The sequence below is a fragment of the Acipenser ruthenus genome, chromosome 35 (assembly GCF_902713425.1).
Source record: "Acipenser ruthenus chromosome 35, fAciRut3.2 maternal haplotype, whole genome shotgun sequence".
NCBI lineage: Eukaryota > Metazoa > Chordata > Actinopteri > Acipenseriformes > Acipenseridae > Acipenser > Acipenser ruthenus.
The window spans coordinates 11,635,990-11,780,168 of NC_081223.1; the positions used below are offsets into that span (position 1 = coordinate 11,635,990).

At 43.7% G+C, this 144,179-nt stretch overlaps 4 protein-coding genes and 2 long non-coding RNA genes across 16 annotated transcripts in view; 3 read left to right on the plus strand and 3 right to left on the minus strand.

The window, feature by feature from the left end:
* The window catches only part of LOC131705219 (uncharacterized), an 11,877-nt gene extending 6,714 nt beyond the window's left edge, over positions 1-5,163 (minus strand). Inside the window, exons 1-2 of the long non-coding RNA XR_009310239.1 lie at positions 4,963-5,163; positions 825-871 (exon numbers count right to left, since the gene is read on the minus strand). This is a non-coding gene — a long non-coding RNA (uncharacterized LOC131705219). The remainder of the gene's footprint in view (positions 1-824; positions 872-4,962) is intronic.
* Positions 5,164-27,694: 22,531 nt separating this feature from the next.
* LOC117962392 (myocyte-specific enhancer factor 2D homolog) lies at positions 27,695-69,128 on the plus strand. 11 transcript variants are annotated; one of them, XM_059007525.1, is made up of 13 exons: positions 27,697-27,931; positions 44,003-44,323; positions 45,534-45,737; positions 51,889-52,026; positions 52,152-52,289; positions 57,824-58,016; positions 58,761-58,817; positions 61,449-61,627; positions 62,448-62,468; positions 64,159-64,282; positions 65,193-65,367; positions 66,240-66,290; positions 68,692-69,128. In XM_059007525.1, exons 2-13 carry the CDS (start codon positions 44,270-44,272, stop codon positions 69,080-69,082), a joined length of 1,725 nt encoding a protein of 574 aa, XP_058863508.1. In that variant the 5' UTR covers positions 27,697-27,931; positions 44,003-44,269; the 3' UTR covers positions 69,083-69,128. The 11 variants fall into 11 exon arrangements, with proteins under 11 accessions (XP_058863515.1, XP_058863518.1, XP_058863508.1 ...); XM_059007526.1 differs by lacking the exon at positions 27,697-27,931 and adding an exon at positions 39,954-40,088; XM_059007532.1 differs by lacking the exon at positions 51,889-52,026 and having other exon boundaries at positions 27,695-27,931.
* Positions 69,129-70,862: 1,734 nt separating this feature from the next.
* Positions 70,863-74,762, plus strand: LOC131705220 (uncharacterized). The gene is made up of 2 exons (XR_009310240.1): positions 70,863-71,313; positions 71,410-74,762. It is a non-coding gene; the product is annotated as an uncharacterized LOC131705220 (long non-coding RNA).
* Positions 74,763-79,842: 5,080 nt separating this feature from the next.
* Positions 79,843-89,410, minus strand: LOC117965268 (nestin-like). The gene is made up of 4 exons (XM_059007517.1): positions 88,396-89,410; positions 86,856-86,980; positions 85,292-85,365; positions 79,843-84,729 (listed from the first exon to the last, which is right to left on the minus strand). The coding sequence occupies exons 1-4, from the start codon at positions 89,233-89,235 to the stop codon at positions 80,270-80,272; spliced, it is 5,499 nt and encodes a 1,832-aa protein (XP_058863500.1). The 5' UTR covers positions 89,236-89,410; the 3' UTR covers positions 79,843-80,269.
* A 1,722-nt stretch (positions 89,411-91,132) lies between these two features.
* LOC117395229 (insulin receptor-related protein-like) lies at positions 91,133-113,147 on the plus strand. Its single transcript, XM_059007518.1, has 22 exons — positions 91,133-91,427; positions 93,172-93,720; positions 96,203-96,536; positions 97,254-97,396; positions 98,539-98,683; positions 99,144-99,358; positions 99,945-100,071; positions 100,464-100,702; positions 101,348-101,515; positions 102,301-102,487; positions 102,823-102,864; positions 103,289-103,548; positions 104,205-104,353; positions 104,620-104,785; positions 105,077-105,176; positions 108,227-108,288; positions 108,722-108,948; positions 109,076-109,186; positions 109,987-110,146; positions 110,941-111,070; positions 111,576-111,710; positions 111,810-113,147. The coding sequence occupies exons 1-22, from the start codon at positions 91,364-91,366 to the stop codon at positions 112,087-112,089; spliced, it is 3,993 nt and encodes a 1,330-aa protein (XP_058863501.1). The 5' UTR covers positions 91,133-91,363; the 3' UTR covers positions 112,090-113,147.
* Positions 113,148-117,657: 4,510 nt separating this feature from the next.
* LOC131705169 (high affinity nerve growth factor receptor-like) lies at positions 117,658-132,937 on the minus strand (the record flags this gene model as incomplete). The annotated part of the gene is given in 14 exon segments (XM_059007422.1): positions 117,658-119,958; positions 122,286-122,444; positions 122,963-123,203; positions 124,186-124,361; positions 124,971-125,101; positions 125,618-125,782; positions 126,769-126,871; positions 127,291-127,349; positions 127,998-128,018; positions 128,376-128,703; positions 131,451-131,594; positions 132,229-132,318; positions 132,320-132,372; positions 132,790-132,937. Coding segments are annotated over 14 exon segments (2,004 nt in total), but the record flags the coding sequence as incomplete, so codon positions are not given.
* Positions 132,938-144,179: the final 11,242 nt, after the last annotated feature.

Consider the following 144,179-nt stretch of genomic DNA (forward strand, 5'->3'; position numbering starts at 1 on the left):
GCCTTTAATAGGCCACCCGTGCAATTCATTTAAAACAGTAAAGAGAAAAGGAACACAGAGCCGCACACGGTAAAACGCAGGAGACTTTTTAGAAGTGGTTTAAGACGCCTGTTTAAAGCATAAAGCGGTCTGACGTTTTCACACAAGTGCCTATATATATATATATATATATATATATATATGTGTGTGTGTGTGTGCGTGTGTGTGTGTGTGAAAAAGGAATTAGCTCAAGGATGGGCTTGTAGTCTGAAACGTCCTGATATTATTATTGTTATTATTATTATTATTATTATTGACATTTTTGTGGACCTACATGACCTTTTTCTTTTTGGTTCTGCACCAATAGTTTCCCTTATTCATATATATATATATATATAATGTCTTCCACTGCGTTCATTATTTGCAGCCCTGTTCTGTTTAAAACCTGCGCGGTTCAATCTTTTGGAACATTGGATTGAAACGGTAATATCGAAAAGGTTAAAAAAAAATACAATAACGAGACTTCTACAGCACAACTCAGAAAAAGGGTTATTTTTCATAGCCTGGGCAAAAGGGGGGTTGTGGGAATACGATTGTGCAGGTGTATATTCCTGGCGCGATGTATACTTGTATACAACGCGTGATGATGTAAAAAAAAAGATTTGATGAGAACACTCAACCGCTGATAACCATTGTGATGTCATAAGGACCGTTCCGCATTCCACTGTGTGATGTAAGTCACATGTCGACCCATGCGGTAAAGGTGTAGATTGCGTGTATATATGAGGAATGCAATGTTTCAATCAATGAACAATGGTGCTGTGTAAAGCACTAAAATGGTTTACCTGCATCACGTGGTCTCTAGGCATCGTTGTGGAGGACAGTGCTGTACCTGTAATACAAACGATAAGTATGGTTAGCCAATCAGCACACGACCACGCCGCTTCGTCAACCAATCAGCGGAGCTTTGGCGATTAAATACACCAACCTGCTTTTGTAACGTCGTTAAAAAAAAAAAAAAAACGATTCAATGTGCTGTTATTTACTGCATAACCCTAGTTCGCTTGATTCAAACTGGTACAGTCGTCTCTACCTTGCTTTTATAGAAAATAGTTTTTTTTTTTTTGGTAATCTCCCTTTTCAGTCGGAGGTTGTTTTTTTTAATGTCTTTATTTAAAGGGGAGAGGTGCGGTTGCAGCCATTGCAACATGCATCCATTTGCCCGCGCATTAGCCAGTATTAAAGCCTATATTTTCACAGGTGAATAAGTTGCGTCCTGTTGCACGTATGTCATGTAATGTTATATTATGTAACTAATGCAAAAATTAATTTAAAAAAGCGAAAAAATCCTAACGATTTTATATATATATATATATATATATATATATATATATATATATATATATATATATATTATATTTAAACTTTCTGTACTAAGTCTAAATACTGAGTCAAAATTTCCATCAGTGGAGATGAAGAGTTTCAAAATTCTCTTTGTTTTTATCTACACTGTAAGATACCTTTAATATTGACTTAATAACTGTATTTGTAGATTAATTCTAGTGTATATTTCCGTATTATTAAAGGTACATCATTTTTTTTTACACTAATATTGAACAACGTTTACCATGATTTTAAAACAATCAGGTCAATAAGGTACATTTTTACAGTGTATCTATAAACTATTAACATCGTTTTACATTATTATTTATTTCTTAGCAGATGCCCTTATCCAGGGCGACTTATAATTGTTACAAGATATCACATTATTTTTACATACAATTCCCCATTTATACAGTTGGGTTTTTACTGGAGCAATCTAGGTAAAGTACCTTGCTCAAGCATACAGCGGCAGAGTCCCCCACCTGGGATTGAACCCACGACCCTCCGGTCAAGAGTCCAGAGACCTGACCACTACTCCACATACATCTCTTTATAATAGACACTAGGCTGCTCTATCATTTACCATCGCAATGCACTAAAGCCGCTGTATTTTGTGTGCAGTTACAAAGGCAGTAATATTATAAAATGCAAGGTGCTTATGCACTAACATCACACTTCATTAAAAGGTCATTCTGCCCCACGTTTTGAACTTAATAACGTAGTGACGTTTGAAGAAATAGCTCGCCAATAAATAAAATGGTCTACTGCAATAAATAAATTAATTAAATAAATATATAGATAAATAAATACACAAACGGGTCCAAATGCCGTTGGTTTTATAATAATATTTTAAATAAGGTGCGATAGCTGAACATTAATACCTGTCCTACCCATATTAAGTCTTCTGTTTCCAGCGGGCCATTCGCTGTTTGATTCTATACTCTTAGAAAAAAAAAAAAAAAAGATTCTTCAAGGGTTCTTTATAGCATTCAGTGGTTTCATATAGAACCGTTTTCATTCTCAAGTCAAAAAATAGCATCAGCTCACAACAACAACAGAAAATCCTCAATCTGGATCCCTTTATAATCTACTATTTAGGAATATTATGCAGTTACCACGTAGAATTTTCACGGGCATTTAAAAAAAAAAAATTACAAGTAAATGCAATAGGTCATTTTCACAGTAAAGGTTCTATGTGTAAAAACAGCAACACAAGCCATATCAAAATCTGATGCTTTCTTCAGTGAAACGTGACGCGCGCAGCTACAGTAGTTCCAGGCCTGCCGCAGGAATCATATTCTTGGTATAATGTCGTCTCCTCGTAGGCCTACATTTTAACGAGCAGTCAAATCAGCCGGTAATCTCTGAGTGATCTGTGATTGCATTGTTGAACACGGACCGCAGTGTGCTTATAAACAAGCCCTATTTCTATTAATTTAACTATTATTACATAACACGCAGTAAATACGAGGTGTATCGTTATTTTGAATGTGTTATACGGTCTGGATAACGGGTACTGTTGGTCAGTGGGTGTCTGTTTCATAGGAGTACTAAGCACACACACAGAGACACACACACACTGACACACACACACACTGATACACACACACACACACACTGATACACACACACACACTGACACACACTGACACACACATACACATACACACACTGACACACTGACACACACACACACACACACACACACACTGACACACACACACACACACACACACACACACAATGACACACACACACACACACACTGATACACACACACAGACTCATTTTGTAAACCGTTTCCTTGATATCCATGTGTGCTTAATGTAACGCATACTTTTTTTGAAAACAGGAAAAAGCGTTTTGGTGTTTTCGGAATGTGTCACCCCTCAAGAGAACACTGTATTTAAAACGAAACACATAAACACGAATAGGATACTGTAACACTATTGCACGAACTGTGTACGCTTCGCATGATTTAAAACGAAATATATCTTCAAAGCAACTGAATCTAGTACAATGTGTATTATTATTATTATTATTATTATTATTATTATTATTATTATTATTATTATTATTATTATTATTATTATATATAAGTATATTAATCTAAAACGAAGCCAATGCAAACACGATGCACATCAAAAGTATTCCACCCAAATGTTTGAATAGCGAAGCTTGCTGCTGAATAATAATCACAGGAACATCCGGGTCCATTCTTTTATATAATATAGAATCCCCACAACAGGTTGCAAAGTCTTGCATAAGCGGTCCAGGGTCGGCGTTCTGCTGTTTAATCCTGGAATGCCGAGTGCAGGTGTTTGAACCTACGTGACGTAATCAGCCCTGGTTATTTGCAGAGGCAGAGTGACATGCAAAGGATTTTTTTTTTTTTTTTTTTTTTTTGCATTTGCATGCATGGGACGCGCACCGTGTATAATAAACACACGCGGCTGACACGCATTGGAAACGTATGGACGTTCATACGTGACCTATAATGAACACACCTGATGAACTAACGCATCTTTTGATGAAATAAAGGCAGATTGCATTTGTCTCGGATCTCAGATGAGCATGCAAGTTATATTATAAAAAGTGCAGATTAAAACTGCCGAATATTCAAATACATTTTTGTATATATATATATATGCTATATCTCGAGCACATATAGACCTATATGTGTGTGTTATGTGTGTGTGTTATTCAATATCAGATTTTGGAAATATATGTCTATAGATAGACAGATAGATTGATTCTTCTCTATACCACAGCTTCTTAACCCTATAACATGTTTATATATAAATAAGGGCGGGTATAGGTTATGCAGGTATACGAGAAAATGGGACAGACGGTTTTTGCAATGCAATATCTCAACTAACTGAATGCTTTTGCTTTTTCAAAGACGCCTCTGTTTATCCATGCACATGAAATCGTTGCGCATTTCAACTTTGCCTGCACGCACGCACATCTCGGCCATTTATATATATATATATATATATATATATATATATATATATATATAGGAATTCAATGACAGATTTCGCAATCTGACAGGTCATGTTTCCTTACAGTTAAACGGCGATCGTCTTCTTCGCTTTTGGAATCGGACAGTTTCTGGCCTCGCTGCTCTTTCCAGATTATAAACCGCGTGTGTCGGATTTGGGGAGACTTCAGTTTTGCCACCGTTTGAAACTACAGGGTGCATATTTGAATTTCAGAGAAGGGAGCGAGCGGATCACACGCCCTTTCTATTCGACCTCTTTCTAAAAGCGTGGTAGTAACAATTTTTGTATTTTCCGTTAGAAAAAGGTATTTAAACGCATCAGTTGTGTGCAGTCTGATAGCGGTGGATAAACGAGGGTATGGCACGGCCAAATATGTCAATGTTTATGATTCATCATAAAACGACGCTGTACGCTCTATACAACACTACAGGCGAGAATACTGCTTGCTTGCACCGATCAGCCGGTGCTATTGATGTAATTGCCCCCCCCCCAAAAAAAAAAAAAAAAAAAACAAGACTAAAACGGGTTGGGTTTTGCCGATAAGACACTAAACCGCTATTGTGTGTTCATAAAGTGTGATAATTGCCGTACTTACCCTTCGGTTTGCAGGCGAGGAAGCGAGGGTAGAAAGCGTTGCACGTCCATCCATCCCAACCAGCAGGTCGGTGTAAAAAGCAGTGAACGCTGATGCGCAGGCGCTCTCACTCTCTCTCTCTCTCTCTCTCTCTCTCAATCTCTCTCTCTCCCTCCCTCCTCCCGCAAAGCAAGCTCGTGTGCCGGTCGCGTCGTCTGTATAATCTCCCTCTCCCATCTCTTAAAAAAAAAATATATTGAATATGTTCTGGCGTCTCACACGCTTTGAAATATACCCACCGCTGGCCCGTCCCATCGATGACACGGCGCGGGAAGACTCCCCACCTCCTGAAATGTAGCCCCCAAAATAATATAAAGGAGTAAATATATCCCCCTCCCCTCCTCCTCCTCCTCACCTCCCTCTCTTTCTGTTGCTGTCATTTTCTGCCTGCCTTTCGCATTTCAAATGACTCCTGATTCGCGCCCTTTCTCTACCCCCCCCCCCCCCCCCCCCCATACTGGAAGTCTGTTCAGAATCTTTAATTTCAAATCGCTTCTCGCTCCTTTTCTTTTCTGTGTCAGTCTTGCCTGTTTCCAATGCTATAGTGTTGCATTACTGTAGCCTATTGATATTCTTCTCTGCTTTTGAAGGTATTATTATTATTACTTAGTATTATTAATTTAGTATTATTCATATTATTATTATTGAGATGTAAAGGCGTAGATATATACCTATATACAGTGTGTATATTTATTAGAACGCCTCACGCTTTGTGATTGCTATCCTTTATATATTTACCTGCATGAAAACACCTCTGGGGGTGAGAATTTCAATCTCCGCTCAGTAATCAGGGATATAGAAACACACTCGTGTGTGAAAATGTCAGACCGCTCTGTGCTTTAATCAGGCGTTTTAAACCACTTCTAAAAAGTCTCCTGCGTTTTACCGTGTGTGGCTCTGTGTTCCTTTTCTCTTTACTGTTTGAAATGAATTGCATGGGTGGCCTATTAAAGTCATCAATTTAATTAGACAATCGCTATTAATTTGTCTATATTGACGATTTTCCAAGATTTTCAGTTCCAGCGGTTTGATTAGATGCGCACACTAAACATATAAAGGGCTTTTTTTCCAGATTTTATATATATATATATATATATATATATATATATATATATATATATATATATTAATCGCCTTGTGTGAACATCCAAATAACTTTTTTTTCACATGATGTATGTATGTTTTATTTAAAAGTGAAACTATACGTTTCTAGCAACCCCTCAATGTGTATCCAAGAACCATAGAGTCTTACAGAAGCGTCCCATCGTCCCCCGTCTCCTCCTCTCTCTCTCTCACACACACAAAAACACACACACACACACACACGCACACACACGCACACACACACAGACACACACACACACACACACAGACACACACACACACACACACACACACACACACACACACGCACACACACACTCACACACACACACACACACACAGACACACACACACACACACACACACAGACACACACACACACACACACACACACACACACGCACACACACACACTCCCCGCTTACTCTAGGAATGCGACCGCGAGCCTGCAAGGTCACACCGTGGAAATCGGCTTCTATCTTAAATACCAAGTTCAGTTCAGACCTACAGACTGGGGATAAGGAGAGAGAACACGAGAGAGGGGAGGGGGGGTCTGGGGGTCTGGGGTTGGGCTGATTATCATAATAATCACATCTCGGGGACCAAAATCTCCTTTTGAATACATTACTTGTTCTATAGGAGACACACACAAGAGCGCCACTTTCTAAAGACCACTAACTTGTTTCAGTGTATTGGATCCCCCCCCCCCCCCCCCCCCCAGCCCCCCTCAAAATTCGTCGTCCCCACGCCATTTCTTTTTGGGACACCTTGCTAAATTATTAAACTGTAAAAAAACAAACAAACAAAAAAAACAGTTACTGTTCCAACGTTTCTTCATATCGCCCGCCGCGTGTTTTAGCCGCGACAGGACTTGGCCCGTGTTTGGTAACCAAGGGAGTGTTTTTCGGGCGCTGGCTTTGGAAGGAGTCCCGGAGCGTCTAATGGGCCGTAGAAAATGTACAATTGACTCGCTTTTCTCCCACCCCCATCCCCAGGTCCCTGGGAACCCGGAGACTCTCCAAAGTTGACAAGACTCAACTGCTGAATGAATGTTGATGAGATGTCTCAAGTTCATTATCAAAAAAAAAAAAACCCTTTTCCCTCCCCTGAACCCCTACACTAATGTTAGTTTTTTTTTGTCTTCGACTAGACACTAGCCGTTGCCAAGAAACCGTAACACCAGGGCAAATGTGCAATATATGCGATGCAAGTTATCTGTGGCAGATACTATCGCACGCAATGTCTCTGTTCATTGAGGTCTACCGCCAGACTACAATGGCTTACTTGTCGACAGTCACTCGGGCCTGTGAAATAACCAGCCTCTTTCTGACGCTCTGCAGCTCGCTAATATCGTGTTGACATTGTATTATACTCCGTGTGTTATAACGAAAGCTGAGTTCTCTTATATCAGGGCTGTTGTGACTATTGTTACAGAGGAAGATAATCGACTGTATATTTTATCTATTATTATTATTATTATTATTATTATTATTATTATTATTATTATTATTATTATTATTATGAATTTACAGGGCAGTGCAGGTTTACAATAAAAAAATTAATATTTAAATATAGTTTAATATGAACTAGGATGCAACAAGTTAGGATTACCAAAAAAAAAATCACAAATACAAGCTTCCAAGACCCTTATTATTATTATTATTATTATTATTATTATTATTATTATTATTATTATTATTATTATTATCTTCTTGACACCTGCTATCCTTTCAACATGTTGTTTAATCTCTGCCTCGTAGCCCACGTGACTCTTAGAAAGGAGGCGGAAGTCAGCGAGGCACTTCCTGTCCAGTCCATCGACATGCAACACCAACAGCTAAAGGGTTTTGTTTTGTTTTGTTTGTGAAGACTTCTGTCCAAAACGTTTGTCAATGTATTTCAAGTTCCGTTTTACATCCATCCATCCATCTATCTATCTATCTATCTATCTATCTATCTATCTATCTATCTATCTATCTATCTATCTATCTATCCTAAAAGCTGCTGGCAACGCCATAATTAAAATCCTTCCATATGTACAGTCGTGTGCCCATGTATCCGAACACCTCCAGATGTGTCATTGATATCCTTTAAATACCCGCCTGCATGAAAACACCTCTGTGTGTGAGAATTTCAATCTCCGCTCAGTAATCAGGGATATAGAAACACACTCGTGTGTGAAAATGTCAGACCGCTCTGTGCTTTAATCAGGCGTCTTAAACCACTTCTAAAAAGTCTCCTGCGTTTTACCGTGTGTGGCTCTGTGTTCCTTTTCTCTTTACTGTTTTAAATGAATTGCATGGGCGGCCTATTAAAGGCATCAATTCAATTTGACAATCACTACTAATTTGCCTATATTGACGATTTTCCAAGATTCAGTCATAGCGGTTTGATTTCGCACATTCAATCAGAACTACAGCAGCAGTGGTGTGTTCTAGCACATGCGCACAGCGCTTGTAGTATTTGCCTTTTGATTTCTGAACGCATGATAATCTGCCACCATCACTGCTTTATAATCGTATGTGCGTGTCTGTTTAGGAAACGCACTGCCATAGGGAGGCGCATTCACTCAACACGATGGCACTGCGTTACCAATTACAGGCACGATACAATCACAGCCATACGCAACGATACGTATCGCTTCATAACAGGGGCGATTGCGCTGTAAACAAACGCATTCCAGCACCATGCAGGATAACCCCAATTTTATTTTTCAATTATATTTTTTTAAAAACACTTTTATGGAGTTTGAGAAGTTGTGCCTGCCAGAACTTTTAATAATAATAATAATAATAATAATAATAATAATAATAATAATAATAATAATAATAATAATTGATGCGTTATGAAATAAATATATTTTACGTGACAGAGATGCTCAGGTCAACAGAAATTTTAATGGTAACTGTATGTTTGAATAGTCCAGGGCTGTCATATAGACCGCGTACATTTACACTGTGAATCGATGCATTCCATATATATATAACGCACAGGTTGAATAGCGGCTACTGTAGGTTCTGTGCTGGTCTGGCTCCGGTTTGGCGTGATTAGGTTTCAAATGAAGATCTAGCTCATCCAGACCGCCTTCAATGAGGGTCTTTTTTCTTTATCCTTGTCCTTTTTTAAAAAGTATTTTCTCACCAGTTCTGATAAATTGAACCCGTTGTCTGGGTTTGTGAAACGTGTTCAGCGACTCAAAGCCCTTTCTCCTTTGTCCGCTTAAATCTGTTCATATTGAACCCCATAGAAGCCGATAACACGCCCCTCTAACCCCCCCCATCCCCAAACCATGTGAGTCAGACTTCTGTTTTTTTTCTGTGTAATTTGCTCATTAGTAGAGAAAGCTAAGCAGCGATGTAATTATATTCCGATAGATTTTACTATAGATTGCGTCAGGCTTCGCTATTTTTTTTTTTTTTTTAGTGTGGGTCATCGTGCATTATTTGCAGGTTTATTTTAATTACAGAAAGAAAAAAAATCTATCAATAACTTTTCTTTATCTTTTTGCAATTATTACTGTTATTATGAGGGGCGTGCCAATGTTACCTACTTGAACATAGCATCATATATATATATATAATGTGTGTGTGTGTGTGTCTGTGTGTGTGTGTGTGTGTGTGGTGTGTGTGTGTCTCTGTGTGTGTGTGTGTGTGTTTGTGTGTGTGTGTGTCTGTGTGTCTGTCTGTGTGTGTGTGTGTGTGTGTCTGTGTGTGTGTGTGTGTGTGTGTGTGTGTGTGAGATCTGATTTAATATTATACAATGCAAAAAAACCCATGCATTCCAATGTCATGCAGCAATTAAAACACATTAGCATATATGCAAATGAAGCGCAGAACATGCAATTTTCAAATGGGCAAATGGCGGAGATAGAGAGAGAAAGAAAGAGAGAGAGAGAGAGAGAGAGAGAGAGAGAGAGAGAGAGAGAGAGAGAGAGAGAGAGAGAATTTTTGGTTCTGAACGCCCCAGTTATACAATGGCTAATCGTAATTTGTGTGTGTGTGTGTGTGTGTGTATAATTATACACACACACACACAAATCTCAATGTACAGAATTATACCAATTGCCAATAACTCATCGTAGTGATCCGTAGTTTTCTAAACGTTGTGAGTGAGGCAGTAACGCAATTGAAACTGTTGTCTTATTTTACCTCACCAGCAACCTGCAAAACAGCGTATTGATCCTGCAGATATTCAAATAAATGACACTGCACGATTAAACCATTTGGTATCAGCGCTGTTTTTTTTTTCTTCAAGAGGCCAGAGAATAAAAAATAGACACACACTCTGAAGACGTAGATCGTGCTTTTCAAATGCAACGATATGAATCGGAATATAACAGTGCTGTTTGTATAGTGTCGTGTGTGTTACCCGCAGTGTGTGCGTGTAAATCACTCTCTTCACTAGGATACGCATCTCACACAGGAGCAGCATCGACTCAACTGCATGAAACACATACAAAAAAATAATAATGTTCATGTAATATAATATATTGATCATCTTTTTGAAAAGAGATATCTGAAGAGGACAAAAGTCTTCATAGCTAACTTATTATTATTATTATTATTATTATTATTATTATTATTATTATTATTATTATTATTATTATTTATTTCTTAGCAGACGCCCTTATCCAGGGTGACTTACAGTTGTTACAAGATATCACATTATTTTTACATACAATTCCCCATTTATACAGTTGGGTTTTTTTACTGGAGCAATCTAGGTAAAGTACCTTGCTCAAGGTTACAGCAGCAGTGTCCCCCACCTGGGACTGAACCCACGACCCTCCGGTTAAGAGTCCAGAGTCCATTTAAAATACAAAACTAACTAACTAATAAATAACACCACACAGAAACCCCACCCGAACATGCCCGGAGACGCCCGTGTCCTTCCCCTGTGTCCTTTATCACCGCACACACCTAGTCTTATTTCATTATGCATCTAGAGGTGTTTGATCATATTACATAGGGTTACCATATGGCTCTAGATTAACCGGACGCTTTGAGACAGACCGGGATTTCAAAATTCCCCCTAAATTGAAAGTAATTCACGTATAAATGAGCTCCGCCTTTGCTGAGATTAATCCTGCTGTGGTGGAATTGCTTGGGCGCAGCAAACAAGTCACACTGATCAGCTGCTTCTGATCAGATCTTAATGAACGAATAGCTAATTTATCGATAGAGCAACGAGATGACGATACGATTGTATTTGCAGAATAATATGGGCGATTGAATTTTAACAAACAGAAAAAAATAGCGACTGGCTGCAATTCATTCTTGGTATAATACAATTATTTGACGCGCATGCGGGTATTTAAGCACCATTCTTAATTGTAGCTAAGGATGGTTCATTTGCACCTTCATTTATTTCAATTTAGGGGCAAGTTTGAAATCCCGTTCTGTCTCACAGCGTCCGGTTAATCTGGAGCCATATGGTAACCCTAAATTACAGCTAAATAAAATAAAAGCGAGCCGCACCATTCAAACGCACAGCTATGGGGTTAATATTCTGCTATAGCGGTCACAAAACAGACAACGAGCTGAGTGTATTGCTATAGCGGCCCATTGCAATATCCCTATGAATTCGCTTGTTCTGTATAACATATGACCCTAATACAGGCAGTTCATACGATGAATTTTGTTTGTTTTATTTTTGCATACAGGCACATGTCATGCATGTTTGCATATGAAATATTTGGGATACTTACACGATTTGCAAATCATCTGTAAATGTTGCATATTTGGTATGTGCATGTATTATTATTATTATTTATATATAGCACGCACGCTGTGTCAAGCTGTGTTATTAAACATGTAATAAACGCGCTGTTTTTTTGGTTTTTAAAAAAAAAAAATTGCAGATTTTTTCCAAGAGGTAATTTTTACAACTCCACGTGACCCACGCGCCTCCCTCTAATCATTATCGGGACACGCGTGGGCCTGTTTACATCTTTACTCTTACTTGAAGCGTAACAATATTAGAACGTCATTTCAATATTATATGCAGAGATTTTTAAGTGGATTATTAAATGTTAACACACCAATGTATTTTATAATGGCTGTGTCTGATATCTATCTATCTCTATCTATCTATCTATCTATCTATCTATCTATCTATCTATCTATCTATCTCTATAGCAATGTTTGAGGAAGTCTGGTGTGCAGACAGTGTGTTGTGTGCTGTTAAGGATGGTGATCTGGAGGAGTATCTGTGATGTGAATTTTTATGCGTCCATAATATTTTATGTATTGTTTTGTTCACCTTGGGTGGATCTGAATTGATTTCGTGATAATATGTTTTATAAATATTGATTTTGTGTATTTTATTTAATTGTTAAATAAAGTTTTTTCAAAAAGTAAAAAAAGTATCTATCTATCTATCTCTCTCTTTATCTATCTATCTCTCTATCTATCTATCTCTCTCTCTATCTATCTATCTATCTATCTATCTATCTATCTATCTCTATCTCTCTCTCTCTATCTCTCTCTCTCTATATCTATCTATCTCTCTCTCTCTCTCTATCTCTCTCTATATCTATCTATCTATCTATCTATCTATCTATCTCTCTCTCTCTCTCTCTCTCTCTCTATATATATCTATCTATCTATCTATCTATCTATTTATCTATCTCTCTCTATCTCTCTCTCTCTATATCTATCTATCTGTCTATCTATTTATCTATCTCTCTCTATCTCTCTCTCTATCTCTCTCTCTATATCTATCTATCTATCTATCTATCTATCTATCTATCTATCTATCTATCTATAAATTGTGTGTGTGTGGCACGTTTTTATATAAAGCACATTGTCAGGTTTGGTTAATTTTGTTTTTCGTGTTCTTAATTGGCTGTAGCATTTCACTGTCCGTTTTCTGTGTTTTCATTTTTTTTTTCTGATAGGATATTGAGGCTTCTGCGAGAAACGCCTTTTTTGTTTCTAAAGAGCGGGCGTGGATTACGTTTTATTTAATGCTAGCCTGTCGTCTGTGTCCGATTGGGAACAAAAGCAGAGAATTCGAGTGAGGAACGTGTATCAATCAATCAATCAATCGATCGATCGATTGTATTTTTATATAGAACTTTTCCCACATAGCGCAACATACATCAGCAATTGCTAATAACACCTGATACATGAAATAAAAACTACATTAGAAACAGCATTTTAAAAAGCAATTTTTAAACGAGAGTTCATACAAAAGCCATTACAGTATATACATGCATGTGAAACACCCACTAGAAGTTATACTAAATAATAATAATAATAATAATAATAATAATAATAATAATAATAATAATAATAATAATAATAATAATAATTACCAAAAGCCAAAGAAAACAAGTGTGTTTTTAAGTGTAGGTTTTAAATTTACATGTATAAAATGTGGTGTGTTGTATATCCCATTCTCACCCCATTAAGTGTCACTGTCCTTATTTGAGAACAGGCTACACTGTCATTGTGTGGAGCCTTTTTTAACCGGTATCTACCTGTGTTAATTTGTTCTGATTTTAACCGCTAAAGTCGAAATGCAATGTAATCAGATTTAAATAACAGGACAACGGCGCTTCATGGGATAAAGCGATCAAAAAAAGAAACAGGGTTCGGACGGTACGCCTGGTCCTGTAACTGGATTCAGCGCAGTGGGTTTGGGGCTTTTCCAGTCCGAACTGGATGAATCCTGGCGTCCCAATAGAAGGGCTGGGTACATACCCGTTCTGACCCCTTTACAAAATACGGATCACATTTTTTGATTAGTTTGTGTCTCCCCTTATCTACACACGTCTGCTCTGTTTCAGCAATCTAAGAGAGCGTTTAGTCCACAGTAACATGCGACCCACGCGTGACGGCCTTAAAGGGTCATTTCCATGCAACAGGTCACGCTGTGCCACTTGTAAATACACCCGCAACAGAGGGGCACAATCTTCATTCACTGTTCATGAGCACCAGTAAAGGGACAGTGTACCGCATTGGCTGCGTGAAGTTGAACAAACAGGTACTTTGGAGAAACCAAACGATACCAAGTGACCACGCTGCAGAAGGCATCGCCATGTGTGGTTATAAATCGCTGCTAATGCAGCCAGGAAGCAAAAAGAACGCGAATTCGTTCATCAAATGAGGCACTTTGGAACCTCTTGGAATGAACGTTCTGTTTGACGTCATCGTGACATCACCGTGACATCATCCTCCGGGACTGTTTTTTCTTGTAACAGTGGCTTGAACAATGATATCATTGTTTTGTTTTTTTTAGTCAATTTTCAGATTTTTCTGTACATGACCTTTTTTTTCTTTTTGATAGATAAAGTTTTTTTTGCTCAACTTCTCAAGGTTTCTCTATGTTTAACACGCCTCGGTCAAGGGAAAGCGTGGTTGAAAACAAACAGCGGAGGTGTTTGAAGGCTTTTGGTAGAACTGTACACTCACTTATAGCTATAGAAATCTGTTCATGGGTTTGTGATGTCATCTAATACGTAGTAAATGATGTAACGATCTTCTGTTCCTTTCTAATTGTATTATTTATTTTATTATCAATATGATGTCATTGATATGAGTGTATGTGTTTAAAATATGCTAAAAAATGTATTAATATATATATATAATTTTATATATTATTTTTTAGCATATTTTAAACACATACACTCATATCAATGACATCATATTGATAATAAAATAAATATAGCCTCCATTATTTTAGCATATTTAGCATTTTCCTTTGCCTAAATTTAATCTCATAACTGTCTTTACATAAAACACAAATACCCTATATATATATATATATATATATATATATATATATATATATATATATATATATATATATATATATATGTATGTATATATGTATGTATGTATGTATGTTGCATGTCTCAAACGCCCTTGTTGTTTTTTGTACAGTGTAGTCGGAGCTGCCGCGGAGTATCCGTGTAATCTGTAGACGTGCGCGGTTTCTCCGCATGTGTTTTTACAGGAGAATTTAAATCATTTTAATCGTAGCATAGACGCGCCGCACCGATTTCTGTATCATATTTCGTTTTATTTATTGATTTGTTATTTTTTTTTGTAGTGAACAAACACGCTGGGACAGATTTCCCTGTGAATGCAAATGCAGCTTTATGAAATACATCCCCGGAGCGCGCAGTTGCAAGAGAACAACATTATCTTGTATTTCTAATCAATAACATATATATATATATATATATATATATATAGTTTTTTTAGTAGTTTTTTTTTTGTTTGTTTGTTTTTTTATTTAGTTTTTTTTTAAAAGGGTATTTCGGTGGCTTGGATGTGATTACGGATTTTAAGAATACACGAGAGAGCTGCGTTTATTACTGGACAGTTAAGGCAAGCGAAGCTAAACAGTACCTTGTAAAATGTGTAAGTCTTCCTCGCATACGTGTGTGTGTTATTCAATATATAATTATGAACACGTGCGTATGTTTTATTAAAGCATAAAAAAGCAATATATATATATATATATATACGCTTAACCCAAACACTATAAATAATCACGAAGCACACATATTTAAAATGCATGTAAGTACTGAATATATATCCCAGATCGACTTGCTTCGTATACAAATCAGCGGGACATGTTGCCCGTTTCTATGTGAATTACTAACTGTGTTCTACTGTGCCTTGCATAGAAACTGACGTTCATTTAACAGGTGTATTAAATTAATTATAACTGTATTTTCTGATTGTAGGCGTGCTTCTTTTTCAAATTGAACATTTGAAAAAAAGTGGAAGTTATAAGAAAAGAGTGTTTTTATTTTTATTTCCTTTTAAATCGGTCATTAATAAAAAATAATAATAATATTAACTGAGAAAACAGCTAAACGTTGGGTGTTCTTGAAAAACGTCTGCTATATATATGAATACAAAGCTTTAGAAGGACTTCTATAATGATGAGAAGTGGCTGCTTGATGTTATTAGGGTATTAATCGTTAATTCGTGGTCAGACACTGCGATTGGAACGTTAAACATGAAACATTATTTTGAAGAATTATTGATAGTAATAAAAAAACATACGTGTCAATCAAACGGCCAATTAATCAATTGTCGACCAATTATATATAATATATATATATATATATATATATATATATATATATATATATATATATATATATATATATATATATATATATATGAAATAAAACCAGCAACTCGCCTTCCTATTCCAAGGGCTTTGAGAGAATAGAAAGCCGGACCGCAGCTCGAACTCAAAGCCATCAATCAAATCCATCGAAGGATTGCGCGTGTGGGTATGTGACACTGAACAGAAGAATGGGACCTGACATGCGCAGAAACCTTGACAGACAGGAGGCGCCACTGCAGTGCTGTGCTATTAGTTATTATTATTATTTATTAATGAGTCATTTAGCAGACGCTTTTATCCAAAGCGACTTACAGAGACTAGGGGGGGACTATGCATCATCAACAACTGCTGCTGCTGCTGCTGCAGAGTCACTTCCTCCAATAGGACCTCGTTTTTTTTAGGTCTCACCCGAAGCACGGTTTGTTTATTGTTAGTTTATTTAGCAGACGCCTTTATCCAAGGCGACTTACAGAGACTAGGGTGTGTGAGCTATGCATCAGCTGCAGAGTCGCTTACAACTACGTCTCACCCGAAAGACGGAGCACAAGGAGGTTAAGTGACTTGCTCAGGGTCACACGATGAGTCAGTGGCTGAGGTGGGATTTGAACCGGGGACCTCCTGGTTACAAGCCCGTTTCTGTAACCACTGGACCACACAGCCTCCTAACATGACGTCATCACCGCGTAACGGAGAGGCCGTGCACGGCACAGACAGGGCTGTATATTTGATCGGTTTTAGAATACAAAATAAAACAAAACAAAAAAAAAACTAAAAACTGAGTCACATCGAATTAATCCCCGCTCTCACACATCCACGCACACGGTTCATTTGCATGTCGGGTCCCACGGTGCCAAATTACAATAGCTAACAATTAATATGCGCATAAATTAAAAAAAACAGGGAGCGTTCTCAATTGCAAACACATGCAACCGTGCCAATGAGAGAGCGCGAAGTTTCAAGACTGGCGGTTCACACGCTGATATTAGAAGGGGGGGGGGGGGTATTTTGCCTCTCTCCCCCCGCTCACAAAAGGGGCGCCCCCACTTAAACTATGTCCGTTTCCCAAACAGTGCGCCGGACCAATTAGCGAGGTAAACACTCAGCCGGGTTCAGAGCGCTGGAGTGATGGGAAAGAAAGCGATGGGCAGTGATTCTTACAGCACTGAATCGATTTTCTATCTATCTATCTATCTATCTATCTATCTATCTATCTATCTATCTATCTATCGCCATAAGTTTTGCATCCCCCTATAGCATGAATTAATTTTGCTTCATAGAGTCCAATGAAAGCTGCTGAATAATGTTCCCTTGTTAACATATTGAATTACACACCGCCGCTTTGTATAGTTTTCCATATACTTAACAACGAAAAACTGACATCAATTAAAACAAGTGACATTTGGAAATCTAACATGAAATACTGTACTGCTATTAAGACTTTCTTTTTTTTTGCGGTATCATTTTGTAGTTTATTTGGTTACATGATGTTAAATGCAATAGGCTATCTAAATACACATACATGTATACACACAGTATGCCCTTCTCGTTTATTTGATTATACAGCTCAGTAAGAATACTTAGAGCTAAAGTTAATGTGACGTCATTCATTCCCATACAAACTACCTGAAACGAACGCATTTTAGATGGCTGTATGACGTCATGCGGGCGTCTTTTACTGCGTAAACTTACAAAATGCTGTGGTTGAAATATACAGTCTAACCAAGAAGGAAGAGCCACGTTAAACTCAATACACGGGTTTGTACTGGGCAGCGAACCACATAACCGCGAAACTCTGAATCAAAAAAAAACTTCAAAAGATTTAAGAAGTTTGTGTCGTTTTCTGATTATTTTTCTATATTGACACGTTTAAAAAAAATAGGCGAATCGTCGAATTTAGTTGCACGCAGTATAGTAACTCAATCGAGTTTACTCCCTCTGCAGAACAATATCCATTGAAACGCTAAGGTTTTGTCGAGAAATATATTTTTTTCGAGGAACGCACATAGCAAATGGCTGTCTGGTTTTGAGTTGATCCCGATCTGGTGTCTCGCGTTAAGACAGTTCTCTCGCGTACTGTCAGAACCCCTATATTAGAATTCGATCTCCTTTTTAAGGATTTATTTTTATGACAGGTTACTGGCTAGTGTTTTGAACAGTATATAATGTATTGCTTTTGAAGAGCCGACTTATCGCTGACAGTAAAGTCTTTATATGCACGTGCTGTGGCTACCTATAGCGAGTTTGCTGAAGTAAATAATACGCAATCACAAAATATATTGATTAGTTCTTTAGCCGATAAATAACGGAAAGAAAGAGCAATACACAATATCATGTTTATATTCAAAGCTACAATGTGTATGTGTGTGTGATATTTATCTATCTATCTATCTATCTATCTATCTATCTATCTATCTATCTATCTATCTATCTATCTGTCTGTCTGTCTGTCTGTCTCTCTATCTATTTATCTCTCTCTATCTATCTATCTGTTTATATATGCAACTCAATGGTGTTGAATTTAAACATGCAAGACAGGCAATCGATTCAAAGACAAACGTTTCGACAAAAAAGCCTTTTTTTCTTCAACATTGAAGACATTAAAAAAAGGCTTTTATAGTCGACACACTTGTCATTGTATTTATAGCGTTTTTAATTTCTAAATTCAGCCCTGTTATGTATTTAATAGCTGGCGCTGTGGATCACGTGTGCGTTTGAAGAGTTTATAACCGCACTGCGCACAAATGATATCTTTTGAAATCAATCGATCATCAATCAATCAATCTTTATTTTATATAGCGCCTTTCATAGCGGAGCACCCTCACAAAGCGCTTCACAAGATGCAGTAACAACATTGAAAATGCATAATACTTTAAATACAGAGAAATGCATCATACATGATGTACAGTAAAAAACAATACATAAAACAACACAGTGAAAAATGCATCGTACATACAGTGGAAATGCCTTTCTGTTATATAATCGATTTCTCATGCAACGATTATTATTATTATTATTTTTTACAATAGATACAATTTTGAAATATTAAAAAAAAGTGCAACAATACGCTACTTGTACGGGCAACAGTGTGGAGTAGCGGTCAGGGCTCTGGACTCTTGACCGGAGGGTCGTGGGTTCAATCCCAGGTGGGGGACGCTGCTGCTGTACCCTTGAGCAAGGTACTTTACCTAGATTGCTCCAGTAAAAACCCAACTGTATAAATGGGTAATTGTATGTAAAAATAATGTGGTATCTTGTAACAATTATAAGTCGCCCTGGATAAGGGCGTCAGCTAAGAAATAAATAATAATAATACTTGGATATTTGGCAAAAAAGGAAATCCTCCATATGGAAATCAATTTAAAATTAGCTTTATTATTTTTTTTAAGAACTTCTGGCGACAGGGGGAATAGAACGCGAGCTGGACACGTGATGAAATCTTCACGGAAAAAACTATTATGTCCATCATACTATATTATTAAATTAGCTCAATACAATTAATTCATATATTTCATAATACATGTTTCCCGTATCCCGCGCATGCACATAATTGAACTTGGCGTTTCATTTATTATTATTATTATTATTATTATTATTATTATTAATCCAATTCATAGAGGCGATTTGAAATGTACAGCCGACTTACCTTTATTATTATTATTTATTTATTAGCTGACGCCCTTATCCAGGGCGACTTACAATTGTTACAAGATATCACATTATTTTTACATACAATTCCCCCATTTATACAGTTGGGTTTTTACTGGAGCAATCTAGGTAAAGTACCTTGCTCAAGGGTACAACAGCAGTGTCCCCCACTGGGGATTGAACCCACGACCCTCCGGTGAGGAGTCCAGAGCCCTAACCACTACGCCACCTCTTAACCCTTTAAGGACAGGATAGTTTTGTCATTTTTCGGGGCATTTTTTAAACTGACATCACCTACCCGTTATTTTAATGTTCTGTTTAGCAATATTGTTATGATAACTAAACAGTGAAAGCGGAAGTCTAAATGCAAAATGTAATCAAATTGCATAAATAGATGCAGCTCGCGTTCGGATTTCCTTTTTCTTTCTCGTTTTTTTTTAAAAAAAAGAAAAATCATTAATTTGGTACTTGTTGCATTAATCGAATTATGGGGACATTTATTTTACATTTCCAAGAACCTGTTTCATGCGTTCTATAATCAAATTATTTTACAGTTAAGATTCTATTTACCTTTTAAGCCCTATAGTCCTATTATTATTATTATTATTATTATTATTATTATTATTATTATTATTATTATTATTATCTGTTATCGGTATGTAACCATTTTCTGTTGTGTACTTTTTGTGAACAATTAATTTGAAAAAAAGACGAATGCTACAAATGAATGTAAAGACGATTAAATATATAGAACATTCACCATTTAATTAAACACCGCCCTCTGCTGTTCACCACGAAGAAGGCAACTACGGTCGCAGCCCCTTCTACTGCACTTGCGCAGCAGTGTTTCACATCGCCGAGTCCTCAGGCGGCAGCATTCTATAATTTCTTACCTTATACTGCCATCTTGTGGTAAATCAAAGAACAGCAAGAAAATAAAAAAAAATAAAAGGATAGACGACACTAGATCTTGTTTCCAAATCAATTTATGAAATATAACTGAAACATTAAATCATTATCTGGAAATCGTCAGATATTAAGGAGAACAACCCTTTCTGTTACTCTCAGCGGTTTGTAGCTAAAACCAAGAAAGTAATCTGCCTCTTTGAGTTTCCTTTTTGTTTTGCTGGCAACACCCTAGCTGTACACTAGATGGCACTTCTACAGACACTTGGGCTGATCCAGCTTACATTACAGGTATCCATGACAGACCACCAGCTCCTGAACTCAACACAGACCTTTCGACAAAATAACAACAAATATTCATGTGATTGAAAAAGGGGTCCCTTGAGAATGACTGAAAAACACAGCAGCATTGGAGCAATGTGCAATCTGGAGCCACGAGCTCAGGTTTAGTAGGGTGTCGCCCCCCCGCGTCGGTATTCTGGCTGCCACATCCCCAGTACAGAGTTCTCTATACTAATTCTGTGTATTAAGTGTGCCGGCTCTCAGATCACTAGAGGTGTATTCTCTGAGCTCTGATGGAGCTCTCGGGTGGATTTTGTTGCTTCCGAGACCCCCCAGTGCAGTACTTACACATGACTTATTTGGTTGGTTCTGTACTATGCTGTACTATACTGTACTATACTGTGCTATACTGTGCTGTACTGTACTGTGCTATACTGTACTATACTGTGCTGTGCTGGCTCTAAACCCTCTCACTGTGCTGTGCTGTGTTGGCTCTAAACCCTCTCACTGTGCTGTGCTGTGCTGTGCTGGCTCTAAACCCTGTCACTGTGCTGTGCTGTGCTGGCTCTAAACCCTCTCACTGTGCTGTGCTGTGCTGTGCTGGCTCTAAACCCTGTCACTGTGCTGTGCTGTGCTGGCTCTAAACCCTGTCACTGTGCTGTGCTGTGCTGTGCTGGCTCCAAACCCTCTCGCTGTGCTGTGCTGTGCTGTGCTGGCTCTAAACCCTGTCACTGTGCTGTGCTGTGCTGTGCTGGCTCCAAACCCTCTCACTGTGCTGTGCTGTGCTGTGCTGTGCTGTGCTGTGCTGGCTCCAAACCCTCTCGCTGTGCTGTGCTGTGCTGGCTCTAAACCCTGTCACTGTGCTGTGCTGTGCTGTGCTGGCTCTAAACCCTGTCGCTGTGCTGTGCTGTGCTGTGCTGTGCTGGCTCCAAACCCTCTCGCTGTGCTGTGCTGTGCTGGCTCCAAACCCTCTCGCTGTGCTGTGCTGTGCTGGCTCTAAACCCTGTCGCTGTGCTGTGCTGGCTCTAAACCCTGTCACTGTGCTGTGCTGTGCTGTGCTGGCTCTAAACCCTGTCACTGTGCTGTGCTGTGCTGTGCTGGCTCTAAACCCTGTCGCTGTGCTGTGCTGTGCTGTGCTGGCTCTAAACCCTCTCACTGTGCTGTGCTGTGCTGGCTCTAAACCCTGTCGCTGTGCTTGTTTCAGATGCGTGGGTTTTAATCCTTTTTGCACGAATGTGACCCTCTGCTCTCTGCTTTCACAGCATCCTGTATGTCGCCTAGCAACTGTTTGTTGCCACGGCAACTGAAACAACAAGTCTGCCCCCCCCCCCCGCCCGCCCGCCCGCCCGCCCTCACCTCTCATTAAAACAAGAGAGAAAAGATCTTGATTAAAACTGGTACACCGGAGATGACAGCCAGCCAAGAGAGAGCATCGAGAGGAGGCTTTCCTTTCACACTTTCTCTCTCTTGTGTTCTTTCTTTCCTTCTTTCTTTCTTTCTTTTTCCTTAATTTTTTTAATCTTTCTTTCTCTCATTCTTTCTTTTGTACTTTCTTTTCTCTCTCCTTTCTATTTATCTTTCTTTATCTAAACACTGAGCTCCTCGAACCCGCCGCCTTCCACACTGCAGCCCAGCGCTTTCTTTATCTAACCACTGAGCTCCTTGAACCCGCTGCCTTCCACACTGCAGCCCAGCGCTTTCTTTATCTAACCACTGAGCTCCTCAAACCCGCTGCCTTCCACACTGCAGCCCAGCGCTTTCTTTATCTAACCACTGAGCTCCTTGAACCCGCTGCCTTCCACACTGCAGCCCAGCGCTTTCTTTATCTAACCACTGAGCTCCTCGAACCCGCTGCCTTCCACACTGCAGCCCAGCGCTTTCTTTATCTAACCACTGAGCTCCTCGAACCCGCTGCCTTCCACACTGCAGCCCAGCGCTTTCTTTATCTAACCACTGAGCTCCTCGAACCCGTTGCCTTCCACACTGCAGCCCAGCGCTTTCTTTATCTAACCACTGAGCTCCTCGAACCCGCCGCCTTCCACACTGCAGCCCAGCGCTTTCTTTATCTAACCACTGAGCTCCTCGAACCCGCCGCCTTCCACACTGCAGCCCAGCGCTTTCTTTATCTAACCACTGAGCTCCTCGAACCTGCCGCCTTCCACACTGCAGCCCAGCGCTTTCTTTATCTAACCACTGAGCTCCTCGAACCCCCTGCCTTCCACACTGCAGCCCAGCGCTTTCTTTATCTAACCACTGAGCTCCTCGAACCCCCTGCCTTCCACACTGCAGCCCAGCGCTTTCTTTATCTAACCACTGAGCTCCACAAACCCCACTGCCTTCCACACTGCAGCCCAGCGCTTTCTTTATCTAACCACTGAGCTCCTCGAACCCGCTGCCTTCCACACTGCAGCCCAGCGCTTTCTTTATTCCCCAGTACCTTCTATGTGAATAAAATAATAATACTAATTTTCCCTTCGCCTTTAAGACTGCCCGTCTCACAAACACCCCACACGAGAAAGTTTTGAAAGCATCCGCAAGATGGCCTCGTGCAAACTATGTCGAGTGCTGTCGTTAGTTATATTACTGAGCCTGGCTGGTTAAAGGGGTTTGCAAATAAAAGCGCGATGACAGCGTTTGACCACCAGGTGGCTGCAAACCCCATTATACGAAGCAGAGGCGGACAAAGTTGTCGCTTTCCAGACTTTGAAATTGTTGCTAAAAAAAAAAGCCAACTTCCCTACGTTTCGTTTAACACACCCCCTATTTTCTATTGAAATCTAATTATATGTTTGTGATGTCATGCAGGACACAGTTATTGATGCAATGTTCTACTTTTCCTTTCTATTGAAACCTTCAGACACCGTGGTATTGAGTCTGTTGTTTCTTGAAAGCGCCCGTATGCACATACAGGGTTAGTGTAAACAAATGTTTCACCGACAAAATGCAATCTCAATTGCGTGACAGCTGCAGGTATTCAGCCATGCAACGCCCACGCCTTTTTACGCGGAATGGTAAACACGACGTAGGCACGACGTCAGTAAAGTGGGGTTTCGAGTTCCAGCTGAAAAATATTCGGCGTACCTGCAAAAGGTTCACGTTTCTACAAATGGTCAGCTGCCTCTTTAAATTCTCCCACACGCTGGCTGGTAGTTCTGGAGACAGTGACGCAAGTGTGACGTCTGAGGAGCAGTTGGGAGAATTTGGAGCGAGCCATTTCGAAGCTGGAAGATTTTATTTTGCAAAACTGCTGTTTGATACGTTACCAAAGACACATTTATAACTCAGTAGATATAAGATAGTAGTTCTGTAAAAAAAAAAAAAAAAAAAAAAAGATATATATAACTTGCTATTCTTGAAAGGAGACGTAAATGTTCTCCGTTTCGTTTAATTTTTCTCCTAACTCGGAACGGCTTCACTTCCTTTCTCACAGTAAACACGGTATCCCTCCGCTCGCTGAGCGCAAACTAGTTCCTCAAACTATTTCCTCTACGGCTTTTTATGTATGTTTGTATTTCACAAAACTCCAGTTTATGAAGCGTCTCGATATTGTGTTATCTCTGCCTATGAATGTCCAGCCCCATTTACTTTATTATAATCCCCGTGTCATTAGGTCACACGACATGACTCTGTCGTCTCTTAATTAATAGTTGGGGGGGGTCTACCGATCCGTAATGGACAGCATAAGCCCAGAGACGTTTAATTTCAGTCGTAGTTTTTTTACAGTTTGCGGGGCATTTATAAAGCGGGCTGTCTAGTTTTATATAAGTGAAATAGTCTGGGTGAATGGCGTATACACTCTCTAGTAATAATAACCATCCGTTGCTGGTCACGTCTACGGCGTTCAATAATTACACAGACACAGCCCGGCTTCGCTGTGTCGTGTTTGTTTGAGGGCTTGTTTACCTATTTTGAAGGGGTTTGGAAAATCTCGCTTTTTAATGTATGGGGAAAAAGAATGGAAAAAAAAAACACCTACAATTTAAAAAAGCACGCCGTTTTTAAAAGATGTCACTGCTTTGTTTTCGCTGGATTGTTCTGCCCAGGACCTAAGAGTCAAATCTCCTCTTATGTATTGCTAGGAAATGCGAAGTCATTTTATACCGCCTTTTTAAAAACTGAGGGAACACGAAGCCACTTTTTCAGGAGCTTGTAAGCTGGTTCCAGGAGACCCCCGGGAGACCTAGTTTGAGGTTTGCTGTATCAAACCCCCCCAAGTCTCCCTGCCTGGTGAAACCTACAGTCTCCTGAAACCTGAAGCTTCAAGCCGCAGAGTCGTGGCTTCGCGGGTTTACCGTATCTTAGTTACATCATTTTATCTCGTGCGCACGGTCTTACTGTCTCGGGGCCACGAGATCAAACCGCGATCTCGTGCCCTCGACTTACTATCTCTTTATCTCGTGGCCACGAGAGAGAGTGAGATGGTATCTCCCGCGCACGATTTACTGTCTCGTGGCCAGAGTACTGTCTCGTGGCCAGGAGATAACTCCTGGCCACGAGACAGTAAATCGTGCGCGGGAGATAGTGGGACTGCACGAGATGTTCCCTGCTAAACACCTGCGTGTCATTCAGCCGTGCAAAAGCATGTGTTAAAACCGCTTTCCAGTTAAAAAGACTGGATTAGGAAACGGACGCCATAAAATAAATACATAAATAATAATAATAATAATAATAAAATGCTAGGAAATGGGTTTGCAAAGCCGAATTTGCAACTTCTATGTGTCCTTTTTTTAACATCCTTGAGAGTTTCCCACAGCGAAGCGAAGTGCAGTAAAGCTTGGTAAACTGTGGTAAACGAAGGCAAATGCTTTTAAAACCAACGGGGGAAGCATATTTTGCTTCAGTATAAGAGATAGCGTAACAAGCAACCTCTTTTTTTCTTTGATTTTTATTACTTTATACTTTTTTTTTTTACATTTTACATCTATAGATAGGATATTGTATATAAGAGAAAAAATTTATTTTTATTGTGCTTATTAAGACGTCAGGGATTCTGGGAGCTGTAATTACAACATTTGACCATTATATTTAATCATTTCTAGTATTATATATATATATATATATATATATATATATATATATATATATATATATATATATATATATATATATATATATATATATATTATTGCGAGAGAGAGAGAGAGAGAGACAGAGAGAGAGAGAGATAGATAGATATTGTTTTATTATTATTATTATTATTATTAATAATAATAATAATAATAATAATAATAATAATAATGAGAAAGCATAGGACTGTATTAACTATTATATAACTCATGAACCAGATTCTTGTAACTATCACCATTTCCTCGTAAATGGATTCAGACTAGGCTACTGTTTTGTATTATGATGACATCTATTAGGCACTTTCCACTGTACTTGTACGATGCATTTTTCACTGTGTTGTTTTATGCATTTTATTTTTTTTACTGTATATCATGTATGATGCATTTCTCTGTATATAAAGTATTATGGATTTTCTTGTTACTGCATCTTGTAAAGCGCTTTGTGAGGGTGGCCCGCTATGAAAGGCGCTATATAAAATAAAGATGGATTGATTGATTGATTGATTGAAGACAAGCAATGCATTTCAAATCATCTCTAATAATAATAATAATAATAATAATAATAATAATAATAATAATAATAATAATAATTAACCAACCAGCTAGTCATCAAGGAGCGGAAGATACCTTTTATGGTTATAGGCAAAAGGTTACAGGTTTCTTTGCCGGTGATTCGATACTGTTTATTTAAACCGTCACGCTGTCAAATTTCTTTTCAACCTCCAAACCATACCGACACAGACACAGGTATCTGCGATTCAACGCGATACATGCCGCTCCTTAATCGCAATACACTTTCATAATTGTTATTTTATTTATTTTTGGTACTTTTCCAAGTACGGGTGGAGGAACCAAACCACGTCACCTGACCCGTTCAGTATTCATTTATATAATGTCAGGTTTCGTATCTAAATTCTAAGGCCTGTGTTGGTCTGTGGCGTATGTTATTGATTTTTTTTTAAATTATTTTTTTAAATATGTGTTTATGAAAAGCTGAAGGGAACACGAAGGCACACCAGGCAGGGAGACTTGGGGGGGTTTGATACAGCAAACCTCAAACTAGGTCCCCCGGGGGTCTCCTGGAACCAGCTTTCAAGATCCTGAAAAAGTGTCTCAGTGTTCATCTTAGCTTTACACAAAAGTCTTGTATTGCCCATTAGTTGCATTGTCGAATAATATTGAAGTGTAATTTCAATCGCAGGTCACTCCCTCCCCCATGACTGAATTAGTTTTTAAGAAGAAGGCAGTATTTGCTTGTTTACCGGTACGCAGTATTTATTTAATTTAAAAACAAACAATTAGAATGGAACGGTGTGGCAGAACGAAAGAAACAATTACACGTCAAAAAAAGAAGAGGTTTTTCTTTAAAGGAAAAAAAAATTATCCTTTTTAAAATAATCCAAGCCAAACTAAAATTGACAAGGCGGAGGGATACAACACCGCACGGGCCAACCAAACCAATTCCTCCTCCTCCACTGACAACAACAACAACACACAAAAAAAAAACACCTTCCCCGCCTTCTCATTGGCTGTTCACGCGAGCTGGGGCTCGGATTCCCTCAGGGGTTGGCCAGTGTGGTTGTCAGTCAGAGAATCCTGCGGGTGAGGGCGGGATGAGGAGGGTAGGTTGCGCGCTTGTATAGTTTCTACATTGTACCGACTCGCACTAAAACAGAGAGGTCTGAACGGACTGTAAAGTAAAGAGAGGGGGGAGAAATTAAAAAGGGGGTGCTGTTTTAATACTTTTAAGTCATTTTTATTTTTTTGGGGGAAGGAAATTGTCATTGCCGTCGTTGAACGCCGAGGGGAAGATAGGAAAATATTATTACTCGGTAAGTGAAAATGTTTAAGTCGCATCGTTTCATTTGATATCTGTCTGCCAGTGTTTTTTATCTCGGTCTGTGTTGATTTATATATATATTTATTTATAAATATATAAAATAATATTTATATAAATATATAATGACGGCCAACCACAGTACCAACGCTGTTTATAGCTCTGTTCACTCCTGCTTTTTAATAACAGTTCCGGCAAGTACTGAACGTTTTATATTTGTATTTATTTATTTATTTATTTATTTGTTTATTTGTTTATGTTTAACCGTTGTCCATTTGCTGCTGTTGTTGTTTTTTTTCTGCTGTTTTTGTCGATCTTCTGTATTAAAAACGCGGTTCTTGCGTTGCTGTGTTTTTAAGATCTGCGCATGTCGTCGACACACACACACACAGGGCCAAAACACGAATCGCGACAGGGGCTGTCAAAGCGAAATGGAGGGGGAGCGGAGAAGCTGTCAAACAGTATATATATATATATATATATACATACAAGGATGGGAATCAGACTCCCGCTGCACAGCACTGTGATCCAGTCCTGGTTTCACTAGGAGTTTAATAATCAGACACACCTCAGCTTGTTAGCTAGACACACTGGGGCTGATCAAGCTGGTAGCAGTGAAACCTGGACTGGATCACACTGCTGTGCAATAGGAGTCTGATTACCAGCCCTGAGATATAATATTATGTACAATGGTATACTTAGACATACAGTTGTAGTCCAAAGTTTACATACCCCAATGGAAATTTTATAATTTGTAGAAATTTCTCAAACAAATAATTATAGAAAACACATATTTTGTAGCAAAAGTGTTGCATTTGTGGATGAGGGAAAAAATACAAGAAATAGATGTCTACAATTATTTTTTTCAGCAATTTTTGTTATAGTTGTTGTTTCAAAACTCCAAACACGCAAATTCGAAAGTATTCATACCCCGACAAGGAAAATGAAATATCTAGTGGAGGCACCTTTTTAGCAATTTAAACCTCTTTTAAGCGATTAGGATATTTGTCAGTGAGCTTTTGGCAGGATTGACCATTCTTCAACGCAGAATTGTTCCAGTTCATTCAAATCCCGAGGACTTCTCCTGTGCGCAGCCTTCTTCAGCTCATATCAAAGATTCTCAATCGGATTTAGATTGGGACTTTGACCTGGCCATTCCAGAACCTTGATTGTATTCTTCTTTAACCTTTCTGAAGTAGATTTTGACGTGTGCTTTGGATTGTTGTCGTGTTGGAACGTCCAGTTCCACTTTTAAACCGAGTTTTGTAGCGGAGGGTTTCAGGTGATTGGCCAATATCTTTTGCTATGCTATGGAATCCATTTTACCATGTATTGGAACTAAATTTCCTGTGCCGTTAGAGGAAAAACAGCCCCATGGAAGGATATTGCCACCTCCATGCTTGACAGTGGGTATGGTGTTCTTTTCTTTGCACGCCTCACCAGACTTTCTCCAAACGTAACGACTATCAGTGTGACTAAATAGCTCGATTTTTGTTTCATCGCTCCACAAAACCTTTGACCAGAACTCATACCCATCGTTCAGATGCCGTTTTGCAAACCTCAAGCGATTTGTCCTTGTGAGGTTTTCCTAAGAGGGGCTTTTTTTTTCTTGGCCTGAGACCATTGAGAGCAAACGGCATATTTTCTGTGGAGTAAAAACTGTTCAGGTTAGCGAAGGAACAGCAGTCACACCACGGGACAGAGCGCCCTGGATCCGATTCACAAACTCAGCCCCGCTCGCGTTATTCAGCGGGTTTCATTCGACTTTATGAAGCACAGTTAGTTCATTCTATAGGGTGATGCAAAACTTTTGGCCAGAGCTGTGTCCTGCGGGGTGGGATGGAAAGGTCTGGGAAGCGAGGGTGGAATTCTCTTTCTTCCCACAAGATGTTTAGGGAAACTTGGCCGTGGTGTCTGGTTTCCCAGGCCTCCCTTGGATACACCCGTCCTTCGGATGAGACGTAAAACAAACGAGCTGCTATTGGAAGTGACTCTGAAAATATCTGGAGCAGAGACTTGGAGATCTATGTGGAAGCTCACAAGAGAGAAGTTCAGTACATCTGTCTCTGAGCTTCTGCCACACCCCTTTATTATTATTATTATTATTATTATGAATGAATCATTAGCAGACGCTTTTATCCAAAGCGAGCAATCTAGGTAAAGTACCTTGCTCAAGGGTACAGCAGCAGTGCCCCCCCTCCACCTGGGATTGAACCCACGACCCTCCGGTCAAGAGTCCAGAGCCCTGACCACTACTCCACACTGCTGCCCCACACATATATGTGTGTGTGTGTGTGTATCAGGGATGGAAATAAGACTCCCATTGCACAGCAGTTTCACCCATTCCAGATTTTTCTACCAGCTTGATCAGCCCCAGTGTGTCTAGGTAACAAGCTCAGGTGTGTCTGATTATTAAACTCATCGTAAAACCAGGACTGGATCACACTGCTGTGCAGCGGGAGTCTGATTCCCATCCCTGGTGTGTATACAGCTGTGTCCAAATGTATTGGAACAGCCCATTGCTTCTGTAGTTTTGATTTGTTGTGCGTGTGAAATCAAACCACAGCAAATGATATTATATATATATAATATATTAAAATGAATCTTCTCAATGTATGTAAATGCTGTTTGTTGCTGTTCAGCGTTTGTGTATCGTCCGTTTCAATTTCTTAGAGGAACAGATGCCTTGGCAGTGTGCTACTAATTGCTACATTTTTAAGGAAGGAAGTATTCTCGCTTTGCTGCATCCTGCTAGGTACAGCCCCGTCGCGTTCTCTTCTTACTTGTGATGAGTTTTCTTGTGCTCGTGAAAACTACTGAATAGGCAGAAATATGCAAACAGTTCAGTCTCCGTGCCTCAAGCCTGCCCTGGACTGGAGGGAGCACCCTTTCTCTTAGGGTGGGGGTGAGGGAGGGAGGGAGGAAGCAGTTCAGTCTCCCTGCCTCAAGCCTGCCCTGGACTGGAGGGAGCACCCTTTCTCTTAGGGGGGGTGAGGGAGGGAGGGAGGGGGGTGAGGGAGGGAGGGAGGGAGCAGTTCAGTCTCCCTGCCTCAAGCCTGCCCTGGACTGGAGGGAGCACCCTTTCTCTTAGGGGGGGATGAGGGAGGGAGGGAGGGAGCAGTTCAGTCTCCCTGCCTCAAGCCTGCCCTGGACTGGAGGGAGCACCCTCTCTCTTGCAATCCCTCTCTTCTCCTCTGATACACGCGCCCTTATAAAACGTTGCGAAAGACTCAGTGTCTTCTCTGCACAGGAATAAAAGTAATCCTCTCTGGTTACACATTTATATTGATATACAGCCCATTCTAAACCACAGTTTACTGTGCCATCCCTGCTTGGTACGTTTTTTCAAATGTTGATATTATACAAGTGTTACAGTTTTCTAAAAATATATGTGGGTCAAGGGTGGAGGGTGGGGACCTCCGTTTTGGGAACCGATCACAGAGAAAAAAAATATATCCCTGCTTGAGAAACAAAGGGAGAATTGTGGGGTGACCCGAATTCATCACAAATTCGCATTCCGTGTTATTTGTGTCTCCTGGATTAAGAAGCGTGTGGGAGGGCGTTTTATTCAACTGTTATATTTTCATCCCTTTTTTTTTTTTTTTTTTTGATTCTTGGATTTATATTCTTAGTGCTTAGCTTATATCATCTGTTTACAGCGCTGCCTTTTCACATCCCGCTGAAGACGGACTTGCAGTCCGAAACGTCCTGAGAGCACTGCTTTACTAAAATTCAATTCTTCACATTTTTTGTGAACCTGCGTGACCTTTTTTTTGTTTTGTTTTTGCTCCTTTTGGTACACAAGCAGCTTTCCTTTTTCAAATTAAAAAAAAATCTCTGTCTATCCATCCATCCATCCATCCATCCAGCTTATATATGAGGTTCTCTTTACCAGGGTGTTATCCAGGCTAAGCCTTGTCTATTTTTTAAAATATTTTTTTTAAAAAGATCCAAATATAAAGTCAAACACGCGTTACATTTGCTTGGGAACCCATTTACAGATTCCAAAGAGCTCAGAATCCAGGATCACAGTGTTTTCCAGTTGGCTATATACTGTATATATATCTCACCCGCGACACAGCACCTCTAGTCCTACGTGGAATCTTCCGTGACTGTGGCAGCTGATTCTGGGCTGAACCATTTCACGACTCGGGGAGGGGGGGACACGGGGGACTGCAAGTAAAAATATTTTTCATTTTTAAAGCTGTCCCCCCCCCCCCCCCCCCCCCCCCCCCCCGAGGAAAGTTTTAGTTTGTGTGATTTTAAAATAAGTTAATAGGTCGTGTGTAGGATGTCTGTTATTGCATAAGGCTTCGTTTCACGCTGTTTCAGTTTCGCCTCCCTCCCTAACTGCACAAAATGCCATCTCTTACCCAATGAGACACGCCCGACATGGGACCGGTTGACTTGCATAACCCCTCGCTAATAAGATGGTGTCCGTTCTCCGCTTGATTGATCTGTAGCCTGCCCGCCGGGAGGAGACATCCCTGGATATCACCGGGGGAATTTTACAAGACTGGAGAATTCCCCTGGATTGGATCAACCACCTTTCGCGGTTAATCCTGGCATTCCCACCCAAAAATAGGTGGTGGGTGCCATCACAGTGATTGGAGGCTAATAGACACTGTGATTAAAATGCAGCTGTGTCTGAGGCTGGAGGGGAGTAGAGGGTTACACGAATCAGCCTCCCTCTAAGTTTTTAATTTAATTTTTTTTTTCTTCTTTTGTTTTTGACTTCTACATGCTGTGTTGCCCGTGTAGGGGTGTGTGCAGAAGATTTGGGTCCCCTAGATTTGGGCCCCCCCCCCCTTTCCTCTTGAGGTGTAAAAGGATCAGCTTTCGGGACAAAAGGGATTCTGAATTGGAGAAACCTGCTTGCTTGCGGTGGGCGTTCGCGTGTCATGAATCGTGATCCGGTCTCCACTTTCCGACAGGTTTATTGTTCTTGCTGTCGCATTTGTGCAGTGAAGTCACTCGATACCTGTACTGGAATGGCGTTTGAAGGGCATGGCTGGAACCTACAGCTCTGGCCAAAAGTTTTGCATCACCCTAGAATTCAGGATTCAAACAATTTATGGTTTTTTTTTTTTTTATTTATTTTTTCGCTTTGCACCTGTTTCCCTCCTCCCTCCCCCTCTCTCCTATCTCCCCCTCTCTTTCTGCCACTCTATCTCTTCTACCTCTCTCTCCTCCCTCTCCCTCCCCACTCTTTCTTTCTTTCTTTCTTTTTTCTCTTGCTCGCTGTCTCTCATTCCTTCCCACTCTTTCTGCTCTCTCCCCCTCTCTATCTCTCTGCTCTCTTCCTCTCTCTTCCACCTCTTTCTACTCTCCTCCCTCTCTTTCTCTCGGCGCTCTCTTCTTCTCTCCCCTCCCTCTCTCTCTGCTCTCTTCCCCTCTGTCTCTCCCCCTCTATCTCTTTCTCTGCTCTCTTCCCTTCTCCCTCCCCTCTCTCTCTCTCTTCCCCTCTCTCTCTCTCTCTCTCTGCTCTCTCTCTCTCAGGCCCTTACCTGCTCTAATCTCTGCTCTCCAGCTTCACGGAGCTGCCCATCTGTCTCTGTCCCTGTCCCTCCGATCTCTCTCTCTCTCTCTCCCTCCTGTCAGGCGCAGCACGGAGAGAAGACTGCTGCTAGCAGCAGGAATACAGAGAGCCAGGGCAACTGCCCCGAGCACAGTCCGAGCAAACTGCGTCGCTGCCATTGTACAATTCCAGAGCAAGCAAGCAAACTAACTAACTAACGAAGAAAAAGGGGTATACAGAGACAAAGCAGAGAGTAATCTTAGTAAATCTCCCACATCTAATCTGTTTGACAGTTATTTAGCAGATGCTTTTATCTAAAGCGACTTCCAGAGACTAGGGGGGTGAACTATGCATCATCAACAACTGCTGCTGCTGCTGCTGCAGAGTCACTTCCAATAGGACCTCGTTTGTTTCAAGTCTTAAGTGACTTGCTCAGGGTCTCACACACACACACACACACACACACACAGTGAGTCAGTGGCTGAGCTGGGATTTGAACCTTGAACCTCCTGGCCCCTTTTCTCTGTCCGCTTGGCCGCAGTGCCCAGTCCCTAACCAGTGAGCAGCCCAGCTGACCTCCCAGTCCCTCGGGATATTTCTCTACCCTGTTCTCTGTCCCCCCGCCCTCGCTGTTTTCACCTCAAGTCTCTTTACAGTCAGCCACACAAGAGGAGAGTAAATATTTTAGTTCTGGCAGCCCTGGGGGGGGCGAGGGAGGGGGTGTCTGGTACTGTTAATATTATTTAAATGCTTATCACGTTACAGTTAAACCCTGGGGCTTAGGTGCTTTTAATCATCGCTGTGCATCAGGCGTTGGGAGCCGGAGAGGGATTAAGAGACAGAGACAAAAATATTGAATCCTGTCCAATACGTAGATCAGGCACCGTGCTGACTCTGCAGACTTTGCATCACCTGGATATTCTAGGATTATATATTGTATGAACGTAGTTTTAGATCTTTTTATGTAACATCGTGTAATCGCAAGAAAGTACAAAATGATACCAGACGCAAAAAAAAGGAGGTTTTTTTTTTTTAAAGGGTGATGCAATAAAACCTTGTGTTCTGTGTTTTATTTCTTTTTTTTTAATTTATTTGTTTGTTTCACGACTCCAGCGTTGCGTGAGCGAGCCCCAGCTGGTACTTTCACTTCTGTATTTCGGGGAGACGGACAGGGAAGTGCGGCAGTCAACCTGAAACTTGCGGATTGCAGGGGCGGATTGAGGGAACGGCTGAACCCTCACCTCAAGAGCCTCGCCGCTTTTGCAATATTCAGCTGCAGCCGCTAAACGGCCAGTAGCCTTTACCCCCATTGACGGACCTCCTCCCCACCCCACCCCCCCCCTGCAGGACTAGCTGGAGAAAATTGTGACTTTACAACATCAGCTGCTGCCTGTTTACTACATACAGCTGCGTGCAAATGTATTAGAACACCTCCAGGTTTGTCATTGATATCCTGTCTATACCTACCTGCATGAACACACCTCTGGGTGTGAGAATTTCACTCTCCGCTCAGCGATCGGTGATATAGAAACACACTCGTGTGTGAAAATGTCAGACCGCTCTGTGCTTTAATCGGGCGTCTTAAACCACTTCTAAAAAGTCTCCTGCGTTTTACCGTGTGTGGCTCTGTGCTCCTTTTCTCTTTACTGTTTTAAATGAATTGCTTCTGTAGTTTTTTTTTATTTTGCTGTGCGTCTGAAATCAAACCACTAGAACTGAAAATCTTGGAGTAAAAATAGGCCAAGTAGTGATTGTCTAATTGCATTGATGACTTTAATAGGCCACGCATGCAATTCATTTAAAACAGTAAAGTGTAATACACAGATCAGGGCCATCCTGTCCCCGAGAACTACTAACTGTATGTATTCCTGTTCGTTCTTTGACAGCAGAAGATGACAGAGTTTTTTTTTTTTTTGCTGTCGAGCTCCTCGTCTGTGGAACTCTTTTCCGCTTGACGTCGTCAGGCAGGTGGAAGTGGATTCTTTTAAGGTCTAAATTGGAACCCTCCTGTTTTTTGTTTGATTTTGCACAGCACTCTGGGATGGCGTGAAGGGAGGACTCTAGATAAAAATACATGTGTGTTGTATTGTCTTAGACAGTGTCAAATGCCTCAGCCGTTACCTCCCCACTCTTTCTCTGCTTGGAGAGAGAGAGAGAGAGGCGGTCTTTTACAGCTCTGGGTCCTGACACTGACAGGTGGAAAGTTCAGAGGTCAAAGCCAGAGGGGTCAGCATTGCAGAGCTTGTAACATTCCGGGGGGGGGGGGGGGGGGGCGGGATCAGTTGATTTCTTAAAGGAGAGTAGAAAAGTTTTGGGGGAAAACGCAGACAAAATCAGAAGCCCTACTTCTGAGACACCGTATATTTAAAAAAAAAAAATAATAATTGCTTTCAGTTGCACTTACAAGCCAGCAGGGGGCGCTGCAGGGGGGATCATGGGTTATATCTGGGGCGGCTTCAGTCAAGCTGTATTCAACATGTTTGAAACTCACGGGAAGATTAAGCCAGCGGAAGCCCACTGGAGAATATTAAGAGGTAGAAAGAGATGGTTCTTCAAAGGCAACGAGCAGCCCTCCCCCAAAACTGCACACTCCCCAGCAGATTTATTAACAGAAATCCCAGTCAGCCTTCGCAAATCTGCTCTTCCAACGCCTTCTTTAATCAGCATAATGCGTCCCTGCCTCCAGACCTGACTAACTGCAGAAAGGAGCGTCTCTGAGGAGGTTTAAAAGGACATATTAATTTGTGCGATTATGCCTTTTTTTTATTTCTTTCTGTATTTGGCACAATTAACGCTCCACAAAGTAACTTTTTCAGGAACCCGTGGCTTGAAAGCTGGTTCCAGGAGACCCCCGGGAGACCTAGTTTGAGGTTTGCTGTATCAAAACCCCCCAAGCTGCAAAGTGGCTTCGTGATCCCTCATCTTAGCAGAGCTTATCCATAAAGTACTTTCTACTTTAGGATTATTATTATTATTAGTAGTAGTAGTAATGAGTCATTTTAGCAGAAACTTTTATCCAAAGCGACTTACAGAGACTAGGGGGGTGAACTCTGCATCATCAACAACTGCTGCTGCTGCTGCAGAGTCACTTCCAATAGGAGCTCGTTTGTTTTACGTCTCATCCGAAGGACGGAGCACAAGGAGGTGAAGTGACTTGCTCAGGGTCACACACATACACACACACACACACACACACACACACACAGAGTCAGTGGCTGAGCCGGGATTTGAACCTCCTGGTAACAAGCCCCCTTTCTTTCAAAGGCTCTTGTGATCTCAACAGCAAAAAAAAAAAAAAAAAAACAGAAGACACAAACAATAAGATTATTTTGACATTTAACATTTTATTATTATTATTATTATTATTATTATTATTATTATTATTATTATTAGTTATGTATTTGGCAGACGCCTTTATCCCAGGTGACTCACACAGGTGTTACAGGGCAGTACAGGGTTACAATGCAAGCTTCATATTTAAATACAGTGTAGTTTACAGCCAGTGCAAATAATAACACTACTAGAATACAATATGAACTAGGATGCTGTGTATAATAATAACACTACTAGAATACAATATGAACTAGGATGCTGTGTATAATAATAACACTACTAGAATACAATATGAACTAGGATGCAGTGTATAATAATAACACTACTAGAATACAATATGAACTAGGATGCTGTGATAATAATAACACTACTAGAATACAATATGAACTAGGATGCTATGTATAATAATAACACTACTAGAATCCAATATGAACTAGGATGCTATGTATAATAATAACACTACTAGAATACAATATGAACTAGGATGCTATGTATAATAATAACACTACTAGAATACAATATGAACTAGGATGCTGTGTATAATAATAACACTACTAGAATACAATATGAACTAGGATGCTATGTATTATAATAACACTACTAGAATCCAATATGAACTAGGATGCTATGTATAATAATAACACTACTAGAATACAATATGAACTAGGATGCTATGTATAATAATAACACTACTAGAATACAATATGAACTAGGATGCTATGTATGATAATAACACTACTAGAATACAATATGAACTAGGATGCTGTGTATAATAATAACACTACTAGAATACAATATGAACTAGGATGCTATGTATAATAATAACACTACTAGAATACAATATGAACTAGGATGCTGTGTATAATAATAACACTACTAGAATACAATATGAACTAGGATGCTGTGTATAATAATAACACTACTAGAATACAATCTGAACTAGGATGCTATGTATAATAATAACACTACTAGAATACAATATGAACTAGGATGCTGTGTATAATAATAACACTACTAGAATACAATATGAACTAGGATGCTGTGTATAATAATAACACTACTAGAATACAATATGAAGTAAGATACAGCAAGTTATATCTACAGTGACATACTAGTAGTGCATTTTTATAATGCTTGTGACTGACTTGGAGCAGGTGTGTGTGTGAGAGAGAGAGAGAGAGGATGGTAAACAAGGACACGATTCCCCACCTGTAGCTTCACAGCTGCTTAATTGGGCGTCAGCTGTTTTTGTCCAGACGTACGTGTGTGTGTGTGTGTGTGTGTGTGTGAATGGTGGGGGGGTGGTCCATCAAGATCACACAAGAATGAAAACTTTTTTCCGAAGAGCTTGCTTCATACCGTACAGTGTCGGACACCCTGTGTGTGTCTATCACGCTGGGGGGTCACTGTATATAAACTGGGGTAGACGTTTTTTTTTTTTTTTTAAAGGGGGTCCCAGGCAAGAGAAGACAGGAAAAAAAAACAGTTCAAATCAACGGCAAAAAAAAGTAGACAGGTCATTGAAACGGGACATAAAAACTAGAGCCAGAAGCATTTCCTTTCGTACAGGAACGCATGGACCATTCCCTGGCAGACCTCAAAAGACTTCTTAATCAACCCCCCCCCCCAAATATATTTGCACACTACTGTTATATAATGCAGCACTTCCCATCCCCGGTCCTGGGGGAACCCCTCTGTGTGTCTGCTGGTTTTTATTCCAACTGAGCTCTCAATTACTTAACTAGACCCTTCATTGAATTGATCATTTGCGTAATTAAACCTTTTTAAATTGTTTTCAGCTCTCATTTCTAACAGTTGCAGATTGCAAGTTGGTGAAAACATTTTACAAGCAGCTTGAACTCTGCAACTTTTTCAAAAGCTGAAAAATGTTCAAAAGGTCCATTTTAAGCAAGTGATCAGTTCAGTTCAGGGTCTGGTTCAGTAATTGAGAGCTAAGTTGGGATGAAAACCAGCAAACACAGGGGGTCCCCCGAGGACCAGGGTTGAAAACCATCGATAACAAAGGACAGACTTTTAAAAAAAAACAAAAAAAAAAACATTTGGTGAATGGAGAGCTAGCGGTCTCAAAACGAGTCACTCGGGAAGTTGACAAACTGACAAAAACAGATCAGAAAAACAAGCAATGTATTTGATAAGCATTCTGACACTCGCTCTTTTAGAATGAATGAGGAAAGATGACTAAAAAAAAAAAATAATAATAATTTTAAACTCAATATTCTTTTCTCGTCTCGGCCACTTTGTTTTTCCCCGAATGACAAGATCAGATGAGCCAAAAAAAAACCAGCATCTTTCTTTCAATTGAAGAATAAGAAACATTTAAAATACACAACTGACTTTAACTAGCAAAACAACACATCACGTAACAACACAGAAACATCCCAGAACAGCCCCACGACATAGCTGTTCAGCCATTCGTGTCTCTCAATCACACACTGAGAAGCGGTCATAGTGAAATTCCATTTGCGGCTTTCTTCTGTGAAACAGCTAAACGGGCTTGTAAAATCGGCCCAGCCTTCGTTTTTTCATTCAGAAGCAGAGCGTGCAAACGAGATCGCGACGTGTTAATAAGCGACTCGTCTTTATTAAAAAGCTGTAATAAAAAATAAAGCGTTTCACGCCAGACGCGCTTCATCAGAATCATTCTGCGTGACTGCGTTTACATGAATAAAGAGGAGCCACTTCTGCTTTGAAATGAAAAAGTCAGACTTACGAGCCCGTTTAGTTGTTTCACAGAAAATAAATACCTTACTGTGAGCGCGTTTCTCAGTGTGTGATTGAGAGACACGGAATGGCTTAGCAGGGATCAGTTGAATTAAAGGAGAGTGGAAAATTCAGGGTGAGAATCTGAAGTCCGAGCTGTACAGCACAGCGAACAGGACAGGCGGCCACAGGAGAAACAAACCACCCAGCAGCTGTGTAAAAGGCAAAAGGTGTCCAGCTGCCGCTAATCCTTAACTGCACTTCTTTAAAACCTCGGGGGGAGGGGGGAGTTAAGTCTCCCAGCGTGCTTCCTTCTCCAATGCCCCCCCCCCCACCGCCTTGACACTTGAACTGACAAATTAGAGACAGTTGTCTCTCAAAGTTTGAGCACAGAGTGGAGAGAGAGAGAGAGAGAGAGAGAGAGAGAGAGAGATGTACAGTGGGCCCCGGGACGGTAGAATGTGCTAATCTGGCGATTTTTAAGGACTGTGAGCTTGTCACAATTTCCGTTTTGTCGTTCTCTCTCTCTGGAGCTGTTGAAGTTTTAAGAAGGTGGCTCAGTCTGGCTTGTGAGGCTGCAGTAAGTACAGGAATGTTTTTTTTCTGAAGTTTTTAAAATGGACGAGGTCAAGCTGTCTTGTTGTGCCTGGTTTATTTATTTTTTTGTTAGACTCCTCACGCATGCTGTTTATGAAAGCTGTTTTTTTGTTTGTTAGTTTTTTCCAAGTGCAGTTCAGTCTTCTGGTTTTGAATTTGCATGCCTTCTGAAAACAGCGAGTTAAACGGTTCTTGGTGATATTTCTTTTCCGAATCTGTGTTGAGGCATCCAGCTTCAGTCATAACAGCTCAGACAGCAATCACAGTGCACATTGTACTGTAGTATGCTATATGGCACTGTACTATATTGTACTGTACTGTGCTGTGCTGTGCTGTGTGTTCAGTTAATTCTGTAAACAGTCTGGAAGCAGCCTCAATGAATGCAGAAGTTGCTGTTCTTCAAGTGTTTGTGGTAAAGCACTGGTTGAGTTTAAAAAAAATATTTTTTAGTGTTTCTCAAATAAAACCTAAAAGTAGATTTATCTTAACCTTCTTACATTTATTAATCAGTCCTTTAGCAGACTGTTTTTATCCAAAGCGACTTGCAGTGACTAGGAGGGTGAACTATGCATCATCACCAACTGCTGCTGCTGCTGCAGAGTCACTTCCAATAGGAGCTCGTTTGTTTTACGTCTCATCCGACTCGGACTGTTTTAACATATGCAGTGCTCCACCAGACATGTTAAAAGAATTCAATCTCTTCAGCCTAGAAGAAAAAGAAGGGAAAGAGAGAGGGCTCGATTTGAAGTCTTTAAAATCAGAAACGGTCTCCATAAAGTCAGCCCAAGACTTCAAATTCAGCACAGAGAGAAGAACGAGAGGGCGTCCTTGGAGTTTTACACAAAGAGAAATGCATGGAATAGCCCCTACCAGGCAGTGAAGTGGTAGGATCTGAATCACTGGGGACATTTAAACAAAGAGACTAGATTCTGTGCTTTTAAAATCCCACAGGAGGGGGAGAGTGGTGCGCTGACAAAGGGGCGAGCCTTGATGGGCCGAAATTGGCCTTTTTCTCGTTCTCCAAAATTTAAAATTTTATTTACTGCTCAAAAACCGGTTTGCATTTTTCAACCTGCTCGCCTGGCCTTTAGCCAGGGCTGTGGCGATGTCACGCAAGCCTGCGTACATCTGTACAGCATCCCCGGGGAGATCAGTCAGGGTGACCCCTCCCGGTACAGGGAACCAAACGAGGAAAACTGGAGCCCCACAATCTGCTGAAGAAAACGACCACTTTCAAGGTGCTTATTTTAAGCTCTGATTCACATTTACCCCGTGATTTCCTTCGCCGACGAACCCAACTCCTAGCCCTGCTCTGAATACACTCAGTGCTGTAGTGTGTGTGCGTGTGTGCCCGTGTGTCCTTTGATTTTGGTTCCAGGCTTTCGTTTCATTGTTATTATGCATTAGCCATGCAGCTGTTATGTAAGAATTTTGAAAGGCTTTTTTTTTTTTTACACAACAAGCACTCAAGCTTTGTAGACAGTTAAAATAGAACATTTTTTAGACGCTTATTAAGGTTAGGAGCTTCTAAAGTAGCTTGGCTCTTTCATTTTGCATTGAAAATTGAAGATGTTGCCTTTTTTATATATTTTTTTTTTTATATGGGGGGGTGGCATCTGGCAATCATGAATTTTCTTGCTAGTCTTCCCTATGTAGCTGTGTGTGTGTGTATATGTCTGTCTGTCCTATCTATCTGTCTCTCTATCTCTCTATCTCTGTCTATCTCTAGAAGAGTCTTTGAAAGGGTAACAGGGTCTTATTTTAATTCTGCTGCCACTTAACTCGCACTGACTTTATATCTAGGTTTAATATAGGTTCATACCTACTGTAAGGATAGGAACGCCAGACCCACATCATAAACAAGGCACTGTAGGAAATGAAACATTACTTTGTGAAAATGAACAAAAACAAAGGCTTCGTTAGCGGTCATGTCCCGTCGGTGGACTTTGCAAGGCTGCGTAGAGTTCTCAGGTGTGACCATTAGATCAGGGGACCACACTAGACTTTAAAAACCTGTTCCCCCCCTCCCCCCTCCCCCCTCCCCCATACCACCAAGATACCACCTGTTCACTTTTCTCAAAACTACTACGGCTCTCGCAAGCTTGGCATTTTCCATGAAGTTCACAAAGCCTTTTCCTTCAATGGACTGGCTGCTGGGCTAATGTGAGTTTCTAACCCCTGGTATATCGCTTAAATAATTAATTAGTCATTTAGCAGACTGCTTTTATCCAAAGCGACTTACAGAGACAAGGAGGGGTGAACTATGCATCATCAACAACTGCTGCTGCTGCTGCAGAGTCACTTCCAATAGGAGCTCGTTTGTTTTACATCTCATCCGAAGGACGGAGCACAAGGAGGTGAAGTGACTTGCTCAGGGTCACACACACACACACACACACACACACAAGGAGTCAGTGGCTGAGCTGGGATTGAACCTCCTGGTATCAAGCCCCCTTTCTCTAAGCCGCTGGACCCCCAAGCCTCCTGATTTAAATAAACAATTGATTGGGTTTTCACTGCAGTTTCTTAGTGGGGCTCCTTGTTAATAGGCTGAGTGCAGTTGCAAATCTAAGGGTCGCTTTTCTTTGCATGTACTGAATTGAAATAGTTTTTTTTTTTTTTAAATTGCAAACTCAAGGAGCACAAATGCGGTATTAATTACCGGTCTAGAGCGAGTCTTTCCTGTCCCCTTCTTCTTTTTTTTTTTGATAAGAAATGTGATTCATCTACAGCAGCGTGCAAATTTCTTAGAATGCATTCAGTAGTTGTGATTTGTCGGGACGTTTGAAATCCAAGCGCTGGAACTTTAATGGTCATTTCAAACAGTAAGAGAACGGGAACAAGTAGCCACATAGGATAACATTTATGCACACGAGCTGTACAAGGCAGGCCACCGCCAGCCCAGCTCGAGTGCAGTATCACTGAAAAGATTAACCACAAGCCCTGCATGCAGGCGACCGCAGCGCTGTGAGGCTCTGTGGTTTAATCTACTGGTTTGACACAAAGGCAGACTTTGTATTAAATACAGCGCTCTTCCTCCAAGAGCACTGACATCAAATCGAGTTCGTGAAACTGAAGACCCATTCTCACAGGGGGGGGGGGGGGGGGAGCAGTTCAGTCTCCGTGCCTCAAGCCTGCCCTGGACTGGAGGGAGCACCCTTTCTCTTAGTGGGGGAGGGAGGGAGTGGTTCGGTCTCCGTACCTCCAAATGATTGGGTTCTGCATTAATTCAAAGTTATAAATAACTTTTTTTTTTTTAATAAATTGCTGCTTCTTCTTCAACATGTGAGCTATTGGAACCGGAGGGTACATAGTTGTTGCTTCTGTTTATGAAATGATATCAGAGTGGCTTTTGTTTGTGCAGCTCAGCCACCGTAGAGATGATCGACACAGGACAAGAGATTACACTAGTGTTCTAGTGTCTGATTGAAGTCTGATCTCTGCTTTCTTCTCTATTATTATTATTATTATTATTATTATTATTATTATAAGAATTGGTCATTAGCAGACCGTTTTATCCATATACAGAGACTAGGGGGGTGAACTATGCATCATCAACAACTGCTGCTGCTGCTGCTGCTGCAGAGTCACTTCCAATAGGACCTCGTTTGTTTTATGTTTCATCTGAAGGACGGAGCACAAGGAGGTGAAGTGACTTGCTCAGGGTCACACACGCACACACACACACACACACACACACACACACACACACACACAAACACACAGGGAGTCAGTGGCTGAGCTGGGATTTGAACCTCCTGGTATCAAGCCCTTTTCTTTAACCACTGGACCACCAAGCCTGTATTATTATTATTATTATTATTATTATTATTATTATTATTATTATTATTATTATTATTATTATTATTATTATTTTATTTTATTTTTATTTTTCAGGATTAAGGACTCGGTCACAGGGATACAGGAAGAGGCTGAGCGCTTCTCAATCGGAGCAGACGTAACATGAACTGAGGAGAATCCGAATAACGTCTCGTGCTTTCTATTTTTTTTATTTTTTTATTTTGCTCACAAAAAAAAACCATAAAGAAAGGGAAATAGTGTTGAGCCAGGAAGAGGAGGAAAAGAATTTGTGTTTGACGCCCGAACCCCCATCCCCGTCCCGCCCGCCCCCACCCTCCCCGCCACACACACAACTACAGGAAAATGGGGAGGAAAAAGATTCAGATCCAGCGGATCACAGATGAACGAAACAGACAGGTGAGCGACAAGCAGACTGGTAAATGAGGTTCCTGTGGGAGTGATGACCGTTTTGCTTTTTGCAGTGTGCAAACGCCTGTCAAGATACAGCGCACGCACCTTCCCTGCGTCTTCTGTCTTTTTGCTGCGATAGGATTACACTGCTGCCTTTCATTATCAAGCTTTCACTTAATGGGGGGGGGGGGGGGGTAGAGGAGGGGCTTTGGAGTTGGTTGCCCATGGCAACGACCCCGATATAATTTGATTTGTGGCGGTACAGAGCGTCGAGCAAGCTGTCTTCTGCTCTGAAGAGCTGCATCAACAGAGAGAAAGAGAGAGAGAGAGAGAGGTCACGTGGCCTTCAGCAAAAGGGATTGCGTGGGTGGGGGGGTGTGTGTGTTTCTGCAGGCTTGTTTACAGCTGCAAGTGAAGCCACCCAGATCTCACTGCATTTTGAACAAGCAGATCTTTATAAAGTGTACACTAAGACTCTCAGTAAACCGAACTGTACCGTTCTCACACACAGGCTCATGGAACCTGTACCGGTGTACCTGTATGTCATTTATTTTATACATCCTTTGCCTCTTCCGATACACATTCATAAGTTCAGTCACGGCTCTGTCTGTAAAGCCGAGTTGAACACGATCTTGAAAGCTGGTTCCAGGAGACCCCCGGGAGACCTAGTTTGAGGTTTGCTGTATCAAACCCCGAAGTCTCCCTGCCTGGTGTGCCGCGCAGTGACCCTGAAACCTACAGTCTCCTGAAACCAAGCTCCAAGCCTCAGAGTGGGCTAAGTGTTCCCTCGGGTTAAGAATACTGAAATTAAATCCCAGCACTAATCGAGGTGTTTGTTTAGCCTTATACTAGAGCCGCACCAAACGATTACTCCATTACTTGGATTAAGCGTGCTGCAGAAATCAGGGGCTGACAGTCAGACGAGGGTCTCTGGTGTGGATCGGGGCTGAATCACCGTTCAGAGTGAATTAAGAAACAGCTGCTTGGGTTTGTCCGGGTTGCCGTTTTCCACAGGAGTCTTAAGAAAAGCAGCATTGATCATCCCAAACCCAATCTGCTGTTTCTTAATTCACTCTGAGCGGTGAATCAGCCCCGATCCACACCAGCGACCCTCGCCCGTGGAGAGCTGGATCCAGGGAATGGAGCGCTGGGTCTGTGTGGCTCTGCTCCTGTCGTGTGTTCCTCTCTCAGCCTCCTCTCTGTGCTTCTCCCGAAGGTGACGTTCACGAAACGGAAGTTTGGGCTGATGAAGAAGGCCTACGAGCTGAGCGTGCTGTGTGACTGCGAGATCGCACTCATCATCTTCAACCACTCCAACAAGCTGTTCCAGTACGCCAGCACAGACATGGACAAGGTGCTGCTGAAATACACAGAGTACAACGAGCCGCACGAGAGCAGGACCAACGCTGACATCATCGAGGTAGGCAGGCTGTGCACATGCGCACACACACACACACACACACACACACACACACACACACACAGAGTCTCATACAGATACACACACACGGAGTCACACACACACACAGAGTCTCATACATACACACACACACACACACACACACAGAGTCTCACACACACACACACACAGTCTCACACACACACACACAGTCTCATATACACAGACACACACACACACACCGTCTTATACACACACACACACCGTCTCCTACACAAACACACACACACACACAGAGTCTCACACACACACACCCCTCACAGACACACACATTGCTGCATGTTTTCAGTGCAGCAGTCGGCTCATCCCTGTCAGTGTGTGTTAATCCTGCTCTGTCGCAGCGCACAGCCCAAGAGCACGGGGGGGGGCGGTTTGGGGCGGGTTGGGTTGGGTTGGGGTTCCCTGTCTTTTAAGGAGGCTCCATCAAGTTCTCCACCACGCAGATCAACCAGGGCCACGGCGCCACCTTAAAGAAGGCTCAGTGTTACAGTTGAAGCAAAAATCACCCACTGGCTGTCCTCTCGCATTGCTGTAACGAGGATTGCTCTAAAGTGCTGTCTGTAAGTGACTGTTCAGTAAAGAGGCTGAGCAGGCATTTCTGTACAGGAATCTGATCATGCAGAAAGAGTTACACACAAATATAAAAATCCCAAACTCAAGACTAGGAGCCAGATGCTTGTGTTTGTCTGTTTTGACTAAGAGGACAGTTAATGAATGAATGAATGAATAATAATAATAAATAATAATAATAATAATAATAATAATGCTAACAGCAAAGCTATAGCCAAAAGTTTTGCATCACCTAGAATTTTAGAATTACATAGTTTGGGGGTGGGGGAAATACATACATTATATATATATATATATATATATATATATATATATATATATATAAAATATTAAATATTAAAATTAGGGCTGTCAAGCGATTAAAAACAAACAAAAAAAATCTTACTTAGTTAATCTCAGTTTTAATCGGATATTAAATTGATACAATCGCTACATCCGTCTAATTTAAATGTGTTGTAATACTGATGCTATTATTATTATTATTATCCTGAACTGTAATTAAATTCATTTAAAATGTATTTATTGATGTATCTCAGACTGAACGCGGTACCCCGTGCAAATTCGACATCTTTGTCAGATTATTTATTTTTGGCATTGGCCCAAATACTTGAAGCAAAACCATTTAAAAAAAAAAAAAAGTGTTAACAGGATGTAAGTTTCTTGATGATGATGTTGGCTGCAATGAGCTGCTCGTAAATAATCCGCACACACAGATATACAAAACAAGACGTATTCCTGCGAACGTTTTGAACACTGTCAACAACTGGGTGAACTCGAAGAGAAGCAGGCAGGCCTAACGAGGCAACAGAAAAAAAAAGTAAACACTGGGATTAGCCTTTTCAGTTTTTAAATCGGCACGATTTACAAACTACCTCCAGTTATCTTCTGTTTCTGCTTTAGCACAGAGGAACGGCAGAATGCTGGCTTGTTTGAGCTTGCTTGAACTTGCCTCAGTGTGTTTTCTTTTTTAAGGTTGTCCAACAGGTCTCTGTACACCCTGTTTTCTGTGAGAAGATGCTGAGCTGCCGAGGCTCTGTCGTGCTTTTTCTACTTTTAGTCTGACGTGTAGTATTTCGTTTGTGTTTTAACTGCTAGTGTCCTCCTGCGCACTTCAGCCTTTTTTGTTTAGTGGGACCCAGGAATATTTTTATGGCGTAATATGAACGAGAGAGACGGGGGTCTCTGGGGTACTGTGCGGTGTCTCGTTTATAGGAGGCTGTGTGGTCCAGTGGTTAAAGAAAAGGGCTTGTAACCAGGAGGTCCCCGGTTCAAATCCCACCTCAGCCACTGACTCACTGTGTGACCCTGAGCAAGTCACTTAACCTCCTTGTGCTCCGTCTTTCGGGTGAGACGTAGTTGTAAGTGACTCTGCAGCTGATGCATAGTTCACACACCCTAGTCTCTGTAAGTCGCCTTGGATAAAGGCGTCTGCTAAATAAACTAATAATAATAATAATAATAATAATAAAACGCACCCAATGAGACAGTCGGCAAAATTTACTAGGGGCATTAATTTAGAAATTCAACCAACATAATAAAACACGCGGTTCAAGCTTGATCAGCAGCACAGGGAGATCAGAAAACACGATAAAATAGGAGGAGATCTATTTCTTAAATGCGATTTGTGGACTGAAATTTAGTTTTTCAAGAAAATTATAAATATGTAGCTAGAGTAAGTATTTCTAGGAAATGAACTGTTCATTGTGAAGAGAACATAAAAAAAAAATAACTCAAACTACAAACTAACAAGAAAAATTGGTAGTCTTTACATGCTACGCTGGAAAAAAAAAAAAAGCTGCAACTTTTATAAAAAAATAAATCATATTTCGCTCGTGGGCTTGCAGCGATCCTGAATTTCGAAACTGGTGGGTTTCATTTGTTGTTGTCTGTAGCACAACAGCTGCTGCTGGTGTATTTTGAGAAGTGAAGATGTGTTTAGCACGCAGCGGAGTAGAAGTGTGTGGTGCTGTGTGTGAATACTGGAACTCACTTTAACAGCAGAGAAGTCTTTCTATTTAAACAATAACTGCACTCAGACACCCAATCCAACGTGGCCGGGATGGAAGTACGGTGTGCCGAAAGGCTCAAAACACAGCAATGCGACTTAACACACATTCAAATAATGAATCTCCCAAAGAATAACCGCGTAGTGTGCTAAAATGTCTCTCTTAATTCTGTTTCAATTTCCATGCTGTTTGTTCACAGCACTAACCCTGAACTACCAATGCTAGTGTGTAAAGCCGAGGGAACACGAAGCCACCGCTCTGAGGCTTGGAGCTTGGTTTCAGGAGACTGTAGGTTTCAGGTCACTGCGCGGCACACCAGGCAGGGAGACTTGGGGACTTGATACAGCAAACCTCAAACTAGGTCACCCGGTGGTCTCCTGGAACCAGCTTTCAAGCTGCTGTTCCTGAAAAATGTTGCTCTGTGTTCAACTTTAGAAACGAAGGTCGTTTGCACTGTGCCACCCAGACTGCGTCTGAATCGTATTCTGCCCTTGTGCTGTTCCTCTGGCTGGAACTTGATTCGGTGGTTTAGCCTCCAGGGAAATCAGAAGCAGTCTTTAAAAAAGGAGGCTTTTAAACTCTCGCCAGCCTCTCTGTGATGCCAAGCAGACAGCATTGCCCTAATGAGCTACAGCTATGGCCAAAAGTTTGAGAGACCTCAGAGGCTGTGTTCCATAGTGTGGTATTGTACACAGCTCTGGCCAGAAGTGTTTGCGTCACCCTATAGGATGAACTCGTGTTGCTTCATAAAGTCGAATGAAAACCTGCTGAATAATGTCACGTTAACATATTGAATTGCACACCGCCGCTTTACCAGTATGCTTAAGGCAAAACTGACCACAAATGTGACATTTTGAAATGTAACATGAAATACTACTGTACATTGTGGCTTCCTTCTGGTGGACTTTATTAACGATATCATTTTGTCGTTTCTTTGCTTAACATGAAGTTAAATAAAAGATCTAAATTATTTTCATATATAATATATTTTGATTGCGTCAGTCCTAAAACTCTAGGTGATGCAAACCCTTTGGCCTCAGCTGTACAGTCCTTCAATAAAGCCTGGCCTGTCCCACACTGCAACTCATCCACACAGCGTGTGATCTCGGAGGCAGGGTTTCATAGTGTAGCATCGCAGAGATAACCGAAAATACTGGAGATCTTTGAGCAGGGCTAGGGTTGGAGCTAGGGTTAGGGTTAGGGTTAGTGTTAGGGTTGGAGCTAGGGTTCAGGTTAGGGTTAGGGTTGGAGCTAGGGTTCGGGTTAGGGTTGGAGTTAGGGTTGGAGCTAGGGTTCGGGTTAGGGTTGGAGTTAGGGTTGGAGCTAGGGTTAGGGTTAGGGTTAGGGTTGGAGCTAGGGTTCGGGTTAGGGTTGGAGTTAGGGTTGGAGCTAGGGTTCGGGTTAGGGTTGGAGTTAGGGTTGGAGCTAGGGTTAGGGTTAGGGTTAGGGTTGGAGCTAGGGTTAGGGTTAGGGTTGGAGTTAGGGTTGGAGCTAGGGTTCGGGTTAGGGTTAGGGTTGGGGTTAGCTCGAATTAGCTGACAGTCCGTGCTCCTGAGAGTGAATTCAGAACTCAGATCTGGCAAAGTTAATGCCAGGAGATTCCAGAGAGGGAACTCAAGTCCTGGGGGTTGGGGGGAGGGGATCTGAGAGCCAGCAAAGTCCTGCAGAGAGTACCGAGATCTTCAAAGGACGTTTGCAGGGATGATCTGCAGGGTCTTAAAAGGTCCCCTATTTAAAAAAATAAAAAAGCATCTGAAAATTAAAACAGTTCTCACTTCCAGCACAGAAGGTGTTGTCTGATGTTGGTTCGCCTTCATAACTAGACCTAGGATTGTCAAGCATTTGAAGTTCATCCCTTCACCTTCCCCGGTTTCTTATCAATTTGGTTTTTAAACATGAAGGAAGTGGCTCCCAGCTGCTATGCAATGGGACAGTAATTGCCTGTAGCGGGTTAGCCAGTGGGTGAAGTGGCATTCGTTTTCTACGCGTTGAGCTTCACAGCTGGTGTGAAATTTCACTGCTCTGATTACAGGAAACGCGTCTAACCAAAATGAAGGATTGACATTATTATTCAGTGAAGAAATATTGGTTTTAGAATGTATCAAATTACATCAATACAACGTGTGTTAGGATTTTTTAAAATAAAGTCTATTTTGTACTTAATAGGTCAATGCATATATATATATAATATCACATTATTTTTTTACACATTATTTTTACATACAATTTATACAGTTGGGTTTTTTCACTAGAGCAATCTAGGTAAAGTACCTTGCTCAAGGGTACAACAGCAGTATATATATATATATGGGGGCAGCAGTGTGGAGTAGTGGTTAGGGCTCTGGACTCTTGACCGGAGGGTCGTGGGTTCAATCCCAGGTGGGGGGACACTGTTGCTGTACCCTTGAGCAAGGTACTTTACCTAGATTGCTCCAGTAAAAAAAAAAACAACTGTATAAATGGGTAATTGTATGTAAAAATAATGTGATATCTTGTAACAATTGTAAGTCGCCCTGGATAAGGGCGTCAGCTAAGAAATAAATTATAATAATAATAATAATAATATATATATATATGTGTATATATATATATATATATATATATATATATATATATATATATAATATAATATTCTTGAAGGCATTCATGCACAGCAAAGCTTTATCCAAAGAGGTGCAGACCGTCAGGCACGTTATATATTAATGTCTCTGCAGAGTTAGAAAGTAGTTCATAGCAGTGACATGTAAACCATGTAGCGTTTGCTCGGGGATGCTGGTAGAGACGAGGTCGGTCACACACTCAAAAATCTCCTCTTCTTACAGACTTGACCGCTAATAATTACATGCGTCAGATTATTTATTAATGCAAAAGTTGAAACACGCATATATATAATATATATATATATATATATATATATAAAGGTGAACATTTTAACAGGTCCCGTTAGACACGCACACACACAAACAAAGCAAGCTCCTGGTTTGAGGTGGGTGATTTAGAATGTAACCTGGAAGTTAACCAGCTGGATTGAAAGGAGATCACACGATCTCTCTCCTGCTACACTGCACAACTCTTTTAGCCTAGTTTCCTTTATTTAGGTCCAGCGGTTAAAAAATAAAAAAAAAGGAGGTGCTTGTTACTAGGTTCCAGGCTTAAGAAACTGCAGTGAAAACCTGATACAGTACGCTAAACTCTGTATTTAAATTAGGAGGCGTGCTGGTCCAGCGGTTTAGAGAAAGGGGGCTTGATACCAGGAGGTTCAAATCCCCTGTGTGTGTGTGTGTGTGTGTGTGTGTGTGTGACCCTGAGCAAGTCACTTCACCTCCTTGTGCTCCGTCCTTCAGATGAGACGTAAAACAAACAATGTCCTATTGGAAGTGATGCATAGCTCACCCTCGCCTTAGTCTCTGTAAGGGGATACAAGCGTCTGCTAAATAACTAAATAATAAAGCTAATAGTAAATGTTTTATTATTATTCCGTTTTGTAATGACCAGACACCAGTTAGTATTCCGTACATCTCCGGCTTCAATTCCAGACGTTAAGAAAGAAAGGTTTTAACGGTTGCGACAGTCCAGAACCGGACGGGGATGATTCCATCGACCAGAGCCCCCTAAACGACGAGAAATACCGCAAAGCCAACGAGGACCTGGACATTTTATTCAAGAGATACGGAGTAAGTACCGCGGGGCTTTTTATAAAATCCCTTTCTCTCATTTTAACAGTGTCTTTTTATATGTTTTTGTTTTCGTTTTTTTTTTTTTGTTTGTTTTGTTTTGTTTTGTGGGACCCGCTACGCAGGTTTTAAACAAGAAGGAGCGGCGGGATTGCGAGAGCCCGGACCTGGAAGAGGCGTTCTCTCTCACCCCCGGCACCCAGGAAAAGTATCAAAAAATTGACGAGGAGTTTGATAAAATGATGCAGAGTTATAGATTGGCTGTGAGTACCCTGAGGCATGAGCTTTCAGCCTGAGCAGCTAAAGCAGCCAGCCAGCCAGCCATCCTAACTTACGCCAACGCACACGCAACACGCACACGCACACGCGTGATTCTTTATAGTGTATATGAGGAATTTGCATTGACTGCCATGTGGTGTAAATTTGCTGTTCTAAACGCAGGGCAAGGATCTCCTCAGTAATGAAAGTTGGGGTAAATGCAACCTTTTAAAATGATTATGTTAAAAATATATAATTTTTTTAATCAATCAAAGCCCACAGGTGTGATTTTAATCAACTAATCATGAATCAGTTAAAACCCTAATATAGATAGATAGATGTTGAAGCTGACACCCTGGGATCCTTCAGGAAGCTGCTTGATGAGATTCTGGGATCAATAAGCTACTAACAACCAAACGAGCAAGATGGGCTGAATGGCCTCCTCTCGTTTGGAAACTTTCTTATGTTCTTATGAGTGACAATCTTATTCACACAAAAACACACACATATATACACAGTTATTCGCATGAATCTAAATATGTTTCTGCAGTGCGACCGTGAGAAACCCATTTCAGCTCCGACGATGAAGAATAAAGATCTGCCATTGGGAATGTGAAGCGCTCTAGCATTTTGAGACTGGAACTTCTAGGGCATGGGAAAGTAGAGCATTCAATAAACGCAACTGATGGCACCAAAATCCATCAATGCACCAGAGTCCTGCTGTCACACAGACAGGAGGAAACATGCATATTTATTTGCGACATGGATGCAGTGGAATATTCAGGAAGCAAGTTTCTCTTTTCATTAATTAATCCGCATGGGTCATCGCTCTGCAGCTGTCGAATTGGGCCAACTAGAATTTCTTAAGCATTCAAACTTCAGTTAATGTGCAGCTAGGGCCAAAAGTGTTTGCATCACCCTGTGGAATTAACTCATTTTGCTTCATAAAGTTGAATGAAAACCTTGCTGAACAGTGTGACGTTAGCATGTTGAATTACACACCACTGCTTTGTGGTTTCCTGTATACTTTTAATGAAAAACTGACAATTGAAAAATTTGACATTTCGAAATCTAACATGAAATATTGTACTACTTCTGTTATGGGTTCCTTCCGGTAGACTTTGAGCGATTTACCTTTTTTGTAGTTTTTTTTTTTTTTATTACATGATATTAGGAGGCTGTGTGGTCCAGTGGTTAAAGAAAGGGGCTTGTAACCAGGAGGTCCCCGGTTCAAATCCCACCTCAGCCACTGACTCATTGTGTGACCCTGAGCAAGTCACTTCACCTCCTTGTGCTCCGTCTTTCGGGTGAGACGTAGTTGTAAGTGACTCTGCAGCTGATGCATAGTTCACACACCCTAGTCTGTAAGTCGCCTTGGATAAAGGCGTCTGTTAAATAAACAAATAATAATAATGATGTGAAATAAAAGATCTAAATTATGTTAGTATAGTTTTTTTTTTCCCCTAAAATTCAGTCCTAAAATTCTAGGTGATGCTAAAACTTTGGCCACAGCTGCACACATTTAAACAATTCAACTTCTAACTGATTTGCAATGCAAGAAACTAATCAGAGAACCCACCATGAAAATCATCTCATATTTCATGTGCGTAATATATTTGAAATACCGCATAGAAATGTAAATTCATGTCCGTTATTAATCAAAACATTTACACTTTAAAGTCAGTACGGACCATATTCACAAATCATTTCCTTTTATCAAAGTTTCCCACCGTAAAACCACGGCAAAGCATAGGGAAACATTGTAAAGTATTGTAAAAATTTGTCAAAGAAATTGGAATTGAAAGAAAGAATTGACCCCAAAGCTAGCTTTTTGAATGATGACCCTATTGAAAAAAAAAAACACACCACCCATCTCACAAAAAAGGCATTTATCCAGCTCTGAATTATTTAACATGTTACTTCTGTGTATTGTACATCTGTCTGAAGGATGATCCATTTTTTTCTGCCACTTTACTAAACCTTGGCATGGCCACAGCGATGCAGGCGTAGAGAGGCTACAGCTCTGGCCAAAAGTTTTGCATCACCTAGAATTTTAGGATTGAGACATTAATTAAAAAAAAGGCTACCGGAAGGAAGCCATAATATTAGTACAGTAGTATTTCAAGTCAGTTTTTTTTTTTAAATTGCTATATTTTTCGGTCCTATAATTCAATAATGTAACAATATTTGGCAGGTTTTTATGAAGCAAAATTAGTTCGTTCTCTATAGGGTGATGCAAAACGTTTGGCCAGAGCTGTGGAAAGTGTGTTCGTGTGTTTTGGTTTGCAGGTTGAAAACAGTAATGTTAATAGCTTGGTCTGTCGTTCTTGAAAGAACTAACAAGCTCAGGATGATTAAAAAAAAGATATAAAGTGTATATATATATATATATATATATATATATATATATATATATATATATATATATATATATATATATATGTATATGTTGCCTGTCTTAGTGGCGTGTGTAATTTTACAGCTGTCATCGCAACTTGCATATGGTCACACACATTTGCCTTGAAACATTCCTTACCTGCTGTGTGTTTTTTTGCAAAGATTTTTCAATGCCCTCAACACAAACGCTTTGGATCCCATTATCAATCCCACTGTATTTACCTCGAAGAAACTCTAGCAGAACCGTGAGCCGACCACAGCAGTGCCAGCAGCAACAGAACACCATGGACTGGGAACAGATCCCGCACAGTCCCGATAGCTCAGTGCTACTAATGGGTTGGTATGGATACAGCTGTGGGATGCTGCAGTTTCGTTGCATACCGCCCTGGCCAAAGGTTTTGCATCCCCCTGTAGAATGAACTGATTCTGCTTCAGAGTCCAATGAACACTGCTGAATAATGTTCCCTTGTTAACATATTGAATTCCACCCCCTCTATATAGAATGAACTCCCTCAGCTTCATAGAGTCCAATGAAAGCTGCTGAATAATGTTCCCTTGTTAACATATTGAATTCCACACCCTCTATATAGAATGAACTCCCTCAGCTTCATAGAGTCCAATGAAAGCTGCTGAATAATGTTCCCTTGTTAACATATTGAATTCCACCCCCTCTATATAGAATGAACTCCATCAGCTTCATTGAGTCCAATGAAAGCTGCTGAATAATGTTCCCTTGTTAACATATTGAATTCCACACCCTCTATGTGGTTTCCCCCCCATATACTTGATGAAAAGTGTGACGTTATCGAAATATAATGTGAAATACTACTGTGCTACTATTATGGCTTCTTTCCGGTAGACTCTTTTTTTTTTTACGTTTTGTAGTTTCTTTCATTGCAAGATGTTAAATCATGTAAATTATGTTCATGTAGCTTTTTTTTAAATTATGTTTCAATCTTAAAATTCTAGGTGATGCAAAACATTTGGCCACAGCTGTACACCAGAGGTATGTCGCAGAAGTATTACCCCTGTGATATAAAAAAAAAATCCTCCCAAAGGCATTCTCGTTGCATTGTTTCTGCCCGTTGCATGGAAATCTTTTGTATTTCCATTTTGGTACCCCCTGTCTATAAATCCCACACTGACGATCCTCGAATACATTCTGGATGGAAAGCGTGGAGCCTATCCAAGTCCTTATGGACAGCTCAGCAACTGGGATCCGAGAGCCAGGAAATTCAATACAGTGATCCCGGCGATTTGGATCTGGCTGCCAACAAATGTAACGGAGAGCTCTGTAAGGGAGAGCACAAAATGCCGCACAGAGAACTCTGTGTTGCGATGTGGGAGCCAGGGTATTGATTTGCAAACTCCTCACTGTTTAGAAGGATTGTATATTGTCGGTCCCGTGGTTAAAGACGGGGGGCTTGTTACCAGGAGGTCCCCGGTTCTAATCCCAGCTCAGCTGCGTGTGTGCGACCCTGAGCAAGTCACTTCACCTCCTTGTGCTCCGTCCTTCGGATGAGACGTAAAACAAACAAGCTCCTATTGGAAGTGACTCTGCAACAGCAGCAGCAGCAGCAGTTGTTGATGATGCATAGTTCACCCCCCTAGTCTCTGGAAGTCGCTTTGGATAAAAGCGTCCTCTCAGTGACTAATTCATAATAATGATTGTATGTAGTGTGGGGGAGCGACGGGGATCGTTCCATTCCTGGCAGTGTTTCTCAATACATTCTGCAGCAGTGACGTGTTAGTAATGCCCTCCACATGTTCTGTAAAACTGCGGTCAGTCTGCTTTTCTTACTCCGCGTGTGTTTTGTCTCATCTGATTGAACTGTTCTTGTTGATGTTCGTGTCATGTCGACTGGATCTGTTCTAAAGTTTTCCTGGTTGTATGCTGATAATATATTGTTATCCCTTTTTAAAAGATATATATATATATATGTTTTGATGTAATATTGCATATTTCATTGTTATTTTTTTTAATTGTATTAACTGTAAATGAAATAGATTTTTTTTTTTTACTTTATCAGTTAATGTTTATTGATGCATTCATTTGAATATATATTATTATTATTATTATTATTATTATTATTATTATTATTATTATTATTATTATTATTTATTTCTTAGCAGACGCCCTTATCCAGGGCGACTTACAATCGCATATAGAAAGAGATAGCTATCTGTCTAGCTATCTAGCTATCTAGCTGTATGTGTGTGTGTATGTATGTATGTATGTATATGTATAGATATATATATATATATATAATCTAGATAGATAGCTATGTTTTTATTTTATTTTTTATTTTTTAAATAGATAAAGTCTATAAAGAATGCAGTTATTCATGCATTCAGGGTCGGGGTAAATTCCTGTTTTTTAATTCCCATTTTAAAATCAATTCCCAATTCCTGTTCCCTTTTAATCAATTCCAGGACGTCGCTGATCAGAATTGCAATGGAGCCGCGTTCTGTTAAAACGAGCCTCTCACAACAGCGGCAGGGCGTGACTTCAATCGAAGCCGCTGTTTGCGCGTCTAGAATTGAACTGGCTTCGAGTGAAAGAAGCAGCTGAACAATCGCATTGTAACAATTATTAATGTCTTCTAAAATATGAATTCCTGTTGAAGGAATTTGGGAATTGATTTTAAAAAGGAATTGGAATCGAGAAACAGGAACTGACCCCCAAACCCAGCATGCGTTGTTATTCATGTACGTTAAAGTACCTTCGTGCTCCGATGAGGGCTGAAGCACTTGTCTACCTGACTTAGCTTCACATAGCTGTTTCATTTTGAGCAGGGGTGTCAGACTCGGCTCCTGGAGGGGGGGCCACGGTGTCTTGTGGCTTTCGTTCCCCCCTCCCCCACCCCCGATCTCTCAATTACGAAACTGGTCTAATTATTTGATTCATTGGACGCATTTAACGCTTCTCTCCCGGCTTCAAAATGTTTCACAGGTCGTCTACCTTGAAATCAAGGGCATTTTTATAAAATACGTCCAAGTGAACAAATAAGTAGATCAGTTAAGTTAACTGAGAATGAAAACCAGGAGACCCTCGAGGACTGGAGTCTGACACCCCTGGACTTAAAGGGTGTGTCTTCAGTTTTTGTTTTAGTTTTTTAACCAATCCTCTGCCGCTTTCCAGTCTGCAGTCCCGCCCCCCAGCTTCTCCATCTCCAATCAGAACGCACTACAGTTCAGTAACCCCGGCGGTGCCCTGGTCACTACGTCCTTTGTGACGTCATCGCTGTCGGATCCCCGCCTCCTGTCTCCACAGCAACCGGCCCTGCAGAGGAACACAGTGTCCCCGGGGCTGCCACAGAGGCCAGCCAGCGCAGGTGAGGAAAGCACTACCCCGGACTGAACCTGGGCAGCTGGAAAGGGAACTCAGGGTCTTAACAGCAAGGGCAGAGGGACAGGTCCCGGAGCACACTTCAGATCCCAAATAATCAACTGGGACGCTTCATGGGGGGGCAGTGTTTCACAGTGTAGTGTCGTACACAGCTGCAAGTTTTGCATCACCCTGTAGAATGAACTCATTTTGCTTCATAAAGTCGAACCTGCGATGAAATCGTGCTCCCTTTCGCGCACCTGAGTTGAATACCGCTTTGTAGTTTTCGCCTGTATTCTTAACGGAAAACTGACCATTTGAAAACGGTGACATTTTCAAAGAATCTGACATGAAATACCGTACTGCTGCGATTGCATCCTTCTGGTAGACTTTATTAGCGATATGATTTTGTAGTTTCTTTTGATTTACATGTTGTTAAATAAAAGATCTAAATTAAGTTCGTATAGGTTTTAGAGAGAGAGAGAGAGAGAGAGATCTATATATAATTTTTGTAATAATTTCTCAATCCTAAAATTCTAGGTGATGCAAAACTTTTAGCCATAGCTGTAAAAATAGGGAAAAAACTACTTTACTTATCTGAAGATGTTTGCAGCTTAGCATGAAAACGTCTCGTGGAAAGCAATCGCTTATGCAGGAAAATCAAGAAATACGAGAGCAAGGAATTCAGAATCTAGCTGCTGTAATGTTTGCTGATTTGTTTTTTATTTATTTTTTACTCATTTTATTTTAGGAGCGCTTTTAGGTGGTGATCTGAACGATTCAAACGGACCGTGCCCAAGCCCAGTGGGTGAGTACCCTGCCATGGAAAGTATATGTCTGATCGTCGCAAACCCAGAACCCGGGTATAGAGGCCTGTAAAATGATTTGGTTGCCCAGATTTTATGGTTCGGCAATCTGTCAAGCCAGTAAACTCTTCACTGCTACAGAATACACCCGCCCTTCGGATGAGACGTAAAACAAACGAGGTCCTATTGGAAGTGACTCTGCAGCAGCAGTTGTTGATGATGCATAGTTCACCCTCCTAGTCTCTCTGAATAAAAGCGTCTGCTAAATGACTAATTTAATAATAATAATAATAATAATAATAATAATAATAATAATAATAATAATAATACGTGCAAACTGAGTGACTCCTGTGCCTTTAAATCCGCCCCCTCTTCCCATCCCCCCCCATTGTGAGCTATTGGGCCAAATCAGAGTTTTGCCGTCTTCAGCTGTTGCTGGGTTAACAGGTGCTTGGACTGTCCGGCGAGTCATCGGGACATCGTCACGCAGAGATTGGCAAGAGCAGGTCCTCTGCTGCCCCCCCCCCCTCCCCCTCCGCTCACCTCCCCCACCTGTCACATCTCTCAGCTGCTTCTGTGTTCACGTCAATTCTGGCTCTTCATGGTCTTTGGTTTGTGGCCTCCTTAACCTTTTTTGCAATGTCATTGTACAGTTTCTTTGATTTGTATATATATATACACATTTTTATTTTTTTTTTATTTTTTATGTCTCAATCTTAAAGTTCTAGGTGATGCAAAACTTTTGTCCAAAAACTATTTATTTACACACATTCCCCCCCCCCAAGTCTCCCTGCCTGGTGTGCCGCGCAGCGACCTGAAACCTACAGTCTCCTGAAACCAAGCTCCAAGCCTCAGAGTGTTGGCTTCGTGATCCCTTCAGCTTTAAATTATGTTTTATTTCCCCCTCTGAAACATTTTAAACATCAAACACATTTAAACATTTATACTTCAGGGTACCTTGATTGCTGGTGACCCTTATTAAAAAGCGTCGCAATAAAATGAAAAATCAATAGAATATTAATGTGTGTGCAGACACTTTGTGGCTGAGGTTTCAGGCCACTGCGCAGCACACCAGGCAGGGAGACTTGGGGGGGGTTTGATACAGCAAACCTCAAACTAGGTCTCCCGGGGGTCTCCTGGAACCAGCTTTCAAGCTCCTGAAAAAGAGGCTTCATGTTCCCTCAGCTTCAGATGCACTCGTTTAACTTATTTTGTAATGAACTCCAGTCTGTCTATTAGCCCTAAACTAATGTCTGCACTCCAATGTTGCAGACCACTCCCTCTCAGCTGTTGTGGGAGCCTGTCGCTGCTTCATTGGAGTCCAGGAGCTTGGGGAGGGGGGGGGGGGGGTCCGCATGAACGTCACTCTGCATACCTCGCATGCTTCAGGCAGGCCAGGAAATGAGAGCGTTGTAGGGAGAGAGTGGAGAGGGGGGGGGGGAGGAGTGCGGGGGTGTCAGAGAGTGATTCAATCAGCTGGAGCCACAGCTTTGTGCTGTTGTGCGTTTGTGGAACTCTGTTCTGGAAACTCGGCAGGTTGAAACTAATTTAAATTGAAAACCTGAAAACTTACATTTGTATTGCGTTGTAATGTTTTAATGCCAGGATAAGGGAGCTACACTCGCACACTCTTTCTCATGCCAGTCATTTTCCACGCCCCTTACCAAAAACAGCAGCAGTGTGGAGTAGTGGTTAGGGCTCTGGACTCTTGACCGGAGGGTCGTGGGTTCAATCCCAGGTGGGGGGACACTGCTGCTGTACCCTTGAGCAAGGTACTTTACCTAGATTGCTCCAGTAAAAACCCAACTGTATAAATGGGTAATTATATGTAAAAATAATGTGATATCTTGTAACAATTGTAAGTCGCCCTGGATAAGGGCGTCTGCTAAGAAATAAATAATAATAATAATAATAATAATAATAGTAATAATAATAATAATAATAATAATAATAATAAAAACAGTGCTGTGCCAGCTGTAAAATATATCTGTACGAAAAAAACCACAGTGCTGGCTAAAGCCTTCATCAGTGTGTGTCTATAAACTGCTTGAACTAGCTTTCCCTCTGCATTTACTAAGAAAGGCACACAGTCTGCCGTCGCCAGAGAGAGCTTGTTTCGCTCGGCAGACGGGAAGGAGAGCAAGCAGGTGAAACACAGAGACAGATTTTCAATTTCCTGTGAGAACAAAAAGTCCCGCCCCCCTCCCTTCTGTGTGTGTCGTTGAGCTTCAGTGAAAATAATGACTTTTTTTTGTTGTTGTTTTAAGTTCATTCAAACGTGAAAGACCAGTTTTTGTTTTGTTTTTTTAAACAAGTGCTGCTTGTTAAGGGAATAATCCAAACAGTTTTAACGCTACACAAACTGCAATAAACTTTTTTTTTTTGCTCTGGGGGGGGAAAAAAGGACGACGCCCTTTTTTAATTTTTAATATTTAACCCCTTCTGGTACGCACGAGGAGTCGTGCGCTTGTCATTCAAACGTTTTTTTCTGAAACACGCGTTTGAGAGAGCGACTCCAGCATCGCGAGGAGGAAACTGACAATGCGGACGACCCGTCCAGTACGTTTGTTGTTGGTTTTTCGTGCTCCGCGTCGCTTTTTTACATATTTTTTGTATCTCTTTCCGTCTCCTAGGAAACGGGTACATGAGCGCTCGGGCCTCTCCGGGTCTTCTCTCCGTATCCAACGGCAACAGCTTGGGGAAAGTAGTCCCGGCAAAGTCTCCGCCCCCTCCCAGTGTTCAGATGGGCATCAGCGCTCGCAAACCAGACCTCAGGGTGATCACCTCCCAGAATAAAGGACTCCTGCAGCTGGTAAGCCCATTCCAGGGTTAAGACCCCCACTGTTCCCCTTCCTTCAGCCCTCTAACTCTGACTACAGTGATCCGTTTATAACGTTTCCTTCTTGGTTTTGAGCTCCAGTTTCCTGGACGCATTAGTTGCGAACAGGTTTCTGTTTGTAATGCATGCCTTTTTGAGTAGGGGTGTAAAGCCGAGGGAACACAAAGCCAACTTTTTCAGAAACAGCGGCTTGAAAGCTGTTTCCAGGAGACCCCCGGGAGACCTAGTTTGAGGTTTGCTGTATCAAAACCCCCAAGTCTCCCTGCCTGGTGTGCCGCGCAGTGGCCTGAAACCCACAGTCTCCTGAAACCCAACTTTCAAGCTGCAAAGTGGCTTCATGTTCCCTCGGCTTTAAACTATTAACACGGCTGTGTTTGACAGAGCCAGACCCTTTCTATATGTATTTATGTATTAAGTACAGTGGAGGCTTGGTGGTCCAGCGGTTAGAGAAAGGGGGCTTGTTACCAGGAGGTTCACATCCCGGCTCAACCACTGACTCCCTGTGTGTGTGTGTGTGTGTGTGTGTGACCCTGAGCAAGTCACTTCACCTCCTTGTGCTCCGTCCTTCGGATGAGACGTAAAACAAACGAGGTCCTATTGGAAGTGACTCTGCAGCAGCAGCAGCAGCAGCAGTTGATGATGCAGAGTTCACCCCCCCCCCCCTAGTCTCTGCAAGTCGCTTTGGAGAAAAGCGTCTGCTAAATTTTAATAATAATAAATGAAGTAGGATATAATAAAACAAAATAGTAAATTTAATGACCGTTTTTTTTGCCCTCCTGTTTTCTTCATGCAGACAGAGGAGGATCTGGAAATGGTGAGTGCGTTTGCATTGGTTCTGTGCTTGGAGTGCAGCATTAACTGCGTGGTCTGTGATGTAAGAGGCTGCTGCTTATAACAATGTCAGAACACGATGCAGGGCCCTGCTTTCATTTAAACGGAGGTGATAATTAGATCTGCTGCTGTTTGGATCACATAATTGTACAGTTATGTAATTGTAATTTGAATACCCCACTGGATTTTGTATGTGTGTGTGTGTTGGGGGAATAAAAACACATTTTATTTTTCGAAATGGTTTAATTTAGCCAGGCGCAATTCAAAATACTGCAAGAAGTGAATTGTGTATCGTTTATTAAACAACTTTATTAATAATAATAATAATAATAATAATAATAATAATAATAATAAATCTCCATACCAGCTGAAAATTGATTGAAGTTTATTATTATCAGGGAACTGTTCAGATCGTTTTTAACACAGCAGTTTAGAAAAGTTTCATCATTAACAAAACCTTTAATTAATTCATTAAACAAAAAAAATAATAACTTGCTTGTTAATAACGAGTTACATGTTTGTGGATCGGAACCCACTGCCCCAGATCAGAGAATAAAACCCACCCCCCAAATCCATTATTAATGAGTTGGAACCCCTCTCGACCAATCCCGAAAGAGCAGTAGGAGGAGCCAGGCTGGAATCCCTCCCCCATTGTGTCGTTTTTGAATGACTTGGAGAAACGGGGTACCTGCATGTGGGTTGTGCTTGAGCCTCTGGTTCTTGAGAAACATTTTGAGCCACAATAATCTGGTGTTGAATGATCGTTTATTTTGTGTTTTGAAACATACACTAGCCCCTGACAAGTATATGGGGGTCCAGCGGTTAGAGAAAGGGGCTTGATACCAGGAGGTTCCCAGTTCAATCCCAGCTCAGCCACTGACTCCCTGTGTGTGCGTGTGTGTGTGTGTGTGTGTGTGACCCTGAGTAAGTCACTTCACCTCCTTGTGCTCCGTCCTGATCACAAAACAGACCGTTTGAGTAATTTCTAAACTGTCACAGAAACCCGAGATGGAATTGTTTTCCTGTAACTCACTGAAGAGGCCCATCTCTTATTTTTGATAATCCACGGATACCCTTGTGATGCTGATATTAAAGAAGACGAGGTTCAGCAGTATAGTTGGGTTTTTTTTAAACGTCGTGTTTCAGTGCTGTACAGACGTTCCGTGTCGTTACCCGTTTCTCCAGTTTCTCTGAGATACGAATGTACCAGCTTTACATCTTTTTTTTTTCTCTCATTTTGTTGATCATTAATGAACATTTCTGCACTGTGGGTGTTGTCAAGTGATTGAAAACGAGTCATTTTGTGTTTGAATTGAAAGTCTCGAGGAGTCGAATGGGTCAAAGTTCAAGTATATTTTCCTCTAGAGGAATTGTCACTTTTTGATGTCACTACTGTGGTATTATGCCTTTAGATAGATAGATAGATAGATAAACTTAGTCGCTGGCTTCTAGTTTTGTTAAATCGACAGATGTTTTGTCTCCTTTTGAAAGGTAGGAGTTGGTTAAAGGCTGGAGCCAGGTCTTTGGACGTGCGGCTCAGTAAGAAGTCTCGTTGTGACGTGATGTTTTTGTTTGACAGTTTCTAAAGATGTTTTTTTTTCTGACAAAAAGGCTTGCTGCGTTCTGTTGGAGTTCCCCTACCCATGACCTTCTCCTGCCTCTCTCTTTCCCAGAACGCTCAGCGGCTTGGAATCTCTCAGGCTGCGCAGCCCTTGACCACGCCCGTGGTTTCCGTGGCAACACCCAGTCTCCTGACGCAGGGCCTACCCTTTTCTGCCATGCCCACAGCATACACAGGTAAGGAACAAAAAAAGCCTCTCTTAGCTAAGAGGGCCATACCAGTTCTTAGAGACAAACAAAACCACCCCTATCTGCTTTAAATGACTGCAAAGCTCGCCTAAGTATTATATGACATCCACAGCTTCAGTAGTTGTCCGGTCGGGAAATGTGTTACGGGAAATGTTCAAAACGTCAGTATGCTCGCTGTCTTTTACATTATTATTTGTTTATTTAGCAGACGCCTTTATCCAAGGCGACTTACAGAGACTAGGGTGTGTGAACTATGCATCAGCTGCAAAGTCATTTACAACTACGTCTCACCGAGAGACGGAGCACAAGGAGGTTAAGTGACTTGCTTCAGGGTCACACAATGAGTCAGTGGCTGAGGTGGGATTTGAACCGGGGACCTCCTGGTTACAAGCTCTTTTCTTTAACCACTGGACCACACAGCCTCCTATAATACATTATATACCCCACAAGCTCCATCTGCTAAACAGCCTTTGACTAAATTCTTAGTAAATCTCAACCTGGAGTGAAGTTAATCCGCTAAAGGAATTAAAAAATATACACGTTGGGTCAGATTTGCAGTTTCCGGCTGAGGCTCTAGCGCCCCCTTTTGGCCCTGGGGTCCATCTTCACAAAACTTTTATCATACATTGCAAGCCTCCTGAGGGATAGAAATCAGACTCCTATTGCACAGCAGTGTCACCCAGTCCAGGTTTTACTGCTACCAGCTTGATCAGCCCCAGTGTGTCTAGCTAACAAGCTCAGGTGTGTCTGATTATTAAACTCACAGTGAAACCAGGAATGGATCAAACTGCAATATTATTATTATTATTATTATTATTATTATTATTATTATTATTATTATTGATATTGCTACAATGAATGACCCTTCTTTCTCTCTCTCCCGCTCTCTCTCCCTCAGACTATCAGTTAACGAGTGCTGACATATCCGCCCTCCAGGCTTTCACCTCGCCAGGCGGCCTGTCGCTAGGCAACCTGCCCATATGGCAGCAACAGCAGCAGCAGCACCAGCAGCAGCAGCAGCAGCAGCAGCAACAGCAACAGCAGCTCAGCCTGGCGTCGCTTAGCAACCTGGTGTAAGTACAGCGCCCCCTGCCCTGTGCAGAGCAGAACTGCACTGCACTGCACGCTGCCGGCAGGCTGAGACTCCGTGGCTTTCTGTCCGCTGAGAGCATGCTCTGTCTTGCCTGGGGGAGTCTCCTCTGTTTTTTAAGTCCGTCGTGGTCCGCGTTCACGAAATTCAACGTGTGTTTTTTGTTTTGCTTTCTGATGCTTTGTGTGGCAATTGGTTTTCAGCAGCTGCGGGGTAAAAAAAAAAAGGATTTGTGGGAGTTCAGCGTTGATTTGTCTTCGTTGTTTGAAGCTAGCTGCTCAGCATTCTGATAAACAGTCTAATAATATTATTTGTTGTTGTTAAAATCTCGATCTATATCTCTCCATCTGCCTATCTACCTATCTGTATGTGTGCATATGTATATATATATATATAATGTATGTGTGTATATATATAATATATATATATATGTGTGTGTATATATTGATTTGTCTGTCTTCCAACCTGCCTTTATATTTAGAAATGCATCTGTCTGTTGCATCAGTCTGTTTGATCTGTTTGACAGCGTTGTAAAATGAGTCTGTTGTATCTTTGTGTGTGTGTGTTCAAATCAGTCTGTCTGTCTTCAAAACAGTGCTAATTTGTGGCGCACTCTCCCTCTCTCCCTCTCTCTCTCTCTCCTACTTCTTTAATTATAACCTGTACAATGACAGTGTGTGTGTGTGTGTGTGTGTGTGTGTGTATATATATATATATATATATATATATATATATATATATATATATATATATATATATATATAATATCTATATAGAGATATATGTATATAATTTATAGAACAGGCATGGGCCTCTTTTTGATGTATATTTGATGTACGTCATTTTTCTCAACAGTATGACATCACAATCAAACGTACTCTTTGGCAGGGAACACTGTTTCTACCGGTACTGTATAGTTTTTACATCTTTCCATGGCTTTGTAGAAGTGTCCTGTTGTATAAATCAGTACAAGTCTTGCATTTCAATTACAGCCCAACTAGATGGAGAGCGGGGGGGGGAGCTGTTTTTTTTCCTGGGACTAAGGCTTAAAAAAAAACCAGAGAGAAAGTCCTTTCACCTAATCTTGGTCCAGATATCCTGTTTGAAAATGTCTATCCAGTTCAAACTTACTGTAACATAAATGTTTGTTTGTTTTCTAATACCTGCGAGACCTATTCATAAAATTCATAAAAACACCTCCCAAGATTTGATATGTTTTTATATCCTTTACACAACTGACGTAGAAGTCTTTCACGTCAGACTTTTATCAAAGGCTTTTTTGAAAATCTAAATCAATGATATCGCCGTTTCCAGTCATCTACCTGAGCTGTAACATCCTTGAAAGTCCCCCAGGCTAGTCCAGCATGACCTCCCTCTTCTGAGCCCTGGCTGGCTGTCCCCTATAATATCCTTGCTGTACGAAATGGGTATGGAGAAACGTTCAGAAAAGGGTGGTACAAACTGACCCGGGGAGTAATCTTTTAGATAAATGACGGGGGCTACCTAACATAAAAGGGGACCTTTACAAAAAGCGCCGGAGGTCTAGCCCGCTGACCTTAACGGTGCGATCAAAAGTATTTGACAAACACTTTCTGAATGCCTCGCCTCAGCCCAACAGCATTTTCGTTTTGATCTTTTTGTCACACACCCCCCACCCCCCCTAAAAGCCTGTTTTTCCAGCCACAGCTTTGTAAATTTCACTTCCAGTTTTGCAAGGAACAGGATGTCATCTGTGCGCCACGCAGTTTACTGTGGGGGTTGTGCAAACTCAAGGATAATAAAATCTGGACAGCAAAAAAAAAAAAGGTCATGCTTTTTGATAAATGTGCTACAAATGACTGCAATAAGCTGTAAATGGGGTTCACGTTTTTTTTTTTGTTTGTTTTAACAAGGAATCTGATTAATAATGAGCATACAGCAGTGTGCAAATCTATTGGAACATCGCAATCATTGATATCCTTTATACACCCGCCTGAATGGAAACCTCAGGGTGTGAGAATTTCAATCTCCGCTCAGTAATCAGGGATATAGAAACACACCCGTGTGTGAAAATGTCAGACCGCTCTGTGCTTTAATCAGGCGTCTTAAACCACTTCTAAAAAGTCTCCTGCGTTTTACCGTGTGTGGCTCTGTGTTCCTTTTCTCTTTACTGTTTTAAATGAATTGCATGGGTGGCCGATTAAAGGCATCCATTCAATTAGACCATCGCTACTAATTTGCCTATTTTTTAATATTTTTTCCCAGATTTTCAGTCGCAGTGGTTTTGATTTCATACGCACAGCAAATCAGAACTACAGAAGCGATGGGGTGTTTGTAATACATGTGCACACGGCTGTATGTGGCATCAGTCTGTATGAATTGCTGCCAGCTACAATGCATGCGGACTGATTGATCTTACCAAACAATGTGTGTTAACAAAGGCTTGTTTTTTCAGGCTGTCATTGTTACTTTTAATAAAATGCTCAATCCTGAACCCGGCAACGCATTAACTGAAAATCACATCACAGTAAAAAAAAAATATATATATATATATATATATATATATATATATATATATATATATATATATATATATATATATATATAATTTGATTGCTTCTAGAAAGCAATGTTTGGCAGTACAGTGTTAATTCCGCCTCCAGTAACTCCAGCTGTCTGGAGTACAGTGACTTTGAAAGAGTACTGCGGTCAGCTTCTGAAGAAGTGCCTGTGTGTGTGTGTGTGTGTGTGTGTGTGTGTGTGAGACTACGAGGTGTGTGTGTGTGTGTCTGTGTTTTTGTGTGTGTGACAACGAGGTGTGTGTGTCTGTGTGTTTGTGTGTGACTCGTGTGTGTGTGTGTGTGTGTGTGAGACTACGAGGTGTGTGTGTCTGTGTGTTTGTGTGTGACTCGTGTGTGTGTGTGTGTGTGTTTGTGTGTGTGTGTGTGTGTGTGTGACTCATGCGTGTGTCTCTGTGTGTGTGTGCGCGCTATGTGGTTTGACCTGCTATGGGGCTTGGCTCCACCACATTCCAGTCCGCCCACAGCTGCGTGTTTCCGGGCCAGTGAGAGGGGCTGCAAGAGCCTGGGAGAGCAAGCGATGGTGGGAGAGGATGAGGGAGGCTGGGAGAGACCTTGAGGAGGGGGGGGGGAGTCTGTGTGAGAGAGCGCTAAACCGCATGCTAGCAAAAATCCCCAAAATGTTTGAAAGCGTCAGTAAGACTCCGGTAACTGCAGTAGTTGCGATCATCAGCACCTCACGCCCCTTCTCTTCTCTTCCTTTCTTTTTTTTAAATTTATTTTCTCGCTCTCTCCCTCCCCCCCTACAGGCCGAGCGGACACTTACCACAGAACAACACTCTGTCGGTCAACACCAGCCCCAACATCAGCATCAAATCCGAGCCAGCATCCCCCAACCGGGACCGCAGCACCCCGTGCTCCTCCGCGTCCGGGACCCCTTACCCAGGCTCCGTGCGCTTGGAGCCCACCGGCCACTCCCCGGTCAACAGCCTGAGCAGCAACGGCAGCTCGTACGAGGGCAGCGACCGCGACGACCCTGCCCAGCAGCAGCAGCAGCAGCAGCTTCAGCAGCATCGCCGGCAGCAGCAGCAGCAGCAGCAAGACTTCAACTCGAGTCTGGGGCTTCTGAGGCCGGCTGGGGATCCAGAGCAGGACAACGGAAACGTGAAGCGGATGAGGATGGATACCTGGGTGACATAACCACCCAGCCGTGGAGAGAGAGAGAGAGGGGAGGAGGCAGGAGGGGCGGGGTGGGCGGGGTACTGAACCCTGAAACTGCCTGAATTTAAAATCATGATTTATATATATATATATATATATATATATATATATATATATATATATATATATATATATATATATATATATATATATACATACACTGAGCATCAAAAGAAACTTATCACTTATATTTGAGCATCAAAAGAAACGTATCACTTATATTTGGATAAAATTCACTAGATGTGATCGCAAAATGACAAACTGTTTTAGAGCAGGTGCAGTGACTTTTTATTGTGCTATTATTATTATTGTTATTATTATTATTATTATTATTATTATTGGTTTATTTAGCAGACGCCTTTATCCAAGGCGACTTACAGAGTATAGGGTGTGTGAACTATGTATCAGCTGCAGAGTCACTTACAATTACATCTCACCCGAAAGACGGAGCACAAGGAGGTTAAGTGACTTGCTCAGAGTCACACAATGAGTCAGTGGCTGAGGTGGGATTTGAACCGGGGACCTCCTGGTTACAAGCCCTTTTCTTTAACCACTGGACCACACAGCCTGATTAACACAGTGCTGATTAACAGTTGACATCACGAAGACGCTGCAGAATGATCTGTCGATCTCGGGCAGGTGTTGTGACTCTTGGTCTCCCGGTTGGTGGCTCTGTCATTGACAGAGTGTGTCTGGTTATACCGTCTCGCCAGGTTTGAAATCGCTGGCTGTGTGAGCACCCAAGACGGCGAGCCACAGCACGCTGCCCTAGTCCAGACTCCAACATGCCGATCGCACGAAGGCGCTGCTCTCTTGACAGACGTGGCATATTGTTTTTTTTGCTTTTATTCAAGATTGCAACTCAGCAGCTGAAATCGCTCCATATCCAGCGTCCAATCAACTGTCTCACTAATTAGGTGATTAAGCGCATATGCTTCAGTCATAGTCACTCAAGGGTGACCTGGTCAAGGGTGAATGATCGAGCCATTTAAAAAGAAACCAAAAACATTTCGTCGATGTCCATCATTTTATATACCTTATGTTTTTTTGAAATGCGTTATAATAGTGATACGTTTTTTTTGATGCTCTATAAGCAGGTTTTCTGTCAGCTGAAGGAAGCAGTATCCCTTTTTTTTGTTGTTTTCTGTTTTTAAATTGTTTAAAAGAAATCAGGAATTGTTAGCCAAAAATCCGGGACATTTAGTTTCTAAGAGGTTTATTATTAACCCATAAACTCTCGACAGTAACTCAGGAGGCAGAACTCTTAAGAAACAGGCGAGCGCTTTGGTTTTGTTCACCTGCTGTCTTTCTGCAACCAGGGGGCGCTATTCTCACTGTTTGTTTTTTTTTTGTCTGCAGTACCGCGGGAACTTCAGCGTGATTTGATCTTTTATGGCTGCACGGCGGCCTGCGTTTGCGCGCAGTGCCCCTGCTGACGAATGAACCAGGCTAACATACTGAACTGAAAAAAAATCATTTTGTGCTTTGAAAAGAAATTTGCAACTGAACACAGGCAGCAACAGCAAATGCAGATCAGTCTCATTTCCAGCGTGTTCTCCAGGGCTTTTAAAATGGCAAACTGAACTAAGCCATCATTTGCTTTTACCAGCCAGCAAACCCCAGCACAGATGTGTGAACAGCAGCCTGCTCCCTCCCTCTCTCCCCCCCCCCTCCCTCTCTCCCTCTCCCCCACTCCCCCTCTCCATCCTCTCCCTCTCTCCGTCTCTACCCTTCTCCCTCCCCCCCTCTCCCCCTCTCCCTCCCTCCCTCCCTCCCTCTCCGTCTCTACCCCTCCCTCCCTCTCTCTCCCCCTCCCTCCCTCCCCCTCTCTCTCTCTCTCTCTCTCTCTCTCTCTCTCTCCCTACCTCTCTCCCCCCCTCCCTCTCCCCCTCCCTCTCTCTGTCCTTGGTGCAGTTTGAGGTTTCAGATCTGTGGATCTCATTCCGATGGGATCTGGATGGTCTGGTTCCTCGGCACGTGGTCTTGAGGGTCTCGGAAACTAGGTTGTGGTGACCTACTTCCTTTTTTTTTTTTTGTACGAGTTTCTGATGGAGCTAATGAAGCCTCTTTTCTGTAGCCCTGCTAAATCGGATCAAGCTACACAGTGTTACTGTGAATCTAGGTCAAGGTGATCTGTTGTATGACAGGACAGATACCTGTATTGTAAGAGATAGATAGATTGATAGATAGATAGATAGATAGATAGATAGGTGTATATATATATATATAGAGAGAGAGAGAGAGAGATCGATAGATAGATAGATAGATAGATAGATAGATAGATAGGTAGATAGATAGATAGATAGATAGATAGGTGTATATATATATATATATATAGAGAGAGAGAGAGAGAGAGATCGATAGATAGATAGATAGATAGATAGATAGATAGATAGATAGATAGATAGATAGATAGATAGGTGTATATATATATATATATAGAGAGAGAGAGAGAGAGATCGATAGATAGATAGATAGATAGATAGGTATATATATATATATATATATAAAGATAGGTGTATATATATATATATATATATATAAAGATATAGATACAGATAGAGATAGATAGATAGATAGATATAGATACAGATATAGAGATAGATAGAGTTGCGTCCGCTGGTTGTTTAAAACACGTTCCTGACATACTGTGAAAAATGCAGTAAAAGTTCAGAAAATTCAGATTCGTTTCTGCTGAAGTGCTAAATGGCTGCACGTTTCCAGAAAAAACATATAAAACCAAACAAACAAAAATGAAAAGAAGAGTGTTTAAATTCTTTGTGCGTGCGTGCGTTTTTGTAGTTTGCTTTTGAGTGAGGGAGTTTTAAGAGTTTTGAGAGCACTGATCCAGTGGCAGCGCTCTGAACTGGGTCGTTCTTTTCTCAGACTCCTTTTGTGCGTCTCAGGCTTAAAAAAAAAACAAAAAACTAAGGGATACTGCTTCCAAACGGGTCAGTGCTTGATGCTTGATGCTTTAGAAAAATCATCAGTTTTAAAAAAAAAAAAAAAGTGTGGCAGCTTTTCTAAACCTGGGCTTGGGTTTGAATCTAAAATTAACCTCAGGGTTACATGAACTTTTTCTTTCACATGCGTATTTAAATATATATTCAAAGCGTTCATACATTTCCTACAGCATGGCATTTGTATATATCCAAAAATGTGTCATGCATCTAAATCTGTGCGATACATTTCAAAAGTCTGAAGCCACGCATTGGACTTTGGCCTTCGCTCGTAACACTTAGATTAGCCAGGAAGTGGCACAGGACGCTTCAACCGAGAGCTGGGAAACGTAATTCAATCCGCTGTTTTAGAAAACAGGCTGGCCACACTTTTTTTTTTTTGTGGGTGCGTGGGCGGTTCCGTCTGCATTTTGCAGGAGACGATCAGATCTTGGAAAGCGAAATATAACCCACCTGATCTTAAAAAAAAGGTGACAGAATTCAGGAGGGCCGTGTCTTTGGAAGCTGGCACTTTGCTTGCTAGACAGCCGTCCCAAGACAGCGGTACAGAACACAGGCCTGTTGTGGTGATCAGTGCCCGTTCCATCCTCATCAGGTCTGCCTTGCAGGTTCGGTTTCTAAGACTCTGTGGTTTTTGGTGGGTGTTATATTTGTTACAGGGAAGTAGTGGGGAGCAAATTTTGTATTTATTTATTTTTATTCTACAATCCTTTTATCCAGGAATTACTTGAGATTTCTTGAGCAAAAAAAGTGTTCGTTGCACAACCTTAGAGACACCCTAGAGATGCAATAAGTTAATACCTTGTCTTTTTAAAGCTGAAGGGACACGAAGCCACCGCTCTGAGGCTTGGAGCTTCAGGTTTCAGGAGACTGTAGGTTTCAGGGCGCTGCACGGCACACCAGGCAGGGAGACTTGGGGGGGTTTGATACAGCAAACCTCAAACTAGGTCTCCCGGGGGTCTCCCGGAACCAGCTTTCAAGCTCCTGAGAAAGTGGCTTCGTGTTCATTTCTGCTTTACTGTTACAAGAGATTGCGCAGTTTGTTTGACCTTGCAGAAGGATTTATTTTAAAATGAGACGCGCCAACAATGCATTCACTTATTATAAATCACAAAACGCAGGTTGTAGCGCTCCGAAACCTTGATTTTAAAGCCGTTGTTATTTCACCGGTGTCCTGTTCTGTTGCATGATCTATACACAGGATAAGATGTACTGGAATGTTTTTATTTATTTTTAATATACAAATCCTTAACAGTGATTTCTTGTCAATGATTTCTAAGTGATCGCATTCTGAGGTACCCCCACGTGCAACGGACCGGATCCGTTCTACCTTTTTGATTTGAGAATCTCAATTAATTACACCTTAAACGAGTGAAGGGGGGGGGGGGGGTCTGAAAATGAGAACATTTAGCCCATCCCTAGTTGCAGGTTCCTGCAGCCATAGCCAGCGCAATCAGAACTTTTTCATGGTAGTTTCTAGGGAATAGTGTTATTTTTCTAGACCCTAGAAATTATTATTATTATTTTTTTTTTTTTTACCAGATCCTGAGCAAGCTAAAAAAAAAAAAATCCTCCCTAAACTGGTCTAACTACCCACCAAAGTCCGATTTTTGTCTTTTAAAACAAAAGGAATCTGCCGAGTTTTTAACAGACCAGCCTCTGTTCTGAATCCCCACCAAGCACTGGCTCCAGAGCTCCATTCTATTGAACTTTGACAACTTTGCCTCCATTGAGTTTTAGAAGCAACTAAACACAGTGTGATCTATCTGAATGACAATCTATAAGAGAGTAAACAGACCCCTGTTCAATGTGTAATGATATGTTCCTAGAATACCATTTATTTTCTTGTGTTTAATTTGTGCTGGTGACAGTTATATTGTACATTATTTTTAAAGAAAAGAAACCATATTTTTTTTCTGTTTTGTGTAGGGTAGTCTTGTTTTATTATGATTATTATTATTATTATTATTATTATTATTATTATTATTATTATTATTATTATATAAATATATATATTTTTTTGTTTTTGTTTCTTAAAAGGGGTGTTGCTAAAATTGCACGGTTTCTAAAACGAGCGTAATTATAATATTAGTAAATAATAATAATACATAAATAAAAAAATAAATAAAAAATACAAAGTTTTAAAAATACCAGAATTTCAATGCTGCATTTTTTTTTTTTAAGTGTAAAAGTGTACAAGCTTAGAAGTGACAATTATGGAGTTAATTTATTTCTTGAAAACATATAAAATGGAAAATAAAAGATTTGTATAATGTAAATGCATGGGATTTAAAAAAAAAAAAAAACTGCAAAAAAATGAAACGTATAGAAAATATATATATATAAACCTCAAAAGAAAAAAAACTGTAGCTTAAAAAAAAACATTTTTCAAAGAAGAAAAAAATATAGCTAATATATTGTGTTCGGCTAAAAAAAAAGAGTCTGCTTTTCTGTTTTGTTGTTTTAAAAAAAAAGGTTTCTTCGTTGTTTTTGGAGAACGATATACCGTTTGTGTATATTTTCATAAACAAAGTATGCACTGATATGTTATAAAAAAATAATAATTCTATACTGCTTTTACAAAAAAAAAAAAGTGTTTGTAATTGTACCAAAGTATCCATTTTTGTTCCTTGAGACCTGCCCTTTTTTGCGTATGTTTGACCGTATTTTATATATTAAATAGACAAGCTGACCTGAAATCCTTGGTGGTTTGTAGTTTGTTAAGAGATCGCTCTCTGCCTCCCTTTCTCATTCATTCTAAATACTGTAGTTATGACTAAGAAGAAACCTGGTCACATCCTCAGTGTTCTTAATTATTATGAATGAGTCATTTAGCAGAGACTAGGAGGGTGAACTATGCATCATCAACAACTGCTGCTGCTGCTGCTGCAGAGTCACTTCCAATAGGAGCTTGTTTGTTTTAAGTCTCATCTGAAGGACGGAGCACAAGGAGGTTCAGTGACTTGCTCAGGGTCTCACACATACACACACACACACACACACACACACACACGCACACACAGGGAGTCAGTGGCTGAGACAGGATTTGAACCTCCTGGTAGCAAGCCCCCTTTCTTTAACCGCTGGACCCCCAAGACTCCTCCATCGACGATGACCAGATGACCAGACCACAAAGGAACGACGTCACCACGTCGCAGGGAGGTGTGCGTCGGGTAAGGGGGTACCAGAGAGACGCATTTCAAGCTTGTTTCAGAGACTGCATTCTTAAATAAACCACCTGGCTGACTCTCTTGTCTGACTCGCACTCGTCTTTCTCAACATCTCACTCCAGTGCTCGGGTCCTTGCATTGGCTACAAGCATTGATTTTAATAACACAGAAGGTCCTTCATAGATCGGGGCCACCCCCATCTCCAAGAACAACCGGCTCTGTCTGTTCCTGTTCGTTCTCTGAGATCAGAAAAAACGCAGAACTCTCTTAGCTGTTCCGAAAATCGCGTTTCTTGTCTGTGGAGCTCTCTTCTGCTTGACGTCATCAGCCAGGTTGAAACAATGGATTCTTTTAAAGTCTGAATTGAAAGCATCCTGTGTTTGTTTTTTGTTTGTTATGTATAATCGGTTGTAGCTGGGAGTGTGGTGTACGCAGGAGCTGTCCTGCTGCGTGTGTGATTTTGCACAGCGCTCTGGGAGGCCGTGGCGTGAAGGGAGGGCGCTATATAATAAAACACGTTTTGTATTAATATGGTTAGAATTATATGCACCGCTACAGTATCTGACAGCTGTCACTATTTGGTACTAAATTGTCATCCATGTACCTTACTTTAGCCTTGACAGCTGGCTGTTTGTTTGTTTTTTGTTTTTTTAAACTCTTGGGTCATACTGGTGAAGTCTGATGTTGCAGTACATCTTTTTAACCACAAGATGGTGGCGTTGCCCTTGAAACAGAACGGGCTTTCGTTTACACACTTCTGTAATAAAGGCAAATGACAAAATGTTGTATATATTTTTTTTTAATTACAGTCACTGTGTAAGCAGTCATTGTAACAGCCCACATTTTATTTAAACACGCCATTCTCGACTCTCCAGCGCTGTCATTACCCTGCACCTTAAACATAAATAATAATGAGCACTAGTCTAAACACTCCATTCTCAGCCCTCGCTTTAATATTAGTATTATAATGATTTTCTTTTCTTTTTAAATGTGTATATCTTTTTGTATATTAATTGCGTACGCGTCACCTCTGAATTTGAAGCCGTGTTGTCTTGGGCTTTTATGTAGACCATTTACGATTTTAAAGACTTCACTCGAGTTTGTGTTCGCTGCACACTCGGAAAACGGATTTTCACCCAGCCTGAACAAAAGCCAGCTTCTGAATTTGTGACCGAGGCTATGACCTCTCTGCTGGGACAGCCGATCTGATTTGATATCAGTCGATTAAATGGGACGTTATCAAGCAAAAACCATCCCATAGGAATGGGCCAGTAGGTACCTACTAGCCTACTAACCCCTAAATCTACCCTCTACCCCTAAACCTAATGTCTACCGCTAAACCCAACTGTTTTTATCAAAGTAATTTTTACTATTATTTCAACGCCGCTTTTTAGCGCCCTCTAGCGGCTACTACATCTGACGTCCATTAAAGCGCTTGAGCAGGACCTGTACCTACTGACCCGTTCCTATGGGATGATTTCGGCTTGATAATGTCCCATTCACTCGACTGATGTTAATCAGATCTGGTGGCTGGGATGACATCATGTGTCAGCATGACTAAGCCATCCCCATTCAGCCCAGCAGACAGACCTAGCATTGAACGAGCTCGGTCTCTCGCTGCAGTGCACGCACAATTATCTCAGAATCAGACGTTAACCGCATGGTGCTGGCTTGTCGTTTGTGTGAGGCTTGGGGCGAATGATTTTAAGTTTTTTTTTTAAGAGGGGGGGGGGGGGGGGGGTGCTTGCAGTGGTGACGCAACCGTCTCAAAGACCAGACTAAAGAACTCGTGGGCTTGTTTTCTGAGATTTCACCCTTTCTTGAGCTCATCACAAGACATTTAAACAAAATGTAGCTGATAGCTTCAGAAGTCTTCAGAGAGTTTAGGTTTGAAATGTTTGAAATGGCTCAACTGTTGATGATGAAGTGGCATCATTTTTCTATGTGTCGAGAGCTTCATAGCCGGCGTGAAAATGTCCCTGCCCGCGGCGGAGGAAGAGGAAGATGAGCCACGGTGCAGGACCTTATTGTGGGCCCCCCTCCCCAAACGTTAATTTAACCCTTATCTATAAACATCAAACACACAGAATCAAGTGTTCAATATTGCACTATGATTAATTGTCAGAATGTTAGCACTATGAAACAGTACGTCATAAGAACGTGTTCTACTCGCCTACTTTAATTTTATTTAGCGTAAATATTTTTATATTATTATTATTATTATTATTATTATTATTATTATTATTATTATTATTATTATTATTATTATAATAAATCAGACATACAGGCATGTTGATTTGCTGTAGTTTATTTTGGTGCCCGCAGCAGCTTCTGTATAAACTACAGGACGAATCGCGCACGCAGAGTGTAACTGCGCATGTCTGTGCGGAATACTACCCCAAAATCTCCCATGAAGTCGTGCCTCGTGCCAGCCCCCGGGGGAAATAAGTCAGGATAATGAAGACAAGAGCGATACCTGTTGAAATGAGGGCGGATATATATATAGAGAGAGAGAGAGAGTACATCAATTCAGCTGTTCTGACTATTAGATATCTGGTACTTAATGGGTTAAAAGTGAATTAAAAAAAAAAAAAAAGCCGGCCAAACTGAATCTAATAAACCATGAATTACTATGCTAGGAAATTGCTGCCTCCTTAATTATTCCAGTCTGTGTCCTGTCCTGTCTTTGGAGTTCCTGTCTTTGGAGTTGCTGTGATGAGCCTGTGATGAGCAGTTGTTGGTGTGAGTGGTTGCTGGTTTCAGAGATCGCATCTCTAAACTGGCCCTTCGAACACAGAAGTAAAGATGGAATCATCTGCCCGCTGGTCTGCTCTCATTCAGCAGACATGGTCTCACAGTCTGTGTGATTCACCAGACAGCTGACTCTGGGCTCGCTCCATTCGCTACCACTGACTTCTGCTACGACCGCAAAGTCTTTCGGCAGCTTTTTAAAAGCAAGTCTCTTTCAGATTTTATTTTCCTAGTTTTGTTCGCTTCCACACCCCTCCCCCTCCAACCCCAAATTACCACTCGGGGTTCTGTGTGTCTGTCTGTCTGCTTGCCAGCAGACCGTTCAATTTGATTCTAGTTTCTCTGTTTTAAAAATAGGGTCCTAAGTGCAGCTGGCCAGCAATAACCCTGTGTTTCAAAAGATTGCATCAGACAGAGGCCTTGAGCCAGGGCTGTTATCACATACCACAAAGCAACAGCCCTCGCTATTTATTCACAGTAATGTGACGTTACCTCTGCAATCCGAAAGGAATTTCCTGGACTGGAGGGAGCCCCCTTTCTCTTAGGAAGGTGAGGGAGGGAGGGAGCAGTTCAGTCTCCGTGCCTCAAGCCTTAATAGTTTAATAGTTACTTAAAATAAAAAAAACATTTGTAAAACCAATTTGACTAGACTTACTGGTTTTTACTTCTGTTCGATTTTCAAATGAACAAACAAGTGAATGAAAAAAAGGAAACAAAAGAGATAGATTAAGAAAGTAATGCAATTATCACTCTGGGGTTGTATCATCTCTGCATTGTGGTGGTGCTGTGAGGCGTGCAGTTTCTCAGCGTGGAGGAGAGAGAGGAGAGAGGAGTTTGGGATAGAGGAGTTTAGGAGAGAGGAGAGAGGAGTTTAGGAGAGAGGAGAGAGGAGTTTAGGAGAGAGGAGAGAGGAGTTTGGGAGAGAGGAGAGAGAGGGGTAAATCAATTTATTTTTTTCTCCCCCCTGAAAATAATCAAATGAATAACAAAGAGGAGGGGTGAATAAAGGAGGCAGTGAAGACTGTGAAGTCATCATCTATTGTTCTTCAATCTGTCTTCAACCCCCACCCCTCCAGGCCTGTCCCGACAGCCTCTCCTTATAAGGCCTGGGGCACGGAGTTGTCGATCGGCCGCACTGAAGGTCAGGGTAGCTGGGTCGGTGCCAGGCTCTGTGTGTGGGCCGCACACTGACTCACTCGGATAGCAGCCGTGAAAGAGAGAGATTATACAGCAGACTTAATCCACCACTCATGAGGGAGAGAGGAGAGAGGGAGAGATAGAGAGAGGAGAGAGGGAGATAGATAGAGGAGAGAGAGAGAGGAGAGAGAGAGAGCTGTAATCGCAGCAAAAGGTGGCGTTACAAAGTATTAACTTAAGGGGGCTGAATAATTTTGCACGCCCAATTTTTCAGTTTTTTATTTGTTAAAAAAGTTTGAAATATCCAATAAATTTTGTTCCACTTCATGATTGTGTCCCACTTGTTGTTGATTCTTCACAAAAAATTACAGTTTCATATCTTTATGTTTGAAGCCTGAAATGTGGCAAAAGGTCGCAAAGTTCAAGGGGGCCGAATACTTTCGCAAGGCACTGTATATATATATAATATTTATAAACACATTGTTGTGATCTGCAATAAATCCACCCAATGATTAACTTTTTAAAATTATGATTGTGTTATGTACTGTTGTTTAAGTTGCTGTGGCATCAGCGAATTGAAGCAACATTGATTTAGAATGCATCAAATTACACAAATAAAGAAAACTGAATTACTACTACTTAATGAGTTACTCAGAGCTAAGGGCAGGAGTTCAAAGTATTTAAGAAAGAAAAGAAAAAAGACAACAACACAGACGCGAAATGAAATCAAATACGTTTATTTTGCGAATGCTACTGATACTGATCTTTTAAAAACGATTCTCCCATATATCTGGAGAAACGTTTCTCCAGCTGCGGCAATATTGCGTTATTAGAATCCTATAGTCCCGGGACCGAACTGCAGCCCTCCTTCCATTCAAACCATGTGAATCGATTTACAAATCAGTACGCGGACCCCTAGTAACTTAAAAGCAGAGTGTGTCTTTTTTTTAGAACAAAATCGAATCATTTCCACTTTGGAGTGAAAAGCTATGATAAATCGCAGCTAAGGCTGGTTTCACAGAGCTCAAAATAGCATTCATCTTGAACTGCTTTGCCCAAAGGTAACATCACTGTCGGTAGACCCAGATTAGTGCTCTGTGAAACCAGCTGGCTTATGTGTTGTATCACTTTAACTCCCAGCGTCCTTCTTACTCCCCCTCTGAAGACCAGGAGTCGTGTTCCTCGAGGGAATCGCCTGAATGCTCCACCTCTTCATGCCCCCTGCTTCCATAGAAGACCCCTTTGATGCTGTCCTGGGGGAGGTCTCCTTCTACTAGCAGTGTGGAGACAGCCTCGCCGGCGTTTGCTTTCTTCTGGATCAGAGAAGCACCACCTCCTTCGACGTCTGCCTTCCGATCTTCCTCTCCTCCTCCATCCTCCCTGAATTCCGTTTTCTGATCCATCGTCTGCTCCCATGGCTGCTGGACCTCTGGGTTCACTTGAGTGTCAAGTCCAGCCTTACCACCTGAGGCATCTTCCTTAACATCTAAGAACCCTTCTTCCGTGCTTTCTGTGCTCCGCCAGGCTTCCGTCTTCTCATCCCAGCGCTTGCCGTTTACAGAGCTTCCGTTTAAGAGCACTGGGTCTCCGATCTCCCTCTGCTGTCCGTTGGTGGCGGGCTTGGTGTCTTTAGGATCCAGGCGGAAGATGTCAGCTGTGGTGCTGCTTGGGGACTCCCAGAAGTTTTGGAAAGAGCTCTTGTATTCATCTGCCATGGTCTCTGCAGTTGCCAGATCTCCAGGTAACTTGTGGAGACCCTCATCAGCTTCCTTACCTGCTGAGACAGAGTCCCTAGCTTGCCACTGACTTGGGTCAGATGTCTCCAGAACCTCCTGTTCTTCATGTTCAGGTTGCGTGCTTTCCATCTGCACCTCCCCAGGGGAAATCTCATTGTTTCTTTCTTTGTTTTGGAACATCTGAGATGTAACCACTTCCAAAGAGTCTGCCGTCGAATCTTCTGAATCGCTCGCTGGCTGGCGGTCAGTGGGTTTTTGCGCCTCCGTCTCAGCTTGGGTTTCATTGCTGGGCAGCACCTGCGAGGCGTTGGGAGACTCGTCCTCAGAACTGTACGATCCTTCTGAATCCAGGTTGGCCCCCGATAAGCTGTCGGAGGTGTTGCAGCGGTCGCTGGGTAAGGAGAGCTCCTCCGTGTAATCCACGTTGGTCAGCATGGAGAGATTCTGATGTCCCTCTTCATTTCTGTCCCCTGTGTGATCTCCAGAGTCTGCAACAGGCTCGATCAGCTCCTCAGCTAAATCGGGTTTCGGATCTAAGGGTGAACCTGTGGATTGCTTATCTGCCAGCCAGTCCTCTTCAGAATGTTGGTCTTCTTCTCCTTCTTCATCTGCCACGGGCGCCAAATCGTCCACCTTTGTTCCCAATGGGGACGTGACTAGATTGTCTGTCTCAGTGTCTTGTCCCATCTCCATTTCTTCAATGTGGAATTCCCCGTCTTCTGGTGGCTTGTCCATTTTGATCTCTGTGTCTCCCTTCGGTTCTGTCTCCATGACATCAGCGAGAGATTCCTGAGCTCTCTCATTATCAGCCCCCTCCAGTCCTGTCTCACTTTCTTTACTGTGAGATTCTTCTTCTTCTTCTTCTTCTTTGTCGTGTGATTCCACCTCTTGTGCTCTCTCTAGCTCCTCACTGTGAAATCCCTTCTGCACCTCATTGTCCAACTCAAGCTGTGTGTCCTCCTCCAGGACTGGTTCAGTGTGGGATCCCCTGTCCGTGTCCGTTTCGTTGTCTACTTTCAAGTCTAGTTCTTTATCGTGTGCCAAGCTAACTTCTTCATCCTCAGCTGACTCCTCTTCTGTTTCTAACTTGCTCTCCACCAAGTCTTTACCTGCTTCTGCATTCCCTTCCACAAACATCTCCCCTTGATCATGCTCGTCAACTGTCGTGGTCGGAGCGTCGTCCTTTGCAGCGTTTTCGAAATCCTCCGTCCGCAGCTCAAACGTTTCTGCTCCTTTCTCTAAAGGTCCTTCTTCAGCTTCTTCTGGGTGAGTGTCAGGCAAGATCTCCCCTTCAGAATCATCTTCTGATTCGTCGGTGGGAACCCCTGCTTCCTGACCCAAGTGTTTATCCTCTTTCATGTCATCTTCGTCTTGCAAACTGGCCAGGTTTTCATCGTTCTTCTCATTCTCCTCCTTTGCAGAATCGATATTTAGTTCTAAACCTGTTTCTTCTTCTTCTTCTTCTTCTTCTCCTTCTCCTTCTCCTTCTCCTTCTTTAGCAGTAATCAAGTCACCTTCTGCATCTTCCGATATCAAACCTGGGACAGTCGTCTCTGCCACGTCTTCGTCGCTCTCGTACCTGATCAGGGTTCGGGTGTTGGCCACTGTATTTTCAAGGGCGTAACTGTCATTGCATTCCAGCTCTCCTCCCTCCACTCTCCAGGACTGGGAGACACTGGGGGACTCGGTTGCATCCGAGAAAGCTTCCGTCCGCGGCTCAAACGTTTCTGCTCCTTTCTCTAAAGGTCCTTCTTCAGCTTCTTCTGGGTGAGTGTCAGGCAAGATCTCACCTTCAGAATCGTCTTCTGATTCGTCGGTGGGAACCCCTGCTTCCTGACCCAGGTGTTTATCCTCTTTCATGTCATCTTCGTCTTGCAAACTGGCCAGGTTTTCATCGTTCTTCTCATTCTCCTCCTTTGCAGAATCCATATTTAGTTCTAAACCTGTTTCTTCTTCTTCTTCTTCTCCTTCTCCTTCTTTAGCAGTAATCAAGTCACCTTCTGCATCTTCCGATATCGAACCTGGGACAGTCGTCTCTGCCACGTCTTCGTCGCTCTCGTACCTGATCAGGGTTCGGGTGTCGGCCACTGTATTTTCAAGGGCGTAACTGTCATTGCATTCCAGCTCTCCTCCCTCCACTCTCCAGGACTGGGAGACACTGGGGGACTCGGTTGCATTCGAGAAAGCCAGCTGGTCAGGGGGTGTCGAGCTCACCTTGAGCTGCGCGTCTAAATTGAAGTAGTCTGCTGGTCCATCATTACCCACCTTATCCATCTTCTCGACAAAGACGTCTTCTTCCAGCTCGGCTTTGGTTTTCCCAACAAATTCCTCCGTGGAGGTTTCTTGCACGCTCCGCACCGCGTCGGGAACTTTGTTTTCTCCCAGTAGCGTTGCTTGATCATCGACCATCAGTTCTGCTGCTTGTTCTTCCTCGAAATGATCATCCCTTTCTGTCTCGGAGCTCACCTCGTCGACGTCGCTGCTGTCTCCTATCTCCTCAGTCTTTGACACGGCCTCCTGTGCCGTCGGTGATAGAGACGGCTCAAGAGCTTGCGATGGGCCCTTGAGCACGGTGTCGGTCGTGACGTGTTCATCGTGGTTCAGTTCAGAAGCATCCTCGCTGGTATCCAGACTGCTGTCAGTAGAACCCAAGTCCCGAGTACTCTCCTCTGCTTCCGTTTCTTCTCCTCTGCGTGTTTCGCTTTCAGGTTCTTCCAAGAGGCTTTTGTCCGCTTCTCCTGTCTCTTTGGTCAAGGGTGGCTCTTTTTCTTGCGAGCAAAGATCATCTTCTGGGTCGGTTTCTCCTAACTTCCAACTGACCTGGTCCCTGACAGTATGAAGCTCTGTCTTCACTTCTTGTACAAGATTCGTGGTTATAGCCATCTGGGTCTTCATTAATTCATCAGGGTGCTTTACAGTGTCTGCATCTCTGCTGTGCATCTCTGTGTTATCCTCTGAGCTAAGCTGCGCCTCTTCGTGGCTGCTATCTGCCACCGAAACCTTCTCCTCTATGGTCACTTGCTCTTCCTCGGTTCTGGATGGGTGTTCCTCCTCTGTTTTATCTAGCTCCATCACAGCCTGCTGAGCTTCTGAAAGAGACTCTCCGTTCTTGCTGTCCTCAACTCTTTCCTCTCCCACATCCCCGCTGGGTTTAGAGGCTTCTGTTTTTTCCGGTTGAGGATGACTGATTTCAGCCCTGACACTCGCTTCCACGTCTGCAAGGACTTCGGGACAAGCCTGGGATGATAGTTCTAGAGCCGTGCTTTGAGAGATGGCCGTGTCTTGGCGGTACGTTTCGAAGAGCCGGCCGTCTTTCAAAACTGGGTGGTCTTCATAGGGGGCTTCAGGTGAAACTCTGTCCTCATCCTTGATCTTATCCAAGGCGTCCGACAGCTGATCCTCAAAGCTTTGTCCCAATTCTGGCTCGACCGAGTGCATGCTGGGAAGGTTGTCCTCTGCAGGCCTGGTCCAAGCCTCGGTCTTCACGTCATCTCCTAACAGATCTCCCTGGACTTCACAAGATGTTTTATCCTGGGTGTCGCCTGGCGTTTGAAAAGCTGCCTGCCTGGCAGAGTCGGCAGTAGTCATCACGTTCTCCATCACGCTGAATCCTTCTTTTTCGGTCTCCTGAATAATATTCTCTTTCGGAGAAGGATCAACAACGGGGCTCCTCAGGGTTTCTAGGGGTCTCTTATCGATGACTGTGATTGGCGCGGCGGTCTTCGGATTGGGCTTCAGAGGGGGCGTGCATTGCGGACCCCTGACGTCCGTCGCGTCCAGTTTCGCGTAGACTGGACTACTTTGGGGACGAGCGGTCAGCGGTGTCCGGACCCTTCCTCGCAGCTCCTTCAAACTCAACTCCAAGCCGTCATCTGTGAAACCAAAACGAGAGTGAGTTCTGGATAAATTAAAGGTGTTTTGATAGATTGATTGGTTAATTAATCATTTTGCAAACGATAATTAGTAAGAACTTTAACAGATTAGTAGCGTGTCATTTTAATTGCAGTTTTCCCTTACTCTGTTAAAACGTTACTTAGTATTTGGGAGTGGTGTGTGTTCTGTTGCATCTATATTGAGCTATTACAATGTTCTCCAAGTCTGTCTTTACCTGGCTTTGAGCGGCTCTGAGCTTGGCTGGAGAATCCTAGGATAGGATATAGGATAGGATTCTGCAGCCGAGCGCACAGCAGGATAAAGGCATTTAGTCCTGAATGATAATAACGCAGTATTAAAGAAACAGCAGGATTGCGAACACCATACAATACGAAGTCAGAGAAAAACAAATCAAATGACTATTTAAGTAACTGAGTGCTGAAACAAAAACCAGAAGACCCTGTAGCTCTCCAGGACTGGTTTGGGGACCCCTGATCTCCAGGGTTGGGGACCCCTGATCTCCAGGGTTGGGGACCCCTGATCTGTACCGTTTGTTCTCACCTTTGTGGAGGGGACCCGTTTTGAAGCCTGCAGTCGGGGCTTGAATCCTCCAGCTCTCCGAGTCCAGGAGGACTCTGCAATGTAAAGGTAGGGAGATATTTTGAGTACATGAGACGTACCAGATGAATTTCTCTTTTGAAAAAAACAAATCAACACGAGCTGTATTCATGTAACTTGATGCGTTCTAATTCGATATTTCTACGCTGAAAAAAAAAATCAGATATTTTGTTTTGGCTACAAACTACCGCGTCCTATTTTGGGACAGTGGAGTAAGTGAGACGCGATCCTGGAATCAGTGCAAATTTCATGCCTGCTGTGAAGCTCAACACTTGGAAAACGAAGCCTCTTTATCATCACTGTGGGTGAGGAAAAAAACACCAAGAAATGGGTCAGAGCACCCCATTGCTTCTGTAGTTCTGATTTGTTGTGCGTATGAAATCAAACCACTGGAACATCATGGAAAATCTTGGAAAATCATCCAAATAGGCAGATTAGTGATGGTCTAATTTAATTTAATGGATGCCTTTAATAGGCCACCCATGCAATGAATTTAAAACAGTAAAGAGAAAAGGAGCCACACACGGTAAAACGCAGGAGACTTTTTAGAAGTGGTTTAAGACGCCTGATTAAAGCACAACCCCCCCCCCCCCCCCTCATTCTCCAGTCTGGAGCATTCCATTGCGTCGCTGCACCTTTAAGAGTGATCCTAATGCAGAGTGACACTTTGCCACGGACACAATGTCCAGCAAAGGCACACACCGCGTGGGGTGGGGGGGCGGGGCTGAGCTGACACAAAGGCCCGGTCTCTATAGCCCTGTTGTCATGGTAATGAAATAGCAGCCGGCTTATTGTGAGGCCATCTGCAACCTTGCAAGTACCCCCCTGCCCCCCCCCCCCCCCCCCCCCCCCCCGTCATACCGACACACACACACATGCACTGGTGTGCAACGTGTTGCACACATACTGTAAGAAATATAGATTTATTTTTTCTCACTGCTTTATATGGGGAGGGAAGAATGGGCTCATATGAGCTCACCTGAGGCTATCATGCATTTGCTGGCTAGTCTTCCACATTAACCCATAACAGGTTTCATTCGACTTTATGAAGCAAAACTAGTTCATTCTATAGGGTTCATTCTATAGGGTGATGCAAAACTTTGGCCAGAGCTGCATACCACTGTGTAAATTAGTTTATGCACTATACTAATACAGCACTAGTTTTAAAGTGTGTGTGTGTGTGTGTGTATATTACACCTGTAAGTCGCCAAATAAACTAATAATACTATTGAAAGTAGGAGACTTTTTTTTTAATCTGTCCCCAGATGAGGTCTCTGAACATGACAGGGTTAAGGAATGACATAATCGTTTTGAGACACCATTCCCCTTTTTGAAAGCCAGCCACCGCATTGTGTTCCCTCCAGTGTGCTGCTTTCTGATCGGCCGGGGGGTGATGTCATGGCTTTCTGATTGGCCGGGGGATGATGTCATGGCTTTCTGATTGGCCGGGGGATGATGTCATGGCTTTCTGATTGGCCGGTGGGATGATGGCGTGGTTTTTAATTACCTGTAAGTGGCCACTTCAAGGCTCAGTGACATTTTGAGCTGCGTGAGGTTCTGTTTGTCGGAGAGAATGACGGCCATCTGCTGTTCCAGTGACTGTTTCTCTCTCTCTAAGCTCTCCACCTCCGCCTGAAAACACAAGAGACACAACTGATTGATCGAGCGCAAAACTACGGATAACGGAATTCCTCGGAAATCGCAGATCATAAAACAGACCGCTAAAGTGACGTGAAATGTATAACTTGGTCTTTCGCTTCTAGTTTGGTTAAATGAATGGACGTCTCCTTCAAAAAGCAAGAGTTGATGAAAGACTGGAGTTGCATGTCTTACAAAAGTTTTTCAGTGACGGTGTGCAGCCTCTCTCTCTTTCTTTCTTTCTTTCTTTCTTTCTTTCTTTCTTTCTTTCTTTCTTTCTTTCTTTCTTTCTTTCCTTCTTTCTTTCTTTCTTCCGTTGCCATGGTATTTTAATAGAATATTAAGCTGTTGGGCTCCCATTGCTAGTTTCTAAGATTTCTGTCTCCACATCTTGACTGCAAACTGAAAACATTTTTATTCTGGCGGTCAAGAGACATTCCTTTAGTCCTACGCTCTCTGTCAGAATGGAAATTGGCCCTTTTTTGGTATAAATGCCAGCTGACAGCAATAGAGAGATATTTTTATGATGCTGCTGGCTGTTGTACAGAGGAATGACAGCCTGCATTAGTTTCAGTACTTTTTAAAGTATTGTGTGTTGCAGTAACTGCAGTTTTAAACTCTCAGCTCTCCAGCGCTGTCATTACCCAGCACCTTAATAATAACGAGCATAACGAGCTTAATAATAACGAGCTTAATAATAACGAGCTTAATAACACACTCCATTCTCTACTCACATAGCTGTCCAGCGCCCGCACTGCCCTGTGCCTATCAATCAAACTAGCCTATTCAAATTCCTTCTCCTAAAACCCAACCCACAAAATGCATTCCTGCTGGCCATTTGCATTTAAAATGAGAATCCTTTTCAGGGTGAAGACACGCCAAAAGAAATGCCACAATAGTTTTAACCAACCATTCAGTATCCCTCGAGCTAGCAAATTCAATACAGATCAGAACTCAGCACTGGGGATCTGAGAGCCAGCTAATTCAATACAGTCTAGTGTAGAGAACTCAGTGCTGTGGATCTGAGAGCCAGCTAATTCAATACAGTCTAGTGTAGAGAACTCAGTGCTGTACTGGGGATCTGAGAGTCAGCAATGTACTCAACAATGTAGAATAGAGAGTTTATTTCTGTATTGCTGACTCACTCAGCAGACAATACAACTATGCAGCTGCCCAGGCTTTTCAATTGGAACAGGATGTCCTGTCTTTATTGGGCGAAATGGAAATCTGAATAGCAAAATAGACAGATGCAGTTTAAAAGCGCAAAGCATTTGTCATATTATGAGGGGGAGGGGGAGGGGGAGGGGGAGGGGAGGGGGTCATGCCTTATTGCTGGTGTCGGTAACTGCGATTTGGCACAAATGAACCCCTGGATGTACCTTGTATGGAAAATCAAAAAAACAAATTACCTGAATCTTCTCCAGCTCTTTCTGCTGCCTGCCCCACTGCATGGACACCTTCTCTTCCAGCATCTCCTTCCTCACCCTGTCTCCCTCCAGCTCTTTAGCCAAACCCTGCGCCCTTAGGTAGCCCTCCTTCTTTTCCTCTGAAACCTGGGCTAGTCTGGCCCTGGCTTGGGCCAGCGTGTCTTCGAGGTGGGCCACCTGGTTCTGATAAGCCTCCGTGGCTGTCTTCCACGTTTCCGCAGCCCTTCTGGAATAATCCAAGCCCAGATCTCCCAGCCGGAGGGAGGAGGAGGAGGAGAAGCTGCTGGGAGCCACACTTTTCTTCCTGGATTCAGAGATCTGGGTCTTCAGGCTCAAAGTTTCCTCTTGGTGGACCTCCATCATTAGCTGGAGCTCCTTCTCTAGCTGGGCTGCCTTCTCCCTCATCCAGATCTGACTCCTTCGTTCTTCTTCCAGGACCTTGCTGGTTTCCCTCAGCCTCTCCTTCACCTCTTCCTGGGCTGTGATCTCCTTGTGCCTCCTGGCTCTCACTCCTTCCATCTCCTCGCTCAGGTTGTCCCTTTCTAGCTCGGCTCGGTCTTTCCTCCTCCAGGCTTCCTCCACCTTCTCCCTGGCCTGCCTCAGCTCCTCCTCGAAGGCAGCCTTCCACGATCGGGCCCCCCGGTCCTTCTTCAGGTGGTCTATCTCTCCGCGCAGGAGCTCATTCTCCTCCTCCAGGAACTTCACCTTGGAGAGGTAGGATTCCAGGCGTTTGTTGAGGTCCCACATTTGGAACTTCTCCTCTCCCAGGAGTGCTTTCTGCTGAGGCTGCTGCCCACTGACTCTTCCAAACGTGACCTCCATGGTGCTGAGCAAGAGAATGTCTCTCTCTCTGTCTCTGTGTCTGTCTCTCCTTATCTCTCTCTCTCTCTCTTTGTCTTCTGGCGTGTTTCAAAGTGCTGCTGCCGGTGCAGTCTGTTTCTGGCAGTGAGAGGGAGGCTGTGTGTCTCTCAGTGACTCTTACTGTGCAGATGGTCTGGAGAGCTTGCTCTTTCATACTCAAATTTAGGGAGGAGGGAGGAGGGAGGAGGGAAGGATAAGGGAGGGGGCGGGATGGTGGAGCAATTTTGGGCTTAACTCTTTCAGTGCTGGAACAGTTGCTGATGCTATATATATACAGCTGTGTGCACATTTATTTGAACACCCCATTGCTTCTGTAGTTTGGATTGCTGTGCGTATGAACTGAAAATCTTGGGAAATTCTCAGAATAGGCAAATGAGCGATTGTCTAATTGAACTGATGACTTTAATAGGCCACCCATGCAATTGATTTAAAACAGTAAAGAGAAGAACACAGAGCCACACACGGTAAAACGCAGGAGACTTTTTAGAAGTGGTTTAAGACGCCTGATTAAAGCACAGAGCGGTCTGACATTTTCACACACGAGTGTGTTTCTATATCCCTGATTACTGAGCGGAGATTGAAATTCTCACACCCAGAGGTTCTCTCTCTCTCTCTCTCTCTCTCTCTCTCTCTCTCTCTCTCTCTCTCTCTCTCTCTCTCTCTCTCTCTCTCTCTCTCTCTCTCTCTCTGTAGTCACGTTTTTTGTAATCGCTGTTATTTGAAATCGTTCTCATCCGCTTATCGTACTTACTATGTGCTCTTAATGGACTGGTATCAGCAAATATTTTTGCTCTTCGTCAAACTCCCTCTTAAAGGTAGTTATTTACTGTATTCTTTATTTAAATTTGAGCTTATTTTATAATGTGATATTCTGTAACGGCGATATCTTACAACAATTTTAAAGTCCGCGAAATAAATAAATAATTATCAACGAACACAGAGAGCGCGACCGTGCGCCATTCCAATGTGGGCGCTGGGGGGCGCTGTTTCATTACTTTCGTTGCTGCCTGTTGCGGCTCAAGTGAGCAACTTCTGTTTTGAAAGAGAGCAGAGAGAGGCGGGACTGCACTCTTAGATTTTAACAACTGAGCATACAGCTATGACCAAAAGTTGTGCCTCACCTATAATTTTAGGATTAATACAGAACAACAGTATGAACAGCAGAGATGGAAACAAGACTCATAGCAGTTTGATCCAGTCCTGGTTTCACTAGGAGTTTAATAATCAGACACACCTGAGCTTGTTGCCTAGACACACTGGGGCTGATCAAGCTGGTAGCAGTAAAACCTGGACTGGGTGACACTGCTGTGCAATAGGAGTCTGATTCCCAGCCCTGGCTGTTTTATAATATAATGGTAATTAGCATTAGCAATGACAATTGGATTTTATGATCAATATATTTTATTTGGTAGTGGCTTAGTGTTCCCTTCAGCTTTAGAGTTCACAAAGGAGGGATTTGCTTAACAAAAAAAAAATAATTTGTAGCTAGTCTCATTGTTATGACAATATTCCAGTGCATTCGCTATGAGATAAGACTGGTGGCCTGTCATTAACCCATTTTTATGTAGCACAAGCCTCTATTTCTAGGAAAGAAAGTGTGTGTGTGTTTGTTTTTTCCTGCTAACGCCTGGCTATTAGTGCTACAGTTTACACAAAAACACAAACTGTTGGCTATACATAAAATATTATAAATATTATTATGTAAACAGTGTTCTTCCCTTTAATTTTTTTTTTAAAACACCTACCTACTTGGGAGCTCCACCCCCCATTATCGGTGGGGGACCAATGAGAGGAGAGAGGGGGCGGGCTGTCCGTTTAGCCCCTCCTTCATTTGAAATAACATGCTCAATTTACTGCATGTGTTGCTTCAGAACATTTTTATTCTTTGAAAACAAAATGCTTTTTTAAAAAGCACACAAGTGCGAATTCAGTGGCGATTAGTTTCTTTCTATCTTTGTTTAAAAGACAATCGCAGAAGAAGATGTTGGGTAAATACTGCTTCACCCGGGGACAGGAGGGTGCAACTGGGTTATAAAAATCTTCTTTGTATTTTTACCTTTTTTTTTGGAAGACTGATCATTTCTGGCTCATGGATTTGAAGCCTTTCTTTTTAATTCTCAGCAGTTTTGCGGTGGGCTGCTCTGCTTCTGAGAGTAAGTACTATCATGCATTCATTTGTAAATGAACACCCTCTAAGAATTTCAAAGTTATCGAATCAGAGGAAACAATATTCGAGAGGATGTCTGCCTCGGAGTTTGTATCAGTTGAAGGTGGATTTTAAAATAAATGATAGTCAGGATCACATTTTAAATATGCATTCTGAGTTTTGGTTGAATGTGATAGGCTTTGTGGTCAAAGTGGTCAAAGAAAGGGTCTTATTCCCGGCTCAGCCACTGACTCCCTGACTCTCGTCCTTCGGATGAGACGTAAAACAAACGAGGTCCTATTGGAAGTGACTCTGCAGCAGCAGCAGCAGTTGTTGATGAAGCAGAGTTCACCCCCTAGTCTCTGTAAGTCACTTTGGGTAAAAGCGTCTGCTAAATGATTCATTAATAAAAATAATGAATAATAAATATATGATTCTGATCAATGGTTTTGAGACTACTGGGAGTTGGGGACATTTTTGTTTCATGAGCCTGGTTCTGGTTCTGTTTCTGGTTCCAATCGAGCATTGCCGATCTGGAGCCTTACACCAATTTTTTTTCCCATGGCTATACTATTCATATAGCAAAGTTGATGACGGTTTGCCATGCTTTACCATCCGTCTCTGTGCTTTACAATGCTTCCCTATGCTTTACCAGACCTCTCTGTGCTTTACAATGCTTCCCTATGCTTTACCAGACCTCTCTGTGCTTTACAATGCTTCCCTATGCTTTACCACACCTCTCTGTGCTTTACAATGCTTCCCTATGCTTTACCAGACCGCTCTGTGCTTTACAATGCTTCCCTATGCTTTACCAGACCTCTCTGTGCTTTACAATGCTTCCCTATGCTTTACCAGACCTCTCTGTGCTTTACAATGCTTCCCTATGCTTTACCAGACCTCTCTGTGCTTTACAATGCTTCCCTATGCTTTACCAGACCTCTCTGTGCTTTACAATGCTTCCCTATGCTTTACCAGACCGCTCTGTGCTTTACAATGCTTCCCTATGCTTTACCAGACCTCTCTGTGCTTTACAAGGCTTCCCTATGCTTTACCAGACCGCTCTGTGCTTTACAATGCTCGTCAATGCTTTCCCATGCTCTCAGTAAACTTGATCACACTTTGCTGTGTTTTTATTACAGCACACTTTTAACATAGCAGGAGGCCTTTCCTAAAAATACCTGTGAAGGTAACAGGTGTTTGTGTTCCTCTGCATTGCAGGGCATGTTTATCTTCACAACAGTGGCGCTGAGCGCTGGGTCTCTGTGTTTACAGTAAGCAGAGTAACGATGGAGAATGACCCCACTGTGCCTCTTGATACAGGAGGTGTCATCTTAGCAGCTCTTATGCAACTCTTGTGGTAAAGCATAGGGAAGCATTGTAAAGCACAGAGAGGTCTGGTAAAGCATAGGGAAGCATTGTAAAGCACAGAGAGGTCTGGTAAAGCATAGGGAAGCATTGTAAAGCACAGAGAGGTGTGGTAAAGCATAGGGAAGCATTGTAAAGCACAGAGAGGGATGTGGAGAGTTTGATCCAAACAATCAAATAATCGGTTCAGGTTTTTCGCACCCCAATGCATTCTGGTACCTTTTACCTGTACCTGCAGCAGGACTACATTTACCAGAATGTGTTGCGGTGTGAATTGAAAAGCCTGGACTGTCCCAAACTGTACATGGAGTCACATGAGAATCTAACCCAAACCCAAACCCTAACCCGAACCCGAACCCTAACTCTAACTCTCCCATTCCCCCCAGTCTGCGGCAGCATGGACATCCGCAACAACGTGACGGAGCTCCGGCGACTGGAGAACTGCACGGTGATCGAGGGGGACCTGCAGATCCTGCTCATGTTCACCACCCAGACCGAGGACTTCCGCCACCTCCGCTTCCCCCGGCTCCGCATGATCACCGACTATCTGCTCCTCTTCCGGGTCTACGGGCTGGAGAGCCTGCAGGACCTCTTCCCCAACCTGGCGGTCATCCGGGGCACCCGCCTCTTCTTCCACTACTCCCTGGTGATCTTCGAGATGCCTCACCTGAGGGTGATGGGGCTGGGGGGGCTGGCCCAGGTCATGAGGGGTGCGGTGAGGATCGAACGCAACGAGGAGCTGTGCCACCTCTCCACCATCGACTGGGGTCTGCTGATGGAGTCCACGGAGAACAACTACATCGTGGGGAACAAGCAGGTGGAGGAGTGTGGCGACGTGTGCCCAGGGATCCTCGATCAGGAGAAGCCCTGCGTCGAGACCACCGTTGGGGGCCAACAAGGCTACCGTTGCTGGACCTCCACCCACTGCCAGAAAGGTCGGTCTGTCTTCGATCTCGCTTGATTCTTATTAATGACTCCTTTAGCAGACGCTTTTAGCCAAGAGACTGGGGGTGGGGTGAACTATGCATCATCAACAACTGCTGCTGCTGCTGCTGCAGAGTCACTTCCAATAGGAGCTTTTTTATTTTGCGTCTCATTCGAAGGACGGAGCACAAGGAGGTGAAGTGACTTGCTCAGGGTCTCACACACACACACACACAGAGGGAGTCAGTGGCTGAGCCAGGATTTGATCCTCCTGGTATCAAGACCCCTTTTCTTTAACCACCAGGACCACAGAGCCCACCGAGCTTTCTATTCACCCCCGCATGACGGGATCTTGATGTCACCAGGGTTTGGGGGGTTCTGAGTCCCGTTTTTCAAATTTCAGTTCTGTTTTTAAAATCCCAATGCATGTCACAGTCCAGGTTTTAATATGTGATCGAGTAACCACAGTGTGTCTAGCTAACAAGCTCGGTGTGTCTTATTATTAAACTCACAGGGAAACCAAGAATGGATCAAACTGCTATGCAACAGGAGTCCTATTTCCTATAGTCCAGATTGTCTTTGTTTGAAGGAGGTTTTTAGCTGATTTTTATAGAGAAGGCAGCTACGGGATATTGGTGGTAACAGTGGGATATTTAGACAGATAGATCAGAGATGGAAATAAGACTTGTAGTTTCGACCAATCCAGGTTTTACTACCAGCTTGATCAGCCCCAGTGTGTATAGGTAACAAGCTCAGGTGTGTCTGATTAAACTCCTAGTGAAACCAGGATCAAATTGCTATGCAACCTGCTGAGCACAGTGTTGCAGTTTTGCTCTTGTATAAAAATGGGAAACCATCCCGGGGTTGTGGGATGTGTGGTCACTCCAGCGAGTTCTCGTTGGCTCCCAAGCCCTGGATTTGACCTCGTGAAGCAGTGTCTGTGCTTGGGTGTCAATAGAAAGTTTGTTCCAGTTAAGTCACAGTTCAGTGCCTTCAGCTGCAGGGACCGGGTGTGTTTTTCGTGGCACCCTGCCAAAAATAACACTGTGTGTTTACATGCCCCTGTCCCAAAATATATATACTTTTAAAAATAGTTTCGATTCAGTGGACAGGGAGGTAAACAAGGGCAGCTGTTTTGACTAAACAAGAGAAGCCATACTTTTGCCCCGGTGTTTCTCTTGTTGTTTTTACTTCATGTATATATTTTTTTGTAGATTTGTTACATTAAATAAAAGTTCAGTGCGAGACTTTTGGCAAGCACGTAGGTGAAGGTTTGATCCCGATATGCAGGCGTTTGATCGCTATTGTATTTTGCTAATAATATTCACGACTGATCCAGAGTAGCAGACATTATAATTTTTCATCAAGTCAGTTTAGCTTTGGTAAGGCAGACGGTAAAATATGCCTCAGTCATTTGGGTGAGATACTGGAATTGCTTCACTGTGATTGGTTGATTTCTGCATAAGACTTCCCTAATTACTGTGTCCCTAATTACTGTGCATAGTAGTTCGTTAGCAAATACATGTGTGCTTACACATATTTACATTATTATTATTATTATTATTTATTTCTTAGCAGACGCCCTTATCCAGGGCGACTTACAATCGCAAGCAAATACAAATACATTCAAGTGTTACAATATAAGTCATACAATAAGAACAAGAAATACAATAATTCTCAAGTGTGACAAACCACAATTCAATAATACAGCAGATAATAGTGATAGTTACAATGTACTTAACGTGCATGATCTAACCTTAACCCCACTAACCCTGATACAGCTGTGTACTTACATATATCATTTACACAGTAAGTACATTGTAACTGCGCATAGTAACATTGTCATTATATGTAAACACTCCTGGATTTACTGTATAACTACCATGTAAATGCACAGTAATTATAGACACACAATGTAAATGTATTTCTGATATGTGATTTATAATGTTAAATACGGTAGGATCCGAAATAAATTGAAAAATAACAAAAATATATTTTACCAGTTGCCCTAAGTTTTAATACTTTCCACTTAGTCTGCATAAACATTTCTCCAAAAGTCTAACTGGCTTTATTATAATAAAGAGGCTTGCTGGTCCAGTGGTTTAGAGAAAGGGGTCTTGATACCAGGAGGTTCAAATCCCGGCTCAGCCACTGACTCCCTGTGTGTGTGTGCGCGTGTGTGCGCGTGTGCGTGTGTGTGTGTGTGTGTGTGTGTGTGTGTGTGAGACCCTGAGCAAGTCACTTCACCTCCTTGTGCTCCGTCCTTCAGATGAGAAGTAAAACAAACGAGGTCCTATTGGAAGTGACTCTGCAGCAGCAGCAGCAGTTGTTGATGATGCATAGTTCACCCCCTAGTCTCTGTAAGTCGCTTTGGATAAAAGCGTTTACTAAAGTACTAATTAATAATAATAATAATAATAATAATAATAATAATAATAATAATAATAATTGGCTTTATTATAATAACCTTTTCAATGTGTTCTGCTGTTCCAGCCTTGTCCTGCGGGGGGCGTGGGAGCGCAGCGAGCGGGGAGTGCTGTCACCGCGAGTGCATTGGGGGGTGCGGGCGCCCCAACGACAGCGGCTCCTGTGTGGCCTGCCGAAACTTCCGCTACTCGGGCCGCTGCCTGCCCTCCTGCCCCGCGGGAACCTTCCGATACGCGGGCTGGCGCTGTGTCAGCAAGGATTACTGCGCCAGCCTGCGGAAAGTCTCCCCCAACCCCCGGAAGACCCCCCCCCAGCCCCCCCAGAAGTCCTCCAAGTTCGTCATCCACGACGGGGAGTGCCTGTCGGAGTGCCCCCCCGGACTGACCCGTAATGAAAGCAGGTGAAACAACGCGGTACACAGCTGCGTTCTATGATTCCCACAGTCAACTTCCATTCCATTCCAGTTCCAGTTGACACTTCTTGATAAGTCTGGGGGGGGGGGGGTTTCTTCACAGTTATCGCAGATTTCACGATTCACGTGTGAAATGCATCTGTTGGAACATGTACAGCTGTGGCCAAAAGTTTAGCATTGCCTAGAGTTTTAGGATTGCGACATAATCACAAAAAATAACTATAGGAACAGAATTCAGATCTTTGATTTAACATCCTGTAATCAAAAGAAACTACAAAACAGTATCGCAAAACAGGTCTACCGGAAGGAAGCCAGAATAGCAGTGCAGTATTTCATGCTAGATTTCAAAATGTCGCATTCTTTCAATTTATATATATATATATAAAGGGGAGTATATGAAAAACTATACAAAGTGGCGGTGTGTGATTCAATATGTTAACTTCACATTATCCAGCAGGTTTTCATTCGACTTTATGAAGCAGGATTAGTTCATTCTACAGGGTGATGCAAACGCTTTTGGCCAGAGCTGTAGTTCACTGTCAAAAAAAATCCCCATTTCTGAAAGAATAGTGCAAATAAAACATATTTTTCTATCACTGAACAATAGCTACAGCAAACATTTGCCTTATTACACTGTACTTTAGGAACTTGGCAGCTGGTTTACTTTGTAAATGATTGAACGATGTGCTTTCTCTTGTCTCTCAGCATCTTTTGCCACCAGTGCCAAGGCCTGTGCCCCAAGGAGTGCAAAGTTGGCACAATGACCATCACCACCCTGAGCAGCGCACAGGAGCTCCGAGGGTGTACCCTCCTGGAGGGCAACCTCATCCTCAACCTCCGCAGAGGAAGTCAGTACCGCCCGGGCACACGCAGGGCAAAGGCCAGCAGATGCCAGTCCAGTGCCTCGTTTCCACTGCCCCCGGCGAAATCAAAAGAGCGTTCCTGAGATTTTTTATTTTATTTTGATTTTGATTTGATCAAAACCTGGTCAAGCTCGGAAATTATTGCCGTGCGTTCGAAGGTTTTCGAAATCTCCACGCGTTTCATCCCAGCCGTAGACGCAGAGGTTAAACGCCTCCTGGCTGTGTGATGGTGACGACTTCTTTTGCAGCCAGTTTGGTTACACTGAGTATAGGAGACACAGCAACCTGAGCAGGTAGCCGTGGAAACACCCGGTTTTGTTGCCGTGGGCAACCGTTGCCGGGAGCGCCGGGCCGTGGAAACGGACGCATTGTGCTTGGGTCTACAGGCTTGCGTGTCGATTGAACCTAGCAGGGCTGAAGATCATTTTCCATTTCCAATTCAAAATCAATTCTCGATTCCAATTCCAATTCCTTCGAAAGCAACAGGAGACGTTAATTAATCGTGATCATTCAACTGCTTTCATTTGAAGCCAGTTTGATTGACTCACAAACAGCGACGTCAGTTTGAGTAACGGATTGCCACTGTTGTGAGAAGCTCGTTTTACAGAATGCTGTTGCAGTAATGTAGGTCAGTGATGTGTTGGAATTGATTAAAAGGGAATTGGAATTGAAAAACAAGGAATTGACCCCAACCCTGGACCCCCTTGATAATGAGATGTACAATTCAGGTCAAAAGTTTTGCATCATCACCCTATAGAATTAACACATTTTGCTTGATAAAGTCGAATGAAAACCTGCTGAATAATGTCACGTTATTATATTGAATTGCACACCAGCTGCTTTCTATAGTTTTCCACATACTTAACGAAAAACCCATTTCGAAATCCAACATGAAATACTACTATTATGGCTTGTAAAACAGCACAATCTAAATTATGTTAATTAAAAAAACTCAAGTCTCAATCCTGAAATTCTAGGTGATGCAAAACGTTTCTCCATAGCTGCAGATCTCATCTTGCTTATATAAATGCATGTGGCCCCTGGAGACTGGAGTGATGTGATGGTGCTTGCTCTCTGCAATGGCATGGCCGTACCCCAGGGTTTGCTCTCTGCTCTGGTCCTCGTAGATAACCTGGCCGCAGAGCTGCAGGCGAGCCTGGGGAACATCGAGGTGATCACTGGCTTCCTGAAGATCAAGCACTCCTTTGCTCTGGTGTCTCTCTCCTTCTTCAAGAGCCTCCGACTCATCAGGGGAGACTCCATGGTCGACGGGTAAGAGCAAGGATTTAAGCAGAACTGAGCAAGTTTCATTTATTTCAAGACACACACATTGCTTTAACATTATTATTATTATTATTATTATTATTATTATTATTATTAATTAGTCCTTTAGCAGATGTTTTTTTATCAAAAGTGACTTACAGAGACTAAGGGGGTGAACTATGCATCATCAACAACTGCTTCTGCTGCTGCTGCAGAGTGACTTCCAATAGGAGCTTGTTTGTTTTACGTCTCATCCGAAGGACGGAGCACAAGGAGGTTCAGTGACTTGCTCAGGGTCACACACACACACAAACACACACACACACACACACACACACACACACATACACACACACACACACACAGGGAGTCTGGCTGAGCCAGGATTTGAACCTCCTGGTAGCGAGCCCCCATTTCTCTAACCGCTGCACCCCCAAGCCTCAGCTTTGCTCCCTTCCTCTCCCCTCAGTAACTACACCCTGTACGTCTTGGACAATCAAAACCTGCAGCGGCTGTGGGACTGGAGCCACCACAACCTGTCCATTCCCGTGGGCAAGATCTACTTCGCCTTCAACCCCAAGCTGTGCCTGTCACAGATCTACCGGCTGGAGCAAGCGACAGGGACCCGGGGGCGCCAGAACACGGCCGAGATCAACCCTCGCACCAACGGAGACCGCATGTCCTGTGAGTGAATCGCCCTGCTGAGAGAGGCCGGCTCTTATCTGATCAGGGGTGAAGTGGAGCCGGAACTACTTTCTGTAGGCTGCAGTAGACTTGAGGTTTGATACAGCAACCTCAGACTAGGTCTCCCGGTCTCCTTTATTATTATTATTATTATTGATTTATTTGGCATTTATTTGACGCCTTTATCCCAGGTGACTCACACAGGTGTTACAGGGCAGCACAGGGTTACAATGCAAGCTTCATATTTAAATACAGTGTAGTTTACAGTAAGTGCAAATAATAACACTACTAGAATCCAATATGAACTAGGATGCTGTGTATAATAATAACACTACTAGAATACAATATGAACTAGGATGCAGCCAGTTAGGATCACAGCAAGTTATATCTACAGTGACATGTTAGCAGTGCAATAGTGCAAGGATAGCGCATCAGCTGAGGATCCAATAACGTGGTGCTGAGGTCAGGAGAGTCCAGTGCAGAGCAGGAGGGGCGGATCCAGAGATCAACAAGCGCGGTCTAAACGGGTGCTGGTTTCCTTTTGAGCTCAGCGAGTGAGCGCCCCCTGCTGTCCGTGTCGTTGCAGGTAAGAGCGGGGTGCTGAGGTTTGTCTCGAACGTGACGGAATCCTCGCGGATCTTCCTGCGGTGGGAACGCTACGAGCCTCTGGATCACCGGGACCTGCTGAGCTTCATCGTGTACTACCGCGAGTCGTGAGTCAACCACCAGGGGGAGCCAAACCCCCACCGCACGGTTATACGTCGACTAAACGCTCTGAATTTTACAGTAGTGCAGTTAGAAAATTTAAGATAAGAAAATCTAGGGGGAAAAATCTCCAAACCCTACAATTTTCCCTCTTTTTCTTCTTCTTCTTCTTCTTCTTTTCTTTACCTAAAGAAATTCTTATCTTGGTTATCGCTGCATGCTCCGCTCATCAAAATTCAAAACTGTCGTTATTGAGATCTGCTGAGCACAAAACCGCAGACCATTGGTGGCTAGTGGAAGGGGCGCGTGGCCGGGGCGGGGCTGGGGGCGGGGCTGGGCGCGGGGGCCTGGCGCGCGGTTGTCACTGATTAGACCCTCAAGCCCCCGGTTCTGTCTGCAGGGCTTTCCAGAACGTCACGGAGTGGGTGGGGCAGGACGCCTGTGGCTCGAACAGCTGGAACGTGGTCGACGTGGACCTGCCACTGAGCAGTGGTCAAGATCCCTGGGTGCAGCTGGGCGGACTCACCCCGTGGACCCAGTACGCCATCTTCATCCGCGCCATCACCCTGAGCACAGCCGAGGACGGACACAACCACGGAGCTAAGAGCAGCGTGGTCTACATCCGCACGCGCCCCGCGGGTAAGAGCTACTTAACCGGACCTAACGCACCGTGGACATAGATCACGAAAAACATTACATATATATATACTGTAAAAAACATTTGTATAAGTCTATTTTCTAGGTATTTTAGGGGGTCCTAAAAAGGGGGGAGCGACTTATACACGGGTGTGACCAATAGGCTTTTCCCTGAAATTGTTGTCTCAAAAAAGGGGGTGGGACTTATACACCGGTGTGACTTATACACTGGTTTGACTTATACACTGGTTTTTACGGTATATCACAGTGTTTAGGTCGCTCTACAGGGTATATTAGGATGTCTACAGCTGTGGCCCAAATTTTTCCATCACCTAGAATTTTAGGATTGAGACATCTCAAAATCTACATGAACATAATGTTAGATCTTTTATTTAACATCGTGTCATCAAAGCAAACTCCAAAATGATCACCAGCAGTATTTCACGTTAGAGTTCACATGTCGCATGTTAAGTATACGGGAAAACTACAAAGCGATATGTATATATATATATATATAATGTCAAGATGGTGTTCTAATACATTTCTGCATGAGGGTATGAGCAGCCAATTCACAGTCAATTGCATTAGCATGGCATCATTTCAATAGGTGGGTGGGGTTAGGGTTTCAAATCCGCTGTGCTGTTCCAGCCCCCTCCGTGCCCCTGGACGTGCTCTCCATGTCAAACTGCTCCTCTCAGTTGGTGGTCCGCTGGAAGCCCCCCACTCACCCCAACGGAAATATCACCTACTACCTGGTGCGCTGGCAGAGACAGGCAGAGGACTCGGAGCTCTACATCAGTGACTACTGCAACAAAGGTGAGCTCGGGCTATCAAACACTCACTAGTGCTCCTGTAGGAAAAATATTATTAGCATTATTAATGAGTGATTTAGCAGACGCTTTTATCCAAAGCGACTTACAGAGACTAGGGGGGTGAACTCTGCATCATCAACAACTGCTGCTGCTGCTGCTGCTGCAGAGTCTCTTCCAATAGGAGCTTGTTTGTTTTACGTCTCATCCGAAGGACGGAGCACAAGGAGGTGAAGTGACTTGCTCAGGGTCACACACACACACACACACACACGCACACACACACACACACACACACACACACACACACACACACACACACACACACACACACACACACAGGGAGTCAGTGGCTATGCTGGGATTGAACATCCTGGTATCAAGACCCCTTTCTTTAACCACTGGACCAGCAAGCCTCCTGTTAATGTGATCATGTACACCAACCGGACTGTGTAATAGTACCTTGAGCAGTACCTGTGCTAAAGTTTTCAGAGTGTCGAAGGGGGAGATGTACAGCTGTAGCCAAATGTTTTGCATCACCTAAAATTTTTATAGGATTGAGACATAATTTATATATATATATATATATATATACAAGAACATAATTTAGGTCTTTTATTTAACATCATGCATTCAAAGAAACTACAAAATGATATTGTTAATAAAGTCTACCAGAAGGAAGCCATAATAGTAGTACAGTATTTGATGTTAGATTTTCAAAATTACATGATTGACATCATTGATTGCACCAGCACACCCGTGGTTCAAACCCCTGATCTGCTTCCTTCTCAGGGCTGAGGCTGCCCACCAGCACGGCTGACAGCCAGTTTGACCACGAGGACGGAGGACCGGAGCAGGACCAGGAGGAGAGGTGCTGCTCCTGCCCCAAAACGCAGGCCGAGCTGGCCCTGGAGGCTGAGGAGTTCTCCTTCCAGAAGAAATTCGAGAACTTCCTCCACAACTCCATCTTCATGCCAAAGTACGCTGCACGAAGCGATCCTTCGATTATTCGATTGCTCGATTGTTCGATTACTCGGTTGTTTGATTATTCGATTACTCGATTACTCGATTGTTTGATTATTCGATTACTCGATTACTCGATTGTTCGAATATTTGATTATTCGATTGTTCGATTGGGGGGGTTTACCCATAAAATAGACGCCCATTCTCTTCATAACAGAGAAATGTACAGTAATGCACAGCGCTTTTAAAACAAGAAAGTCAACATTTTTCTGCAGTGCGCTTGTCACATCTGGGTTTTCCCACGTCAGTCGCACGTCCCTTGACATGGGTTTACATTGTCCTTTATTGCAGAACACCATGGAGGGTCAAATCTGTGAACAAGAGCCCACAAAGGTAAGAATACCATTAAACAAATGGAATACAATTCCGAAGACAATGCTAATCCTATTGAAATGCAAAAGCAGATTCATACTTGAAAATCACAGCAAATTAGCGAGCACCAAGTCTTTGTCAGTGCATCTAAAGCTGAACACGAAGCCACTACTCTGAGGCTTGGAGCTTGGTTTCAGGAGACTGTAGGTTTCAGGCCACTGTGCGGCACACCAGGCAGGGAGACTTGGGGGTTTGATACAGCAAACCTCAAACTAGGTCTCCCGGGGGTCTCCTGGAACCAGCTTTCAAGCCGCTGTTCCTGAAGAAAAGTGAAAAAAAGGGGCGGGGGGCTGAGGTAACATCAGAACTAATAAGAGGCAGGCGTTTCAAATCTCAGCACTCCTTTAAGGGGGACTTCACAGCTGTCCTCTCTGTGTCCGTCCAGGCAGAGTAAGAAGAAGCGTCGGGACGCGCAGTGGGCAGGGTCCAACGCCACCCTGTCCGGCAACGTGACAGCGCCCCCCCAACCGGAGGAGGACCAGTTTCCAGTCCAGGAGGACAAGGTTTTCCAGCGTGACCGGGCTCTGATCACCGGACTCCACCACTTCACCGTTTACCGCATCGATATCCACGCCTGCAACCACGCTGCCCACCTGGTGGGCTGCAGCGCGGCCACGTTCGTGTTCGGACGCACCCGCCCTCTCCGTGAGTACAGCGGGGTCCCAACACGGGGGGGAGGAGGGGGGGCTGCGCTGTTCATCGCGTGCCAAGGATTCGTCAATCACTTTTAAGATGGCTGGTATTCAATACTGAGATAATGAAATAAATAATGCCATTGGGACAGGGTGGGGGGTCGGGGGTGTTTGGGGGTTGGGGGGTGGGAAAGTTTGGGGACCCCCTGGCCCAGGTTTTGTGAACATAATTTAGATCTTTTATTTCACATCATCAAAAAAACTACAAAATGATAATCGCTAACATAGTCTACCGGAAGGAAGCCATAATAGTAGTACAGTCTTTCATGTTAGATTTAGAAATGTCACTTTTTTTTTAGTTTTCCGTGAAGTATCTGGAAAACTATACAAAGCGGCGGTGTGCAATTCAATATGTTAACGTGCCGTTATTCCAGCAGGTTTTCATTCGACTTTATGAAGCAAAATTAGTTCATTCTCATTGCTAAACTTTTGGCCAGAGCTGTAGTCTTTTTTGAAGACCAAAACTGCACACAGTCTTCTAGATGGTCTAACTAGCCCGGGCATTGTATAATCTAAGCATAACCCTCTCCAGATTGGTATGCCCCTCTCTCTGCAACGTAGCCTAACACTGGCCTTTTGTAATTGCCTCACCCCTCTCCGTGTCCCCAGTCTATGCTGACAACATCCCTGGCAATGTCACCTGGGAGCTGGCCGGCAAAAACACGATTCTGCTGCAGTGGGGGGCGCCCCCAAGCCCCAACGGGCTGATCCTTAAATACCAGATCAGATACACCAAGTACAAAAGAGAACAGGAGGAGGTAAGTCCCATTCCCACTGCACTCTTTAGAGACGCGAGGGGGTAGAAAGAACTTCAGATCACTGGAGAACAAGTACAGCAAAGAGTCTGTCTGATTGACGCACTACCTGTTGTTAGAGGAGGTGCAGTGCGTGTGTGTGCGTGTGTGTGTGCGCGTGTGTGTATCAGTGTGTGTGTGTTTGCGTGCGTGTGTGTGTGTGTGCGTGTGCGCGAGTGTGTGTGTGTGTTTGTGTGTGTGTTTTGCTATTGTTCTGCTGTGCTCCTCAGGAGTTTGAGGCAGTGGAGTGTGTGCCGAGGCCCCTGTATGAGCTGCACCAGGGACACTACATCAAGAGGCTGCAGCCTGGGAACTATAGCGCCATCGTCAGGGCAACTTCCCTCTCGGGCAACGGGTCCTGGTCTGAGCCGGTCGAGTTCTACGTCATCGGACCTGGTCAGTACCTTTGAGAAAATGTTCTGAGAGAAAACGTGCCTTTTAAGATTTAAAAAAAAAAAAAAAAAAAGTACCTTTAAGAAAACGTCCCTTTAAGGAAACACCCCTTTTTACAAAATGTCCCACAAAACAGGGCAGTAAGTTGTCCCTTGGGCACGGTACAGACGCTGTATGCTTCTTGTTATTTATGAATTCTTGCACCAGTGTCATGCCGTGAGGTGGGAATGCGGCCCTCAGGATGTAGCTCAGCCCTGTATGCGTGTATTACAAGCGCTCTTGTCTGCCCCCTAGAGGAGACGCTGCCGCTCTCAGCCCTGCTGCTCATGCCAGTCGCTCTCGTGGTCTTCATTGGTCTGCCCATGATCTTCATGTATCTCTACTACACCAAAAGGTAAGCTTGCTCCTGTGTGCCATTAAAACCTATCCGTGGGCTGCTTTGTTTAAGCAACATCAATATATATAGTCTTGGTGGTCCAGTGGTTAGAGAGAGGGGCTTGATACCAGGAGGTTCAAATCCCGGCTCAGCCACCGACTCACTGTGTGTGCGAGACCCTGAGCAAGTCACTTAATAATAGAATAAGTTCCTAATGCTCTTTCCATTGCATCAAGAGGACTGACTGACTGAATCGGAGATTTCTGCGGGAGATGGGAGTCATGTGACTTAGCTTGACGCTTATTAAAGTAGAAAGTAGTTCCGGCTCCACTACACCACTGCTGCCTGTAGAAAGTAGATCCTGCTCCACTACACCACTGCTGCCTGTAGAAAGTAGTTCCGGCTCCACTACACCACTGCTGTCTGTAGAAAGTAGTTCCTGCTCCACTACACCACTGCTGTCTGTAGAAAGTAGTTCCTGCTCCACTACACCACTGCTGTCTGTAGAAAGTAGTTCCTGCTCCACTACACCACTGCTGTCTGTAGAAAGTAGTTCCTGCTCCACTACACCACTGCTGTCTGTAGAAAGTAGTTCCTGCTCCACTACACCACTGCTGTCTGTAGAAAGTAGTTCCTGCTCCACTACACCACTGCTGCCTGTAGAAAGTAGATCCGGCTCCACTACATCACTGCTGCCTGTAGAAAGTAGATCCGGCTCCACTACATCACTGCTGTCTGTAGAAAGTAGATCCTGCTCCACTACACCACTGCTGCCTGTAGAAAGTAGATCCTGCTCCACTACACCACTGCTGTCTGTAGAAAGTAGATCCGGCTCCACTACACCACTGCTGTCTGTAGAAAGTAGATCCTGCTCCACTACATCACTGCTGTCTGTAGAAAGTAGTTCCAGCTCCACTACACCACTGCTGTCTGTAGAAAGTAGATCCTGCTCCACTACATCACTGCTGTCTGTAGAAAGTAGTTCCAGCTCCACTACACCACTGCTGCCTGTAGAAAGTAGATCCGGCTCCACTACATCACTGCTGTCTGTAGAAAGTAGATCCTGCTCCACTACACCACTGCTGCCTGTAGAAAGTAGATCCTGCTCCACTACACCACTGCTGTCTGTAGAAAGTAGTTCCGGCTCCACTACACCACTGCTGTCTGTAGAAAGTAGATCCGGCTCCACTACACCACTGCTGCCTGTAGAAAGTAGATCCGGCTCCACTACACCACTGCTGTCTGTAGAAAGTAGTTCCAGCTCCACTACACCACTGCTGCCTGTAGAAAGTAGATCCGGCTCCACTACACCACTGCTGCCTGTAGAAAGTAGATCCGGCTCCACTACACCACTGCTGTCTGTAGAAAGTAGTTCCAGCTCCACTACATCACTGCTGTCTGTAGAAAGTAGTTCCAGCTCCACTACACCACTGCTGCCTGTAGAAAGTAGATCCGGCTCCACTACATCACTGCTGTCTGTAGAAAGTAGATCCTGCTCCACTACACCACTGCTGCCTGTAGAAAGTAGATCCTGCTCCACTACACCACTGCTGTCTGTAGAAAGTAGTTCCGGCTCCACTACACCACTGCTGTCTGTAGAAAGTAGATCCGGCTCCACTACACCACTGCTGCCTGTAGAAAGTAGTTCCGGCTCCACTACACCACTGCTGCCTGTAGAAAGTAGTTCCGGCTCCACTACACCACTGCTGCCTGTAGAAAGTAGATCCGGCTCCACTACATCACTGCTGTCTGTAGAAAGTAGATCCGGCTCCACTACACCACTGCTGCCTGTAGAAAGTAGATCCGGCTCCACTACATCACTGCTGTCTGTAGAAAGTAGATCCGGCTCCACTACACCACTGCTGCCTGTAGAAAGTAGATCCGGCTCCACTACACCACTGCTGCCTGTAGAAAGTAGATCCGGCTCCACTACACCACTGCTGTCTGTAGAAAGTAGTTCCAGCTCCACTACACCACTGCTGCCTGTAGAAAGTAGATCCGGCTCCACTACACCACTGCTGCCTGTAGAAAGTAGATCCGGCTCCACTACACCACTGCTGTCTGTAGAAAGTAGTTCCAGCTCCACTACACCACTGCTGCCTGTAGAAAGTAGATCCGGCTCCACTACACCACTGCTGCCTGTAGAAAGTAGATCCGGCTCCACTACACCACTGCTGTCTGTAGAAAGTAGTTCCAGCTCCACTACACCACTGCTGCCTGTAGAAAGTAGATCCGGCTCCACTACACCACTGCTGCCTGTAGAAAGTAGATCCGGCTCCACTACACCACTGCTGTCTGTAGAAAGTAGATCCGGCTCCACTACACCACTGCTGCCTGTAGAAAGTAGTTCCGGCTCCACTACACCACTGCTGTCTGTAGAAAGTAGATCCGGCTCCACTACACCACTGCTGTCTGAGAAAGTAGTTCCGGCTCCACTACACCACTGCTGCCTGTAGAAAGTAGTTCCGGCTCCACTACACCACTGCTGCCTGTAGAAAGTAGTTCCGGCTCCACTACACCACTGCTGCCTGTAGAAAGTAGTTCCTGCTCCACTACACCACTGCTGTCTGTAGAAAGTAGTTCCGGCTCCACTACACCACTGCTGTCTGAGAAAGTAGTTCCGGCTCCACTACACCACTGCTGCCTGTAGAAAGTAGTTCCGGCTCCACTACACCACTGCTGCCTGTAGAAAGTAGATCCTACTCCACTACACCACTGCTGCCTGTAGAAAGTAGATCCGGCTCCACTACACCACTGCTGCCTGTAGAAAGTAGATCCTGCTCCACTACACCACTGCTGCCTGTAGAAAGTAGTTCCGGCTCCACTACACCACTGCTGCCTGTAGAAAGTAGATCCGGCTCCACTACACCACTGCTGTCTGTAGAAAGTAGATCCTACTCCACTACACCACTGCTGCCTGTAGAAAGTAGATCCGGCTCCACTACACCACTGCTGTCTGTAGAAAGTAGTTCCGGCTCCACTACACCACTGCTTGTGATCTCGTATAGCACTGTGAACCACACCTTTCTTGCAGCCCAGGCTACTGCTCTGTTTCCTTGTCTTTGTAGGAATAACCCCGGGAGCACTCTGTATGCATCGGTGAACCCAGAGTATCTCAATGCTTCTGACAGTGAGTCCTTCTGTTTACCATCCACTTCAATATGGAACCTCGTTATTAAAGCATTTTTTTTCATTGAAAAATATATGTATTATGTGTCCAAAACGTTGTTTTTTTTCAGTGCTTTACAATATGTCATGCACGAAAGGGTTAAGAAAATGTGGCGTTTAAAAAAAAAAAAAAACTGCCTTTAAGAACAATGTGACTTTAAGAAATATGCCTTTAAGAAAATGTGCCTTGAGGAAAATGTGCAGTTAAAAAAATGTGCCCTAAAAAAATATGCCCTTAAAAATATCCCTTTAAGAAAATGTACTCTTAAGAAAATGTGCCTTTAACAAAACGTGCCCCTAAAATAAAATGCCCCTTTAAGAAAATGTCCTGCTTAAAAAACGTCCCTTTGAGAAGCTGCATGAGTGAGCGTCCCTCTTGCTGCCCTGTGTTTCAGTCTACGTGCCGGACGAGTGGGAGGTGGAGCGGGACACGGTCACGGTGATCCGGGAGCTGGGGCAGGGCTCGTTCGGGATGGTGTACGAGGGCGTGGTGCGCGGCCCTGACAAGGGGCAGCCGCGGCGCGTGGCGCTCAAAGCGGTCAACGAGTCGGCCACGGTGCGAGAGCGCATCGAATTCCTGCAGGAGGCTTCCGTCATGAAAGCCTTCCACTGTCACCACGTAGTAAGACTTTTTAAGCCTGTTACGACTTAACCAAAGAACTACAGCCCATCGAACCTCAAAGACTACATTTCCCAGCTTCCCCGGGCCTTAGTTTCCATAGTGACTAATGCCGATCCCCCCCCTTCAGGTGCAGTTGCTGGGCGTGGTTTCCAAGGGTCAGCCCACTCTAGTGATCATGGAGCTGATGACACGCGGTGACCTCAAGAGCTATCTGCGTTCGCTCCGCCCCTCCGCCGAGGTAAGCAGCCAATCACAGGCCAGAAAAGACTAGGGGGCGGGTTGATACACAGCCCAGGCCCCCAGACAGACAGCTGCTTCAGTACATACATTATAGTGCATTCGTGAAAACTATATTGTGGTTTATAATGTATAAATGATTCATGTCCAAACAGCCATTAAAAATTGAACACAGTGCCTTTATTTGATTCTGAGTATTATATTGAAACATTATTCACCTTAAAATGTCAACTTGCTTCCTTTTCATAAACACCCCCTTTCTGTTTTCTTAATATCCAGCTCTCGCTAAAAAATGTTTGCATCACCCTATAGAATGAACGCATTTTGCTGGATATGACTACAGCTCCCAGCATGCCTCTGCACCTGCAACAATTGTGAGGCATGCTGGGACCTGTAGTTCTTTACACCGTGGTCTTGTATCACAAACGATACAGACCTCTATTACGATACATCCTGTACAGCTGTGTCCAAAATTGATGCAACACCCTATAGGATGAACTCATTTTGCTTCGTAAAGTCGAATGAAAATCTGCTAAATAATGTTACGTTAAAATATTGAATTACACACAAGCGCTTTGTATAGTTTTCCACATAGGCCAACTTAACGGAAAACACTGACAAATTGAAAGAAAATTGTAGTTTGATTACTGATTACATGATGCTAAATAAAAGATCTAAAATATGTTCCTATAGTTTTTAAATGGCGTCTCAATCCATTCTAGGTGATGCATAACTTTTAGCCAAAGCTGCAGCCGTTCGCTAGGCAGACACAAATCTATTTTCCACTTCCTCTTCTTCCAGAACAACCCCGGCCTGCCCCCTCCCTCTCTGAAGCAGATGATACAGATGGCTGGTGAGATCGCTGATGGCATGACGTACCTCAACGCTAACAAGTTTGTGCACCGCGACCTGGCCGCGCGGAACTGCATGGTGTCCGAGGATTACACCGTGAAGATCGGAGGTCAGAGAGCGCGCCGGCTCCCCCACAGCTCTCTGTGCTGCTTGTGTCAATCAGATAGACTCTCCCTGGCTTGATGGGAGCCGCCCGCAAACATACACAGCTGTGGCAAAAAAAAAAAAACGTTTGCATCACCTAGAATTTTAGGCTTGAGACAAAAAAAAATAGATATTTTATTTAATATCAAGCAATCCAAGAAACTACCAAATGATAGCGCTAAGAAATGTACCGGAAGAACCCTTAATACAGTACAGTATTTCAGGTTAGATTTCGAAATGTGGCTTTTATTTGTCAATTTTTTCGTTAAGTATATTATTATTTGTTTATTTAGCAGACGCCTTTATCCAAGGCGACTTACAGAGACTAGGGTGTGTGAACTATGCATCAGCTGCAGAGTCACTTACAACTACGTCTCACCCGAGAGACGGAGCACAAGGAGGTTCAGTGACTTGCTTCAGGGTCACACAATGAGTCAGTGGCTGAGGTGGGATTTGAACCGGGGACCTTCTGGTTACAAGCCCTTTTCTTTAACCACTGGACCACACAGCCTCCTGTAACAGTAGGTTTAGGAAGCAAAATGAGTTCACTCTACAGGGTGATGCAAACACTTTCAGCTGGGCAGAAGGAAGCCGGGGAAGGAGAAAAAAGGCCATTCGGCCTATCAAGGTTTCATCACCCAGACTTCAGATTTAGCACAGAGAGTGGAGCAAGACCGCACACATGTAGAGTTCAGGGCAGAAAGCATTGTCCCCATTGCCTGCTGTTAAACACTGAACTGTCCCCTTGCTGTGTCCCAGATTTCGGAATGACGCGGGATATTTATGAGACGGATTACTACCGGAAAGGGGGGAAGGGCTTGCTGCCGGTGCGCTGGATGCCGCCCGAGGCCCTGAAAGACGGGATCTTCACCACGCACGCCGATGTCTGGTCAGTGTCTTCGGCAGCTCGTCCGAATCTTCACCCCTTTTTCACAGCCAGGTTCCAGGCGTTCTGTTTTAACGTTGATGCGCTTCCTATGTTTTCATGTTGTAATACGTGTCATGATATTTAATACATGCTGGTAGCATCCATGAGTCATGAAAGGGGGCTCCCTCCAGTCCAGGGCAGGCTTGAGACACGGAGACAGAACTGCTCCCTCCCTCACCCCCCTATGAGAAAGGGTGCTCCCTCCAGTCCAGGGCAGGCTTGAGGGACAGAGACTGAACTGCTCCCTCCCTCACCCCCCTATGAGAAAGGGTGCTCCCTCCAGTCCAGGGCAGGCTTGAGGGACAGAGACTGAACTGCTCCCTCCCTCCTTCCCTCACCCCCCCTAAGAGAAAGGGTGCTCCCTCCAGTCCAGGGCAGGCTTGAGGCACGGAGACTGAACTGCTCCCTCCCTTGTGTTGGTAGTCCAGGTCCGTCTCATCAGACTGTGTGTGTGTTTCCCCCCCAGGTCGTTTGGAGTGGTGCTGTGGGAAATCGTCACCCTGGCTGAGCAACCCTATCAAGGCATGTCGAATGAGCAGGTCCTGCACTACGTGATGGACAGTGGAACTCTGGAGAGACCGGAGAACTGTCCTGACACCATGTGAGTGCCTAGTTCACCCCCCTAGTCTCTGTAAGTCGCTTTGGTTAAAAGCGTCTGTTCAATGACCGGTTCATAATAATGCCTGTGCCTGTGTTGCAGACTGGAGCTGATGACTTGGTGCTGGCAACACAACCCCAAACACAGACCTTCCTTCAACCAGGTGCTGCACACACTGAAAGACCAGCTAGACCCGTCATTCCGCGCCGTCTCCTTCTACTACAGCCCGGCCAATCGGGACAGGGGGGCGGAGTCCGGAGAGGGAGAGGGGGCGAGGAGTTCTTCACAGTCAGGCACGCCCAGGAGCTCCCCTGCCCTACCGCCCAGGAAACCCAGGAACGGGAACAGCTCGCCACTGCCCCCCGGTGGTGAAAACGGGTAACTGCAACGAGAACACAGCTGTCTGGAATAAAGGATTCGGGGACTCGATCGAAGCTTTGAAATCAAACCGATAAGCAGATTCAATACTTGAAGCGCTGCGCAGAGACCAGGACTTGAGGGGGCAGTGCAGATATGTATGGAAAGGGTTATATAGCGAAAAGCGACACTGCCGGTGCTTAATCGCTGGGCTCCTTTTCGGATTGATCAGCCTCTAGGAACCGGACGCTCCTTGAAGGCATTTATTTTCTGCTGTTCCTTGGAACCTTCTGTCCAGCATAGGGAACATTGGGGTGGGGGGGGACACTAATGCCTGCGGACCAATATGGAGGGACTGCTTTATGTGTTGCACCTGAAGGAAAGATGGCATTAAAAATCAAATTTCAATGTGTTTTCTACAAATGCAAAATTCATGAGATAATAAAACGTAGAGATCTTTTTTTTCAATATTTCCAAATTTTATTACTGTATTTTTCTAATATATATTTTCAGTACGTTTATGGTTATCGCCATTACATACAATGTCGGTTTGGTTAAATGACAAAAAGATGTGTATTTACAGCAGTGTGTATATTTATCGGAACACCTCCAGATGTGTCATTGATATCCTTCATCTACCCGCCTGCATGGACACACCTCCGGGTGTGAGAATTTCAATCTCCGCTCAGTAATCAGGGATATAGAAACACACTCGTGTGTGAAAATGTCAGACCGCTCTGTGCTTTAATCAGGCGTCTTAAACCACTTCTAAAAAGTCTCCTGCGTTTTACCGTGTGTGGCTCTGTGTTCCTTTTCTCTTTACTGTTTGAAATGAATTGCATGGGTGGCCTGTTAAAGGCATCCATTCAATTAGACCATCGCTACTAATTCGCCTATTTTTACCCCCAGATTTTCAGTCCCAGCGGTTTGATTTCATACACACAGGAAATCAGAACTACAGAAGCGATGGGGTGTTCGGATAGATTTGTACACGGCTGTGGAGTTTGTTGTTGTGTTTTTCAATTTGATTTTTGTTTTCGATATATTTGTTGAATGTCTAAATTGAATTGTTAATTGCATATGTTCAGTGTATACATTGTTTTTTTTTTTTCACCTTCGATCTAAATCGTAGTAAATATCTTTCACGATCACGCTCAGATACGCATTGAGATCAGCAATAGATTTAATTTTCCTTGACACCAAAAAGGATGCCCCCGCGGATAAAGAAAAGGAGGCTTAATACCAGGAGGTTCAAATCCCGGCTCAGCCACTGACTCCCTGTGTGTGTGTGTGTGTGTGTGTGTGTGTGTGTGTGTGTGTGTGTGTGTGTGTGTGTGTGTGTGTGTGTGTGTGTGTGTGTGTGTGTGTGTGTGTGTGTGTGTGTGTGTGTGTGTGTGTGTGTGTGTGACCCTGAGAAAATCACTTCACCTCCTTGTGCTCCGTCCTTCGGAATGAGACGTAAAACAAACTAACAGCTATTGGAAGTGACTCTGCAGCAGCAGCAGCAGTTGTTGATGATGCATAGTTCACCCTCCTAGTCTCTGCAAATCACTTTGGATAAAAGCATCTGCTAAGTGACTCATTAATAATAATATTAATAAAACACGCCCAAAAGCGGGTGTTATTTTGACCACAAATATAGTTCTGCTACCGGTGTTGCTTTGAGTCTAATAAATGTTGAAGGCGTAAATGAAGCAATCTGATCAATAAACGGCAGAGGGCGCCAGTGGTTTAAACGGTTCTCACATCTGAAATACTGCATGCGCATTTTGTCATAAAGAACAGTGCATTGTGCAGGGGGGGGGGGGGGTAATAACGTTGCAGCCCCCCCAGGGTGAGTCTGTAATACCCCACAGGGAAGCAATGTTCTTTTTCTTCCCTCATTAAGAGGATCTCAAATGGTTTAAAAGCTCCCCCCGGTCCACAGCTGAGAGGGTTTTTTTTTTTTTTTTGTAGAGATCATGGAAAATTATCAGCTGCCACGTCAAAATACTGACAGATTTATTTTCCTAGTGATTTAGAATGGGAAATGAAATATCTAGCCAGGCCAGTTTAGTGCTGGGAGAAGAACGCGCTGATGCACCGCTATACGCTGAGGGAACACGAAGCCAGTGCTCTGAGGCTTAGAGTTTGGTTTCAGGAGACTGTAGGTTTCAGGTCACTGCGCGGCACACCAGGCAGGGAGACTTGGTGGGGTTTGATACAGCAAACCTCAAACTAGGTCACCCGGGGGTCTCCTGGAACCAGCTTTCAAGCCGCTGTTCCTGAAAAAGTGGCTCCCTCCGTCCCTCACCCCCCTAAGAGTAAGGGTGCTCCCTCCAATCCAGGGCAGACTTCATGCACCGAGACTGAACTACTCCCTCCCTCCCTCCCTCACCCCCCTAAGAGAAAGGGTGCTCCCTCCAGTCCAGGGCAGGCTTGAGACACGGAGACTGAACTGCTCCCTCCCTCCCTCCCTCACCCCCCTAAGAGAAAGGGTGCTCCCTCCAGTCCAGGGCAGGCTTGAGGCACGGAGACTGAACTGCTCCCTCCCTCCCTCTCTCACCCCCCTAAGAGAAAGGGGGCTCCCTCCAGTCCAGGGCAGGCTTGAGACACGGAGACTGAACTGCTCCCTCCCTCCCTCCCTCACCCCCCTAAGAGAAAGGGTGCTCCCTCCAGTCCAGGGCAGGCTTGAGGCACGGAGACTGAACTGCTCCCTCCCTCCCTCCCTCCCTCACCCCCCTAAGAGAGAGGAATATTTCTTACTAGCTCTTTGTTTCCCAACAGTATTGCCAACCCACACACTTCACAAACTCGGTAAATGAAATCTTCCAGGAGTGGGAGATTCATTTTAGCCGAAAGTGAAATGAAAGCACGATGACTGAAAAGCACAGTTCTTTCATTACGCGCTGCTGGAACAGCAGTAATTAAATATATATAATTACCGCCGTTGCTTTGGAGACAGGGTTAGAGCAAAGAGAAGCTAAGTGTTATTGATGGGAAACTAAGTCAAGAAAAAAAGCCTAATTTGTATCGAGTTGTGAACCGGGTACGATTAGTGCTGCTTTCAGCGTGAAAGACAGCCTTATCAATTCGGATCGAGCCTCGGCCAATATATGACTGACTCTCAGTGCATTATCTACGACCGCAGGGCCAGAGAGCGCTGCCGCTGAGTGTATGGAAACACTGTGACGTGTAATTTGAGTGATGCAATTTAACCCATTCATTACCCAATTCATATTTCTTTAGGGGAACAAAAATTAGAAGCTGTATTTATGTGATTCGATACATAATAAAATTCAGTATTTCTTTACTTAAAAATAAAGTAAATCCTTCATTTTGGTTACAAAGTGCCGCGTCCTGTTTTGAGGCACAGTCGAGTAAGTTAGACGCGTTCAAAACTGAGCCGCTTTATTATCAGGAGGCTTGTTGGTCCAGTGGTTAAAGAAACGGGCTTATAACCAGGAGGTCCCCGGTTCAAATCACACCTCAGCCACTGACTCATTGAGTGACCCTGAGCAAGTCACTTAACCTCCTTGTGCTCCGTCTTTCGGGTGAGACGTAGTTGTAAGTGACTCTGCAGCTGATGCATAGTTCACACACCCGAGTCTCTGTAAGTCGCCTTGGATAAAGGCGTCTGCTAAATAAACAAATAATAATCACTGCGGGAGAGAGAAAAAGACCCCAAGAAATTGATCATTTTGAGGTTTCGGTTTCTCATTTTATATCGAGGCGTCATAAAAGCACGCGAAGGGCTGCATGTGCAGAAGTATTAACAGTTCCGTTTAGACTCGTTTATTTTTAAGTGATTAAAAAAATCTCTATTTTCACTAGTCTTTAAGAAATGCGATTCTTCACGGTGGCGGGCTACATATTTCACAGCATGGGTACGTTTCGCGGAAATCGTGATAACCGTGAAAACAATCAGCCGATCTGATTCGAGATCAGTCGATTGAATGGGACGCTCTCAAGCAAAAACCATCCCATAGGAATGGGCCAGTAGGTACCTACTAGCCTACGAACCCCTAAATCCACCCTCTACCCCTAAAGCTAATGTCAACCCCTAAAGCTAATCTCAACCCCTGAACCCAACTGTGTTTCTATTACAGTATATTTTACTATTATTTCAACAGCGATTTTTAGCGCCCTCTAGCGGCTACTACCATTAAAGCGCTTGATCCGGACCGACTCGACCCTATGGGTTGATTTTTGCTTGATAACGTCCAATTTAATCGACTGATCTCAATCAGATCAGCAATATAACCTTACATATTACAGTCAGACCAATCCATCTAATTACCAAATAATAAACCACGGAGACAAACTCCCTTCCGTACAGTAAAATGCACGCTATTGATTTCGGATTTCATTTACGTATTTGGCGCTATTCAGTTCTGTTATGTAAACGAATATTCTTTTTTTCTTTTTGCCACCAAATTTCCAGCGGCGTTTGTTCGAGTACTTGAATATTTTTTCAGCATATTATTATTATTATTATTATTATTATTATTATTATTATTATTATTATTATTATTATTATTATTAATCAAACCGACGTATTATTTGGTTATCAGAGAATCTTCAAATTCAAACATTTCGGAAATTCAACACAAGATCCGTCGCAGATAATGAATGAGCTGCAAGTTTATGATTCGAGATAAGGATTCCCTCAAGGAGATTTCATTTTCCTGGCTGGTGTTTATCGGAGCTCGTACTGTAGTGAAGATCTCTTGATTAAAGGGTTTGGTTACGATCGATCTGGGATACACGGTGAGATAAGCCTCTGTGTTTTGATACACAGACAGACAGACAGACAGACGGAACAGATGGACACGCTTCTGCCCTGGGAGATGGTATTGAATTGAGTTACAGGGGTTCAAATTAAAAAGCGAGACTCGGGAGTGAGTTTTTCCACTGAAGAGGACTGCAAGAAACAACGTGAAATGGGAGAGGATAATTACATCACTAACGGAGAGAGAAAGAGTCCATTACTGCTCTCCAGGGATGAGGAGGAGAGAGGGGGGGCTGAGAGAGGGTGGGCGCTGAGAGAGGGGGGCGCTGAGAGAGGGGGGGGCTGAGAGAGGGGGAGCTGAGAGAGGGGGAGCTGAGAGAGGGGGAAGCTGAGAGAGGGGGGGCTGATGGGGGGGGGGGGCTGAGAGGGTTTCCATATGGAAAATAATGCACAGAATTTCAAATGCTTTTTGCTTTGCTTTATAGGAAATATTCAGTCTAGTGAGCCGGTAGTGAAATGTGAGGATCATGCACACCAAGCGGACCAGCAACTGGGGTGAGAGAGTTTTATAGAGAAAATAAGTGGGAGTTTGAATGAGGCGCTCAGTGATTTATAGAAGCTAAAGAAAGTGGAAATGAGCGGACGAAAGATAAGTTCAAAGACATAGATAGATGTGTTGTATTATCAAGCTCTGGCAAGAGAACAGATATTTACTGATCTATTGTGGTGTAAGGCGATGGCTGTGTGATGAGGATAACGGTCTGTTTTGGATGGAAATTGCATATTTGATATCTATGTTATATAGATTCTACCCCTCCAGATCACCTATCCAGCCCCTGCAGGAGTCAAATCCCGTCCCAGTAGCAAAAGAGTAACTTGGCCTTTATCTGAAATCTGCTGTTTAATGTGAGTGATCGCCTTCCATAACTAAGTGGAACAGGAAATCCAATACATTATGTGTTTATTTAGCAGACGCCTTTCTCCAAGGCGACTTACAGAGACTAGGGTGTGTGAACTATGCATCAGCTGCAGAGTCACTTACAACTACGTCTCACCCGAAAGACGGAGCACAAGGAGGTTAAGTGACTTGCTCAGGATCACACAATGAGTCAGTGGCTGAGGTGGGATTTGAACCGGGGACCTCCTGGTTACAAGCCCGTTTCTTTAACCACTGGACCACACAGCCTCCTTCAATACATGCACGTTTGTGCTTTGCAATGAAATACATGTAATGTGGTTAAGTTTCAATTACGAATCATTCCGAGTCTTATTTATACTTGATTGATAATCGCCGACAGTAACAAAGACTGCAATTCTAAGAGATTTGAAGAGGCTGCAGGGCAGTTCAATTGGGCTTCAATTGAAGGAATTCAACAATTCATTATTTATGGGTCTCTTGACATGTCGAAGGAATTTGGAATTTGGAATTTGGAATTTGGAATTTGGAATTGATTTTAAAAAGGAATTGGAATTGAAAACCAGGAATTGACAGTCTCCAGTTTCAAAATTAAGAAGATATATAAAATAGAAATAAAAAGCTGGAATGTTATCGTTTTTATTATTATTATTATTATTTATTTTTTATTTCAACATGTCTGTTCCAAGAATCAAAGGCAGAGCATTTACACACACACTGACGCGTCTTTTAAGGTTTCTTTTTCTGTAGCACATGATAAATAAATATATTTATTTCATATTTAAACAAGGGGGGGTGGGAGAGAGGACACAAAGAGGACAAGAGAAAGGAATACAGCTTATTTTAACACGACACTTCGAATAGCACAGCATTCTGCTGCCCACTTCACACACGCTTCTTACTGATCCTGTTATTTATTTTTTTAACCTTACCTGTTTCTACCACTGGGTGTCGCTGTTGTCTTTTGCTCCCTACACTCCCGGTCTCCCATCTAGGTAAGGGGGTTAGGTGGGGAGGGCATTGCCTCCTGCCCCTCGTGACTGGTCCTACCCGGACGGGCTGTGGTCAAGGTGTCCCGCGGGAGAGGTATGATTCAGGACTGATCGAATTCTCAAGGCTGATCTCAGCTGCTTGTCTCAACCCATTTATTACACAGCCGTGTGCAAATGTATCCGAATACCTCCAGATGTGTCATTGATATCCTTTATCTACCCGCCTGCATGAAAACATGTGAGAATTTCAATCTCCGCTCAGTAATCAGGGATATAGAAACACACTCGTGTGTGAAAATGTCAGACCGCTCTGTGCTTTAATCAGGCGTCTTAAACCACTTCTATTATTATTATTATTATTATTATTATTATTATTATTATTATTATTATTATTATTATTATTATTATTATTTATTTCTTAGCAGACGCCCTTATCCAGGGCGACTTACAGTCGCAAACAAAAATACATTTCAAAAAGTCTCCTGCGTTTTACCGTGTGTGGCTCTGTGTTCCTTTTCTCTTTACTGTTTTAAATGAATTGCACGGGTAGCCTGTTAAAGGCATCAATTCAATTAGACAATCGCTCCAAATTTGCCTATATTAAAAAATGTCCAAGATTTTCAGTCCCAGTGGTTTGATTTCAGACGCACAGCAAAGCAAAACTACAGAAGCAATGGGGTGTTCAAATACACGCGCACACCGCGGTGTGTACACACACACACACACACACACACACACACACACACACAAGGCAATGCAGTCTCTGTTGTCTCGTCAATACCAGCGTCGTTCACTGTCCTGCCAAAGCCCATGTCCATATCTTTAACTGATTGCCTAGCAGGGGTCGCTGAGAGGGTTTTAGACACAGGGGGGCGAACACCAAACCGGAGCCATTGAAGACAAGCATGGAACAGCGAAGATGAAGCACGGGCTGAGCTCTGACCACCATTGGCTGACGCGAACATTCCGCCCTGCGTGATTGGTGGAAACGGGGGGAATAAAAAGGTGTGGGGCCAAGGGGGCAGTCCAGTACACCTCCTGGATTCGAGGGGGGTTTCATGGGTGGGTAGCTTGAGTCCAGTTGTCCAGTTACTGCAGGATGTCCAGGTACACTGGGGGGCTCTTGACCAGCGTGGTGAGCCGGTTGTGGATCTCCTTGATGGTCAGTCTTTGTTGGGGCTCTCTCTGCCAGCAGCCCTGCATGATGAAGTAGATCTCTTGGGGGCAGGTTCGGGGTCTCTCCAGCTCCCTGCCCTGTGTGATGCATTCAATCGCCTGCAAGGGGACACCAAGAGGACAGTCAGGGTACTGCAAGCCCGTTGTTACAGAAGTCTACAGCTCTGGCCAAAAGTTTAGCATCAAACCTCTAGAATTAATTTTGAATGAAAGCCTGCTGAATAATGTTACGTTAGCATATCAAATTACACGCCACTTTGTAGTTTCCCATGTACTTCACAGGAAAACAATGTCGAATTCTAACATGAATTTACTATTATTGCTTCCTTCTAGGTGATGCAAAACTGTTGGCCACAGCTGTATGTCCGAGAGTTCATTTGTGTTCATTGCTGTCGCTCCTGTTCATCCGATTAGTCAAATGTTAGAAACATGTTCTTTCAGTTTTGCTTTGCAAACTGCATCACACAAATCTAACTACAGTAAAATACCTTCCTCATGAACAGCAATAGGGGACTCGCTGGTCCAGCGGTTAAAGAAAGGGGTCTTGATACCAGGAGGTTCAAATCCTGGCTCAGCCACTGACTCCCTGTGTGTGTGTGTGAGACCCTGAGCAAGTCACTGAACCTCCTTGTGCTCCTCGAGGTCCTATTGGAAGTGACTCTGCAGCAGCAGCAGCAGCAGCAGCAGCAGTTGATGATGCATAGTTCACCCTCCTAGTCTATGTAAGTCTGCTAAATGACTAATAATAATAATAATAATAATAATAATAATAATAATAATAATAATAATAATAATAATAATAATAATAATAATAATAATAATAATAATAATAATAATAATAATAATAATAATAATAATAATAGGTTTTAAACAGAGAGATCTCACTCCAGCCCCCCCCCCCCCCCCAACTGCTGTTTGAAATCTAACCCCACTGCCGGCCGCTAATGACCCCCCCCCCCCCACCTCCCCCATCAATCTGCACCAATGAAGCCGATTCCATTAGGCAGGTAAATGAAGGTAAATGAAATTAGTGCTGAGTGAGAGGGAATGCTATTCCTCCGCAGGGAAGGGGAGAAGCTTTATTGTTCCGTAATCGAGAAAGCCGCAGTCTGCCGGAGTCCGGCAAATCAGCCAGGGTCCGGAGCACACTCGGTACCGCGGGGAGCTCCATGAAAGAGAGATTGCTTTCTAATGATGGGGGGGAAAGATGCTGAGGAATTCGATCACTGATGCGGAACCAGCTGCTTAACAGCTTCCCTCTGTGCTGGTGGAGTACAGAAAGAAGAGAAAGGGGAAAGGGAGGCTCTTATACTCTCTGAACGGCCTCCCTCTGCTCTGTGCTGGTGGAGCTGAGAAAGAGAAAGAGAAAGAGAGGCTCTTACACTCTCTGAACAGCCTCCCTCTGCTCTGTGCTGGTGGAGCAGAGAAAGAGAAAGAGAAAGGGAGGCTCTTATACTCTCTGAACAGCCTCCCTCTGCTCTGTGCTGGTGGAGCTGAGAAAGAGAAAGAGAAAGAGAGGCTCTTACACTCTCTGAATAGCCTCCCTCTGCTCTGTGCTGGTGGAGCAGAGAAAGAGAAAGGGAGGCTCTTATACTCTCTGAACAGCCTCCCTCTGCTCTGTGCTGGTGGAGTAGAGAAAGAGAAAGAGAAAGGGAGGCTCTTATACTCTCTGAACAGCCTCCCTCTGCTCTGTGCTGGTGGAGTAGAGAAAGAGAAAGAGAAAGGGAGGCTCTTATACTCTCTGAACAGCCTCCCTCTGCTCTGTGCTGGTGGAGCTGAGAAAGAGAAAGAGAAAGAGAGGCTCTTACACTCTCTGAACAGCCTCCCTCTGCTCTGTGCTGGTGGAGCTGAGAAAGAGAAAGGGAGGCTCTTATACTCTCTGAACAGCCTCCCTCTGCTCTGTGCTGGTGGAGCAGAGAAAGAGAAAGGGAGGCTCTTATACTCTCTGAACGGCCTCCCTCTGCTCTGTGCTGGTGGAGCTGAGAAAGAGAAAGAGAAAGAGAGACTCTTACACTCTCTGAACAGCCTCCCTCTGCTCTGTGCTGGTGGAGCTGAGAAAGAGAAAGGGAGGCTCTTATACTCTCTGAACAGCCTCCCTCTGCTCTGTGCTGGTGGAGCAGAGAAAGAGAAAGGGAGGCTCTTATACTCTCTGAACGGCCTCCCTCTGCTCTGTGCTGGTGGAGCTGAGAAAGAGAAAGGGAGGCTCTTATACTCTCTTAACAGCCTCCCTCTGCTCTGTGCTGGTGGAGCTGAGAAACAGAAAGAGAAAGGGAGGCTCTTATACTCTCTGAACAGCCTCCCTCTGCTCTGTGCTTGTGATTTTTCTTGTTGAAACTTCATCTAAGATTGTGTGTCTTTTTTTTTTGTAACTGCTTTCTGTCCTTGGTTAGTTTCGAGTGGAACGGCAGGAGGCCCATTGAAAATACCTCGTTGTTGGAGAGCTGGTACCACGGCTGTTTTCCGCAGGTGAAAATCTCCCACAGTACCACTCCGAAGCTCCAGATGTCGCTCTCCGTGGTGAACTTCCTGTACATGATGCTCTCCGGGGGCATCCAGCGAATGGGAAGCATGGTGCGACCTCCGACCTGGAAGAGAACAAACGCACACTCCGAGTCGGGGGAAGGAGTCGGTTCCTGTTTTTTTTGTTTTAGGATAACTTCTAATGGGTGTTTCACATGCATTTATATATTGTAATGGCTTTCGTATGAACTCTCTTTTAATTTGTTTTTTAAATGCGGTTTCTAATGTATTTTTTCGTTTAGCAATTGCTGATGTATTTCGCTCGACTGCTTGATAACAAACGGGGACTTCAGTTGAAGTAATGTGTTGCTGCTGTGAGAAGTTCATTTTAACAAGGAACGCCTTCCACACGAGACAGAGTAACTTCTAAAAGAGACGCTCTCTGCACCAGGGGTCTCCAAAGCTGTCCCCTTCCACTCCTGGTCTTTGTTCCAACCCCTGTGCTATAAACTATTTAACTGAAGCAATTAATCAAAACCTCCATCCATCCAGACCCTGAAGTCGTTCGTTATCTCACTTAAACCTCCTGCTCTACCCACGGCACACTCCTCGAACCCGCTTCCGAAACCCCCAGCCCCCTTACCCTGTAGTAATCGGTGCTGTAAATGTCCCGGGACATGCCGAAATCCCCAATCTTCACCACCAGCTCCTCCCCGACCAGGCAGTTTCGTGTGGCCAGGTCTCGGTGCACAAAGTGGAGAGAGGCCAGGTAAACCATCCCTGAGGCGATCTGACCGGCGATCTGCAGCATGTGGGGCACGGTCAGCTGGCCAAGCAAGGGGGTCTTTCCTTCATCCAGGATCCGAGCGTCCGGGCCATGAGCTCTGAAAGAAACCCGCCGGAAACTTCAAATCATCTCCACTTCAATCCATTAAAAGAGGCTTTTTTTGGAATACGGGTTCTGGGAAGAGGACCCCATTGCGAGACCTGGAGGGGATCCAAGCAATCAAGTTGGGTTTGAATTCCTTAAAGCTGAAGGGAACACGAAGCCACCGCTCTGAGGCTTGGAGCTTGGTTTCAGGAGACTGTAGGTTTCAGTTCGCTGCGCGGCACACCAGGCAGGGAGACTTGGGGGGGTTTGATACAGCAAACCTCAAACTAGGTCTCCCGGGGGTCTCCTGGAACCAGCTTTCAAGCTCCTGAAAAAGCGGCTTTGCACCCCCCTCCCCCCCCCCCCCCAAAAAAAGACCCCCATTTTAAACCCCCCCCCCCCCCGTTCCACAGCACAGAACATTAAAAAAAAATAAAAAATAAAAAACAGATGGCGACAAATGACAAAGTCTGCAGTCTTAGGCGCCGTTTTCTAATAACCAGACGAGAATATTGCGCTGGTCGATGAAAATACGGTTTGTGAAGCGATTAAGCAAGGCCCTGAGCTCCCCTCTAATGACATATGGCATGGAGTGAGTGTCTGGACACAGCCCTGCCCCCGTGTCTCGATGACACACCCTGGGGAGGGACAGCCGGTCTCTCAGACACAATCGCTTCTTCAATACTTAGATTACTTCACAACTGTCACATATATCAGAAATGCCATCCCTGACCTCTTTTTTATAAAGTCCAGGGATGGAAATAAGACTCCCGTTGCATAGCAGTCTCATCCATTCTGTTTTTTTAATACCTGCTTGACTAGCCCCCCCCCCAGTGTATAGATAACAAGACCCCCCCTGTTCAGACTGCACTTGTAGATCTCTGGATCCGCCCCTCCTGCTCTGCGCTGGACTCTCCTGACCTCAGCACCACATTACTGGATCCTCAGCTGATGCGCTATCCTTGCACTATTGCACTGCTAACATGTCACTGTACCTCAGGAAGCGGTTCAGGTCTCCGTGTCTCATGTACTCGAAGATCATGACGAGGGGGTCCCCGTCGGTGCACACGCCGTAGAAACGCACGATGTGCTCGTGCTGCAGGACGGTCAGCAGCTCCGCCTCCCGCTGGAAATCCTGACGCGTCGACTCGCAAGCCGCGTCCTTCAGGGTCTGACCAGAGAGAGAGACGGGGTGAGGCTAGCCCTGCTGCTGCACCCAGTCCTGGGGTTGGGATTTAACAATTGAGGGGAGCTCTGAACCCCAGGACTGGGTGCAGCAGCAGCAGCAGCAGCAGAGCTAGTGTGAGTTTCTAACCCTGCTCAAACTCTTGGCTCCTGATCATTTCAATATTAATATTAATAATAATAGACTTCATTGTGGGGAGCTCTGAACCCCAGGACTGGGTGGTGCAGCAGCAGCAGCAGCAGAGCTAGTGTGAGTTTCTAACCCTGCTCAAACTCCTGGCTCCTGATCATTTCAATATTAATATTAATAATAATAGACTTAATTGAGGGGAGTTCTGAACCCCAAGGACTGGGTGCAGCAGCAGCAGCAGCAGCAGGGCTAGTGTGAGTTTCTAACCCTGCTCACACTCCTGGCTCCTGATCATTTCAATATTAATAATAATAATAATAATAATAATAATAATAATAATAATAATAATAATAATAATAATAATAATAATAATAATATTAGACTTCATTGAGGGGAGTTCTGAGCCCCAGGACTGGGTGCAGCAGCAGCAGGGCTGCGTTTCTAAGCCTGGGACGGCTCTCTCACCTTCACTGCCACCAGTATCTTGTCCTGCTCGCTGCTCAGGTTGGTGCACTCTGCCAGGTACACTTTGCCGAAGGCTCCCTCTCCCAGCTCCCACTTCAGCACGATGTCCCGTCGCTTTATGTGCTGCACACCTGAGGAGTAACATGGAATTGAATGGGGAGCTCCTAATGCATAGCAGTGTGATCCACTCCTGGTTTTACTAGGAGTTTAATAATAACACACACCTGAGCTTGTTACCTACACACACTGGGGCTGATCAAGCTGGTAGCAGTAAAACCTGGACTGGATGACACTGCTGTGCAATAGGAGTCTTGTTTCCATCCCTGATCTATCTATCTGTCTAAATATCCCACTGCTACCACCAATATACCGTCGTTGTCGTCTCTATAAAATCATCTAAAAACCTCCTTCAACCAATGGCTATCTATCAACAGGGATGGAAATAAGACTCCCATCACATAGCAGTTTGATCCACTACTGGTTTTGCTATGAGTTTAATAAGACACACCCAAGCTTGTTACCGACACACACTGGGGGCTGATCAAGCTCATTTTAAAACCTGGAATGGGTGACACTGTTAGGGTCAGGGTTATGGTCAGGGTCAGGGGCAGGGTTAGGGGCAGGTGCAGGGAGTCTGTCAGACTCACACATGTCCTTGTCTTTGATGATGCCGCTGAAATACTGGGGGTTCTCTATGAAGCTGGACACCACCCCGCCCAGGGCTGCCTCTGCAGAGGAGGGGGGACTGACCCCGAAATTCATGAAGTGGAGAGAGACGGCCAGGTCCTCTTCTGTTCCCAGTATAGCGCCACCTACAGCGGGGGCAGGGAAATGACAATTGAAGTACCGAAAACAGAATACCTTTACAAGGCTATATATATATATATTCCATGTTATATTCTAAGTGAGTTTCCATCCTCAGGAATCGTATTAAAAACAAAAGGTTTGATTCACTTTTCCACAGATTGAAAGAAAATCAATAGCAGAGAAGACATTAAGCTAGCCTAAAGACTGCTGACATCACTGCTAACAACCACAGCTGTCGAGAAATATTTGATAATGCAACAGAGAGAAATGCTCCAGCGAATCAATCAGTGCCACTAAGAGCTTTGAGTCAAAGCCAATGGAAAAAAATAACAGCAACAAAAAAAAATAAAAACCACCACACCATCCGTCTCTTTAAATGATCCTGAAGCCAGAGCCGTCCCGAGATGAGATTTCCTCTCTCGCACCACTTCAAACGCTTTCAGGAGTTTAATTAAAAACTCACAAACAGTTTCAGCCTGGTTCGCCACAGCGCACACGCTTACAGTTCAAAGTTAACCCGCTTGTGTTTCTAGATCGCTGGAGGGAGCACCCTTTCTCTTAGGGGGGTGAGAGAGGGACGGAGGGAGCAGTTCAGTCTCCATGCCTCAAGCCTGCGCTGGACTGGAGGGAGCACCCTTTCTCTTAGGGGGATGAGGGAGGGAGGGAGCAGTTCAGTCTCCGTGCCTCAAGCCTGCCCTGGACTGGAGGGAGCACCCTTTCTCTTAGGGGGGCGAGGGACGGAGGGAGCAGTTCAGTCTCCATGCCTCAAGCCTGCCCTGGACTGGAGGGAGCACCCTTTCTCTTAGGGGGTGATGGAGGGAGGGAGGGAGCAGTTCAGTCTCCGTGCCTCAAGCCTGCCCTGGACTGGAGGGAGCCCACTTTCTCTTAGGGGGGTGAGGGAGGAAGGGAGGGAGCAGTTCAGTCTCCATGCATGCAAGCTGTATTCTAGTCTGGTTTTAACGTTCGATTAAATCTCAGCTCTCACACTCACGGGAGATCCCGAACTTGGATTGCCGGCCACACTTGTTGATAATCACCAGCATAACGATGAGGAAAGTGCAGACGAACAAAGCCAGCCCCACAGCCACTGCAACCTGCAGAGAGACAGACTGACTCACTTATATACTGGATATAGAAAGCCACACTGGATGCTGTCCCATTCAAATTCATATCGGCTGCACTGGAGGTAGTCTGCTTTGAATTTTGAATGCGACAATGCAATTTTTTTTAATGCGTTGGAGCTGCATTCGTTTTTTTTCTGCTTCAGTACATAAGAAGAACATAAGAAAGGTTACAAACGAGAGGAGGCCCCATTCAGCCCATCTTGCTCGTTTGGTTGTTAGGAGCTGATTGATCCCAGAATCTCATCAAGCAGCTTCTTGAAGGATCCCGGGATGTCAGCTTCAAAACAGAACTGTAATGTGTGATCGTAAAATATCTTGCAATTTTCATGCCATTTTTTTTTTTTAAACGTGAATTAAATACACCCCTGCTGTTGACTCTGTTGACTCACCCCAAAGTTTTTGTGTTCCAAGTTTTCAGTCACACTTTCCGATGCTTTGCTTGTAGGATCTGCAGAGAGCACAAGTGGAGATTATTACAAACAAATGACATTAAGGAACACACATTTCTCAACCCCAGGCTTCTGGGTTATAGACTAGGGCTGGATTTTCAGAGGCGTTTTAATTAAATTTGATTAATTAATTCATTCATTTTGTGATTTTAATTAGTCATTTTTAGCAGGCGCTTTTATCCAAAGCGACTGACAGAGACTAGGGGGGTGAACTATGCATCATCAACAACTGCTGCTGCTGCTGCTGCAGAGTCACTTCCAATAGGAGCTCGTTTGTTTTACGTCTCATCCGAAGGACGGAGCACAAGGAGGTGAAGAGACTTGCTCAGGGACACACACACACACACACACACACACACACCACACACACACACACACACACACACATCGCTGGATCACCAGTATATTTATATATATTTAAATATAGGGGACATGCGGAAGACTAGCAAGCAAATGCATGATGACCTCATATGAGCCAGATGCTGTTTTGTCCCCCATGTAAAGCAATGGAAAAAAATGTCAATGAAAAATATATTTATGTATATTTACAATACTGCATGCATAAAAGGGCCATAGACTGCACACTATCGACCAATGCAAGGAAGGGAGCTGGGAGTCACCAGTGCTGTATGCAGCGAACTACTTACTGAGATCCTCCAGAAGGATGACTGGAAAGGAGGGAGAAACGAGATGAGAAAGAGAGAAGACGGAAAATAACAGGGGGGTGGGAAAAAAAGGACCTTTTGTGTCTTGGACCAAATAGATTTTTTTTTTTCCCCAAACCCTTTGGTAGAATTTAAATAGCTGTCACAATTGCAGCCAGGGTCTGGGTCAGTTCCTGCTTTTCAATTCCTTTTAAAAGTCAGTTCCCAAATTCTCATGCCCTTTTAAAGCGGCAGCTGTTGTGAGAATTGAAGTCGCTGCTTGTGAGTCAATTAAACTGGCTTCGAGTGAAAGAAGCAGTACTTTCAGTACTATGTGAGTCAGCCCGACAGCAGTACAGACAGAGGCGTCGCCGCGGTTACCTGGAATGAGGCCCTCGGGGTTGTCGAAGGGGTTGTCCATGAACATTCCGCAGGCGGTTGCCGCGGCGCCGCCCAGGCTGTTGTTGACGACGAGGGTGTAGTTGCCGTTGTTGAGGTGGGTGGGCTTGTTGAAGGCCAGGCAGCCGTGGGTCTTGGAGCCGTCGCTCTCGTCTCTGATCACCTGGGTGAAGATGTACATGGACTCCTGCAGCTCGGAGCCGTTGTAGAGCCAGCTGATGTTGGGGGTGGGGTTCCCATCCACAGAGAAGGGGAAGCACCAGTGATGCTGAGGCACGGCGTTGCCCAGCTCCAGGATCTTCGGGGGGGACTGAAAATATTATTATTTATTAGCAGACGCCCTTATCCAGGGCGACTTACAATTGTTACAAGATATCACATTATTTTTACATACAATTTCCCATTTATACAGTTGGGTTTTTTACTGGAGCAATCTAGGTAAAGTACCTTGCTCAAGGGTACAGCAGCAGTGTCCCCCACCTGGGATTGAACCCACGACCCTCCGGTCAAGAGTCCAGAGCCCTAACCACTACTCCACACTGCTGCTTGACTTATGGTTAGCCTAAAGCTGAGGGGACACTAAGCCAGAGTTTTTCAGGTAAGGCTGCTTAAAACGTGGTTCTGGGAGACCTAGTTTGAGGTTTGCTGTATCAAACCCCCAAGTCTCCCTGCCTGGTGTGCCACGCAGCGCCCTGAAACCTACAGTCTCCTGAAACCTGAAGCTCCAAGCCTCAGAGCGGTGGCTTCGTGTTCCCTTCAGCTTTCCTTCCAGTCACTGCCTGCATCAGCAGCTTCAAGTGACATTTTCTACAATTTATCCTCGTTTCGCTATTTTTAGTCTTCACCACTGAGACACCACTGAGGTCGTCTCCTCAATTGCTGTTTTTTGTTGCATCTGATGCTCATAGTGAAAATTCTGGTCAAGTACAGGTTTGCCGTGAAGCATAGAGGTGGAGGCTGATCAGTAAATACCAAGGATTCAAAGCATTGATTTCATGAGGTCCAACGAGAACCGTTCATATTTCGGCAGTTATTTTACTGTGTTACTGATTAAGTTACTACAAGAATCCGAGTCAGTAAGGCGACTTTTTAAAAGGTAAAGGTAATTGTATTTTTGACATGCCTGCTACAATGCTATATAGATTGATTTCAATGTTGTGGATATGAGTGATTCCTATATTGTAATCAAGTGATTTTTGGAGCTGTTTTTTTGGTGCTACAGCTATGGCCAAAAACGTTACCTCACCTTGTAGAATGAATTTAGCTTCATAAAATCAAACGAAACCTGCTGATAATGTCACGTTAACATATTGAATTACACAGCACTGCTGCTTTGTATAGTTTTCCCCCCATATACTTAACGAAAAACTGACCAAAATGGAAAAAACATGACATTTGGAAATCTAACATGAAATACTAATGTGCTACTATTATGGCTTCCTTCCGGTAGACTTTTGCGATACGATTTCATTGATTTTTAAATGACGTCTGATTCCTAACATTCTTTTCTGTCTTGGCCGCATGCAATGTGAGCGAGCTCAGCCGAAGCGATGATCCATTTGCGGGAAAATTTGATAGAAAAAAAAAAAAAAAAACAAACAAGGGAAAAGTTCAAACGAGCAAATAATCGAGAGAGCCATGCTAATGGTCCTGCAGCTGTAGAAAATGTTTTCTAAAATCTTTTTCTAAAAGCTTCTGGGACCTTCAGTGCAGCGCAGCACAGACATAGGGTATGGTGGTGGTGGTGATGGTGGGGGGAGGACAGGAAAGGGCTAATGCTCCCACACGTTGAGATCTGCGAGATGCGATTCTGTTGATAACAGACGCAGCTCGCTAATGGACTTCACACTTTGCATTTACTGCAGTGTAATTAAGGGAGACCATTAATAAGTGCACTGCCGTCTCCATCCGTCATTGTGACTCCTCTCTTCCTCCCTCTCTCTCTCTCTCTCTCTCTCTCTCTCTCTCTCTCTCTCTCTCTCTCTCTCTCTCTCTCTTCTCTCTCTCTCTCTCTCTGGGGTGCGTTGTTAACCCCTTCCTTTCCGTATCCCCCATCCGCGCGGCTCGAATCACTTCATACTGCAATGCACTTAAATCGAAATAATAATAATAATAATAATAATAATAATAATAATAATAATAATAATATAATAATAATAATAATAATAATACAAAAAAAAATCCCTGTGCTGCTTATTGATGGATAATTCCGTAAAACAAACGAGCTCCTATTGGAAGTGACTCTGCAGCAGCAGCAGCAGCAGTTGTTGATGATGCAGAGTTCACCCCCCTAGTCTCTGTAAGTCGCTTTGGATAAAAGCATCTGCTAAGTGACTAATTCATCATCCTCATCATCATCCTCATCCTCATCATCATCATCATCATAATAATTTGCAACAAAACGGGCAGCAACAGACTCTCCCCCAAGTGGAAAAAATTACAAACCTTCATCAGAACTAAGAATAAAACTGAACTAAACATTGATAACAGTAATAATACCCTCCCTGCCGGTCATTGCCGGACATCACAGACCGCTGTGAGGAAGAACTGATTGACCCTCTAAACCCCCCCCCCCCCCCCCCCCCCCCCCCCCCCCCCCCCCCCCCCCCCCCCCCCCCCCCCCCCCGTATACTTCGAAACGGCCACTCAGCGATCAGTCGAGTAGATGTTTCAGTTAGTCGTGCCGCGCGGACCGATCTTTCCATGATTCGGACCAAGCTCTCAACAGGTGAGGGTCATTTGGGCTGATTCACCGTTCAGAGTGAATTACGGAACAGCTGCTTGGGTTTGTGTGGATCGCTGTGCTCCGCAGAGTCTGAAGAAAAGCAGCATTGACCATCACAAACCCCAAGCAGCTGTTTCTTAATCCACTCTGAATAGTGGAATCAGCCCCGATCCACACCAGAGACCCTCGCCCGTGGGGAGCTTGATCATACTGGAGTAATTGCCTTTGTCCGGCGGTCCTGATCACAGTACGCTGAAGAAGGCGCGAGCCAAAACGCAGCGTCTGCTTGAGTTAAGTTTCACGGAAAACCCGCGCGCAGGCGGGTCGGAGACCTCACAGAGGATGTCGAGCGGTACCGACTCCTCGCTGGGTCCGGCCCGGTTCTGGGCTTCGCAGGTCAGGTTCAGACGGTTGTCTTCGGAGGAAACGTTATTGATTTTAAGAACCACCTCCAGCTCCAGATCACTGCCTCTTGTCTGCAAGGGAACAAAAACATGAGAATCTATAGCACAGATCCCTGAGCCGGTAACACGTTAAATTCAGTGTCTCGGATTGCTGTGTATTTACAGCAGTGTGCAAATTTATTAAGACATCCCGTTGCTTCTGTAGTCTTGATTTGGGTTAGGGTTAGGGTTAGGGTTAGGGGTAGGGTTAGGGTTGGAGCTAAGGTTAGGGTTAGGGTTTGGGTTGGAGCTAGGGTTAGGGTTGGAGCTAGGGTTAGGGTTAGGGTTAGGGTTGGAGCTAGGGTTAGGGTTGGAGCTAGGGTTAGGGTTAGGGTTAGGGTTAGGGTTAGGGTTGGAGCTAGGGTTAGGGTTGGAGCTATGGTTAGGGTTGGAGCTAGGATTAGGGTTAGGGTTAGGGTTAGGGTTGGAGCTAGGGTTAGGGTTAGGGTTAGAATTAGGGTTGGAGCTAGGGTTAGGGTTAGGGTTAGGGTTAGGGTTAGGGTTGGAGCTAGGGTTTGGGTTCGGGTCATGTTTAGGGCTGTATCATTGTGTGTTCTTTGTACCTCCTGATTGCTGGCTAGGGTTAGGGTTAGGGTTAGGGTCAGGGTCAGGTTTACGGCTGTATCATTGTGTGTTGTCTGTACCCCCTGATTGCTGGTCTCCGTACCTCAATGATGAAGTCAGAATGCAGCTCCTGCGTGTTCCAGTAAGCGGTGGGGGTCGGGGTCCCAATCACACGACAGGAGAAGGTCATGTTGGCCCCCCACTTTCACTGTGAGGTCCGAGTGATCGATATAGACCTCGGGAACGCCTGCAAACACAGAGCAGGGAGGAGGGAGGCAGTGAGAGAGACAGAGAGAGGCAGGCATCCTCCAACGCAAACACAACATCATGCTGACCAGCATCGATTAAGGGAGTGCAGAGCCGCTATTCCAAAGTCCCAGCGGATCTCCACGGGACGTTGGATCGCTCTTCTGCATCGTACAGTCAACGATCCCATCATTTTATCGAAGCTGCTTGTTCCCATGCAAGGCACAGAGACTTCTTTCTTTGCTCGTCGCTCATTTCAGCGTCTGGAATGAGTCAATTGACTCATCTGGATAAATAAAGGTTTTGATTGACCGATAGACAGCTAGATAACAAGATAGATAGATAGATAGATAGATAGATAGATAGATAGATAGATAGATAGATAGATAGATAGATAGATAGATTTAATTCCACATACTGCAGTTCTCCAGTATCATCGCATCCAATGGGATTTGCTGGTCTTGAGCGTTGCAGCTCAGCGATTGGGTTTGTAGGTCGGCCCGCCCACTCAGCAGCCAGAGCTGCAGCCAATGAATGTCGCAGGAGCATTGGAGGGGGTTGTCCCCTCAGAACACTACGGAGAGAGAGAGAGAGAGGAGAGGAGAGAGAGAGAGAGAGAGAGAGGAGAGAGAGAGAGAGAGAGAGAGAGGTAGGGGTTTAGTTCAAGAGTTAAGAGTTGAATAAATGATTTTCCTTGCATATTATTTGAAGGGTGGAGCAGTTCAGTCTCTATGCCCTCAAGCCTGCCCTGGACAGCTCAGTGTCCAGTATAGGACAGGCACAGCTCAGTGTCCAGTATAGAGAGGTCTGCAGTGTCGGAGTAGCAGACAGTAAGAATTGTAAACACTTACAGGCCAGTGAGAGGCAGCTGGTGAAACTCTCCAGGAGATGTGATCCAGGGAATTGGAAGCCAGGTTGCTGTTGAACGAAGATGGGAGAGAGACAAGCAAGTTATCCACGCTTAACCTTATCCACATGCAGCTAGCTCTGCTCTCTGCAAAGTGCGTGTGGTGTGCGTGTGCGTGTGCGTGCGTGCGTGCGTGCGTGCGTGTGTGTGTGTATGTGTGCGTGCATGCGTGCGTGCGTGCGTGCGTGTGTGTATGTGTGTGTGAGTGTATGTGCAGTAGTTGCTTGCTTCCTTGTGTTCCTCCAGCCTTTTCATCCATTTCATAGCTAGCAATCAGGACCTATCAGTTACCCACTCATTTCTCTTTTAAAGCTCTGGGGAATACAGCCAGGGCTGGGCTAATAAAAACAGCCATTGATACCGACTCTGCTCTGCTTAGCCCAAATAAACATGCTTTCAACATCTCATCCTAGGTATGAGATCAGCCCCCCCCCTCCCCCAGACCCCCCCCCCCCTCCCAGCCCTCCAGAGGGTTTTCGTTTCCAGTCCACTGTGCATCTGTTACCATACACACCCTGCCCTCCTCTGCTCTATCGATTGAGCTATAATGGAGCCGGACTGAGTGTATTTATTATGCATCAATTGCCGATAATCTGCCGGGGCTGAGCGACTCAAAGGTGACGGTCTCATGTCTTCTCCAATTACTCATGCTCTACGCTGATAAACATGTTGTCTTCATTCCTCGCTGTGCGTGCTCGGCACATCGCGGCCGGAGGGACTGGGGGGGAGGGAGGGAGGGAAGGAAGCAGTGTGGCTCTAGTGGAGCTGAGGAGGGACTGGGAGGGAGGGAAGCAGTGTGGCTCTAGTGGAGCTGAGGAGGGACTGGGAGGGAGGGAAGCAGTGTGGCTCTAGTGGAGCTGAGGATGGACTGGGAGGGAGGGAAGCAGTGTGGCTCTAGTGGAGCTGAGGAGGGACTGGAAAGAGGGAAGCAGTGTGGCTCTAGTGGAGCTGAGGAGGGACTGGGGAGGAGGGAGGCAGTGTGGCTCTAGTGGAGCTGAGGAGGGACTGGGAGGGAGGGAGGCAGTGTGGCTCTAGTGGAGCTGAGGAGGGACTGGGAGGGAGGGAAGCAGTGTGGCTCTAGTGGAGCTGAGGAGGGACTGGGAGGGAGGGAGGCAGTGTGGCTCTAGTGGAGCTGAGGAGGACTGGGAGGGAGGGAAGCAGTGTGGCTCTAGTGGAGCTGAGGAGGGACTGGGGAGGGAGGGAGGCAGTGTGGCTCTAGTGGAGCTGAGGAGGGACTGGGAGGGAGGGAAGCAGTGTGGCTCTAGTGGAGCTGAGGAGGGACTGGGAAGGAGGAAGCAGTGTGGCCTAGTGGTTGAAGGAGAGGGACTGGGAGGTGGGCAGGGTATAGTGTTTCTCCTGACTTACATGTATTGAAGCTTGGGGTTGTGTTTGAAGGCGCTCCCCGCGATGTACGACAGCCCACACAGAGTAACGTCCTGCGGGCGGGGAGGCAAAAGCAACACTGATGAGCAAGTTTCACATTTTCACATGCATTTATCGAACCAGGATGAGCCCATGAGATACAAGGAGGGTTAAGAAGCAACATGCAGGTGGAGTTTGTTTTTGTAACAAAACCAAAAAAACAAAAAATTTAGTTTTAGTTTTTTTTTCATACTGTTCATTGTTTGCAAACTGCATCGGCCTAATTCTCATCTGTCAAACAAAAAAGATACTGGCTCTGGGACCGGGTGCGATCCTGCACAAACGAGCCCCAGCAAGCATGCATTTAACTGCTCTGAGGAATTAAGAGCTATTCAGAGAGGTTTGCATTGAGCGTTGCACAAATCCTCTATTGAAATAAAGTCTTTGTGGTGTTGGGCATCATTTCAATACAGGATTGGGCGGTTGGATTTCTAAATCTTAAATAGACGCTCTTCAATATCCCACAGCTGCAGCTGTAAGAGTTGTGGAGGCAACAACTAATGAAACCGCCTTATTAATGAAGAGACCTTGGAGGTCTTGAAAGCTTGTTGATTATTATTGTTTAGCCAATAAAAGGTATCTCCTTGTCTTGTCTGTCATCTCTGGATTTAATCTTGGAGGAGTGAAAGATCTGAGTCACATGGATTTATATGCTGCAGCTAAACAGATAGTATATGTCAAGCCCTCTCTATCACCCAGTGTAGTGTTCTGTCCACTCAGCCACAAACACAGTCAGGACAAGACTAGTGGCTTCTGATTGTGAACCATCCTGAACCTTATTTTCAAACATGTAACACCTTCGCAGCTACATAGACCACAAAAGAAAATAAATATACAATCACTTACAAGTTTCTCAGCTCTCCGTAGTTCTTCAGCTCCAATGCTGTTAAAATTCACCAGGTCGGTCTGGTTTTCGATGTAACTGCGTGAAAACAAATTACCGATACTGTGGCAACATTTAAAGAAATTTTCTTTACATTATTTTCCTTCTTTTTCTGCTTTATCGGAGTCACCGAAAACAGAACCATGTTCCCCCCTGCGTCGACACACAAGACGCAAGTCTGAAGTCTGTGGAGGCTGTGTGGTCCAGTGGTTAAAGAAAAGGGCTTGTAATCATGAGGTCCCCGGTTCAAATCCCACCTCAGCCACTGACTAATTGTGTGACCCAGAGCAAGTCACTTAACCTCCTTGTGTTCCCCCTTTCGGGTGAGATGTAGTTGTAAGTGACTCTGCAGCTGATGCATAGTTCACACACCCTAGACCTCTGTAAGTCACCTTGGATAAAGGGTCGTTCTGCTAAATAAACATATAAAGTTGCATGGCTTTTTTTAAAAATTCATAATAAAACAATTCATGTTTGCCTCTCCTTCTAACCCGGATTTTATCTGTAAGGAGATTTACATCAATGTGTTTCTTGCAAACAAAACCCCAATGCGATCCACAACCACCCAGTGAACTTTGACGCACTTGTAAGAATTTCTGAGGTTGGCCACACTGGGGGAAAATAAAACTCTGAAGCTCACCAATTTCCCCCAGGCGAGGTATAATTGATTCTAATTGTTCCTCGCAAGACCCCGGTCACTTAGCTGCTAGACTGTTTCCCACAATAATTACTGTCTGGTGCCAATAAAAAGCCTTACTGTTCAGAACGTACTGCAGCTAATTTGAGCTGAGCTTCTCTGTTACACTGTTAGGATTTTTGTAAACTTTTTTCTAACCCCTGTCTACGAACGGGAGGAAGCCATTCAGCCCGGCAGTGCTCGTCCATTTTCCAGGAGCTGGTTAATCTCAAAACTTTGTTTATTAGCAGACGCCTTTATCCAAGGCGACTTACAGAGACTAGGGTGTGTGAACTATGCATCAGCTGCAGAGTCACTTACAACTACGTCTCACCCGAAAGACGGGAGCACAAGGAGGTTAAGTGACTTGCTCAGGATCACACAATGAGTCAGTGGCTGAGGTGGGATTTGAACCGGGGACCTTCTGGTTACAAGCCCTTTTCTTTAACCACTGGACCACCACACCGTTGGGTTTTTAAATTCCTAATGGATCCTAATGATTCAGCATCAGGGTTATATGCAAAAAGTAGATTGTAACTATGCATAAGGACATTGTGATGATGTCTAACTACATGTGTGTTTGTTCAGTAACTATTATAAAAAATACACAGCAATTAGTACAGTGTTGCCATGATCATCAGCATAATTCTTGTCTGAAAGGTAAAATACTTTTTGCTATTTAAAAAAAAAAAAAAAATTCAGAAACCACTTTAGCCCCTGAATTAAACATGGTAACTTCATCAGGTGTCTTTTTAGCTATAATTTGCTAATAAGGTTTTTGCTTTAGAGTTTAGCTTTGAGAACGGATCCATTCTCGACAAAATTTTGCATCCCCCTATAGAATGAATTGTGCTTCATGAAACCTGCTGAATAATGTGACGTTAACATATTGAATTACACTCCGCTGCTTTTATAGCTTTCCATATACTTAACAACAAAAAAACTGAACAACAATTGAAAACTGTGACATTCGAAATCTAAGATGAAATACTGTAAGCAATCTCATTTTGTAGTTTCTTTGATTACATGATGTTAAATAAAAGATCTCAATTATTTGCATATAGTGTCTCAATCCTAAAATTCTAGAGCTGTAATAAATGATGCCATTGCATTACCCTGCAGTCACTTTTACAGATCTCTCCAAACAGATAAGAGAGTAACTGGTAGAGGACTAAATCAAAGCTTGCAGGGAAAACTCAATCGCGATCCCACCTGTACCAAGATAAACCAAACAAAGAGAGAAGCACTTACATATCTGTGATATTCTCGCTGCTGTTCAGAGAGAGAGCCGGGACACTGCTGATGGTGTCAGGCTCAAAACACTGCACCGAAGTAGTGGAGCATCTGCAGGTATCTGGGCACCCATAACCCAGTGGCACTGCCAAGGCTAGCAGTGCCAATACTGCCAACCTCCGGGCCACTGATCCCAAAGCCATGGCTGTGTGTGTGTGTGTGTGTGTGTGTGTGTGTTTGCGTGTCTTCGTAGCTTTCCCCTTTCGCAGTCAGCTAGCCCAGGACTCCCTCTCCTCTTCCCTCCATGAGTAAGGAAGACGTGAGCCAGAGTGTTGCTCAGCTGTTGCAGAAAAAGCTTCTTTAAAGAGAATGCCAGGCAGGACAGGCAAGGCAAGGCAGGATTGACCCCTGGGACCAGCAACGTGCGGTCCAGCTCCACTCACAGGCTGGGGGGAGGGGCCCAGTGTAGCTTCTCTCGTCCACTGCGATGCGCAGCCTGCAGGGAGGGGAGTGTTCGGAGGAGTAAACTTTTGTTGCACAGCTCTTGGCTCTCAAATAATAATAATGGAATCACGGCAGCTCAAGTCGAGGCTTTTAGCTTGAAATTAAGAGCTAGATTCTCAAAGCTATTTAACAGATTGTCTTTAGTGCAATTTTCTTCTGAGTGGGAAATAACACTGAACGTTTTAATAATAATAGATTTCACTAAGGGGAGCTCTGAACCCCAGGACTGGGTGCAGCAGCAGCAGCAGGGCTAGTGTGAGTTTCTAACCCTGCTCAAACTCCTGGCTCCTGATCATTTCAATATTATTATTATAATAATAATAATAATAATAATAATAATAATAATAATAATAATAATAATAATAGACTTCATTGAGGGGAGCTCTGAACCCCAGGACTGGGTGCAGCAGCAGCAGCAGCAGCAGCAGGGCTAGTGTGAGTTTCTAACCCTGCTCAAACTCCTGGCTCCTGATCATTTCATTATTATTATTATTATTATTATTATTATTATTATTATTATTATTAATAATAATAATAATAATAATAATAATAATAATAATAATAATAATAATAATAATAATAATAATAATAATAATAATAATAATAGACTTCACTGAAGGGAGTTCTGAACCCCAGGACTGGGTTTAGCAGCAGCAGGGCTAGTGTGAGTTTCTAACCCTGCTCAAACTCCTGGCTCCTGATCATTTCAATATTAATAATAATAATAATAATAATAATAATAATAATAATAGACTTCATTGAGGGGAGTTCTGAACCCCAGGAGTGGGGTGCTGTGGTCTAGTGCGAGCTACAAGCCCTGCCAATGCGATTTCCCAACACACACTGTTAATCCATTGCACCATCTGAGACTGGCCGTGTGCAACCAGGACCACAGTCTATGAAGTGCTGGGCAGTGCTCCTAATGCATTGGGAAGCGTTCTGGTAACGCTGTGGTCTGCTGATGTTTCTGCAAGCTGGGGCTGCCGCAATAATGGGATCCCAACGGGGGCTTTTTAAAGGGAACAGCAATTAAAGTCATAAAGTTAGATTAAATCACAAGAACAAGAGTGATGGGGGTGGGGGAGGGGAGAGAGAGAGATATATATAGATATCAGTCATCGCTCAGCTTTTAAAAACCAGCGTGATGCTTGTGTATGAAGAGCCAACCTCTGAGCTGTAAGTGGAGTCTGATCCACTCCAGGGATAGGTATAGCAGCCCTCTAGCAACCATTAGGCACTCTTTGCTTATAGAGTACAGGCAATATCCTGCTAACCACATGTGCAGAGAGGACTGAATTACAGGAGGGCTGCAGTAATGGATCACTAAATCAACACAGCCCTCTGATCACTGCTCGTGGGTCAGGGAAAGTTAGTCAGGAAACGCATGTGGAAAACCCAGCGGTACTAACGCTTTCATTTCTCAATAATGTATTTGTGTAATCACTAGTCAGTCTACCGCTACGGCTCAAGGTTTTGCATCTCTCGATAGAATGAACTGGTTTTGCTTCATGAAGTCGAATGAAACCTGCTGAATAATGTTAGCATATTGAATTACGCACCACCGCCCGCTTTGTATAGTTTTCTCATATACATATAAAAAAAAATACTGACCAGTTAAAAAAATGAGATATTCCCAAATCTAGTGTAAAATACTGTACGACTATGATGGCTTCCGGTAGACTTTTTATTTTATATTAATGGTGTCTCATGGGGTTGGGTTGGTGTTGAGGTTGGGGTTTGGGTTAGAGTCGGGGTTGTAGTTGGGGTTGGGGATGGGGATGGGGATGGGGGTTGGGTTGGGGATGGGGGAGGGGGATGGGGTTGGGGTTGGGGTTGAGGCTGGGGTTGGGGTTGGGGTTGGGGATGGGGATGGGGATGGGGTTGGGGTTGGGGATGGGGATGGGGTTGGGGTTGGGGTTGGGGATGGGGATGGGGTTGGGGTTGGGGTTGGGGTTGGGGTTGGGGATGGGGATGGGGATGGGGATGGGGTTGTGGGTTGGGGTTGAGGTTGGGGTTGGGGATGGGGATGGGGATGGGGTTGGGGTTGGGGTTGGGGTTGAGGTTGGGGTTGGGGATGGGGATGGGGATGGGGATGGGTTGGGGTTGGGGTTGGGGTTGGGGTTGGGGATGGGGATGGGATGGGGATGGGGTTGGGTTGGGGTTGGGGTTGGGGATGGGGATGGGGATGGGGTTGGGGTTGGGGTTGGCGATGGGGATGGGGTTGGGGTTGGGGATGGGGATGGGGTTGGTGTTGAGGTTGGGGTTGGGGTTGGGGTTGGGGTTGGGGTTGGTGTTGAGGTTGGGGTTTGGGGTTAGAGTCGGGGTTGTAGTTGGGATTGAGGTTGGGGTTGGGGTTGGGGTTGGGGATGGGGATGGGTTTGGGGAAAAGGGAGTTCACAACCCTCAAATAGGTGAAATAAACGTTTATTTTAAATGTATTACCATATGTAACTTAGATTTTTTTTTTTTAAAGAATTGGGAATTGATAAAACAACAAATGACCCCTGACCCTGATCGGTGCAAAATCAAGACAGGCAGACAGAACGAGAGCTTTAAAAACTGCAAAATTCAATTCGAAGTGTAAGTTTCGCTAGGACTGCAGTTACTAAGCCAACGTGAAGCTAGCGATTAGCACGAGGCAGTGTAACAGAGTTTAATAAAAAGTTTCAATGCATCAAGACAATCCCTTGCTTTTGCTCGGGGAGAAGGGACAAGAGAGCTGTGAGGTTTCCAGGCTTGTGTTAATCACGACCACCATCCATCTTCCTCTGCCCGCGCTGTCAGAGGCTGGCTGAAACTATTCATCACGCCCTCTGCGAGCCTCGCCAATGGGAAAGCGGCACTTACCCCGGCCCGCTCAAACCCCAAGGCCCACCGGGTCAGCTGCAAGCGGCTTCGAAAAACTTCGAAAATCAAACACTCCCGTGACACAGGGGAGGGCAGAGCAAGCCGCCTCACACTGCTTGCACGCTTTAAACGCGAAAGAGGAGAGAGAGAGAGAGAGAGAGAGAGAGAGAGAGAGAGAGAGAGAGAGAGAGAGAGGAGAGAGAGAGAGAGAGAGAGAGAGAGAGAGAGAGAGAGAGAGAGAGAGAGAGAGAGAGAGAGAGAGAGAGAGAGAGAGAGAGAGAGAGAGAGAGAGAGAGAGAGAGAGAGAGAGAGAGAGAGAGATAGCAGTGTGGAGTAGTGGTTAGGGTTCTGGACTCTTGACCGGAGGGTCGTGGGTTCAATCCCAGGTGGGGGACACTGCTGCTGTACCCTTGAGCAAGGTACTTTACCTAGATTGCTCCAGTAAAAACCCAACTGTATAAATGGGGAATTGTATGTAAAAATAATGTGATATCTTGTAACAATTGTAAGTCGCCCTGGATAAGGACGTCTGCTAAGAAATAAATAATAATAATAATAGATAGATAGATAGATATGTATATGGAAAATTACACCAAGCGGTATGTAATGCAATAATTAGCGTCACATTATTCAGCAGGTTTTCATTAGATTTCATGAAGCAAGGTTAGTTAATTCTACAGTGTGATGCAAAACACTTTGCCCAGATCAGAGAAAACTGAGATCGTCGCTGTTTCAGTCTTCATTTTTTTTCCAGGTCGGAGACAGTAAAAATATATATATATATTATATAATTTTAATAATAACTGTGAACCTGTAGCAGTGTGGCCAGCAAATTAATTAACTGTATTTTATTTTATTTTTTTTAATTGACATCACATCTACCTTATATTTAAATGTTCTCTTTAACTATAGTGTTAGCATAACTTCAATTTGTTAACCGCAGAAGTGAATTCTCTTTTATTATTACTCTCTCCAGCCCTGTCTGTCACATTGCCACGAAAACTTTTTGTTCATCTCGTGCTGTCTTAAATGTCAAATGTTACGCCTGCATGTCTGATGAAGCCTCGTGTAATATTAATAATTTCTCAGTCCTTTTAGAGAGTGTCTCCAGCGTCATTTTAAGTGTAATGTTGTGTTACTGTAAAAACCTGGAGCTTATATATGACAGAGTGAAGGCACGGAGACTGAACTGCTCCCTCCCTCCCTCCCTCACCCCTCACCCCCCTAAGAGAAAGGGTGCTCCCTCCAGTCCAGGGCAGGCTTGAGGCACAGAGACTGAACTGCTCCCTCCCTCACCCCTCACCCCCCTAAGAGAAAGGGTGCTCCCTCCAGTCCAGGGCAGGCTTGAGGCACGGAGACTGAACTGCTCCCTCCCTCCCTCCCTCACCCCCCTAAGAGAAATGATGCTCCCTCCAGTCCAGTGCAGGCTTGAGGCACGGAGACTGAACTGCTCCCTCCCTCCCTCCCTCACCCCCCTAAGAGAAAGGGTGCTCCCTCCAGTTCTTAAACGTCTTATATACAAACCCTGATTTCTTGCAGCTTGTGTGAACGGTTCTGCTAATAAGAGCTAGGGGGTGAAAGTCCAGGTCTACAAAGACTGCTGTTATTGATTGCTGAGCTGAGCTGAGCTCGGAATATCAGCGCTAATGGTTCTTTAACCATACAGCAACGCATCGAGCAGCGCAAGCAGGGAGCTGCATTCACGCTCTTTATAATCGCATTAGAGACGCGAGCCGGGGAGCACATCGCTGGATTGAAACTTTCAGCCTGGAAAAAAAATAAGCAAGGGGAAAAACTGACTTGATTGAAGTCTTTCAAATCCTAAATTGCGAGCTCTGGCTCAAAGTTTGCATCACCCTGCTGAATAATGTTACGTTAATGAATTACACACCGCTTTGTGTGTGTATATATATATATATATATATATATATATATATATATATATATATAATATATATATATATATATATATATATATATATTAAAATTCTAGGTGATGCAAAACTTTTACCCAGGGCTGTAAACACATTCCTTTATGCAAATTATAGTTAAAACTACCATTTTTTTCTTGGAGGATTTTTAAGACAGCGATCAGCGTAGCCTAGCGGTTAGAGCTGGGAGCTAGGAGATCACACTAAATCCTATTCAGAGTGACTGAGGGACAGAACACTAGACAACAGGAAAGGCTTTTTTTTAAGCTCAGAATCCGTGCCAAACTGTGAGCAGAATTCATTCACAGTCCTTGTTCAAATGGCGGTGTGCGATGCGCGCTCACACGCTCAAGCGAGTCCCGGTTGCTTTTAGCTCCCGCAGGGGAGCGAGGGGGCTTAGGAGATGCGCTTTGTTCAATTGAGCTATTCTATAACCCTGGATGCCCCGCTGAAGCTCTAGGAGCTAACAAAGTCCTGCCCTCGCTGTTTCACGATTCCAGAAACTCAGACAAACTGTTTTCGTGCGCGTCCAGCATTGTATACCGCGCAAGAGCCGTTTCTATAGCAACCCCACCCTCGACCCCTCCGGGAGAGAAAAAACTAGTTCAGCTACTGGAAGGGAGTTTTGAATGCTGGTTCAGCTGTTGTGTCTTAAAACCCGGTTATTTGAAGAACTCCATTCAAAACTGTAGACCGCTTTGGTGGTACAGGAAAGAGAACTCCCCTCTCGACACTGCAGAGCGCTCTAGCAGTATAGGAAAGAGAGCTCCACTCTCAACACTGCAGAGCGCTCTAGCAGTATAGGAAAGAGAGCTCCCCTCTCAACACTGCAGAGCGCTCTAGCAGTATAGGAAAGAGAACTCCACTCTCCACACTGCAGAGCGCTCTAGCAGTATAGGAAAGAGAACTCCACTCTCAACACTGCAGAGCGCTCTAGCAGTATAGGAAAGAGAGCTCCCCTCTCAACACTGCAGAGCACTCTAGCAGTATAGGAAAGAGAACTCCACTCTCCACACTGCAGAGCGCTCTAGCAGTATAGGAAAGAGAACTCCCCTCTCGACACTGCAGAGCGCTCTAGCAGTATAGGAAAGAGAACTCCACTCTCAACACTGCAGAGCGCTCTAGCAGTATAGGAAAGAGAACTCCACTCTCAACACTGCAGAGCGCTCTAGCAGTATAGGAAAGAGAGCTCCCCTCTCAACACTGCAGAGCGCTCTAGCAGTATAGGAAAGAGAACTCCACTCTCAACACTGCAGAGCGCTCTAGCAGTATAGGAAAGAGAACTCCACTCTCAACACTGCAGAGTGCTCTAGCAGTATAGGAAAGAGAACTCCCCTCTCCACACTGCAGAGCGCTCTAGCAATATAGGAAAGAGAACTCCCCTCTCAACACTGCAGAGCGCTCT

What these genes read in the sequence shown, in the direction of transcription:
- LOC117962392 (XM_059007525.1), top strand. Translation starts at nt 44,270, where the DNA reads ATGGGGAGGAAAAAGATTCAGATCCAGCGGATCACAGATGAACGAAAC. An exon ending in CAGATGAACGAAACAGACAG is followed by an intron (nt 44,324 to 45,533) that starts GTGAGCGACAAG and finishes CTTCTCCCGAAG; the next exon opens with GTGACGTTCACGAAACGGAA. An exon ending in AGGGAACACTGTTTCTACCG is followed by an intron (nt 66,291 to 68,691) that starts GTACTGTATAGT and finishes CCCCCCCTACAG; the next exon opens with GCCGAGCGGACACTTACCAC.
- LOC117965268 (XM_059007517.1), bottom strand. Translation starts at nt 89,235, where the DNA reads ATGGAGGTCACGTTTGGAAGAGTCAGTGGGCAGCAGCCTCAGCAGAAA. An exon ending in AAGAGCTGGAGAAGATTCAG is followed by an intron (nt 86,981 to 88,395) that starts GTAATTTGTTTT and finishes TTGTGTTTTCAG; the next exon opens with GCGGAGGTGGAGAGCTTAGA. An exon ending in AACGGGTCCCCTCCACAAAG is followed by an intron (nt 84,730 to 85,291) that starts GTGAGAACAAAC and finishes TTGGTTTCACAG; the next exon opens with ATGACGGCTTGGAGTTGAGT.
- LOC117395229 (XM_059007518.1), top strand. Translation starts at nt 91,364, where the DNA reads ATGGATTTGAAGCCTTTCTTTTTAATTCTCAGCAGTTTTGCGGTGGGC. An exon ending in GTTCTACGTCATCGGACCTG is followed by an intron (nt 104,786 to 105,076) that starts GTCAGTACCTTT and finishes TCTGCCCCCTAG; the next exon opens with AGGAGACGCTGCCGCTCTCA. An exon ending in GAGAACTGTCCTGACACCAT is followed by an intron (nt 111,711 to 111,809) that starts GTGAGTGCCTAG and finishes CCTGTGTTGCAG; the next exon opens with ACTGGAGCTGATGACTTGGT.